Source organism: Scyliorhinus canicula, chromosome 3, assembly GCF_902713615.1.
Source record: "Scyliorhinus canicula chromosome 3, sScyCan1.1, whole genome shotgun sequence".
Taxonomy (NCBI): Eukaryota; Metazoa; Chordata; class Chondrichthyes; order Carcharhiniformes; family Scyliorhinidae; genus Scyliorhinus; species Scyliorhinus canicula.
The window spans coordinates 26,549,163-26,693,341 of record NC_052148.1 but is presented as its reverse complement, the minus strand read 5'-3'; the positions used below and the strand labels follow the sequence as shown (position 1 = coordinate 26,693,341).

The 144,179-nt window shown below is 44.8% G+C and overlaps 1 protein-coding gene across 1 annotated transcript; it reads right to left on the bottom strand.

Annotated features, from left to right (window-relative positions):
- Nucleotides 1-58,037: 58,037 nt before the first annotated feature.
- On the bottom strand, nucleotides 58,038-136,358 carry suclg1 (succinate-CoA ligase GDP/ADP-forming subunit alph). Its single transcript, XM_038793232.1, has 9 exons — nucleotides 136,238-136,358; nucleotides 105,596-105,702; nucleotides 103,538-103,654; nucleotides 100,408-100,620; nucleotides 95,350-95,407; nucleotides 93,942-94,025; nucleotides 92,591-92,742; nucleotides 71,628-71,816; nucleotides 58,038-58,277 (listed from the first exon to the last, which is right to left on the bottom strand). The coding sequence occupies exons 1-9, from the start codon at nucleotides 136,269-136,271 to the stop codon at nucleotides 58,251-58,253; spliced, it is 981 nt and encodes a 326-aa protein (XP_038649160.1). The 5' UTR covers nucleotides 136,272-136,358; the 3' UTR covers nucleotides 58,038-58,250.
- Nucleotides 136,359-144,179: the final 7,821 nt, after the last annotated feature.

Below are 144,179 nucleotides of genomic sequence, written 5' to 3'. Positions count from 1 at the left end.
ACCTGTACCACGCTATTGCCCATGAAGGCTCCACCTATGGACCATTATAATGTATTACCTGTGATGTATCATATTGGTGCCTTTGAGGGCTCCGCTCCTGGCTCCTCCCCTTGTGGAGGTATAAAAAGCAGTAGCCCTGTAGACGGCCCTCAGTAGCAGAGCAGTCGCAGGCAGGCACTGTTCTAGTCGATTAAAACCACAGTTTACATCTACACTCTGTTTTGCGTGAATTGATGACTGCATCAAGGACTCCTTATTGAAAATTGTGTGCATTGTAACCCATTGTAACTTCAGTGAGGTCAGCATCTCGGCAATCCCCAAATGATTGCTCAAGTTCAATTCAAAAGATACACACCTTTGTGGAAGTAAAGGAGGGCAACCAGCAACCATGGAGCAGAAGCCCATAAGGTCAAGGGCTCCAAGATTACAGAACCTACTGACTTGGATGCCAAATACTTGTATCCCAAAGGATGCAAGCTTAAATCCCATGAAATGGATCCCATAAATTTGACAATTTTTGGGCTGAGGTGTGTCATTAAAAACCCAACTGCCAACCTAGGGATGGGTAATAAATGTTGTCGCCCATCTGGTCTACTGATGTCCTTTAGGGAAGGAAATCTTTCGACTTTACCTGGTCTGGCCTACACGTGACTCCCCACCCACAGTGATGAAGTTGACTCTTAAATGCCCTCCGGAATGGGCAATAAATGCTGGCCCAGGCAGCAACGGCCACATCCCATCAGCGAATAAAAAGAAATACTAAAATCAAAGAAAATGAAAAGAGAAATTGGGATAAAATTTGCAAACAATGTGGTGGACTTTCTGCAAAGCTCACACAACACCACTAGGATTACCAATGCACGCTTCAGCTGCAGAAACATATCAATAAATTGCTGAACTTCTGGCTCTCATCCATAAGCAAAAATCCACCTTCTATTGATAAAGCCTAATGTACCGATTGATTGAGTAGAATTATATTGATAAATAAATGAGTCCACCCCCTGTTGCTATCACTTCATAAAACTTAATGACTTGACTATAAGGTGCAACATGTTTAAGGAATCTATTCAAACACAAGAACTTCATGTTGAGTTGTCACTGTATGAGAACAGATCAATCAGAACAAAAATAGACCGTGAATTGGCAAATATATTGAATAGTTACTTTGCCTTTATATTTACCAGGAACACTAGCAAAGTGAACATGACTTTGGATGAAAAAAATCGAAAAGGAAATCAAGAGATGTAAGACAGAGATGAGGAATATAATTGATAATCAAAACTTGGAAGGTTATATCCCTGGTCTTGATTGATCAAATCCATGCATATGAAAGGAGAAAGGGAAAAGATAGCAGGCGCATGATTAATATATACTCGAAATAAGTACAGCAAGAAACAATCGTACCAGGGTACTGGAGGACAACTAATAATATTCCGATAAGCCATGCCCGATAGTGGCGGTCTTCGGGGTTTCAGACCAGCCAGATCTATTCCTGGGGAGGAGGTTGTGTTGTTCCTCGTGTCTTAATAAAGCTCGCAGTCTCAAATGTGGAGAAGATGCTTTATTGTGAGTTCGTTCAGTTTCCAGAGCTCGACCTAGAACTACCTTCCAGTGCTAACTACCAGCTTTGCTTGCTGTGTGTCCTGCTTACCAGCCCGCCTGCTGTGAAGAGTGTCTCCTCACTTCCTGTCCTGATCTATTTATATGGCTCTCCCGTGCTCCCTCTAGTGGTCGCTCAGTTGTGTTGCATCTGGTTAACTTGTGATCACCACATCCCCCTTTTTCTCTTAACATATTTTCTGAACATCGTTAAAGAAAATTGTACATCCTGTCCCAGTGTATTTATAGCTCTCCCGCTCGTGTTTGCTCTGTTGTTTTTGTATCTGGTCAATCTACGATCACCACATCCCCCTCTTTCTCATTACATAGTTTCTGTACATCATTAAGGAAAATTATACAAAACAGTAACTTATGATATGCGTATCTATACAAGTGATGATACTATTGCCTTGGTTAACAAAGCCAATGTATTTATATGTCCAAACTTAATAAACACATTTATGAGTCCAAACTTGATGAATTTGTTCAGAGCTTTTTTTTTTTTCTTTTTGTTGTTGATGACGTGGTGATATTGATATTGCAAGTCCGCTGTGAATGTTGTTGGTGTTCCTTGTTATCTTAAGTACCCAATGCGTCATCCCGAGGTGTTTGCATGGTCACATCACTGATGTTGACTGGCATGGACTTTTTTTTGTGCTTGTGGTGTTGATTTATTGTCTCATCCGCCTTGGATGCTGGTGTGCTTGCTTGTTCTGGAGCAGACGTGAGTTTGTGCGATTCGTTGTCATCCCATGACATGTTTGTAGTTTGTAGTCTTGTTATCGTTTTGCAGTGTGCTGTGGCATCGTCCATCATGTGCCAAGTAGTGCCATTGTGTACAAGTCGTTGTTTCATTGCTGTTGTTTCTGTCGTTCCTGTTTTTGTTGTTTCCGTTGCCGTACTTGTCGCTGTTTTTGTCGTTTCCGTCTTTGTTGTTGTCGCTATCTTTGCTCCTGACTTTGTTGTGTTTGTTGCCATTCTTGTTGTTTCTGCCTCTGTCGTTGTCGCTATCTTTGTGCCTGACGTTGTTGTTTGTCTTGTTGCGCTTCATGTTGTTTTTGTTCTTGCTGTGTTTCTTTTGACTTTTGTTTTTCTTGTTATACTCTATGAGTGTCCCGAGTGGATAATTTGAGTCATTGAGCATTCCGTCTCGCGAGTGGTGCGAATGATCTGATGTTGCATCGGTGCAGGTGACATCAATCAGTTGTGGAGAATTGGATTCCGCATCTTTGCTTTCTTGGTGCTCGTCTTCCGGAGTCAAAGTCTTCTTGATTACATTTGACGCGGTGTCTGTGGACTCTCGGCGCTCCTCTTCTGGAGTCCAAATCTGCATGATTTCAGTTGACGTGGTTTCTCTAGACTCTTGGTGCTCCGCTTCTGGAGTTAAAATCTTCATGATTTCTGTTGATGTTATCTCACTGGACTCCAGGTGCTCCTCTTCTGGAGTCAAAATCTGCATGGTTTCTTTTTGTTTGATGTCTCTGGACTCCAGGTGCTCCTCTTCTGGAGTCAGAATCTGCATGTTTTCTTTTGGCGTTGTCTCTCTGGGCTCCAGGTGCTCCTCTTCTGGAGTCAAAATCTGCATGTTTTCTTTCGGCATCGTCTCTCTGGACTGTTGGGTGGCCCGACTCTGTGCTTCTGTACAGACAAGCTGAGAACTGTCAGTCTCACTGTGATCCTGTACGTCGAGTGCGAGCACCTTGTCACTGTTTTCGCTCTGTGCTTCGGTACAGACAAGCTGAGAACTGTCAGTCTCACTGTGATCCTGTACGTCGAGTGCGAGCACCTTGTCACTGTCTTCGCATGCAGTGGGCAGAGGTGCATTGTCTTCTTCTTGTTCCTGTGAGCGTGTTGGACTTTCATAGTCCACTCTTTCTTCTTGTTCCTGTGAGCGTGTTGGACTTTCATAGTCTGCTCTTTCTTCTTGTTCCTGTGAGCGTGTTGGACTTTCATAGTCTGCTTTTTCTTCTTGTTCCTGTGAGCGTGTTGGACTTTCATAGTCCGCTCTTTCTTCTTGTTCCTGTGAGCTTGGTAGACTTTCATAGTCTGCTTGCGGTTGCTCAGGTACAGCGGATTTACCTTCATGGTCTTGTTCATGCTTGGTGTCCGCCCGGGAGTGTTTGCTTGCATCCCTGTTGGCGTCTTTCATCACTCGCACTGTGGAGCCTGTCATCGCTCGCTCCGTGGAGTCTTCCTGTGCTCTCTGTGTGGCGTCGTCTTCGTCTTGGGTATTGCTGTCATCCAATGTATCGACGAGCTGCCATGGCACCATGGTGTTGGATTCATCCACCATGAGTAGAGTCGTGTTGAGCTTTGCAACGGTGTCGCTGATGCTGTGATCAGCATGTCCAAATAACTCCTCCATGTCTGAGTAGTATTCTTTGAAACCCATTTCATCTTCGTTGGCTTCTTCTACCACGAGTTGATTCGTGTTGAACTTTGCGACCGTGTCGCTGATGCTGTGATAAGCATATCCGACTGACTCAGCTGTGTCTGAGTAGTATTCTCCGAAAACCAAATCATCCTGGTTGGATTCTTCTACCACGAGTTGATTCGTGTTGAACTTTGCGACCGTGTCGCTGATGCTGTGATAAGCATATCCGACTGACTCAGCCATGTCTGAGTAGTATTCTTTGAAAACCAAATCATCTTGGTTGGATTCATCTACCACGAGTTGGTTCGTGTTGTGCTTTGCGACCGTGTCGCTGATGCTGTGATAAGCATATCCGACTGACTCAGCTATGTCTGAGTAGTATTCTTCGAAAACCAAAGCATTTTGGTTGGATTCATGTACCACGAGTTGGTTCGTGTTGTACTTTGCGACTGTGTCGCTGATGCTGTGATAAGCATATCCGACTGACCCAGTCAGGTCTGAGAGGTAATCGTCGAAAAACAAATCATCTTTTGTTGTTTCGGAATTCTTTTTGTTCGCTTCACTGTGTGTGGTGAAGGCAGCTTTTTCCAAGGTTTTGTGCAAGTTGTTTTTCACTGTTGGTTTAAGTTCAGGCGTTTTTCTGTGTTCTGAGGCAAGAAAATTTGGTTTTACCACTTTAAGTGTCTTGTTTTCAATTTTCGGGCATTTCCCTTTTAAGTGGGCGTGGTCAGGATCCTCAGACGTCATGACGTCACGCGTAGGAACGACTTGCACATGCGCAAATCGGCTTTCTTTCCATGTGCGGTTCGGTGTCCATTGCGCATGCGCGGCTTGCGCATGCGCATGACGGTCCGCGACGAAGACTTTTTTTGACTGCGCCTGCGCGGCTTGCGCATGCGCATAACGATCGGCGCCGCGATCTTTTGTAAACTGCGCATGCGCGACTTCCGGTTCCGGCGCATGCGCGACTTCCGGTTCCGGCGCATGCGCAACTTCCGGTTCCGGCGCATGCGCAGACGCGATTTGTAGTTCTTTGCTTACCAGAGACGGCAAAATGTGCTCCAACGCCATTTTATCGCGGATTTCAGCGTTTTTTCTTTCTAAAAGTTGTAAGTTACCTTTTCTTTCCGATCTGGACTGGATTTCAGCGTTTTGGCTTTGTGAAAAATTCATGTTATTTCTTCTTTTTGATCTGTACTGTGCATTCGCGATTTCCTGATCTTTTTGTGATTTTTTAAGTCTTGCATCACTCAGTCTCTGTGCAGGTTGGACTGTGAGCATGCCTTGCTGTTCAAATTTCTCACAGTACTCTTCAAATTTGTTTAGTAACGTTTGTAAGCTGTTCCTGTCTTCACCTTTTGAGTGTTTAAATCCATTATACACTTTCCTATTGACAGGCCCTTCGATGAGAATTGCTATTTTAATTTTGTCTGAGGCTTCTGCAACATCATTAGCTATGAGATAAAAATCGAACATTTGTTTAAACCTTTTCCAGACATTTCTTACATTACCAGTCGTGTCCAGCTGAGGTGGGTATCCATGCCACATCCTCGAATTAGCGATGTCTTCCCCAGTCAAATGTCCAGTAGGAGATTTCCATGCCATTTTGTGCTTTCTGTATCTGCAGCTGAGTTGTCCTGTCGTAAGCGTCCTGAAATCACTGCTGGTACCATGTGTTGTTCCTCGTGTCTTAATAAAGCTCGCAGTCTCAAATGTGGAGAAGATGCTTTATTGTGAGTTCGTTCAGTTTCCAGAGCTCGACCTAGAACTACCTTCCAGTGCTAACTACCAGCTTTGCTTGCTGTGTGTCCTGCTTACCAGCCCGCCTGCTGTGAAGAGTGTCTCCTCACTTCCTGTCCTGATCTATTTATATGGCTCTCCCGTGCTCCCTCTAGTGGTCGCTCAGTTGTGTTGCATCTGGTTAACTTGTGATCACCACAGAGGGCGGACGCCCTTGCCTTTGCCTCCCTGATCGCCCGCCGTAGAATCCTGTTTGGCTGGCGGTCAGCAGCACCACCCAGAGCTGCAGACTGGCTGTCCGACCTCTCGGAATCTCTCCAAATGGAGAAAATCAAATTCGCCATCCGAGGGTCAGACGGCGGCTTCCACAGAATGTGGGAGCCATTCATGCAACTGTTCCGGGACCTGTTTGTGGCCAACGAACAAGAGGAAGAATAGTCGGGTGGCCAAGAATCAGGGGGAAATGGACGGGAATCGGGGGAAGGTAGCCGGGGGGGGGGGGGGGGGGGGGGGGTGGTTACAGGTTCGTTATGGGGGTTTGATGGCAAGCTAAGGCCCAAAACCAACCTATAAATAAATGCCTATAAACATGGGCCTCGGCCATATTGGGGAATGTAAAATATGTATGCCGGCTAAAAGGGGCGGCCACAATTGTTATAAAGATGCTTACCTGTAAATATACATGTTAAATTTTTGTGTTTTCTTTTTTTCTCTCTAATTATTTGTAACTTGTCATATATAAAACATGAAAGCTCAATAAAAAACATTTATATAAAAAAAAATAATATTCCGATATTTAAAAAGAGAAATAGAATAAATCCAGGGAATTATGGATTAACTTCAGAGGTAGAAAAGATATTGGAATGTTACTTCATAAATATAAATATAAACATTCAAAATTGAAAGTATATGCAACAGTCAGCACAGATTTCAGAAGAGGAGGTCATGCTTGAGTGACCTCATAGAACTTCCAAATTATTTAGTGGTTATAGCGTCAGTCAGAATCTTGTGTCTGTGTCAGTTCTCAACGAGAGCAACTCAGCTCACCCATTCCCTTACTTTTCCTCTACAAACTAATTGAAATCATTGATGGAATAACAGAAAGGTTTGACAAGGGCAGCAAACATAATGGGCGTGATTTAACCAAAAGGTTTCTAAGTGTGGTAGCGAGCGGGAACTGCCGCGAGCCTCCCCGATGTTTAGCCCAGCGAGGCCGTCACCGCTATTAAACGTTTACTTGTCCACTTAACAAGGCCCACGGGCTACACGCCACTAATGATGGCCCCATGTGGGCATAGCCGAGGCACTGTCTCAGGTGGGCACAGCCGAGGTGCTCCAGAACATGTCCCAGTCACTCAGGAGCAATGCCGAGAGCATTGATACTGTGCTGCAGACATTGGGGGCTGGCAGAGCTAGATGACACAGGGGCAGGCAGGGCTCGATCCAGCTGCCCCCCCCATCACAAGGTGAGCCCCAGGGCACCGACCGAGAGAAGGGGATGCTGGGTGCCAACCCAGAGCAACCCTACTGAGTGGCAACGCCAGCCTCCCGCTCCCTCAAGGCCCACCGTCCTGACAACGGCGCATCTCAGAGTCAGCATCCAGAACAGAGCAACATGGCATGACATATGGCACGGCATCGAAGGCCACGGGATGTGGTGGGCAGCAGGCTGCCTCCACCTCTGATATACATCCTGGGCCATGATGTGGAGATGCCGGCGTTGGACTGGGGTGAGCACAGTAAGAAGTCTTACAACACCAGGTTAAAGTCCAACAGGTTTGTTTCAAACACGAGCTTTCGGAGCACGGCTCCTTCTTCAGGTGAATAAAAATTCACCTGAAGAAGGAGCCGTGCTCCGAAAGCTCGTGTTTGAAACAAACCTGTTGGACTTTAACCTGGTGTTGTAAGACTTCTTACTATACATCCTGGGGACATACCTAGTCATTGCACGGAAGGCTAAGCAGGTCGAGCTCACCGAGAGGAAACTGGGGGGTAAGAGGAGTTGGGTGTGGTGTGGGGGTAGAGGGGTGTGGGGCGGGTGTAGGAGTGGTGGGGAAGACCATCGAGGATTGGGGCAGTTGGGGACATGTGTGTTATTTAATAAAAATCACTGACCTCGCCCAATATGACTATTCCACAATGCTTGCCGAACACCAAACATACCGCGGGGCGGGGGAGAGGGGGTGGGGGGGGGTTCTTAGGACGGCAAGTGGGGAGAAGTGAGGAAAATCCCGCCCAACAATTTGAACTGGAGATTTAGAAGTACTATATCAAACCTTATAGATGAAACTAAATTGAGGGGGTGTAGTGAGCACTGAGCAAATGGTGGCAAAATACAGTAAGGTGTCTGTAAGTCCCCCTCCAAGTCACACACACCCCTGACTTGGAAATATACCACTGATAAAAATCCTGGAATTCCCCTCCTAATACTCTGTGTGTGTGTACCAACACCACGCGGACAGCAGCAGCTCAAGAAGGTGGCTCACCAGGATCTTTGCCGCAATAGGACTGGAGTCAGGCTGGGATCAACCCATACACAATACGTGGAGGCAGTGGGCCATTTAAATCACTAACTCTCTCCACCGAAGTGGGATTTTGGAAGGACAGGAATGCAAATCGACCAGGGACAGGATTCTCCGTGAATCGGCATGATGGCCCGAACCCGGCGCCAAAAAATGCACAAATCATAGGGAGGGATATGGGGGAGAAGGCATATGGGGGGAGGGGGGATATGGGGGAGGGGGGGACAGACCCGGCCCATCAGGCATTCGATGCCCCCAGGACGTTCCAGGGCGGCCACGAGCTAGGGGCAGACCCGGAGCACCTGTGAAAATGAAAATCGCTTATTGACACAAGTAGGCTTCAAATGAAGGTACTGTGAAAACCCCTAGTTGCCACATTCCACCACCTGTTCGGGGAGGTTGTTACGGGAATTGAACCATGCTGCTGGCCAGCCTTGATCCACTTTCAAAGTCAGCGATTTAGCCCTGTGCTAAAAAGCCCCTGCAGCGCGGGTTCAATTCCCCTACCTGCCTCCACGAACAGGTGCCGGAATGTGGCAACTAGCGGCTTTTCACAGTAACTTCTATTGAAGCCTATGTGTGACAATTGTCATAATATATACACAAGTATATGATGGTGCACAGACAGACATTGATTGACACACAGGATGACCAATGAACACACAGAACACAGCAGCCAATCACCAGACAGGACACGGTCACAATAAAGCCAGGGGGCACTAGTTTTCCCGCTCTCTTGGGATCCAGCCACTGAGACAGGCAGAGCCTGTGAGCAACAACTAGAACATCCACCACGTGGTAGTAAGATAGTCTGGTCAGGTTAGCCTCAGGTCTCCAGTCAACTCAGCACAGTGCCAACCCACAGTTAAAGTATGTATGATAGTTAAGAGTTCAATAAAATAGAGTTGCATTTCTTCAAGTGTTGGAAGCCTGTCTCTCTCACTGCTGCAGTAAACGCAGTCCTCGCAGACCCAGCTTACCCAACACATCAACGATAAGCAATTATTATTATTATTAATATGTGAATTTATAAGATTGTCACTCATAGGTCCAATAAGCAATTCAGGGAAAGCATTATTATTCAGACAATGAGTTAGAGAGTGGAATCACTCCCATTAGGCATCATTGAGATGATTAACATAAATGCATTTAATGGGAAGTTAGGTAAGTGCATGATGCAGAAGGGGATATAAGGACATGTTGATGGGTTTAGATGAATGAGAGGAGGCTTGTGCAGAGCTTTAAAAGCGGCATAGAAACTTAGAAAATAGGTGCAGGAGAAGGCCCTTTGTGCCTTCTCTGCCAATCAACACGGCTGATCCTCCATCTCTAGGCCGTACCCCAGCACCCTCCCCACATCCCTTGACATCTTTGGAGTCTAGAAATCTATCTATTCCCTTCTTAAATATATTCAGTGATTTGGCCTCCACAGACTTCTATGGTAGAAAGTTCCACAGGTTTACCAATCTCTGAGTGATGAGGTTTCTCCTCATCTCAGTCCTAAATGGCCGAAACCATGCCCAGAGGCTGTGAGTGTCATTTTTCCACCATGTTGCACTGGGAGCTGAGCTCGTGTGCCGGAAAAATCGTGGGAGAGGCGGGAAAAAAAACCATACTCGAGTCACCCAACGTGCAGCACCAGCGCTAACTGTACATGCTCACTGGGCATGATCCAGATAATTATGTTTGCAAGCTATGGTTGGGCCATCTTTTCTTCTGTGTTACTGTACGAGAAGGGATTATGTAACTGTTGCAATGCATTCATCCATCCTTGAATATTAGCCATCGTCATGTCATTTAATCAAGTTCCACAGTGCAGCTGTATTCTGTAAGGTAAGAGGGGATGGAGGCTAGGGCAGTTGCATGCTCCTCCTGTAGGATTTGGGTGGTGAGGGAAACCACCGGTGTCCCCGCTGACTATACCTACAGGAAGTGCACCCAACTCCAGCTCCTCAGAAACCGTGTTAGGGAACTGGAGCTGGAGTTGGATGAACTTTGGATCAGCCTGGAGGCAGAGGGGGATATAGAGAAGAGTTACAGGAAGGTAACCACACCCAAGGTACAGGACAAGAGTAGCTGGGTTACAGTCAGGGGAAAGAAAGCAAACGGGCAGAGAGTGCAAGGATCCCTCGTGGCCGTTCCCTTTCAAAACAACTATACCGTTTTGGATGCTGTTGGGGGGGATGACCTACCGGGGGAAGGCCCCAGCGGCTAGGTCTCTGGCACTGAGTCTGGTTCTGGGGCTCAGAAGGGAAGGGGAGAGAATAGAAAAGCAATAGTGATAGGAGACTCAATGGTTATGGGAATAGAGAGGAAATTCTGTGGTCGCGAGCGAGACTCCCGGAAGGTATGTAGCCTCCCGGGTGCCAGGGCCAGGGATGTCTCAGAACATGTCTTCAGGATCCTTAAGGGGGAGGGTGATCAGCCAGAAGTCGTGATGCACATTGGTACCAACGATGTAGGTAGGAAAAAGGGTGTGGATGTAATAAACAAATTTAGGGAGTTAGGCTGGAAGTTAAAAGCCAGGACAGACAGAGTTGTCATCTCTGGTTTGTTGCCGGTGCCACGTGATAGCGAGGCTAGGAATAGGGAGAGAGTGCAGTTGAACACGTGGCTGCAGGAATGGTGTAGGAGGGAGGGCTTCAGGTATTTGGATAATTGGAGCGCATTCTGGGAAAGGTGGGACCTGTACAAGCAGGACGGGTTGCATCTGAACCAGAGGGGCACCAATATCCTGGTAGGGAGGTTTCCTAGTACTCTTTGGGAGGGTTTTAACTAATTTGGCAGGGGAATGGGAACCGGATTTGTCGTCCAACAACTAAGGTAGCCGATGTTCGGGACGTCAAAGCGTGTAGTGAGGCAGTGAGGAAGGTAACACTGACAAAGGAGAATATTTGCAGGCACGGAGATGGGTTGAAGTGTGTATACTTCAACGCAAGAAGCATCAGGAATAAGGTGAGTGAACTTAAGGCATGGATCGGTACTTGGGGCTACGATGTGGTGGCCATCACGGAAACTTGGATAGAAGAGGGGCAGAAATGGTTGTTGGAGGTTCCTGGTTATAGATGTTTCAATAAGATTAGGGAGGGTGGTAAAAGAGGTGGAGGTGGCATTGCTAATTAGAGATAGTATAACAGCTGCAGAAAGGCAGTTTGAGGAGGATCTGCCTACTGAGGTAGCATGGGTTGAAGTCAGAAATAGGAAAGGAGCAGTCACCTAGTTGGGAGTTTTCTATAGGCCCCCCAATAACAGCAGAGATGTGGAGGAACAGATTGGGAAACAGATTTTGGAAAGATGAAGAAGTCACAGGGTAGTAGTCATGGGTGACTTCAACTTCCCAAATATTGAGTGGAAACTCTTTAGCTCAAATAGTTTGGATGGGGTGGTGTTTGTGCAGTGTGTCCAGGAAGCTTTTCTAACACAGTATGTAGATTGTCCGACCAGAGGGGAGGCCATATTGGATTTGGTACTTGGTAATGAACCAGGGCAAGTGATAGATTTGTTAGTGAGGGAGCATTTTGGAGATAGTGACCACAATTCTGTGATTTTCACTTTAGTAATGAAGAGGGATAGGTGCGTGCAACAGGACAAGGTTTACAATTGGGGGAAGGGTAAATATGATGCTGTCAGACAAGAACAAGTGCATAAGTTGAGAACATAGGCTGTCAGGGAAGGACACAATTGAAATGTGGAACTTCTTCAAGGAACAGATACTACGTGTCCTTGATATGTATGTCCCTGTCAGGCAGGGAAGAGACGGTCGAGTGAGGGAACCATGGTTGACAAGACAGGTTGAATGTCTTGTTAAGAGGAAGAAGGATACTTATGTAAGGCTGAGAAAACAAGGTTCAGACAGGGCGATTGAGGGATACAAGATAGCCAGGAGGGAACTGAAGAAAGGGATTAGGAGAGCTAAGAGAGGGCATGAAAAGTCTTTGGTGGGTAGGATCAATGAAAACTCCAAGGCCTTTTACACATATGTGAGAAATATGAGAATGACTAGAGCGAGGGTGGGTCCGATCAAGGACAGTAGTGGGAGATTGTGTATTGAGTCAGAAAAGATAGGAGAGGTCTTGAACGAGCACTTTTCTTCAGTATTTACGAATGAGAGGGGCCATATAGTTGAAGAGGACAGCGTGAAACAGACTGCTAAGCTCAAGAAGATACTTGTTAGGAAGGAAGATGTGTTGGGAATTTTGAAAAACTTGAGGATAGACAAGTCCCCCGGGCCTGACGGGATATATCCAAGGATTCTATGGGAAGCAAGAGATGAAATTGCAGAGCAGTTGGCAATGATCTTTTCGTCCTCACTGTCAACAGGGGTGGTACCAGGGGATTGGAGAGTGGCGAATGTCGTGCACCTGTTCAAAAAAGGGAATAGGGATAACCCTGGGAATTACAGGCCAGTTAGTCTTACTTCGGTGGTTGGCAAAGTAATGGAAAGGGTACTGAGGGATAGGATTTCTAAGCATCTGGAAAGACACTGCTTGATTAGGGACAGTCAGCACGGATTTGTGAGGGGTAGGTCTTGCCTCACAAGTCTTATTGAATTATTTGAGGAGGTGACCAAGCACCTGGATGAAGGTAAAGCAGTGGTACATGGATTTTAGTAAAGCATTTGATAAGGTTCCCCATGGTAGGATTAAGCAGACAGTCAGGAGGCATGGGATAGTGGGAAATTTGGCCAGTTGGATAACAAACTAGCTAACCGATAGAAGTCAGAGAGTGGTGGTGGATGGCAAATCTTCAGCCTGGAGCCCAGTTATCAGTGGCGTACCGCAGGGATCAGTTCTGGCTCCTCTGCTGCTTGTGATTTTCATTAATGACTTGGATGAGGGAGTTGAAGGGTGGGTCAGTACCCTGATCGGTGGAGTTGTGGATAGTGAGGAAGGCTGTTGTCGGCTGCAAAGAGACATAGATAGGATGCAGAGCTGGGCTGAGAAGTGGCAGGTGGAGTTTAACACTGAAAAGTGTGAGGTTGTCCATTTTGGAAGGACAAATATGAATGCGGAATACAGGGTTAACGGTAGGGTTCTTGGCAATGTGGAGGAGCAGAGAGATCTTAGGGTCTATGTTCATAGATCTTTGAAAGTTGCCACTCAAGTGGATAGAGCTGTGAAGAAGGCCCATGGTGTGCTAGCGTTCATTAACAGAGGGATTGAATTTAAGAGCCGTGAGGTGATGATGCAGCTGTACAAAACCTTGGTAAGGCCACATTTGGAGTACTGTGTGCAGTTCTGGTCACCTCATTTTAGGAAGGATGTGGAAGCTTTGGAAAAGGTGCAAAGGAAATTTACCAGGATGTTGCCTGGAATGGAGAGTAGGTGTTCCGAGGAAAGGTTAAGGGTGCTAGGCCTTTTCTCATTAGAACGGAGAAGGATGAGGAGCGACTTGATAGAGGTTTATAGCACAACGGCGCCTATGCTTCCTCAGGAAACTAAGGAAATTCGGCATTGACTCTGACCAATTTTTACAGATGCGCCGATGAAAGCATCCTATCTGGCTGTATCTCAGCCTGGTATGGTAACTGCTCAGCCCAAGACTGTACGAAATTACAGAGTGTCGCAAACACAGCCCAGTCCATCACACAAACCCGCTTTCCACCCATTAACTCTGTCCACACCTCCCGCTGCCTTGGGAAAGTGGGCAGCATAATCAAAGACCGCTCCCACCTGGGTTGTTCTCTCTTCCAACTTCTTCCATCGGACAGGAGATATAAAAGTCTGAGAACACGCACAAACAGATTCAAAAAACAGCTCCTTCCTCGCTGTTACCAGCCTCCTGAATGATCCTCTATTGGACTTAACTGATCTCTCCACACGTCTTCTCTACTGAGTAGTACTACACTCCGTATGCTTCACCCGGTGTCTATGTATTTACATTGTGCATTTATCGTATGTCCTATGTTTCTCATGTATGGAACGATCTGTTTGAACTGTGCGCAGAACAATACTTTTCACTGTACCTCGGCACACATGACAATAAATCCAAATCTAAATATTTGTGTACAGGCCTTTAGTGATTCATGCTGTAGGGCACCCAGATCCCTCTGCACCTCGGAGCTCAGCAATCTCTTACCATTAGATAATGAGCTTCTTTTTTATTTTTCCTGCCAAAATGGACAATTTCACATCTTTTTTATTTGTTCATGGGACATGGGCATTACAGGCTGTGCCAGCATTTATTGCCCATCCCTAATTGCCCTTGAGGGGGCAGTTAAGAATCAACCACATTACCATGGCTTAGAGACACATGTAGGCCAGACCAGGTGAGGATGACAGATTTCCTTCCCTAAAGGACGTCAGTGAACCAGATGGGTTTTTATAACAATCAACAATGGTTTCATGGTCATCATTAGATTTTTAATTCCAGTTTTTTATTGAATCAAATTTCACCATTTGAAGTGCCGTGATTTGAACGTGCGTCCCCAGAGCATTATCCTGGGTCTCTGGATTACTAGTCCAGTGACAATACCTGTACGCCACCGCCTCCCCCAATTTGTCCATATTATATTCCATTTGCCTAATTGCTGCCCACTCACTTAACCTATCTATGTCCCTTTGTGACCTCCTTAAGTTCTCTTCATAATTTACTTTCCTACCTATCTTTATGTTATCTGCAAATTTAGAAACCCTACCTTCAGTCCCTTCATCCAAGTAACTTATATAAATTTCAAAACGTTGAGGCCCCAACACTGATCCCTGTGGCACACCACTCATCACATCCTGCCAACGAGCCCCAATTATGCCAACTCTCATTTTCCTGTCAGTTAGCCCATCTTCAATCCAAGAAGTCGTAAAACGGTCAAGGGCAAGGGGTAGTGAGTGGGGAGCATAAGTTGCCATGATTTGGCACCAAATTGGCATAGGGGTATAGGGTCAATGAGGTGGGTAAAGGGACACTAAGCTGGCATGGGGTCATGGGGACAATGGGGGTGGTTATGGGAACACCAAATTGGCATAGGTGATATGGGTTTGCATGGGGGAACAGAGGCTATAGCGGTTATAATAGAGCATGGTTTGGAATAGATTGCCACTGATGGCGCACAGGGAGTGTCTGGGTAGATGGGGGGGTGAAGACTGGAGGGTTTTTTTTTGTTATATTTTATTTTTAATTTATTTAAAGACAGTGACGGGGAATAGAGACAGGCCTTGTAACCAGTCTACCTCCGCACCCAGCAGCCTGCACATTCTGCATTCATTCTGGGCTCTCCCATCTCCAATTCCCATAAAATTCCCGGACAATTTTCAAAAACTAATGTCAGTGAAGGAAATCAGCCTGCTTTTCCTGGCTTGGCCCACATGTGACTCCAGATAAACAGCAAGTTGGTTGACTCTTTAAAAAAAATGCCCTCTGAAATTCATTTAGTTCAAGGGCAATTAGGGACGGGCAATAAATGCTGGATCCGACAGCGGCGCCCACATCCCAGGAATGACTAGAAAAGAAAATGCCAGTTGCTGCTGTTCTGCCTCCTGAGTGAGAGGTAGGGGTAGTGACAACTATGGCGAACTGGAAGCGGGGAAGTACTACAGAGCTGAGCCAGTGTAAGGTGACAAAAGGAGAGCTGCAGAGACCACAGGTGTCAGGTAATTATCAATGCAAGTCACGGAGCTTGGCGTTGATGGTAAATAGCAACTCTGCACAATTGTACAATGCTAATATGTCATGGGGCCCTTGTTGTCTTCTATCTTGAGCGTCGAGTGTCTATTATTAGTGCAACAGCTCTGTATTAATATTAAAGCATTCTCAATTACAGCCGAATGCGTAAACAAATGCTGATTAATCCTCTAAAGCATGGCAATTGTGTGTGAACATCTGTCAGAATAAAATATTTCCCACAAAGTACCTTCAGTCATTAATGCCTTGCTCTGCATTTTATTTTATTGTACCTAAGAGCTGAAGAGGTGCATGACAGTTCGAATAAAAATACAACCGAATTATGTTTTCATTTGATTGCAGGCAGAGGGGATAGTGATTTACAATCGGCTGGGAAAGATTTCTTGCTGCGGGGGAAAATCAGTTTTCTAACAGTGCACTTATCCCCGATTGTCCACCTTCAGTCCAATGAGGGGCTGGTTTAGTACACGGCTAAATGGCGGTTTTTAAAGCAGACCAAGGCAGCCAGCAGCGCGGGTTCAATTCCTGTACCAGCTTCCCTGAACAGGCGCTGGAATGTGGTGACTAGGGGCTTTTCACATTAACTTCATTTGAAGCCTACTTGTGACAATAAGCGATTCTTATTTCATTTCATTTTCATGTCAGTTAACAACAATTGAAATACCAAACAGTAATCATCTATACAGAAAGAACGCTAATGGAAAGACACAATACAAAGGGTTGCTGGGGAACTTAAATGTCAGTAGTTGAATAAAATCTGGAATTAAAAAACGTAGGGCCGCGATTCACCCAAGAAATGACTAATGCCGTGATTCAGCAACTCAAGTTAAAGTGCACGAAATGGCGTGATTAGCAGAGTGTTTTGCGGTGGCTACAGCACCGAGAAGCACCCACGATCCAACGGCACTTTGGATTTCTTTTGGCCTCAGGATGTTTCTCCCGACCAAGGCCTCACATAAAGGGATTTGTGGCGCCATTTTAGAAGACTGCCCTGATCTTCTGTGACGCCCCCCCCCCCCCCCCATCTTTCAGGGCCCCCAAACTCTTTTGACCCCACTCACACACACAACCCCCCCCCCCCCCCCCCAAAAACCTTGGGGAAGGCCCTGGGAACCCACCCTCACACACCCTCCCCCACACTATACCTGGTGGTAGATTCATTAATTGTTTGGGTGTCTTTTAGAAATTAACTGGGTATTTGACTAGGAAATAGAATGATTTTTAAAGAAAAAACCTGTCTGCAATCCTGCCCCTTTGTCACTGTTCAAAATAGTTCGTGAATTGTTGAACTTTAAGGTCATGTCTGCAAATGAATGTTCCATGTAATTTCTATCTAAAGAAACAGAATATGAATAAGCCATTGTATTGAAAAGACATTTCACAAAGTGCAACAAACAAGTAACAATAGCAAGATTGATGGCTAGTTGTGACGCAAAAACTCTAGTGGCGAGAAAGTGCATGAAGATGTTAGATTATGCCAGGGCGGCATTAATTAATCTTGAGTAAATGACTAATGTTTAATTAGCTGATCACATTTTAAGTGATTGATACCTTTTTGAACAAATCAGGAGCCCTCAGCTGAGAATTAGAACCAATGAAAAATAATCAAAGGACTAAACTGTAGATAAGGATTTCCTTTAGAGTAAGGTCACATGATCAATTGTTCTGTTCTGAATTCTTGCTTTCTGGAATTCTTGAAGCATCTGTTAAATTACTTTTGTTTTAAAGTAATTTATTTATAGTTTTCTTATGTTTATGTTTTAACGCTTTTCACTGTGTCCTGACAAGTCTATGTATTATTTTGATCTAAGCTTTGATTCAGTTCTTATGCAAAAGTGAATAAAGTGAATATTTAGCAATAAAGTCATATTTTGGACACCTCCAATCAACCAGACTGTTGCTTATTTGGAAGATCAACAAGAGATTCTACACCTGGCAAGACATCTCCCCCAGGTCCCCCTGGCAGTTCAACCTGCCAGATGAGCACCCTGGCACCGCCAGCCTAGCACCCTGGCAGTGCCATGGTTCACAGGAACCAGGGGAAGTGCCAGGGTGCCACCCTGCCCTGTCCCAACCACCAGGAGGTCTCCAAAGGCCTGGGTGACTCCCCCCCCCCTCCCCCCCGTATTACGACTGGTCCACTTACCAAACGATGCCCTGGTGAGGTCTCTCAGATGTGCCCGGTGAGTCCCAGGCGCCAGATAAATCCGGCATCTGGGAGCTCAGTTAAATATTCAGATCTGGATCAGGCCCAGAGAAGGCGAGATCCAGATCTCACCAGGCACTGCTGGTAGGGTGACTCACATGAAGATTCGCACCCGACGCAAAGCCTGATTTGGGCTCTGACACGATGCTCCCAGAGCAACACGGTGGGAAAATTGCGCCCAATATTTATAATAGTGCCCATAAAACAGCTGGATATTTTTGAAATCCTATCCGGTTCACTAATATCAGTGTGGGAAATGCCCCTGCTTTTCCTGGTCTGGCCGATATGTGACTCTAGACCCACAGCAATGGGGTTGACTCATAGTTGCCCTCTGAAATGGTCGAATAAACAACTTAGTCATATTGAATGAAAATGAAAATGAAATGAAAATCGCTTATTGTCACGAGTAGGCTTCAATGAAGTTACTGTGAAAAGCCCCTAGTCGCCACATTCCGGCGCCTGTTCGGGGAGGCTGGTACGGGAACATAAGAACATAAGAACTAGGAGCAGGAGTAGGCCATCCGGCTCCTCGAGCCTGCTCCGCAATTCAATTAGATCATGGCTGATCTTTTGTGGACTCAGCTCCACTTTCCGGCCCGAACACCATAACCCTTAATCCCTTTATTCTTCAAAATACTATCTATCTTTACCTTAAAAATATGTAATGAAGGAGCCTCAACTGCTTCACTGGGCAAGGAATTCCATAGATTCACAACCCTTTGGGTGAAGAAGTTCCTCCTAAACTCAGTCCTAAATCTACTTCCCCTTATTTTGAGGCTATGTCCCCTAGTTCTGCTGTCACCCACCAGTGGAAACAACCTGCCCGCATCTATCCTATCTATTCCCTTCATAATTTTAAATGTTTCTATAAGATCCCCCCTCATCCTTCTAAATTCCAACGAGTACAGTCCCAGTCTACTCAACCTCTCCTCATAATCCAACCCCTTCAGCTCTGGGATTAACCTAGTGAATCTCCTCTGCACACCCTCCAGCGCCAGTACGTCCTTTCTCAAGTAAGGAGACCAAAACTGAACACAATACTCCAGGTGTGGCCGCACTAACACCTTATACAATTGCAACATAACCTCCCTAGTCTTAAACTCCATCCCTCTAGCAATGAAGGACAAAATTCCATTTGCCTTCTTAATCACCTGTTGCACTTGTAAACCAACCTTCTGTGACTCATGCACTAGCACACCCAAGTCTCTCTGAACAGCGGCATGCTTTAATATTTTATCGTTTAAATAATAATCCCGTTTGCTGTTATTCCTACCAAAATGGATAACCTCACATTTGTCAACATTGTATTTCATCTGCCAGACCCTAGCCCATTCACTTAACCTATCCAAATCCCTCTGCAGACTTCCAGTATCCTCTGCACTTTTCGCTTTACCACTCATCTTAGTGTCATCTGCAAACTTGGACACATTGCCCTTGGTCCCCAACTCCAAATCATCTATGTAAATTGTGAACAATTGTGGGCCCAACACGGATCCCTGAGGGACACCACTAGCTACTGATTGCCAACCAGAGAAACACCCATTTATCCCAACTCTTTGCTTTCTATTAATTAACCAATCCTCTATACATGCTACTACTTTACCCTTAATGCCATGCATATTTATCTTATGCAGCAACCTTTTGTGTGGCACCTTGTCAAAGGCTTTCTGGAAATCCAGATATACCACATCCATCGGCTCCCCGTTATCTACTGCACTGGTAATGTCCTCAAAAAATTCCACTAAATTAGGTAGGCATGACCTGCCCTTTACGAACCCATGCTGCGTCTGCCCAATGGGACAATTTCTATCCAGATGCCTCGCAATTTCTTCCTTGATGATAGATTCCAGCATCTTCCCTACTACCGAAGTTAAGTTCACTGGCCTATAATTTCCTGCTTTCTGCCTACCTCCTTTTTTAAACAGTGGCGTCACGTTTGCTAATTTCCAATCCACCGGGACCACCCCAGAGTCTAGTGAATTTCGGTAAATTATCACTAGTGCATCTGCAATTTCCTTAGCCATCTCTTTTAGCACTCTGGGATGCATTCCATCAGGGCCAGGAGACTTGTCTACCTTTAGCCCCATTAGCTTGCCCATCACTCCCTCCTTAGTGATAACAATCCTCTCAAGGTCCTCACCTGGCATAGCCTCATTTCTATCAGTCGCTGACATGTTATTTGTGTCTTCTACTGTGAAGACCGACCCAAAAAACCTGTTCAGTTCCTCAGCCATTTCCTCATTTCCCATTATTAAAACTCCCTTCTCATCCTCTAAAGGACCAATATTTACCTTAGCCACTCTTTTTTGTCATATATTTCTAAAAACTTTTACTGTCTGTTTTTATATTCTGAGCAAGTTTACTCTCATACTCTATCTTACTCTTCTTTATGGCTTTTTTAGTAGCTTTCTGTTGCCCCCTAAAGATTTCCCAGTCCTCTAATCTCAATCTTTGCCGCTTTATATGCTTTTTCCTTCAATTTGATACTCTCCCTTATTTCCTTAGATATCCACGGTCGATTTTCCCTCTTTCTTCCGTCCTTCCTTTTTGTTGGTATAAACCTTTGCTGAGCACTGTGAAAAATCGCTTGGAAGGTTCTCCACTGTTCCTCAACTGTTCCACCATAAAGTCTTTGCTCCCAGTCTACCTTAGCCAGTTCTTCTCTCATCCCCTTGTAATCTCCTTTGTTTAAACACAAAACACTAGTATTTGATTTTACTTTCTCACCCGCCATCTGTATTTTAAATTCCACCATATTGTGATCACTCCTTCCGAGAGGATCCCTAACTATGAGATCATGAATCAATCCTGTCTCATTACACAGGACAAGATCTAGGACCGCTTGTTCCCTCGTAGGTTCCATTACATACTGTTCTAGGAAACTATCGCGGATACATTCTATAAACTCCTCCTCAAGGTTGCCTTGACCGACCTGGTTAAACCAATCGACATGTAGATTAAAATCCCCCATGATAACTGCTGTACCATTTCTACATGCATCAGTTATTTCTTTGTTTATTGCCTGCCCCACCATAACGTTACTATTTGGTGGCCGATAGACTACTCCTATCAGTGACTTTTTTGCCTTACTATTCCTGATTTCCACCCAAATGGATTCAACCTTATCCTCCATAGCACCGATGTCATCCCTTACTATTGCCCGGATGTCATCCTTAAATAACAGAGCAACACCACCTCCCTTACCATCCACTCTGTCCTTCCGAATAGTTTGATACCCTCGGATATTTAACTCCCAGTCGTGACCATCCTTTAACCATGTTTCAGTAATGGCCACTAAATCATAGTCATTTACGATGATTTGTGCCATCAACTCATTTACTTTATTCCGAATATTACGAGCATTCAGGTAAAGTACACTTATGTTGGTTTTTTTTACCTTTGTTTTGAATCTTAACATCTCCAGTTTTATTCCTTTTGTTATTACTGGGCCTATTCACTGAGCTCCCCTCAGTCACTGTACCTTGTACTGTCGCCCTTTTAGATTTTTGACTATGTCTTCTCTGCCTTGCACTTTTCCCCTTACTTCCTTTTGCTTCTGTCCCTGTTTTACTACCTTCCAACTTCCTGCATCGGTTCCCATCCCCCTGCCGCATTAGTTTAAACCCTCCCCAACAGCTCTAGAAAACACCCCCCCTAGGACATCGGTTCCTGCCCAGGTGCAGACCGTCCGGTTTGTACTGGTCCCACCACCCCCAGAACCGGTCCCAATGCCCCAGGAATTTGAATCCCTCCCTCTTGCACCATCTCTCGAGCCACACATTCATCCTATCTATCCTGACATTCCTACTCTGACTGGCTCGTGGCACTGGTAGCAATCCTGAGATTACTACCTTTGAGGTCCTACTTTTTAGTTTAACTCCTAACTCCCTGAATTCCGCTTGTAGGACCTCATCCCGTTTTTTACCTATATTGTTGGTGCCTATGTGCACCACGACAGCTGGCTGTTCACCCTCCCCCCCCCAGAATGTCCTGCAGCCGCTCTGAGACATCCTTGACCCTTGCACCAGGGAGGCAACATACCATCCTGGAGTCTCGATTGCGTCCACAGAACCGCCTGTCTATTCCCCTTACGATCGAGTCCCCTATCACTATAGCCCTGCCATTTTTCTTCCTGCCCTGCTGTGCAGCAGAGCCAGCCACGGTGCCATGAACCTGGCTGCTGCTGCCTTCCCCTGGTGAGCCATCTCCCTCAGCAGTATCCAAAGCGGTATATCTGTTTTGCAGGGAGATGACCGCAGGGGACACCTGCACTGCCTTCCTACTCTTGCTCTTTCTTTTGGTCACCCATTTTCTATCTCCCTCAGTAACCTTCACCTGCGGTGTGACCAACTCGCTAAACGTGCTATCCACGACCTCCTCAGCATCGCGGATGCTCCAAAGTGAGTCCATCCGCAGCTACAGAGCCGTCAAGCGGTCTAACAAGAGCTGCAACTGAACACACTTCTTGCACGTGAAGGAGCCAGGGACAGTGAATGTGTCCCTGAGCTCCCACATCGCACACGAGGAGCATGACACGGGTCTGGGATCTCCTGCCATGTCTTAAACCTTTGGTAAACTTAAACAACTAGAATTTCAAAATAAAAATAAATAAATTAGACAATGAAAAGAAAAAGAGAGACTACTTACCATTCACTACCAGGGTTAAAAAGCACCTCCTCACACTCTGCACCGAATTACCTCACTGCACCAAATTACCAAGTTTCAATCCCCCACTCTGGATGAGTCTCACTCCGGATGTGTCTCCTGGAAAAGTGCCTGGGAAGAAGGGGGCTCGCCACTTTCTCAGGAGAATCAGGGAGGTGCAGTAAATGCTGGCCTTGCCAGGTCACCCATGCCTCATGAATGAATAAATGTGTGTGCCTGGGTCCCTTTGCGAGGCCAGAATTGGCGCTGCAGGCGCAGTGGCACAGGCAGGCAAATGACTGAGGATCATTAAAAATTGGTCCTTAGGCCTCAGCTACATTCTGGGGGAGAGTTGCGGGTGCCTGTGGTGCCTCCAAAGACAGCTCACCTGAGACACCCCTACCTTGTCAGCAGTGGCCCTTAGGTCTGTCCCAGGAGGTTGTGTGGGCGTTTTCAGCGGTGGTGGAAGACAGTGGTCTAATCATGGCCAGCAGAGCAATGTGCAGCCAGGACCCTGCACATTAAAAGTTAAAGAGAATTGTCTGCCTACCTTTCCAACTACAGTTCCTGCAGTTTACAATTACAGGGAACCCAAATGGAACAGACCACGAAGCCAGGACAATTTTTATCTCTCTCTCTCTCTCTCTGAAACCTGTTGGCCTGCAGTTCAATTTCCAACAGCTTGGTTTAGGAGTTTGTGTTTGTTCGGTCCATTTCAATGCCTAGGAAAGGGCCAATTTCAGAGCACAGTCAACTCAAGAGCCACTCCACTAAACGCATCCCAATTTCTGGGACGAATTCTGAAACAGGTCTTAGATCACTATTGGTACATGGATGTAGGCCTAACCCCTGCTTCAAGCAGTCCTGTCAGATCACTGAAAAACAGTCAGATGTTTATCAGGCATTCTTGCAGAACAGGCATTGCACTGAAATTGGTACCTCTTTCACCCAGTTTTATGCACAACCCACTAAATTTAATGATTAGTTAACCCAGGCTTACACTCAGGATTGCATAATAGCCTGGATTTTCACTACCAAGGAAGATATCTTGAGTTGGAAAATTTCCTGGCTCACCACACCTGCTTCAGTAGGAAAGTCCCTTAAAGATGGTATCTTCATTCTGCCAGTGTGCGGATCCACTGCCCCTAAAAGCAGATCGGAGTGCTTAAAGAGCAGCAAAGTGCTTAAAGCTTACACTTGATTGACATTTTTACAGGGTTGTGGGAACAACAGTTTTTTTTCTCAAAGGATTAAGAATGGGTATTTTTTTCTAAGCAGTTTCACACAAGCTATTGTTAAATTAGAGTTAATTGGTGTGTACACAATACATAGTGGGTGAATGTGCATGGAAGGGCCATGAGTTGCCATGGAGCATACGACGAGCCATTGGGTATGGGTAGAGGGGGCATGAGTTGATATTGAGTTGGCATAGAGGGAAAATGGGTAAGACCTCTTGAACTTACATAGAACATAGAACAGTACAGCACAGAACAGGCCCTTCGGCCCTCGATGTTGTGCCGAGCAATGATCACCCTACTCAAACCCACGTATCCACCCTATACCCGTAACCCAACAACCCCCCCCCCCCCTAAACCTTACTTTTTAGGACACTACGGGCAATTTAGCATGGCCAATCCACCTAACCCGCACATCTTTGGACTGTGGGAGGAAACCGGAGCACCTGGAGGAAACCCACGCACACACGGGGAGGACGTGCAGACTCCGCACAGACAGTGACCCAGCCAGGAATCGAACCTGGGACCCTGGAGCTGTGAAGCATTTATGCTAACCACCATGCTACCGTGCTTACCTTTCAAAAGGTTCACAAATTCAGTCTGTGATTTAGCGTTCATCTGAAACCCATCAACCATGAGTCCTGGAGAAGCTGGTCCAACTGCACAAAGGTTGTGGGGTGCTAGGAGATGCCCAGCTTGACATCGAACCAGCCATGTCAGGTCTGTAGGATACGGGCTCACTAAACCACAGCCTTACTGATAAAAACAGAGGGTACCAGAAATTTGTTCCTGCCCACCATTTTGAAATGGCTCCTGAGTCCTGACTACTCCATGGAAATTGGGGCTGGTATCTCAATATATGCCCAGTAGAAGCTATAACAAGAGGCTTACCCGCAACTCCAGTTCCTTCCAGTCATTTAGAATATTGATGTTATCCATTTTTCTTCGTGATCTACTCTGGCCATTTCTTGTCTCGGTACATGCTACATTTGGTGCCTACATTGTCTTTGCTGGGCCTTTTCAGAGGACATTGTTGTGGGTCTGTCATCACACGTAGGCCAGACTAGGTAAGGATGGCAGATTTCCTTTCCCAAAGGGTATTATTGAACCAGATGGGTTTTTATGACGATTGACAATGGGTTCATCTTTAAATCCCAGATTTATTCAATGAATTTAAGTTCCGCCAGCTTCCCTCGTGCCCACAGAGCAATAGCCAGAGCCTCTGAATTACTAGTCCAATGACATTACCACCAGCCATCACCTCATAGCCAGAGCCCCCACCCCTCTCCCCAAAAGGGGATTTAGGAATGGGCAATAAATGCTGGCCTAGCTGGTGACACTACATCCCGTGAACAGATAAAAAATTATTAAAGTTTACAGGAACATAAAAACAGAAGGTACCCCATTCAGCCTCCAAACATGGTCAATCATTCACTTAGATCATGGCCGAATCTGTACTTTATGCACATTGATCTGCCTTGGTTCCATAACACTGGTAGCGCACCTTTAATGTAATGAAACATCCTGGGAGGCTTCATGAGTGGAAGCATGGATAGCAGGTGTTGCTGTCTAATGCTCTCGGAAAGCGGTGGCTTTATGGAGCTATACCAATGAAATGTATACTTTTCCCATGCTTCCAATTTTGAAAATAGAAAGAGCTTAATTTAATTAAAAGCAAAAAATAATAGAGCTCTGATTTATGCACTGGTGCAGCTGTTTCTCATCTTCTTTACATTTCTTGTGACATTTACAGCTGGTTATATTCGTTACACCTCTTTAAAAGAGTGTTCCTTCTTCTTTACCTGTTCGTTGGTTAAAATCCACTTCGAACAGGCTGCGCTTTTAAATCTATCAAGAAACCCAAAGCTTGACATGGCCACATCATAAGCAACGCGGTGGGAGAGTTTATGCTGTGGAGAAAAGCTGAATTATTTATGACACAGTTTGAAGTGTAACCAGTTGGAACTCTAATGCATTAAAATCAAGTCGTAAGGACATAAAAACGTCAAGGATGAGGAAAGGCCATTTGGCCCATCAAAGCTCAGCCCTACAGTACATTAACTCTCCCATTATGCCAGCTAATTATCTTCAGCAAATCTTGTTTTGGTCCCGATGACATTGCTGGATAGGTTATCACAATTTAGCACATGGAGGAGACCCTGGTGCTTGACAAATGGCCAACGTTTCTCCAGGCATTCTTGGGGCACGGGGACATTTCCCCTCTGACGTTCGTCCCATTTGCTCCCAAATTTATTTACAGTCCATTCAAATTAATGAATAGTAAACCTTGGGCTACGCATGTGATCCCTCAACAAATACCCCATGTTAGGCACGGCATTGGAAAATGAATTCTCTAGCAAGCCCCCTGCGCTAATCCAGTATTGAAACTATTACAGTATAAATGTGATCATGCCACTGAATCTGTAACCCAGCGGCAGGGTGCAAAATCCTACAATGACAAATTATGGAATCAAATTGAGTCAGTCTGGTAATTTGTGTAAATAGACTTCAGACAGAAGAAGCTACCACCCCAGTCAGTCTGGTCTACACCTGGCTTTCTTCCACACTATGTGGTGAACCCATATGGCCCCTGTGCACACTTATTGCCCATTTCTAGATGCCTCGAGGAATCAGTGGGCCCTCTTCTTAAACCAAATGTGTTAGGTCATTCCACAGCATGCCACATTGAGCAAGTAGTACAGGGATGGAGTCGCATGTTGACACACAGACAGCATGCAGGAGGTTGGTGGCAGCTAGGTTCAAGTCTCTGAATGAGATTAATGGGTTTTGACAACACTCCAGCGGCTATCATTGTGATTTTTCTAGTGCCACCCCCACAGGCTACCAGATCGATTAAATTCAATTTCACAAACTTGTCAGCTTGCGAGTTGAATTCATAACCTCTGGGGTAAGCGTCCCCATGCCATAACCCCTGCACATTCTTTTTCACAAAGCAGGATATTACTTGATGATCAATAGAAAGCAGTTTGTGTTGGGCTATTAATAAAACAGACATCTATACTGCTGAAAAAATGTAAGATGAATCACAGATTCAATTTCACCATACAATGATTGAGTTGCTACCCTTATCCGTGATGTCAGACTTAGTGAAAGTTGCTTCTAGTTCTTCTGCCAATTACCTTCAATCTCTGTCTTCTGGTTACCAACCCTTCTGCCACCGTAAACAATTATTTCTTAATTACTCCATCAAAAATGTTGAAGATTTTGAACACCTCTTCCAAGTCTCCGCTATGCTTTCGTTTGAAATCTATGCCTCCATTCATGAAGCCAAAGGTGACATATGACTTTTAATGGCTTTTTTTTTAACTTGTCCTATGGCATTGAAAGACTTGTTTACTGTCAGGAAAAAGAGGCAGTTTTAAGAAAGCTATATTTGTTTTTGTAGGCATTAGAAATAAAACATAGTTTTAAATCAGTTTACATTTGTGATTCTGTATTAAAAGGGTTAATAACTTCAGTTTGGTTCAGGGGCCTGCATTGTCATGACGTTAAAGCAACTGCAAGGATTTGGAAAACAAGGCGGGTGCTTAGCAACCAGGGTCCACATTGAGAGAGAAAGACCTTTTGAGTTTGTTGAGAGCTAGTGCTGGACAGAAAACAGGAAACTGCAGAAATTAAACTTCCCAAAAGGAAGTTCCAGAAACAAGGAATGCGACAAAAGAAGAATTCCAGAGAGACTGTGAAGTCAAAAGGGAAAAAAATAGGAATTTTAACAAGGTCCTGTTGAGAGGAACTCAAGTAAAAATCAGAGAAAGGGTTCTGAATTAAAAAGGCAGCTGCAGGAACCACATTTAAAGTTGGTTGTGTGAGAAGCCAGATAACCGAGGTAATCGGTTTGTGACAACTTAGTCCAGCCTGTGAAGTAGTGGTGTTCTGTTGGCGTGGCTGGGTACCTGAGAGATCACTTGGGAGATTGAATACACATGGTGATCCAGGGCAGACTAATATTGAAAGGAAAGGTTGAAATCCTGGAGATGGATCCTTGGTGAAGGCATTCGGGAGGAAGCGTTGTGCGGGTGAAGATTCCAAATTGTGTTCTTCACAAGCTTAGATTGGAAAGGTAATCCTCATGTAGGAGACTGAGTTCCAGTGAGGCCTGTTGGCTCACAGTGTGACAAGCATCTGCGGGGATTTGATGAGCAATCCACAGAAGTTGTTTTGGGCAGTCTCTGCCACGTGGTTTCATCGAGCCAGATTTTCCAGCCCTTCCCGCTGGTGAGATCTTCCGGTCTCACTGAAGGTGAGTCCCTCTGCCCCCGTGACAAGTTCCCCAGTGGCGTGACTGGTGAGCAGCACTAATGGTCACTGACTTAGGTGGGACCGGACGAGTCTTTATACATGTTGCCCAGTACTACACAGACAGGCCAACCAGACCAGGCAACTAGGCTACCAGTATTCAGAGATTCTAAATTGGTTGCCACATTTCTTACAACACTGCCTACATTTCAAAAGTACTCCATTTGCCACAAAGTACTTTGGAATGGCCAAAACAACAACAACTTCCTTGGACTTAAAACAATATCCAGAGGTCTATGTTGAGGCACTAGATGAATATAAATCATCCTTGTTTTGTACCATGCTCTCAAAATGTTGAACAGTTTTGATAGATTAAATAAAGAGAAAATATTTCCAATGGTAGAAGGGTCAGTAACTGGAGGCAGAGATTTCAGGCAATTATCACGATGCAGCATCAAGGCACTTGACCAGTACAAAATTCTGCTATCAACAAAAGACTTAGTCACAAGCCACTGAACAAAGAACTTTTTTCTCATCCTTTGGCTGAAGATTTCACGACATTTCCTACATTTTCAATCTTCCCCCATACTACAGAACTGACTAGTTTTGAAGTCAAATAAAAATAACACCTTTTCAGCCTAAGTGAGTTAGAGGAGCAAAGCGATTGAGTATACGGATTTGTGGATCATTCAAAGTGACGATGTCCATCAATAAAGTGATAACAAGGTTTATATTCTGGCTGGATAGCAATTTCCTAATGTCTTGACAGAATTGCTGCTGATTGAAGTCCATCCTTTTGCATTTTCAATGCCTTCCTTTTAATAGCCCCTTTTTGAAGTTAAACTTGACCACCTCCCCCACCCCCTACTGGGTCGAAATTCCATGCAACAAGTCAGGGCAGGTCTGCAGTGCAACCCATAAAGGAATTTTCTAGAAAAGTGGTCAGCTTGCAATACCAGACATCAGGTGACTTGGGGTAATCATCTTTGGTCAGTGTCTTTCCTTGTATTCCAAAAAAAAAACAGGTTCTTTATCAGCAGCTCATTGTGTTTTTGGTTAGTTGGTTAAGTGAGAGCTAGATCTCACTTAATCACAATTTCCCATCGCCATGACAGCATATTTGGGGGAAGTGAATATAAGTCCATGATGAAATCAAGAAAGGTTTGATGAGAACATAATAAGATATAAGCATGACAAATGGGAATAGGAGAAGGCCAGTAGAGGCTACTTCACCATTCAATGTGATCACAGCTGATCTTGGTCTTCATATCCAATTTCCAGCCCTTTCTCCACATCTCCCTACTGATTTAGCCTTAAATGTATTCAATGTGGGCACATCCACAACCCTCTGATTTGCAAAGATTCACAATCCTTTATGTGTCAAAATTTCTCAACTCAGTCTTAAATTCTGGGCCCCTTATCCTGAGACTATGCCCCCTTGTCCTAGATTCCTCAACCAGGGGAAATTACTTCTCAATATCTAGTCTGTCAAGTCCCTTCATAATCTTGAATGTTTCAATGAGATCACCTCTCATCCTTATAAACCCCAGAGAATATAAACCCAATTTACTCAATCTCGCATCACAGGGCAACTCTCTCATCCTAATTTAGCGAACCTGCATTAACTGTTCCAATATTAGCACAGTGGCTAAATAGCTGGCTTGTAATGCAGAACAAGGCCAGCAGCGCGGGTTCAATTCCTGTACTGCCCTCCCCGGTCAGGCGCCGGAATGTGGCGACTAGGGGCTTTTCACAGTAACTTCATTGAAGCCTACTTGTGACAATAAGCAATGATATATAAAGTATATCCTTTCCTAAATATGGAGACCAAAATCTCACATGGTATTCCAGTTGTGATCTCACCATATCCCTCTGCAGCTGTATCCAGCCTTCTTTATCCTGATACTTCAATTTGCCATTTGCTTTCCTAATTGCATGCTGACTCTCTGTGTTCATTGTATGGGTAAACATAAGTCCCTATAAACATCAACATTTACAAGTTTCACCCCGTTCTTAAAATATTCTGCTTTTCTATTTTTAGGACCAAAATAACCTCACACTCCCGCACTTCAAACTTCATTTGCCAACATTTCACCTACTCACTTAATCTGTTTATATCTTTTTGCTGTCTCTTTGTGCCCCCCACAGCTTGCATTCCCACCCAGCTTTGTATAATCTGCAAATGTAGATATATTATTCTTTGTCTTTTTGTCTAAGTCATTATTGTATATTATAAATAGCTGGGGCTCCAGCACTGACCTTATGGCTCTCAATTAGTCACAGTCAACCAACTTGAAAATGCCCCATTTATTCCTATTCTCTGCTTCCTGGATGTTAATCAATAGTCTATCCATGCTACTCTAGCACCCATAATGGGCAGCACAGTAGTATAAGTGGCTAGCACTGTGGCTTCACAGTGCCAGGGTCCCAGGTTCGATTTCCTGCTGGGCCACTGTCTGTGCGGAGTCTGCACATTCTCCCCGTGTCTGCGTGGGTTTCCTCTGGGTGCTCCGGTTTCCTCCCACAGTCCAAAGACGTGCATGTTAGTTGGATTGGCCATGATAAATTGTCCTGAGTGACCAAAAAGGTTAGGAGGGGATACTGGGTTATGGGGATAGGGTGGAAGTGAGGGCTTCAGTGGGTCGATGCAGACTTCATGGGCTGAATGGCCTCCTTCTGCACTGTATGTACTATGTCTATAACTCCATGAGCCCTAATTTTGTCCATTAACATTTTGTAGGAATGCCTTATAGAAATCCAAGTACACTACATCCACTAGTTTCCCTTTATCTATCCTGTTAAAATAATTTAATAAATTTGTAAAGTAGGATTTCTCTTCATAAAACCACATTATCTTGTTCTAATTTTACAGTACAATGTTTTTCTAAATGCATGTTAAGATTTCCTTTAATGGGGAAGCACAGTGGTGCAGTGGTTAGCATTTCCGCCTCACGGCGCCGTGGTATCAAGTTCCTTCCCGGCTCTGGGTCACTGTCCGTGTGGAGTCTGCACATTCTCCCCGTGTTTGCGTGTGTTTCACCCCCACAACGCAAGATGTGCAGGCTAAGTGGATTGGCCACGTTAAATTTCCCCTTAATTGGAAAAAATGAATTGTGTGCTCTAAATTTATTTTTAAAAAGACTCCCTTTAATAATAGATTTAAGCACTTTCATGATGATTGTGGTCAGGCATGCAGTTCCCTGCTTTTCCTCTCCTTCCTTTCTTGAAAAGCGATGTTATGTTTTCTAACTTCTAATCTGCTGGGACTATTCCAGAATCCAGGTATTTTTTGGAAAATCATAACTCGTGCATCCACTAACTTTGCAGATATCTCTTTTTGGACATCAGGATGTCGCCTATCGGGTCCTAGGAATTTGTTCAATTCTGGTCCCTTGAGTTTCTCCAGTACTTTTTCTCTACTGAGAGTGATCACCTTAATGTCTTCACTCTTATTAGGCCCTAGGCTACCCTCGATTTCCATTATGTAACTTATGTCTTCAACAATATTTGTTCAATGTCTCTACCATTTCCACATTCTCCTGTCTCTGCTCGTAAGAGACCAGAGTTTACTTGAGCTACTCTCTTCCTTTTTCTAAACTTGTAAAATATCTTTCAGCCGCTTTTATACTCTTGGCTAATTTACTCTCATATCTACCTTTCCCATTTGATCAACTATTCGATGGCTCTGCTCTGATTTCTAAAATATTCCCAATTCTAAGACTTGCTACAAGTCTTTGCAACATCATAAGCCTCTGCTTTTAATATAATCCTGTCCTTCACCTCTTTAGTTAGCCATAGATTGATCTTTCTCACTGCATTTCTGTTTTGCATTGGGATGTATTTATGGCGAACATTTTGAATTGTTTTTTCAAATGTTTCCCTACTGTTTACTTGCCAGCATACCCTTTTACTCAACAAAACTTAGCCAGCTCTCCTCTCATACCTATGTTATTGGCTTCAAGTTCAAGATCCTTGTTTGTTATTGGAGTATGCCATTTTCAAACTTAAAGTGGAATTCAATTGTATTAATATCACTATTTCCCAACAATTCTTTTACAATGACATTACTAATTAAACTTACCCATTGCCGATACTAGATATAAAATAACTTTATCCTTAGTTGGTTCCACAACATATTGCTCCAGGAAACTCATGAAAACATTTTATACACTCATCTTCCAAAGCAACTTTGCCAATTTGATGGTCCAGTCTATGATGAAGATTCCCACAAATATTCCATTCTAATAATTTTGTGTTTACCGCTCTTTCCAATGCTATGACTACTGTACAGGTTCCTGTATACAGCTCCCACCAGCATTTTATGACCCTTCCTATTCCAAATCTCCATCCATACTGATTTGACTTCATGATTTTATGAGCCAAGATCCGTTCTCACTAATATCTTTACGCCATCCTTCATATTCAGGGTTACCCTACTTCATTTTACATTTCATTGTTTTTCAAAATGTCATATACCCTGGAATAAATGCATATAAACGTACGAGTTAGGAGTATGGGTGAGCCATTCAGTTTTTCAAGCCTGCTCTGCCATTCTCCGTACCTTTAGGGGCTAGGCCCGCGCCAGAGTGGCTCGCCAAAACTGGCGCCAACGGCCTTTGGTGCTACGCTGCCCGAAAGACCTTCGCCGGTCCGCGCCGGTGGTGACGTCAGCAGCCGCTGATGCTCCGGCGCATGCGCAGGGGAGGGGGTCTCTTCCGCCTCCGCCATGGTGGAGGCCGTGGCGGCGGCGGAAAAAAAAGAGTGCCCCCACGGCACTCGCCCGCCCGCCGATCGTTGGGCCCCGATCGCGGGCCAGGCCACCGTGGGGGCACCCCTCTGGGGTCCGATTGCCCCGCGCTCCCCCCAGGACCCCAGGGGCCCGCTTGCGCCGCCAATCCCGCCAGCACAGAGGTGGTTTAAACCACGTCGGCAGGATTGGCCTGTCAGAGGCAGGACTTCGGCCCATCGCAGGCCGGAGATCGGCGGAGTATGATTCCCGCTCCCGCCAATTCTTGGGTGGCGGAGAATTCCGGCCACGGCGGAGGCGGGATTTACACCGGCCCCGGGCGATTCCCCGACCCTGTGGGGGGTCGGAGAATTCCGCCCGGTGAGTGGGAGCAGCATGGTGGCACAGTGGTTAGCACTGCTGTCTCATGGCGCCAAGGTTCCAGGTTCGGTCCCGGCTCTGGGTCACTGTCCGTGTGGAGTTTGCACATTTTGACATCTTTGCGTGGGTTCCACCCCCACAACCTAAAGATGTGCAGTTTAGTTGGATTGGCCACGCTAAATTGCCCCTTAATTGGAAAAAATGAATTGAGTGCTCTAAATTTTTTAAAAAATAAGACCATGGCTGACCTCATGGGAATCTCCTGCTGATATTGAAGTATCAGTTACCTCTGAGAGATATTCTTTCACCCCCTTGTTTAACAAGAATCTATCCACCTCTGCCTTGAAAAGACTCTGCTGCCACTAATGTTTGAGGAAGTAAGTTTCAAAGACTCTGAGAGAAAAAATGTTTTCTCATCTCTGTCTTAAATTAGCGACCCCTCATTTTAAACAGTGATCCCTAGTTCTAGATTCTCCCACACCAGGAAGCATCCCCTCCTCATCGACACTGTCAAGACCCCTCAGGATCTTATGTTTCAATCAAGTTGCCTCATAGAATAGAATAGAATAGAATCCCTATACAGTGCAGAAAGAGGCCATTTGACTTATCAAGTCTGCATAACCCTTCTAAAGACCATCCGGCCTAGGCCCAATCCCCCTCCCTGTCGCCTCAGCCTAAGGGCCAATTTAGTATGGCCAATCCACCTAAACTGCAGTGCTGATGTTGGGAATGGCATTAAACAAGAAACTAGAGATGCATGTAATAAGGGAATATCGGTGATCATGGGTGATCTTGATATGCACATAGATTGGGCAAATCAAATTAGTCACAATGCCGTAGAGGAGGAATCCCTGGAGTGTATATGGGACAGTTTTCTTGACCAATATATGGAGGAAACAAATAGAGAGCAGGCCATCTTAGACTGGGTACTGTGCAATGATAAGGGAATCATTGCCAATTTGGCTGTTTGAGACCCCTTGGGGATGAGCGACCATAACATGATAGAATTTTGTATCAATATGGAAAGTGAAGTAGTTGATTCGGAGACTCAGGTGCTGAATCTTAATAAAGGAAACTATGAAGATATGAGGTGTGAGTTGGCCTTGATAGATTGGGGAGTGTTACTTAAAGGGATGACAGGGGATAGGCAATGGCAAACATTCAAGGAATGCATGGGGGAACTACAGAAACTTCATTCCTGTCTGGCACAAAAGCAAAGGGGGTAAGAGGGCCAATCCATGGCTTACAAAGGAAATTAGAAATTGTATCCGATCCAAGAAAGAAGCATACAGATTGGCCAAGAAAAATAATAGGTCTGAGGATTGCGAGCAGTTTAGAATTCAGCAAAGAAGGACCAAGGGATTGATCAAGAAGGAGAAAGTACAGTATGAAAGGAAGCTTGAACATAAAGACTGACACTCAGAGTTTCTATAGATATGTGATGAGAAAGAGATTGATAAATGTATAATAAGGGACAATGAAATGGCTGAGCAATTGAATACATACTTTGGTTCTGTCTTCACAAAAGAGGACACAAATCAGATACCAGAAATGTTGGAGAATGAAAGTTTAGTGAGAGGGAAGAACTGAGTGTGTTCAACATCAGTAGAGAAATGGTGCTGGGAAAAGTGATGGAATTGATGGCGAATAAATCCCCAGGGCCTGAGAATCTCCATCCCAGAGTGCTTAAGGAAGTGGTTCTGGAAATAGTGGATGTATTGTTGGTCATCTTCCAGGTTTCTATAGACTCTGGAACAGTCCCTGCAGATTGGAGAGTAGCTCACGTCACTCTGATATTCAAAAAGGGAGATAGAGAGAAAGCAGGGATTTAGAGACCAGTAAGTCTAACATCGGTAGTGGGGAAAATTCTTGAATCCATTATCAAGGACTTTATCGTGGAACATTTAAAAAGCAGTGGCAGGATCAGTCAGAGTCAGCATGGATTTATGAAGGGGAAATCATGCTGGACAAAGCTGTTGGAATTCTTTGAAGATGTAACCAGTACAGTTGACAAGGGGGAGCCAGTTGGACTTTCAAAAGCTGTTTGACAAAGTCCCGCATAAGAGGGAAGTGTATTGAGGTGGATAGAAAACTGGTTGGCAGAGAGGAAACAAAGAGTAGGGATTAATGGGTCCTTTTCAAATTGGCAGGCAATAACTAGTGCGGTGCCACAGGGATTGGTGCTGGGACCCCAGCTATTTACACTATATATTAATGATTTGGATGAGGGAACAAAATGTAACATCTCAAAGTTTGCAGATGATACCAAGTTGGGTGGGAAGGTGAACTGTGACAAGGATGTAGAGATCCTACAGCATGATCTGGAAAAGTTGGGCGAGTGGGCAAATCAATGGCAGATGCAGTATAATTTGGATAAGTGTGAGGTTTGGATAAGAGGCTGGTTTAGCACAAGGCTAAATAGCTGGCTTTTAAAGCAGGCCAGCAGCGCAGGTTCAATTCCCGTACCAGCCTACCCGAACAGGTGCTGGAATTTGGTGACTAGGGGCTTTTCACAGTAACTTCATTTGAAGCCTACTTGTGACAATAAGTGATTTTCATTTCATTCATTTCATTTCAGGTTATTCACTTTGGAAGCAAAAACAGGAAGGCAGATTACTACCTGAACGGTTGTAAATTGGGAGAGGGGAGCGGGCAGCGGGACCTGTGTATCTTTTGCACCAGTCGCTGAAGGTAAGCATGCAGGTGCAGCAGGCGGTAAAGAAGGCTAATGGTATGTTGACCTTCATTGCGAGAGGTTTCGAGTATAGAAGCAGGAACGTGTTGCTGCAATTATACAGGGCCTTGGCGAGGCCACACTTGGAGTATTGTGTGCAGTTTTGGTCTCCTTCCCTGAGGAAAGATGTTCTTGCTCTCGAGGAAATGCAGCGAAGGTTTACCAGACTGATTCCAGGGATGGTGGGACTGTCATATGAGAAGAGATTGATTAGGTTAGGATTGTTCTCGCTGGAGTTCAGAAGAATGAGGGGGGATCTCCTAGAGATTTATAAAATTCTAACAGGACTAGACAGGGTAGATGCAGGGAAGATGTTCCCAATGGTGGGTGCGTCCAGAACCAGAGGTCACAGTCTGAGGATTCAGGGTAAATCATTTTGGGCAGAGATAAGCAGACATTTCTTCACCAAAAGAGTGGTGAGCCTGTGGAATTCATTACCACAGGAAGTAGTTGATGCTAAACCATTGAATATATTCAAGAGGCGGCTAGATGTAGCACTTGGGGTGAATGGGATCAAAGCTTATGGGGAGAAAGCAGGATTAGGTTATTGAGTTGGATGATCAGCCATGATCATGATGAATGGCGGAGAAGGCTTGAAGGGCGAGAAGGCCTCCTCCTGCTCCTAACTTCTATGTATCTAGGTCATTTGCACATCTTATGTTTCCAAACTCCAGCAGGTTCAAACCTAGCCTGTCCAACCTTTCCTCATAAGATAGTCAGCTGGAGGTTTCCTTGTCTATGTTTGAGGCATCTTGTCTGGCATGAGGCATCTTGGGGTCCAAAGTTAATGTTGAGTACTCCTAGTTCTGCCACCTCTGCTCTGTCTGTCTTTCTAGTAGTTCACACATGCCCGGTGATAGTAATGGCTGGTGTCTAGGATATTGTCTGTAAGTTTTGATTCGGCAGGTATGTTTATGTCAGAGTTATCCTTTCACCCGCCTGTGGGACAGCTCACAATTTATGCACAAATCCTCAGATGTTACCAAGGAGGCTTTTGCGAGGTTGGCTTGGCCGGAGGTGCTTTTGTCATGTTTTAAACCAATGCCAGGTGCCCCATCTAATTTTATTCTTATTCTTTGCCGTAGCAGTTGGACCAAGTGACTTGTTTTGACATTCTAAATACTAAATCATCCTATGTAATGCGCACAATGACCGGCGCTGCTAATGAACTCTTAGGATTCAGTAAATAAGGTGGAGTTTAAAGGGATGGTTAAGGAGATATGTAGACACTTACAGAAGGCACATTGGGAAGGCTTTGAAGGAATACAAAAACAAAGGTGATGATAATCTCATCGTCAATGCTCATCACCACTAATTTGTGTCTTGCTTTCTCAGTGGGTTTGGGTGAGGTCAGAGAGACAAAGGTGGAAAAAGACTGAAAGTTGAATTTCTGCCCCTCACATGATGAACAGTAATTATATAAGGTTCTACTTTCACTGCTGGGTGAGAGACACTGAGTGATTTCAATTCATTCGTTTACTGCTTCAGTGTAATTAAAACAGTCACGAACAGAGAACTGGAAAGCCTGGCCTGTCATGCACATTGAATCCAATTTCATGCACACTGTAAGGGTCCTTGATGAGCAGCTTAAAAAGTGAATGTCACTGCACTTTAAGTAATGCGGTGTTTCCATTATGTTAAAAAAATACACACATACACTTAAAACAAAAGCTATCCAGCTGGGGGAAAATATGTTATGGCTGGTTACATCTGACCTGACTGTACATGAGGATAATTAAAGGTATGGTCATTACCTTGCACAGTCTGACTTAAAAAGCTGCTGTAAAAGAACCAAATGCTCATACAGCAGCTGGCTTGCAGGGGACCGGTTCGGCTCAGTTGGCTGAACAGCAGGTTTGTGATGCAGGGTTGAAGCTAGCAGCGTGGGTTCAATCCCTGTGCCGGCTGAGGTTATTCATGAAGGCTCCACCTTCTCAACCTTGCCTCTCGCCTGAGGTGTGGTGATCCTCAGGTTCACTCACCCCCCCATCAGCTCTGCCCCTCAAAGGGGAAAACAGTCTATGGCCATCTGGGTCTGTGGTGACTTTGCTTTACTAGCTGGCTGTTGAGTAATCCAGTTGTTCAAAGGATATTTACTAGATACAGAAGTTACAGGGGATCTCCTGTGATATTGCTCAATGTAATTGGGATGATAGGCTACTTTGTAAACTCAGGGGGTGTTTTGCATATCATGCATTCTGTGTCCATTTATGGCAGAAAAAAAGTTTATTTGCTGTTGTGCAAATAAAGGTTATGGACAATAATTGGTGCTTGATTGGTGCTTTTTTATTACAATTCATTCTTATGGGCTGAGGGCTTCACTTGCTAGGCCAGCATTTGTTGCCCATCCCTAATTGCCCTTGCAGTTGTGTAGAACCTTCGATGTCGCAAAAAGTTCCGAGGCACTTCACAGGAGCGTTATCAAAGCTCAAAGCCGAGACATGCAGGAAGGCATTCGGACAGGGTGACCAACAGTTTGGTTGAAGAACTAAATTGTGATGAGCTTCTTAAAGTGGGGGAGAGGAGCAGAGAGGTGGAGAGATGTGGGAGGAAATTCCAGAGTGTAGGACCTGGGCAACTGAAGGCGTGAGCACAAATAGTGGAGCAATGACAATCAGGAGTGCACAAAAGGCCAGAATTAGAGAAAGGCTTAGATCTTGGAGGGTTCCAGAGCTGGAGGAGGTTAGGGATGTGGAGTAACATAGAAACATAGAAAATAGGAGCAGGAGGAAGCATTCGGCCCTTCAAGCCTGCTCCACCATTCGTCACAATCATGGCTGATCGTCCAACTCTGTGTCCTAATCCTGCTTTCTCTCCATAATCCTTGACCCCATTCACCTCAAGTCTAGCTGCCTCTTGAATGTATTCAATGTCTTAGCCTCAACTACTTCCTGTGGTAATGAGTTTCTCAGCCTCACCACTCTTTGGGTGCAGAAATTTCTCCTCATCTCTGTTCGAAATGGTTTACCCTGAATCCTCAGACTGTGACGCATGGTTCTGGACATACCCACCATCGGGAACATCCTCCCTGCATCCATGTATCTAGTCCTGTTAGAATTTTATATGTCTCTATGAGATCCCCCATCATTTGCCTGAACTCCAGCGAGAACAATCTTAGCCTCGTCAATCTCTCCTCATTCGTCAGTCCCGCCATCCCAGGAATCAGCCTGGTACATTGAGAGTAGAATTTGAAAACATGGATGAGAGTTTTACAATCAAGGCATTGTTGGACCAGGAAGCAAAATAGGTCAAATATGCGCTGGGGTAATGGGTTAGTGGAGCTTGGTGCAAATTTCTGTTCCAGAACAAAAGTAACCACTATATTCTCAGTTGAAGGGGCTTGAGATGGTAGATGCCAGGAGGATGCTTTCTCTCATGGAGGAATAGAGAACGAGGTGGTGGGGGAACGGGACAGGCACAAAGAAACAGTCAAATGTTTTGTCTCCTCTGCTGGAGGCCCCTTCATGGTCAAATTTGGATAAGAACTGAATATCGCATTGCCGTGATTCACCAATAAAGGTGATGGTTAAGGGGCAGCAACGTGACACAGTGATTAGCACTGCTGCCTCACAGGGCCAGGCACCTGGGTTCAATTCCAACTTTGGGCGACTGTCTGTGTGGAGTTTGCACATTCTCCCCGTGTCTGCGTCGGTTTCCTCCCACAGTCCAAAAGTGTGCAGGTTAGATGGATTGGCCATGCTAAATTGCCTCTTGGTGGGGTTACGGGGATGAGGTGGGGGATTGGGCCTAGGTGGGGGGGGGGGGGGCATTTTCAGAGGATCAGTGCAGACTTGATGGGCCAAATGGCCTCCTTCTGCACTGTAGGGATTCTCTGGCATAACCCGGCTGGCACTAGTTGCCAAAGTGCCCATGTTTAATTTCCATTTGAGCAAGGTACTAAAGGGCATCTAGTGTCAGGAAACCCTACCTCAGATAGGAGTGTTTACAAGGAGTAGAATTAAAATTCAGATTGATCTAACTGCAGAAATACACCAAACATAATTCAGTAGCACCTCCTCAGCTTTAACCCGAAGGAATCGGTTACCACCAATGGAATACCATCATCTGCAATTCGCTAATCATCTTGACTGGAACACACTTTGCCTTCACCACCTGTAGGTTAAAATTTCTTGTCTATTACATTATCTGAGGAGCAGTTGTTACTCTCAGGATATGCAGCAGGCAAAAGGAGCACCACCATTTTCTCAGGGTAACTAGGGTTGGGAATAAATCAGAAACAACATCCTGAGAACAAGAATAAAACCACATCTCTTTGTGTAAATCTGAAGGTATCCAATACAGTCTTTTCTGAACGAATGCTTTCACGTTCTTCCAAACTTGTCATCGAGTCATAGAGGTCTACAGCACAGAAAAGCCCTTTGATCCATTGCATCTGCATCGGCCAAAAGCAACCACCTAATTCTAATCCCATTTTCCTCACATCCCCTTTAAACCTCCTGCCCCTTACCTTAAATCTATGCCTCTTGGTCATTGATCCGCCCCAACAGGGGGAAAGGTTTCTTCCTGTCTACTCTATCTGTAGCCCTTATCATTTTATACATTTCCATAAGACCATAAGACATAGGAGCAGAATAAGGCCACTTGGCCCATCGAGCCTGCTCCGCCATTCAATCATGGCTGATATTTTTCTCATTCCCATTCTCCTACCTTCTCCCCATAACCCCTGATCCCCATTTCAATAGTGTTCCCCCTCAGTCTCCTCTGCTCCAAGGAAAACAATCCCAATCTATCCAATCTCTCTTTATGGCTAAAACTCTCCAGCCCAGGCAACTTCCTGGTAAATATCCTCTGCACCTTTTCCAGTGCTATCACAACCTTCCAATAATATGGATTCCAGAATTGCCCACAATATACTCTAGCTGTGGCCCAACCAATGTTTTACACAGTTCCAGCATAACCTCCTTGCTCTTAAACTCGATGCCTCAGCTACTAAAGGCAAGTATACCAAAAGCCTTCTTTACTGCTGTATCTACCTGCCCTGATACCTTAAGGGACTGGTGTACATGGACACCAATGTCCCCTTAATCCTCGGTGCTTCCCAGGGTCCTGCCGTTTGTCTGTATTCCCTTGCCTTGTTGGTCCTGCCCAAATGCGTTACCTCATACTTACCCGGATCTATTTACCACTGACCAGCCCATCGGACCAGCTCGTCTATATCCTTGTATAATTGAAATCCATCCTTCTCACTATTTACCACCCCACCAATTTTCGTAGGATCGATGAATTTATTGATCAACCCTTTTACATTTGTATCTAAATTATTCAAATAAACAACAAACAGCCCCTGTGACACCCCAATGGACACAGGCTTCCGATCGGAAAAACACTCCTCAACCATCACCCTGCCACTCAGCCAATTCTGGATCCAAACTTGCCAATTTTCCATGGATCCTTAACCATCAGTCTCTCATGTGAAACCTTATCAAAAGCCTTGCTGAAGTCCAAGTAGACTACATCAAACTCATCTACACTCCTGACCATGACTTCGAGGAAGTCAATCAAGTTAGTCAGACATGACCTCCACTTGTGATGCCCAGAACTGGATACTGTACTCCAGTTGAAGCTGTTTCAGACAAGTCCATCATAATTCCTTGTTTTTTATCCTACACCCCTTTCGATAAAGCTCAGAAGACTGCTTACATCGTGAACCACTCTCTGAACTTATCCTGCCATGTTGAATGATGTATGCGCTTGTACATCCAGATCCCTCTGCTCCAGTACCCCCTTTAGAATTGTACCCGTTATTTTATATTGTCTCTCTGCATTCTTCTTACTAAAACAAATGATTTCACACTACACTGCATTCAATTTCATCTGCCACTTGTTGCCACTGCCACTGCTGAAAGCAGACCAAGGCAGGCCAGCAGCACGGTTCGATTCCCGTAACAGCCTTCCCGAACAGGCGCCGGAATGTGGCGACTAGGGGCTTTTCACAGTAACTTCATTGAAGCCTGCTTGTGACAATAAGTGATTTTTCATTTTTCTTTTCTTTTTCTAGTCATTTCATCAACCTGCCTGTGTCCTTTCGAAGTTTTAGACTATCCTCCTCAAAGATCGCAATGCTTGCAAGTTTTGTAGCATCTGCAAGTTTTGAAATTGTACTCTGTGCACCAAGGTCTAGGTCATGAATACATATCAGGAAGAGCAGGGTTTCCACCCTGATCCCTGGGGAACTCCACCATAAACATTCTTCCCACCCGAAAAATATTCATTAACCATTGCACTCTGTTTCCTGTCATTCATCCAATTTTGTATCCATGTTGCTACCATGCTTTTTATTTCATGAGCTTTAACTTTGCTTGAAAGACTGTTGTGTGGCACTTCATCAAATTCCTTATGAGTCCATGTACACCGCATCAACAGCATTGCCCTCATCAACAGTCTGCTACCTCATCAAAAAACACAAGCAAATCAGTTAACCACACTCTGCCCTTACAAAATCCTTGCTGGCTCATCTGCATTTGCCCAAGTGGTGATTAATTTTGTGCAGAATTACCATTTCCAGAAGCTTGCCCACCACCAAGGTTAAACAGCTTGGCCTGTAGTTTCTGGCTTTATCTTTACACCCTTTTTTGAACAAAGGTGTGACATTTACCATTCTCCAGTGCTCTGGCACCACCCCTGGAACATTATGGCCAGTGACTCCGCAATTTCCACTCTCACTCCCCTCACCATCCTTGGGTGCTTATCATCCGGTCCTCGTGCTTTATCAACTTTAAATATAGAGAGCCTTTCAAATGTCTCAATCTAATTCATTTTAAACTCAACTGTCTGAACTGTCTCCTCTTTCACCCTGATCTGTACATCATCTTCTCCCTTGGTAAAGACTGATATAAAGTATTTATTTAATACCTTAGCTATGCCGCCTGCTTCCATGCGTAAATCCCCCTTTATGGCCCTAATTGGCTGCACCCCTTATTTTACACCCTTTTATTTAATTCTGACATGGGATGTGGGCGTGGCTGGCTGGGTCAGCATTTATTGCCCATCTCTAATTTCCCTTGGCCTGACTAGCTTGCCAGAGGGCATTTAAGAGTCAACCACGTTGCTGTGAATCTGGAGACACGTGTAGGTCAGACCAGGTAAGGATGGCAGATTTCCTTCCCTAAAGGACACTAGTGAACCAGATAGATCTTTATGAAAATCGACAATAGTTTAATGATCATCTTTAGACATTTATTTAGATTTAGATTTGTCGTCACGTGCACCGAGATGCAATGAAAAGTATTGTTATGCGTACAGTCCAGGCAGGTCGTGTCAAACATGAAAATCATAGGGCATATGATAAATACATAGATATCGGGTGAAACATAGAGTGTAGTGCTACACGGTAGAGATGCGCTAGGGTCTCGGGTTCGAATCCCGCCTGGGTTACTGCCTGTGCGGAGTCTGCACGTTCTACCCGTGTCTGTGTGGGTTTCCTCCGAGTGCTCCGGTTTCCTCCCACAAGTCCCGAAAGATGTGCTGTTAGGTGAATTGGACATTCTGAATTCTCCCTCAGTGTATCCGAACAGGCGCGGGAGTGTGGCGACTAGGGGCTTTTCACAGTAACTTCATTGCAGTGTTAATGTCAGCTTCCTGTGACACTAATAAAGATTATTATTATTATGCGTGGAGATATCAGTTCAGTCCAAAGAGGGTCATTCAGGCGGCTGGTAACAGCGGGGAAGAAACTGTTTTATTTCCAAATTTCACCATCTGCCCTGGTGGTATACGAACCTGGGCCCCCAGACCATTACCGTGGGTCACTGAATTGCTAGTCCAGTGACATTACCACTGCGCCACCGCCTCCTCCTTTAGTAATTATACGTCCATGGAAGAGAAAAAGAAATACTTCATTAGTATGCATCCTGTTCCCTATCTTTGATGTTTTATGATTGTTGGGAATAATCCAAGAGAAAGTTATTATTCTATAAAGCATTAGGTTATCAATAAAGTCACAAGTGTATCCATCCTTCTCATAGATCACTGTTCAATCGAGATAATGAGACATCAGCTGCCACATTCATTTCATACTAAACAAACATACAATAACCTTGAGTCCTCTTCTTGTCCCGTTACTTTTGCATTGACTATTTACATTCCCCATACATCATGATCTCACAAGTAAAAAAAATCAGTTTCACAGTCACGGAGCCAATCAAAACTCAGATTATAGGTGGTCGTACTGACATCAATGACAATTTGCAAGAGTAACAATTGTGGACAACTGGAACAAGGCTAGCATCTCCTTGAATAAGGTGGTGCAGGGGCAGGTTTAGCTCAGTGGGCTAGACAGCTGGTTTGTGATGCAGAACAAGGCCAGCAGTGCGTGTTCAATTCCCGTACCAGCTAAGAATTCTGAATTCTCCCTCTGTGTACCTAAACAGGTGCCGGAATGTGACAACTCAGGGCTTTTCACAGTAACTTTATTGCAGTGTTAATGTAAGCCTACTTGTGACAATTTTTTAAAATGCAGATACTATAGATATCAATGAATAGGCTACAATCTATCGGATAGTAAAAGCCACACCGACGCATTTTTCCAGTCTTAAATAAGGACCTGAGCTTACACTTGCGAGATACTGAGGGTTACCATTGACCAGAAACATAGGTGGCCCAGCCTTATCAATACTGTGGGTACAAGGGCAGGTCAGATGCAGCAAGAAAGGATGTCCCGAAGCGTGGTACATTGGCGAGACCATGCAGAAGCTGAGACAACGGATGAACAGACATTGTGCGACAATCACCAGGCAGGAATGTTCCCTTCCAGTCGTGGAATACTTCAGCAGTCAAGGGCATTCAGCCTCTGATCTCCGGGTAAGCGTTCTCCAAGGCGGCTTTCAGGATGCACAACACAGAATCGTCGAGCTGAAACTGATAGCCACGTTCCGCACGCATGAGTATGGCCTCACTACATTTAACCCCTCCATCTGGCCTGGGCTTGTGAATTCGTACCAACTGGCCTGGCATGAGACAATTCACACCTCTTTAACCTGTGATTATCCCTCTCTCCAGTCGCACCATCTGAACTTGTAAAGACTTAATTAGCTGCAAAAACTAAATTAGACTTAATTAGCTGCATTCAAAGTATCATCTTGGATCACTGGCTTTGTCTATATATGTTGTGTTGTGTAACCTACCTCTTCACTCACCTGAGGAAGGAGCTATGCTCCGTAAGCTAGTGATTCCAAATAAACCTGTTGGACTTTAACCTGGTGTTGTAAGACTTCTTACAAAAAGAAGATTTGGGAAAGAGGCGTGCATTTTGGTGTGGGGTACCCGTCGAGGCTGAGAGTCACGCACAATTCCAGAGATCATTTTTCTGAGATGGCGGAGGAAGAGGAGGCTTTTGTTGAAGCACAAGGACTTGGTCTGAACTGAGGGGGTTTGAATGGGACTTTTATGGTGGTGGGGACGGGACCATTTGGGGATATTATATTGTTTTTACTTTTGGTACATAAATATAGTTAATTGAAATTTATGATCTTATATTGATGGAGGATTTATGATCTTGTATTGGGGGGGGTGGAGGAGAGCCGAGGCCATTGGGGATATGAATCAGTAGGAATCCGGGTAGTACGTGGCTCAAAATGGGGGATGGGGTTGTTAATGGGTTTAGATTTTGGTTATTCCTTTCCAGAGGGAGGGGGCGGGGGAGTTTTGGTTCTTTTCTTTTCCTCATTTGATGTGGGCCCTTGGCAGGGGGCCCTGACACCGGAACCTGGTGTTGTAAAACTTCTTCCTCAACCATTATTGGGCTGCAAATGCGGAGAAGGTGTTGGAATGATCTGAGGATCCGGAGGCTACCTGCATATGGACACGTATAAATTAAATGGAAGGTCTGAGCTGCGGGCACTTGTGACAGCCTCGCTCCCGTTCTCGCCGGTGACAAATTTGGCAAATCCGATGGTTGTCTCCACCTTGAAGATATGGCGACAATTTCGGCAACATTTTAAATTGGGGGCGGTATTGAAGGTGGCTCCGATTTGCGCAAATCTTATGTTTTAACCTGCGAGGTTCGGCGGGAGGGAAGAGAAGGGGTCAGAAGGAATGAAGGGTCTGTTCTTGGAGGGACGGTTTGCGAGTTTGGAGGAGTTGTCGGGGAAATCTGGGCTCCCGCAGTCCGACTTGTTCAGATACCTGCAAGTTTGCAATTTTGCAAAATGGATCTTTCCAACATTCCCTGTCGCTAATGGAGAGGATTATTTCGTTTGCAGGATCAGAGGAGGAGGAGGGGAGTACCTCGGGGGTCTATGGGAGGATTACGGCGAAAGACACAGTTACGGTGGAGGAGGTTAAGGTCAAGTGGGAAAAGGAGTTGTGGCTGGTGTTGGAGGATGGGGTGTGGAGTGCGCCCTTTCAGAGGGTGAGTGCCACGTGCTCGTATAAGAGGCTTGGCTTAATACAGCTTAAGGTCGTGTATAGGGCTCACTGACTAGGTCTAGGATGAGTAGGTTTTTTGCGGGAGCATTGTGGGGAGGGGGGGGGGCAACCATGTGTACATGTTCTGGTCGTGTTCTAAGCTTGTGGGTTTCCAGGTCTCCTTCCTCAGCACTATGTCGGCGATTCTGAAAATTGAACTGGCGCCCTGTCTCTTAGCGACCATATTTGGAGTGTCAGAGTTGCCAGAGCTGCAGACGTGTGCGGGGGCAATGTCATGTCCTTCACCTCAGGGAGGAATGGGGAGTGAAGCAGGGGATAGGTGAGGGGGTGGGGGGGGGGGGAGGGGGGAGGTATTTGGTTGTTTTTTTTCTTTTCTTTCCTGCGGGAGGGGGTGGTTTGCGATTGGAGGCATTATTTTGTTTTTCTCTTATAAAATGGTTTGTATAAAATGGATCATGTTTGAATAAAAATATTTTTTTTTAAGTCAAGAATCTATTTAGTCTGATATAAAACACAAGACAGTCATCACAAAGGAGGATGGAGTGGGTCTGCAAAAACCTGGGTAATGTCAGGGAAAAAGTCTGAAAGTTTTCTCAAAGTGCAATGGGGCCAGTATACATGGACTGCAATCGTTCATGGTATTGACTAACAGGAAGGCTCCCATGGACAACACAAGCGTGGTAACCCTCTATCATCTCATGTGTACATGCCTTTACCTCATCACAATTTGGGGATTCATACTCGTGTTGTTCGTTCATTCATTCATTCACTCATTTGTGTGTGCTCTGCCCAATGGCATGTCCATGGCTCATTGTCTACTGTTGCTTCATCCTGAGCTGTTTTCTTGGCAGCTTTTATCAGTGGCGGTTTGCCATTTCCTTCAGTGGCTGGGAATTCTGTGGTGAGTAACTCACCTCCTGACTCCCCAAAGCCTTGCCAGCATTTACAAAGTACAGGACAAGAGTGTGATGGAACACTCTGCACTTCCCCAGATGAGTGCTGCTCCAACAACACTCAAAAAGCTCATTGCCATCCAGGTCAAAGCAGCCCGCTTGACCAGCATCCAATCTATCAACTTAAATAGTCACTCTCTTCACCAGCAATGCATAGTAATAGCAGAATGTATCATCTACAAGATGCACTGCAGCAACTGACCGAGGCTTCTTCAATAGTAATGTCCAACCCCGCGACCTCTGCCATCTAGAAGGACAAGGGCAGCATACATGGGAACACCCCCACATGGACGTTCCCCTCATATTCACTCACTATCTTGACTTGGAAATATATCACCCCTTCTTTGCTGGGTCAAAGGCCTAGAACTCGGAGAATGGGTGGCACGGTAGCACAGTGGGTAGCAATGTTTCTTCACAGCACCAGGGTCCCAGGTTCGATTTCCGGCTTGGGTCATTGTCTGTGCGGAGTCAGCACGTTCTCCCCGTGCCTGCACCGGGTGCTCCGGTTTCCTCACACAGTCCAAAGATGTGCAGGTTAGGTGGATTGGCTATGCTAAACTGCCCATAAGTGTCCAAAAAAGGTTAGGTGGGGTTACTGGGATAGGGTGGAGGTGTGGGCTGAGGTAGGGTGCTCTTTCCAAAGGCCGGTGCAGACTCGATGGGCCGAATGGCCTTCTTCTGCACTGTAGATTTTATGAAAACTCCCTTCCTAACAGCACTGCAGGTATACATGGACTGCAATCGTTCATGGTGTTGACTAAGAGGAAGACTCCCATGGACAACACAAGCGTGGTAACCCTCTATCATCTCATGTGTACATGCCTTTACCTCATCACAATTTGGGGATTCATACTCTTGTTATTCGTTCATTCATTCATTCATTCATTCATTCACTCATTTGTGTGTGCTCTGCCCAATGGCATGTCCTTGGCTCATTGTCTGCTGGTGCTTCATCCTGAGCTGTTTTCTTGGCAGCTTTTATCAGTGGCGGTTTGCCATTTCCTTCCAATGCTTCGTCGTACCCAGGGTAGGTATATAGACAATAAGAAATTGAAGAAAATTTCAATTTCTCATGGTTGGGGATCCATTTAGCCTGATATTTTGTCAATACTGTCTGGCTGAACAAAATTACATTATACAGACACATGGAAAACAATGTTGAACTCCATGACATTCCCAAAGTGACGGGTTCCCTTGTTTATATTTATTAGTCCTCATTTACGTTCTCCCTGAACCTAAACAGCCCTTTGGCATAAACATTCAAACCACACTCAGGCTACCATAGGGCAATATGATGTAAAATTAACAGGTTATTAATTGCTTAATAGGCTCTAAAGTAGGATCATAAAATCGCCTAAGTGCATTGTTACTAATATAAGTGATCATCTAAATTATTTAGGTTTACAACAGTGGTTAGGAAACCAATCTGTGTTAACATGCCTTGCTAGACTAAATGGCACTGCGTGTTTGAGATAGATACTTAGAGTCTGCAGGATGGATGTTTTTCACCTTACTTAATTACCGAATCAGACAGCATGACGGACACATACAGCACATCATCATGCAGTTATGGCCCAAAGCTTCAAGACGCAAGAAGTATCAACACAAACAACCTCTCTTGACATTGCCAACTAGCTCAAGAGAGGCTGGCAACACACCAGCAGCCAAACTATGATGCTTGTGCACTATAACCCACACCCCTAATCTACACATACAGCTTCAAACATAAGCAGTGGGCGTTCCTTGCTAATGGAAAGGAATCATCCAACTCAGAAAGGTTTTGATTGTTGTCTTAGCAAATCTCAGCTGAAACAGAAGTCCACGACTATGATCTTAAAAATAGTGGAGGAGGGAATGTCCCCACATGGTCACTGTCCAGCAATTACAGATGCAAGTACAGGTAAGATGTTAAACTAGGGCAGGATTGGGCTCAACTGTGATATCCTTCATGGTCCCCACTTGGCACTTCTTATCCACGTTATCATCATTCAATGACCAAACATTGAGCTGGATCAGCCATTTAAATGCCATAGTTACCAGGGCAGTTCAGTGGCTGGGAATTCTGTGGTGAGTAACTCACCTCCTGACTCCCCAAAGCCTTGCCAGCATTTACAAAGTACAGGACAAGAGTGTGATGGAACACTCTGCACTTCCCCAGATGAGTGCTGCTCCAACAACACTCAAGAAGCTCATTGCCATCCAGGTCAAAGCAGCCCGCTTGACCAGCATCCAATCTACCAACTTAAATAGTCACTCTCTTCACCAGCAATGCATAGTAATAGCAGAATGTATCATCTACAAGATGCACTGCAGCAACTGACCGAGGCTTCTTCAATAGTAATGTCCAACCCCGCGACCTCTGCCATCTAGAAGGACAAGGGCAGCATACATGGGAACACCCCCACATGGACGTTCCCCTCATAGTCACTCACTATCTTGACTTGGAAATATATCACCCCTTCTTTGCTGGGTCAAAGGCCTAGAACTCTGAGAATGGGTGGCACGGTAGCACAGTGGGTAGCACTGTTGCTTCACAGCACCAGGATCCCAGGTTCGATTTGCGGCTTGGGTCATTGTCTGTGCGGAGTCAGCACGTTCTCCCCGTGCCTGCACCGGGTGCTCCGGTTTCCTCACACAGTCCAAAGATGTGCGGGTTAGGTGGATTGGCTATGCTAAACTGCCCTTAGTGTCCTAAAAAGGTTAGGTGGGGTTACTGGGATAGGGTGGAGGTGTGGGCTGAGGTAGGGTGCTCTTTCCAAAGGCTAGTGCAGACTCGATGGGCCGAATGGCCTTCTTCTGCACTGTAGATTTTATGAAAACTCCCTTCCTAACAGCACTGCAGGTATACCTACCCCAGATGGACTGCAGCGGCTCAAGATAGCTGCTCACCACAGCCTTCTCAAGGGCTGATAAGTGTGGTCTACAAGTGTTGGCCTTGCCAGCAACGTCAAAAATAAAATAAAAACTTGCATGAGTCAGTGGGGGTCATGTGATGAATAATGATTAAATTCAATGGAACATTATCAATCTCAGCACCTCTGTGCGGGGTAGAAAGAGAAGATAAGAAAATTGCCAGAAAACAGGGAGGGGACCTTAAAGAAGGGGTACCTAGCTTGGGGCCAGCTGCTGACTGAGAGGGGAGGACAGGTTACTGTCAAACTACTCATATTCACCATTATTGTCACCAGCTTTGTAGGATCCTGCTCCATGACCCATAATTATAGAATGGAGGGCATTCAGTGCATCGTTTTTGTGTCGGCTCTTTGAAAGAACAAATCAACTAGCCCCATTATCCCCTTCGTCTTATTCTAATTATTATTACAGATACTTTCCCTTCAAATATTTATCCAATATGCGACTGAAAGCTGTGATTGAATCTGCCTCCACCACACTCGGGCAGTGCTTTCCACTTCCTTTCCATTTCCCGTTGCATTAAAAATAATTTCCCATGTCCCCGTTTGGTTCTTTGCTAAACTCCTTACATCTGCGTCCTATTGTTCGCCACGCTTCTACTAATGGGAAGCTTACTCTTAACTAATCCGTCCAGACCCTTCATGGTTTTGAACACCTCTACCTTCTCTCATCCAGTAAGAAGTCTTACAACACCAGGTTTAAGTCCACCAGGTTTGTTTTGAATCACTAGCTTTCGGAGCACTGCCCTTCCTCAGGTGAATGAAGAGGTAGGTTCCAGAAATATACATACAGCCAAAGTCAAAGATGCAGGACGATACTTTGAATGCGAGTCTGTGCAGGTAATTAAGTCTTTACAGGTCCAGATGGTGCAGGATACAGAGGTGTGAATTGTCTCAAGCCAGGACACATGGTAGGATTTTGCAAGCCCAGGCCAGGTGGTGGGGGGTGAATGTAATGCGACATGAATTTAAGGTCACGGTTGAGGCTGCACTCATGTGTGCGGAACTTGGCTATATGTTTCTGCTCAGCGATTCTGCGCTGTTGCGTGTCCTGAAGGCTGCCTTGGAGAGCGCTTACCCGAAGATCAGAGGCTGAATGCCCTTGACTGCTGAGGTGTCCCCCGATTGGAAGGGAACATTCCTGCCTGGTAATTGTTGCGTGATGTCTGTTCATCCATGGTCGCAGCATCTGCATGGTCTCGCCAATGTACACGCTTCGGGACATCCTTTCCTGCAGCGTATGAGGTAGACAACGTTGGCCGAGTCGCACGAGTATGTACCATGTACCTGGTGGGTTGTGTTCTCAGGTGTAATGGTGGTACCCATGTCTATGATCTGGCACGTCTTGCAGAGATTGCCATGGTAAGTTTGTATGGTGTCGTGGTCGCTGCTCTGAAGGCTGGGTAGTTTGCTACAAACAATGGTTTGTTTGAGATTGCACGGTTGTTTGAAGGCAAGTAGTTGGGGTGCGGGGATGACCTTGGCAAGATGTTCGTCTTCATCGATGACGTGTTGAAGGCTGCAAAGAAGATGTCGTAGTTTCTCCACTCCGGGGAAGTGCTGGAAGATGAAGGGTACTATGTCGGTTGTGTCCCGTGTTTGTCTTCTGAGGAGGTCAACGCGGCTTTTTGTTGTGGCGCATTGGAACTGTCGATCGATGAGTCAAGCGCCATATCCCATTCATACCAGGGCATCTTTCAGCGTCTGTAGATGTCTGTTATGCTCCTCCTCGTCTGAGCAGATCCTGTGTATATGGAGGGCTTGTCCATAGGGGATGGCTTCTTTAATGTGTTTAGGGTGTAAGCTGGAGCAGTGGAGCATCGTGAGGTTATCCATGGGCTTGCGGTAAAGCGAAGTGCTGAGGTGACCGTCCTTGATGGAGATGAGCGTGTCCAAGAATGCAACCGATTCTGGAGAGTAGTCCAAGGTGTTGCACGTTTTACTTGAGTGTAATTCGCGTTTATTGGAGTGTATTAACACGCCTCCGTTTAAAGGCCGTGTGCTTAACACTGCTAGGCTCTATATGTGTATTTTCAGCTCGGGAGTCGCCAGGTGTCGTATAAACACCTCACAAATATTCCAAGGTCAGGTTCAAAGTAATAAAACAATACACCGATTAGTAAGTTCCAAGCGATTAGTATTTATTATTACAAATATAATAAATACGCATGCACACGCTAAGGGACTAAGCTACAACTAAACTAAGCGATCAGAATACTTAACTAAACAGGAACAGGCAAGGTCAGGGAGCGAGGCCTTCGTTCCGATCTTGGTCTGTAACCTTCAGAGAGTGTGCTGGTCGCTGGGGGTCTAGTGGGGCTGGTTCGCGTAGCGAGCGTCGTATTGTCACTTACGGTTCGGCGGCTGGTGCTCAGCGGCTGGAGTCAGGATACAAGTCGAAGTTCTGGGTCGAAGTCAAAGCCGGAGCACAAAAACAGACAGGACCATGTGTGGGGGTCTATCTTTATAGTGGGCCCCAATGTCCGTGCCTTTTCGGGGCGGGCTTTACCTTCCATGCATTGATTGGATCAATTCTCAATCGATGTCTCATTAATTCCCCAATCTGAGGGTCCCTTCTCGATGGGTGGGGCGGTCTCTAGGGTCTTTTGAGATGGATACCTTTGGTGCCGCTCTGTCTGGACATCCACTTAAAGTATCTATTCAAACCCAAATGTTGCCATTGTGTGTGCCCAGATCTGGATTGCCTCATTAATATGCAAAGCGTTTTGCTATTAACACCTTTGGTTGAGATCTTCCACCTGGCCAGAAACTAGTTTTGCTGCGTGCAAAATGCTAATCAGTCTTTGCAGACTGCTTGTCTTGGCTAAACTGCTTTTTCCCTGCAGTCTTAGCAGTTCTCCATTTTGTTAGCCCAGTGTCCATCTTAGGTGGCTACAAAGGTGAGTCTGATGGTGGGATGGAACTTATTGATGTCATCGTGCAGTCATTTCAGTGATTCTTCGCCATGGGTCCAAAGGAAAAAAATGTCATCAATGTATCTGGTGTATTACGCCGGTTGAAGGTCCTGTGAGATGAGGAGGTCTTGTTCAAACATGTGCATGAAGATGTTGACATATTGAGGTGCGAATTTGGTCCCCATGGCTGTTCCGTGTGTCTGGATGAAGAACTTGTCGAAGATGAAGATGCTATGATCGGATGAGTTGCAGAATTACGTCCGGAGATTGGCAGTTGTCGGTGCTGAGTGCTGAGGCTGCTGCAGCAATGCCATCTTCATGGGGGATGTTGGTGTAGAGTGCCGAGACGTCCATTGTGACGAGGAATGTTCCTGGTTCAACTGGTCCATGGGTGCTGAGTTTCTGTAAAACGTCCGTCATATCGCGACAGAAGCTGGGCGTTCCTTGTACAATGGGTTTCAAGATGACCTCGATGTAGGCAGAGAGGTTCTCACACAGGGTCCCATTGCCTGATATGATAGGTGGCCTGGTGTGTTGGCCTTGTGTATTTTCAGGAGGCAGTTGAGATCTCCAATGCGGGGAGTACGTGGGATGAGAGCATGTAGGGTGCTCTGAATCCAAGGTCTTGATCAGTCTGTTGAGTTGGCAGGTGTGATCCTTGTCTCATCTGTTTGGCGGTGTTCCGCAGCTGGTCTGCTGCGTCCTGAACGCAAGTTGAGAATATGGACTGTATCTTGGTTTCTAGATTGCGGTGTCTGCTGCAGAGCTGTGCATGAGGTAGTTGAGGAGTGTGAGAGAGGCACGGCAGCAGAGTCGCTCAGCGTAGTCTGTGTTGTAGATCGACTTGCATGGGTTTATGATCTGTAGCCCTTTCAGGATCTTGTCTGCTTTCTTTCATCTTTGTAGAAACTTTATGTCAGCGTCTATATGCGCGATCTTCTTGGAGATCCTCTCCACTTAGAGCCAGCAGTTTGCGATGTCAATGGTAGCCATGATGTGGAGATGCGGCGTTGGACTGGGGTGAGCACAGAAAGAAGCCTTACAACACCAGGTTGAAGTCCCGAACATCACCCAAGCACAACGCAACGTCATTCACGCTCTCAAGACCAATCGCAACATCGTCGTCAAACCAGCAGACAAAGAAGAAGCCACCGTCATACTGAACAGAACAAACTACTGCAAAGAAGTTTACCGACAACTCAACAACCAGGAACACTACAGACAGTTACCCACAGATCTGACCAACTTACGTCAGTGGTAGGGAAATTACTGGAGAAAATTCTTCAAGACAGGATCTACTCCCATTTGGAAGCAAGGGGTCACATTAGTGAGAGTCAACAGGGCTTTGTGAAGGGGAGGTCATGTCTCACTAACTTGATCAGAGTTTTTCGAGGAGGTCACAAAAATGATTGATGCAGATAGGGTAGTGGATGTTGTCTATATGGACTTCAGTAAGGCCTTTGACAAGGTCCCGCATGGCAGACTGGTACAGGTGAAGTCACACGGGATCAGAGGTGAGCTGGCAAGATGGATACAGAACTGGCTAGGTCATAGAAGGCAGAGAGTAGCGATGGAAAGGGGTTTTTCTGATTGGAGGGCTGTGACTAGTGGAACCTTTGCTCTTCGTAGTATATATCAATGATTTGGAGGAAAATGTAACTGGTCTGATTAGTAACTTTGCGGACGACACAAAGGTTGGTGGAATTGCAGATAGCGATGAGGACTGTCAGAGGATTCAGCAGGATTTAGATTGTTTGCCTACTTGTGGCAATTAAGATCATATTATTATTAACTAGGGTAAAGCCAACTTCAATGGGGTAAAAATGGACCTGGGGCAAATAAATTGGAACCAAATGTTGACAGGACAAATAGCAGCTGAACAACAGGCTGCTGAGGGACTAAGACCTCAGACTATATATTTTTTAACAAAATATATAGATATGTGCATTGCTAGCTTTAACATTTTACAACTGAACAAAGACCTTTAAAATGGCTGAGCTAATCTGCCTGTGAACTGCAAACAAAAGAGGCTACTTGGGAATTTTGGAAAAACGTGCACCCCATTAGTGGAGTAGCCACTAACAGCTCCCTCTGGACTGTGCAGTGCAACTTCAAGGAGAGCTATACAAAGGTCATTGCATTTAATAGCCCAGAGTAACCAGCAGATGGATTGTCTGCTTAAACAAAGTGTTAGGAAAACAAAGGTAGTTTTCAGGCAATTACATTTGTACTGGTAAACATTAGAAATAAGGTACAGCTTTCAGTGTGTTTAATTTAACATTTGAGCCTGGATGTTAATGTGTTAACGATCTAGACTTCTGGTGTACAGGCTGCAATCCCACAATTTGCACATGGAACTAAATTAGAAACATTGTGAACAGCAAGGATAGCCTAAAACTTCAAAAAGGACATGGACAAGTTGGTGGAATGGGTAGACAAGTGGCAGATGAAGCCCAATACAAAGTGTTAAGTGATTCAGTTTAGTAGGATTATGGGGAGACAATGTAAAATAATGAGTGCAACTCCAAAGCAGGTGCAGGAGCAGCGGGACAGGAAAATATATATGCATAAGTCATTGGAGATGGGACAGGTTGAGAGGGTGATTAAAGCACTACATAGAATCCTAGGCTTTACTAATAGGGGCACAAAGTTTAAGAGCAAGGAGGTTGTGTTTATTGCATCCAATTCTGCGCACTACACTTTAGGCAAGGTGTGCAGACATTGGAATATGGTTCCAGGGATGACAGTTATGGAGACAGTTTGGAGAAGTTGGGACTATTTTCCTTGGAGAAGTCTGTGAAGAGATGTGGTAGAGGTATTAAAAATCTTGAGGGGTTTGATTAGATAAGGAGGAATTATCACCACTCGTGAAAGAATCAAGCACGAGAGAACACAGATTTAAAGTGATTGGCTAAAAAAACAAAAGCGACATGAGCAATAATGTTTTCAGGCAGCGAGTGGTTAAGGGCTGGAGTGCACTACCTGAGAGTGTGGTGAAGGCAGGGTCAAAGTATTCAAAAGGGAATTAAGCTGCTATCTGTAAAGGAAAAATATGCAGCGTTATGGGTGAAGACTGGGATATCACTATGTATATTGCACATTCAGAGGACTGTGTAACGATCCTACTGTTAATCCCGCTCTGTCCCTTCTTTTTTCTTTTTAATTTGGTACTCTGCTACTTCAATTTTTGTACCTGGAAAATTAATGGGACCTATGCCTTTAAGATGGACTTCACCTTTAATTTAAAAAAAGAACCTGCAGCAACATGTGCTGTTTAGTCTGACATCAGTGAGTCTCATCTTGATGGACTTGGCTGTCAGCCAATGAACATTTTACATTGCCTGGCTTTTTGCTGGTAATCTATGCTGATTGGTGCTGACCGTTGTGGAAGGTTCTGCAAAGGGCAGGAATGCTCCATCTGGTTTTTAGTTTGTTTGATTGCGAACCATGAGGGCCACAGCCTTGATCTCTTTCTCTCACCGGATAGACTCTGTCTAAAGATCTAAAGTAAAGACCTTTCGCTCTCTACAGCCAGAGTGAGCAGGGTCAGTTGTTCGAGAACTCTTTTTAAACTCCCGTGTGGGGAATTCTGCTGTTATCTCAGACAAGGTTTTGGTCATTCTGGTGAAGTTGGAAACAAATAATTTCACAGGCCTGGAGCTGTTTTATTGAGTGAAGGACCAGGTTAATAAAAATGAAAGCCCAAAGTTCGGATTGAATGCCCCTGCCAGTAGATCCTCGTTAGTAATCCAACTGGTGATTTCAAACATCTGTATCTGGGGAGGATAGCCGGTTACAGTGACTTCAATTTTAGCCCCTATCATTTTATCCCTTTCCTTACCTCAGTGTATGTCTGTCTTATGTGTTTGGGTAGAGAGCGGGATGATAAAAGGGGGAAGTAGTAGATTAGCTGGCCTTTATTCTGGTATGATTATTGCACACCTCATCTCTATTTTTGCAATAAACAGTTGTGTTTCACTTACAAATCCGTTGCCTGTAAGTCATTGGAGCAGTCAAGGACCAATGATCTCAGAAACGTTATACAAATTGTTAGTTAATTAACTCGGGTTGGGACTCCAGGATCTGTGGGGCTGGAATCGACCGCACACTAACCCAGGGTGTCATAACAGCTGGTACGACATGATGGGCCAAATGATCTCTTTGTGCTGTAAAAATACCATCATGTGGCACTTGTCAAACACCTTTCAGAAGTCCATGTCCTCCACATTACTCTCAGCAGCTATCTGTTACCTCATCAAAAAAAACTCAAAACGTATTTGCCCTGAGCAAGTCTGTCTAGCTTGCTTTAATTAACCTAACCAAGAGATTTTAATTTGTTCCACATTATCGTTCATTAACGTTTTGCCACCACCAAGCTTAAACTGTCTGGCTAGGCTTATCCTTACATGCTTTTTTTGAGCAAGGGTTAACATTCGCTATTCCCCAGCCCTCTAGCTAGCACCGCCCCTGTAACCAAAGATTGGAAGATTTCCACTTTCCACTTGATCTCACTCAGTATCCTCAGATGCATCTGATCTGGTCCTGATGGTCTGTCAATTTTAAGTACAATCAGCCTTTCTAGTTGGTAGGGTCTAGCTTTGACCTCCTTAGAACAAAAAGGAATGGGATTATGGCAACAAAAAGTTCAACAAAGTAGCGGGTGCCAATTGTTGATATCAAAATCATGCAACTCTGCACTGGAAGAATTGAGGGGTATTTTGAGGTGAGTCAGGGGTTGACGTGTGAACAAGTGGGGCTATTTCATCTCCTGTCTTTAAGCACCAAGCTTTTCCGCAGTCAAAAATGTTTTACTCCAAGAAAAACACACAAGTTAACTGGTTTTTTAAACTATTTATTTTCTGTGTGGGTGTTTCATCTAGTGTACAGATTCAGACAAAATAGACAAAACATATGTATATGGCTCTGTTCGGTTTAATATAGATTCAGTCACTTCATCCAGATGATTGAAACAGTGAGGTGGACGATTGAGGCACTGGATTGTGCGAGAAGCTTATATTTCTTGTTCTAAAGACCATTTTTGTCGGGTATTTACAGCAGCTTCCTCTTCTCAAACTCCTGGAAAAGAGGTAAAAATAATCAAAGTGGCATCTCATTTATCAAAAGCAGGTTCAAATTCTGAACTCAAAGTGATTCTTTCTTAAATTAAAGAGGCAGTGTTTTTAATCTCATTAAAACTGCATCAACAGTACTCGGTAACACCTCTTCTTTTTGCAGTGCGGTAAATACCACCATAAAAAAAAATTCTGATCATCTAACAGATGATCGCCCAATCCTGGCTTCTGCGAGCAGTCTAACCCCAAAGTCCTTCCATTAATGCATCTAATTGATTTAGAAAAGATTCCAGGGTTTTTAAACTTCATACTCCATCTCTCAATGTACTGGTTACTCTGAATAAAACCCTCTTGATCAGGCCTAAATATAACTTTTATTATTTTCAACTTGTCTCCCCTTAACCAAGCAGCACGGTAGCATAGTGGTTAGCACAAATGCTTCACAGCTCCAGGGTCCCAGGTTCGAATCCCGGCTTGGGTCACTGTCTGTGTGGAGTCTGCACATTCTCCCGTGTGTGCATGGGTTTCCTCCAGGTGCTCTGGTTTCCTCCCACAGTCCAAAGATGTGCAGATTAGGTGAATTGGCCATGCTAAATTGTCCTCTGGGTCCAAATTGCCCTTAGTGTTAGTTGGGGTTACTGGGTTATGGGGATAGGGTGGAGGTATGGGCTTGGGTAGGGTGCTCATTCCAAGAGCCGGTGCAGACTTGATGGGCCAAATGGCCTCCTTCTGCACTGTAAATTCCATGAAAAAAATGAAAACCTATTGAATTTGGGTTTAAAATATTAAATTCAAATCCACCCAGTCTCTCTCAAAACTATTTCCCCAATCAAACATTATTTCACTTTTTAATGCAACAATTCAAAAAAAATTCTTCTTTGCCGTTAAGAGTTTTGAACTGCAAGCAGAATGCAGCATCACATTTATGAAGCCCATCACCCCTCCTGCATCCTGACTCTGCAATTCCAGCCTCTTGCGCATCCACTTATCTTTACCCTACAACTGACCTTGTGTGCCTTTAGCTGTCTGTGCCCTTAAGCTCTGGAGTTCACTACATAATCCTCTTCACCTCTCTTCCCTCACTCCTCAGAATCTACCCATCCTGTCTTCATGTCTGCTGGCAGGCTCGTTGTCACATTATGTTCAACGACGCTCCTGTGAAGCACCTTGGGGGACATTTCACTGTGTAAAAGGTGCTACATAAATGCAAGCTGCTGCTGTTGACCCAGTTTGGCTGACAGCCCATAATGGTGACAGGTGCAATGGGGGCTGTTCCTGCTGTTTTTAAGGAAGGCAGACCCAGTTTGGTCACAAGTAGGACAAAGTAACCTCAACAGAAAATGAGCATCAGGGTGGGGGAGGCAGTGAGGGTGTGATATATAGATCTTTTTTTTAAAAGCACGCACGCACATCTCTAATAAGGACATTCATCAAAGTGATAAGACGGAATGCCAAGACATACATTTGAGCATCACAGCAATATATGCTGCTCAGCAGGCTGGTAATGATAGGACATGAAGCAGCATGATGCACGTTCTGCATTGCTTGACCTGCTGCAGGAAGATGCTGAGGAAGCTGGGCATTTCTCCTCAGGATGGGGGAGAAACAAGCAATGCACTGAACCTCTGGATATCTCATAACAGCAGGCCTTTCAGCAGTGTCTGCTAGCTCAATAGTTCAGCGAAAGGCACGAAGAGAGAAGAAACCGAAGGCAGATGGAATTACAAGGCTAAATGCAGCAGCGTATATAAAAGATTCCATGCACCTTGAGGGACATTCTTTGGAAAGCACTGGTTGAAAATGTTACTAATTTTATAGGAAACACAAGATGGATTCCTGTGTTAATTCAGGCTGGTGTTAAAGTCACACAGACTGTTATCATAGAATCCCTACAATGCAGAAGGCCATTCAGCCTATCGAGTCTCCACTGACCCTCTGAAAGGAAATTAAATCGTGAAATAAATGTTACCAACTACTTAATTCTGACAGCTAATTAGTAATGTTAACCAATTTACTGAAGAGATCAGAAAGTTCCCTTGCCTGCTGCAAACTCTCAAATCTTAGTCAAGGCAGTAGGCAAGAAACAAAAAGATCACCAAAATATTATATCCCAACTTCCCTATAGATGCTGTCTGGCCTGCTGAGTGTTCCAGCAGTGTCTGTTTACATTGCAGATTTCCAGCAACCTTTCCTTTTAATCTGCATGCTAACCTGGCACATCATCGTGGATTAAGGAGAGGGGGTGTGGAGCGAACAGAAACAGAAGACAGTCAGCCGGCGTCCTTGCTCCTGAATCTCTATCTGCCAATCTTTCCTGAGATGAGTGTGGATGTTGAGTGGGGATTAGACTGGGCTTAGTTGGGACTTTCCGCGGTTCAATAGGTTGCTGACAACTCCATGCCTGGGTTCGCAAATAATATATAAGCAACCAGAGTCCGGTAGTGAAAGGCTCTGACAACTACTGTGGAACAGTGATCCTAAAGCTCTTAAGCACTCCACTTAAAGATGTTGCGAAAACAGTGTGCACAAATAACTCTCCCACACAACTAGCTTCTGGGAATTGAACAGTACGACTGCAAACAAAAAAAATTTAAAAGACTTTCATCAAAATAATTGAATTCTACCTTCAACAAACTTATTTCTCCACCTTTAACCTGGTCACCCCACAATCAGTTTAACTGTAGAATTTAAAATGTATATCAATACATATACAAAACAATTACTGCTGCCTACCTATTGTTATTAATAAACTCTAGTCCAATCACTGAATTATTTTCCTGTCCTTCATCTTGCTCCAGTGGCATATTCTTTTTTGGTTGTTATTCTCCCAGGCAAGATAGAAAAATGAACTGTAGGAGAGCGACAGTCAGTACAGAGATCTTTAATTTGATGTACTCTACTGAACGCTTTAAAAAAAACTTCATTGCAAGTTATAAAATCATCGAGTGTCTTTACAACAGGGATAGATAGGTTTTTGATTAATAAGGAGAGCAGGGGTTATGGGGGAGAAGGCAGGAGAATGGGGATGAGAAACTTAACGGCCATGATTGAATGACGGAGCGGATTCAATGGGCTGAATGGCCTAATTCTGCTCCTAGTACATGTATTATTTGCAAAAGCAAACTGATTCATTTATCCTGTCTTCTTTCCTACCCTATCCAACCTTAAGAGTGCTGTGTGCTGCTGGCTGGATTTCTCAACATATATACAGAAATGTGCAGATTTCACTGCCCTTGGCCCATTGTGAACTTTTCTTCCTTCTTGGATAGTTTTTTTTTTAAATGCTTTATTTCAAAAGAATACACAGCAGAGAAAAATTGCCATTCAGCCCTGTGGACTCTGCAAAGTCCTCTTTACCAACATTTGGGAGTGTGTTAAAATTGGGAGAGCTGTCTCCCAGACTAGTCAAGCAGCAACCTGACATAGTCATACTCGTGGAATTACACCTTACAGATGATTTCCTAGACACCACTGTCATCATTCCTAATGGGTCTACCCTGTCTCACTGGCAGGACAGACCCAGCAGAGATGGCGGCACAGTGGCCTACAATCAGGAGGGAGTTGCCCGGGAACCCTCAACATCGACACTGCACCCGATGAAGTTTCAGTACATCAGGTCAAACATGGACAAGGGAGCTTCTTCCTGTTTACTACATACAGCACCCACCACCACCACCATTAAATGATTTAGTTGGTTTAGCTCACTCAGCTAAATCGCTGGCTTTTCAAGCAGGTCAGCAGCGCGGTTCGATTCACGTACCAGCCTCCCCGGACAGGTGCCGGAATGTGGCGACTAGGGGCTTTTCACAGTAACTTTGTTGAAGTCTACTCGTGACAATAAGCGTTTTTCATTGCATTTTCATTTTTTTCCTCCATTTGAACACCACTTGGAGGAAGTATGGAGGGTGGCAAGGGGGAAAAATGTACTCTCGGTAAGGGACTTAATGTCCATCACCAAGAATGGCTCAGTAGCACCACGACAGACCGAACTGGCCGAGTCCTAAAGGGCTGGGTCTGCGGCAGGTGCTGAGGAAACCAACAAGAGGGAAAAACATACTTGACCTCATCCTCACCAACTTGTCATCTGTCCATGCCAATATTAGTAGGAGTGACCACCACACAGCCCTTGTGGAGACAAAGTCCTGTGTGGCATGTGGAGTGGCATTACCATTTTGCTAAATGGACTAGAATTCGAACAGATCTAGCAACTCAGCACGGGGAAGCACAGTGATTAGCACAATTGCTTCACAGCTCCATGGTCCCAGGTTCGATTCCCGGCTTGGGTCACTGTGTGGAGTCGGCGCGTTCTCCCCGTGTCTGCGTGGGCTTCCTGCGGGTGCTCCGGTTTCCTCCCACAGTCCAAAGATGTGCAGGTTAGCTGGATTGGCCATGATAAATTGCCCTGAGTGTCCAAAATTGCCCTTTGTGTTGGGTGGGGTTACTGGGTTATCGCGATAGGGTGGAGGTGTGGGCTTGGGTAGGGTGCTCTTTCCAAGAGCTGGTGCAGACTCGATAGGCTGAATGAAATGAAAAATAATGAAAATCGCTTATTGTCACAAGTAGGCTTCAATGAAGTTACTGTGAAAAGCCCCTAGTCGCCACATTCCCGCGCCTGTCTGGGAAGGCTGGTACAGGAATTGAACCGTGCTGCTGGCCTGCTTGGTCTGCTTGAAAAGCCAGCGATTTAGCTCAGTGAGCTAAACCAGTCCTATGGCCTCCTTCTGCACTGTTAATTCTATGACTCTATGAACTCAAGACCGGGCAGCCATGAGGTGTTGTACGCCATCAGTAGAATTGTAATCAACCACAATCTGTAACCATGGCCCAGCATATATCCCACTCTACCCCTATCACCAAGCCAGGGATCAACCCTGGTTTAATGAAGATTGCAAGAGAGCATGCCAGGAGCGGCACCAGGCATACCAAAAAATGAGTGGTCCAGCTGATGAAGCTACAACACAGGATTACTTGCGTGCCAAACATCATAAGCAGCAAGTGACTGGCACAGCTAAGCAATTCCACAACCAACGGATCAGATCCAAGTTCTGCAGACCTGCCATATCTAGTCATGAATGGTGGTGGTTAATTAACAACTAACTGGAAAAGGAGGCTGCACAAATATCCCCATCCTCAATTATAGAGGAGCCCAGCACATCAGTGCAAAAGACAAGGCTGAAGCATTTGCAGCTATCATCAGCCAGAAGTGCCGAGTGATGATCCATCTCGACCTCCTCCGGAAGACCCCAGTGTCACAGATGCCAGTCTGCAGCCAATTCGATTCACTCCACGTGAAGACAGGAAACAACCGAAGGCACTGGATACTGCAAAGACTTTAAACACTGTCAATATTCCGTCAATAGTACTGAGGAACCTGAACCTGCTGCTCTCCTAGTCAAAATGCTGCAGCATAGCTACAATACTGGCATTTACCCGACAACATGGAAAATTGCCCAGGTATATCCCGTACACAAAAAAGTTGGACAAATCCAACCCGGCCAATTAACAACCTATCAGTCTACTCTCGATCAGTAAAGTGATGGAAGGGGTCATCAACAGTGCTAACAAGCAGCACTTGCTTGGCAATAATCTGCCATAGACGCACAGTTTGGGATTCACCAGGGCTACACAAGCCCCTGACCTCGTTACAGACATCGTTCAAACATTAAATATGGGCAAAAGAGCTAAATGAGGTGAGGTGAGGCAAGGCGAGAGTTACAGCCCTTGACATCAAGTATGGCATTAAGGAGCCCAAGCAAAACTGGAGTCAATGGGAGTCAGGGGGGAAACTCTCCACTGGTTGAAATCATCCCTGGTACAAAGGAAGGTGGTTCTGTTTGTTGGAAGTCAATTATCTCAGCTCTAAAACATCACTGCAGGAGTTTCTCGGGGTAGTGTCCCAGGCCCAACCATCTTCAGCTGCTTCATCAATGACCTTCCTTCCACCGTAAAGTCAGAAGTGGGGATGTTTGCTGATGATTGCACAATGTTCAGCACATTCACAACTCCTCAGATGCTGAAGCAGTCCATATCCAAATGCAGCAAACCTGGACAACATCCAAGCTTGGGTTGACAAGTGGCAGGCAACATTAGCGTCATAAGTATCAGGTAATGACCAACTCCAACGAGTGGGAATCTAACTTCTGTTCCATGACATTCAACGGCATTACCATCGCTGAATCCCGCATTATCAATATCCTGGGTGTTACCATTGAACAGAAACTGAACTGGACTAGCTGTATAAATGCTGTGGCTACAAGAGAAGGTCAGAAGCTGGGATACTTGTGGTAAGTAACTGGCCTCCTGACTCCCCAAAGCCTGCTGACCATCTGCAAGGCGTAAGGCAAAGTCAAGAATATGAAGCAATCTTCTCCACTTGCCTGGATGAATGCAGCTCCGTCAACACTCAAGAAGCTCACCACCATCCAGGACAAAACAGCCCATTTGATTGGCATCACATTGTGATGAATGTAAGAAATTGGTATGTATGCAGCACGGTAGCATGGTGGTTAGCATAAATGCTTCACAGCTCCAGGGTCCCAGGTTCGATTCCCGGCTGGGTCACTGTCTGTGCGGAGTCTGCACATCCTCCCCGTGTGTGCGTGGGTTTCCTCCGGGTGCTCCGGTTTCCTCCCACAGTCCAAAGATGTGCGGGTTAGGTGGATTGGCCATGCTAAATTGCCCGTAGTGTCCTAAAAAGTAAGGTGAAGGGGGGGGTTGTTGGGTTACGGGTATAGGGTGGATACGTGGGTTTGAGTAGGGTGATCATTGCTCGGCACAACATCGAGGGCCGAAGGGCCTGTTCTGTGCTGTACTGTTCTATGTTCTATGTTCTATATTTCATTTAATATCTATTGCAATAAGGTTTTTTAAAAGCCTGGGTTAAGGTATATATTTGTTGCAGTATTATTAAAGAATCTAGGTTAAGGCATCCAGACTATATGTCTGCTAAAGCTGTAATTTTCAAGTCATAAAAGATGAGGTAATTATTAATTTTAACCATTTACTTGTTTACAGAGAGATGCCCAATGCAACATTTTTATGATTGCTGCAGCTTCCTTGGAGAGTAAATAACTTATGAGGGATTGTATTTAGTTCTAGCTAAGCAGGTGTTGGAACATCATCGTGGGACACAGAGTATGTAATAATGGGAGGAGCCAGGTCTGTCTATAGTTTTGTAGTCTGTTGTAGGCTTTTAAATTGAACAGCAGCTTTGCCAAATGCTGTCAGGTTGAACAGGAGCTCCTGACAAGACAGAAGGATTTTCAGGTTGCTCTTGAAAGATTCCCTCTTAAAAATCTCTACAAGATAAGTAAATCTATTCTGTTAACTTTATTTATAACTGGCATTTGAACTGTATTGGAGTTGCTTGATTGGAGTTAGTGAAGGTGTAAGGCGTAAGTTTAAGTTTTTCCTTGTGCTTAAGAACTGTTTAACTGATAATTGTAAAGCTATTTTCTTTGATGTAAATGTGGTTAATTCTGTGTTTAAATTAAAGTTTATTTTCACATAAAAGATGCATATTGGTCAGAGTCATCGCTGGGGTGAGGTATCCTTTCCTCACAGTTTCACAAATTCAAAATGTTTGGGGTTCTGGTCTGGCATCCTAACCAAAGATGTAAAGGTTAGGTGGATTGGACGTGCTAAATTGCTCCTTAGTGTCAAAGATATACAGGTTAGATGGGGTTATGGGGATAGGGTAGGGCAGTGGGCCTGGGTAGGGTGCTCTTTCAGAGAATCAGCACAGACTCGAAGGGCTGAATGGCCTCCTTCTGCACTGTCAGAATTTTATGTCAGGGTCTGGTCTGAGATCCGAACACCATCCAAAAAAAATTTGCTCCCACGTCAATTACACACAGTAGCAGTAGTATGCATCATGGAGCCGGTTTAGCTCAGTTAGCTGGGCAGCTGGTTCATAATACAATTCCCGCATCGGCTGAGGTTATTCATGGCTCCGCCTTCTCAACCTTGCTCCTCGCCTGAGGTGTAGTGGTCCTCAGGTTATATCACCACCAGTCAGCTCTCCCCCCTCAAAGAAGAAAGAAGCCTATGGTAATCTGAGACTATGGCAACGTTACATTGCCATCATTGACAAGACGCACTGCAAGAACTCAGGATATTACCTTTGAAACCTATGACCACTACCCATCTAGAAGGACAAGGGTAGCAGATACATGGGAGCACCACCACCTGAAAGTCCCCTCCAAGCCACTCACTATCCTGACTTGCAAATATATCAACGTTCCTGCACTCGGGGCTGGTTTAGCTCACCAGGCTAAATCGCTGGCTTTTAAAGCAGACTAAGCAGGCCAGCAGCACGGTTCGATTCCAGTACCAGCCTTCCCGGACAGGCGCCGGAATGTGGCTACTAGGTGCTTTTCACAGTAACTTCATTGAAGCCTACTCGTGACAATAAGCAATTTTCATTTCATTTCACTTGAACTTCCTCCCGAACAGCACCACGGGTGGACTTGCAGCGATTCAAGAAAGGCCATTTAGGGATGGACAAAAATGCTGGCCTTGCCAGCTCACATTCCATAAATGAATAAAGAAAAAGAAATGCAAGTACTTTCCTTTCAAAAATATAGAGAAATGGAGAATTAAGAGTATCAGTATATTACTAAATGGCAGCATATACTCACACATCTTTAAGTTAATTCAGTTGATAACAAGAAGTCAAAGAAATAGAAGACTGTCTTGAAAAGACAACGGTGCAGAACAATGACTTTCAACCTGCAGCTAGGTATCATTATTTCCTGGTCATTTGTAGGCATAATAAATAGTAATCGCATCGCCAATTCATCAAGGTTCACGCTCATCTTAACCTTGCATCTTCAGTGTTGGCTTTTATCACAGCCAAAGAAGTCAAGGAGCTCAGATAAACTGTGTTTTGCTGCCACTTGGTGGCATTAACAAGCATTCACACTTTTAAAAAAAATTTAGAGTGCCCAATTCATTTTTTCCGTGGCCAATCCACCTACCCTGCACATCTTTTGGGTTTTGGGTCGAAACCCACGCAAACACGGAGAGAATGTGCAAACTCCACACAGACTGACCCAGAGCCGGGATTGAACCTGGGACCTCGGCGCCATGAGGCAGCAATGCTAACCACTGCGCCAGCATGTTGCTACCAGCATTCACATCTTGTATCATTGTGCTTAGGGCCATTTCTTTACAGTAAATGAACAAACCAAGATCCCATTTTTGTTATGTGATTCTGACCAGTATTTTAGGGTGGTGTTTGTTTTTTAAAATTTGTTTATGGGATGTGGGCATCACGGGCTAGGCCGGCATTTATTGACCATCCGAAATTGCCCACATGAAGGCGGTGCTGTGCCTCCTCCTTGAACCTCTGCAGTCTACCAAAGAGTTGTCATGTTGCTTGATGGATAATTACTGATCAGGGCGCCGGGGACATCTCTCCTGCTCGTCTTCAAAATGATACCATGGGATATTTTACCTCTCAGTTGAGAACACAGTCGTGGATTCAGTTTAGCATGATGTCCAAAAGACAGCAACTCCAACCATGCAACACTCCCTTGTCATTCGAGTGTCAGCCTTGATATGTGTGCTCTAAGTCCTACAGCAGGACTTGAACTCACAACCTGCTGACTGGGGCAAGAGTGCCACCCACTGAGCCATAGCAGGCACTGCTTAAAAGGATGGCTGCAGGGAAATTCTTCCAGAAATCTCCCAACTCTTTCTTGAGGGTTTTGATCTTTTAAGATCGATCTCAGGCTTTTGGGCAGCATAACACAGCCAGTATTTATTGTCTATCCCTACTTGCCTTCATAGAGCTCAGTGGTTTACAGGCCACTTCGGAGGGAAACTGAGAGCCAAATCAGTGGTCCTGAGGACAGACCAGTGAAGTGGCAGGATTCCAGATCTACAAGCAATGACAATGCAACAGCGTCATGGTCATTGTCCCTGATACCAACTATTTATTTATTTTTAAACAGAATGCAAATTCTCAAACAGTTTTGGCGTGACTTGCATTCACAGTTTATGGATTACTGTACTCCATAGCCTCCATCTATTGAGGAAGTATAAATGCAAAACAGCGAGTCAAATTTTCGGGAAGAAAATCTGCACAGCATTGAAGGTATAGTCAGGCTAGGTTGCTCAGTCTCAGTGCCTGTTATTCCCCCTGTAGTTTCCTCGTGCAAATGTCTGGTAATCCCATGTGAAAAGATATTTTTAAGACAATCTAACTAGCAGACTTCGGGTCCCAGTGCGCTATTTCATCAATAAATCCAGCACATTATGCCAATACTAAAACAATTATTTGAACTGATTTGTTAAAGGGAAACAACATAAGCTATCGATTCATTCCAATGAGTAGACTAGGTATTTTGCAACCCGCCAGAAGCTGTAGTGCGACTCCATGAAACAAGTGAAATATTGCCACACGTCACTGCTATTTCGTACAGTGTTAAGATGGATGGCACGGCAAATGGTAACAGAAACAATCTTTTTGACACTTTGGAAAAAAGGCTTGCATTCTTATAAAGCACCATTTAGGCTCTCAGCATACTCCCAAGTGCTTCACAACAAATCAATTACTTTAAAATGTAGCCCCTACTGTTTTATAGGAAAACCTGACAAACCTATGTCCCAATGTACCTCCTGCCCTTCTTCATGTCTAACAATACCACTTTCCCACAACACTGCACGGAACTGCCAACCTGATTATAATATATACTCAAATACAGGAATGGGGCTTGAAACTGTTACCCTTTGTTCAGATTACTACCACTAAACTAAATTGACATTTAAAACAGAGGCGGTCGATGGTGTGAAACCTGAGAAGGAGCCCGATGGCTGGTGTACCATGGTTGCAGTCCCAAATTGTCAATTGCCACCTTTAACCAGGGTGGTCCTGGAGCTGCGGCCGAGGGTAAAAATCAGGCTGAAACAATTTGAATAGGGACTGCATGAAGATGTACGAATGGAACCCCTCCCTTCTGGTACAAGGCAGATAGGCTATTCGACTAAGTGGAGGCACAGTCAAACCCAATCCACACACACACACACACATCAGTGGGACTTATTGGGTCGTGATAAGGCCCTTATGCTCTGGGTTATCTTAGTCCAAGACCAGTTGTACTGCCAAAGCTTCAGTTAGAATCAGCACAGGCTGGAAACTAAAACCGGCCTTTGTGATACAGTGCGACTGTGAGCAGTGCACTTACCTAATAAATCAGTATGATATTTCTATTCCCCAAACCTGCTAGCCTTGTGACCCAGGACTTGAAAAGTACAGCACGGGCAACATTTCAGCAAAAAGATGCAATTTGTAAAAAATACTCCACCTTTCCAGGAAAATTGAGATTCCAAGAATACCGAGATGTTAGAAATGGTCAAAGGTTCTATGTACTTCTTTTTTTTTTAGAACAGTACAGCACAGAACAGGCCCTTCGGCCCTTGATGTTGTGCCGAGCAATGATCACCCTACTCAAACCCACGTATCCACCCTATACCCGTAACCCAACAACCCCACCTTAACCTTAAATTTTAGGACACTAGGGTCAATTTAGCATGGCCAATCCACCTAACCCGCACATCTTTGGACTGTGGGAGGAAACCGGAGCACCTGGAGGAAACCCACGCACACACAGGGAGGACGTGCAGACTCCGCACAGACAGTGACCCAGCTGGGAATCGAACCTGGGACCCTGGAGCTGTGAAGCATTGATGCTAACCACCGTGCTACCGTGAGGCCCCAAATTGCAATATGTAGCCAGAGTATTCAAACTCAAGTTTTTAAAAAAGCAGCTTCACAAATTGAAAAGACGTGCAGTTTGAGAAGATGGTGGGGCCACAGGAAAGTCATGTTTTCCCTCTGAAATGACATGCCTTGAAATGATCACGGTACAAGCAATGTAGCAGCTAACAAGCAAAATCGGAAGTTTTTTTAACAGCTGTATTATTCCGTGCTAAAGTAGCATTAGTTTTCATTTGAATAATCTCAGGAATGTATTAACGTGCATGCCTTGGATCAATGCACCAGGGAACGTGGCAAGTCAGCAGGGTAGTGTGTCAATCTGCCCAATAGCAAGGATCACACAGCATGGTGTGCCTGGCTGTCTTGTAGAGTGCTGCCACCGAGAGAGAATAACAGCAGCCCTGTGGTGCAGAGCGATATGCGGAGCCATGTGTGGAGCTCTCTAAGGGATATGCCGATGAAAGCATCACAAGAGAGAGGGTGGCCACACTGTGTAGGAAGCCATGTTACAGCAAGATAAGATACTCAATCGTTGGGCAAGGACAGCAAAGCAGCAAGTGGAGCACAACAGTTGGAACCAAACCTAGAACACTCAGAGTGTAGAGTCCAGGAATTGCTTTCTTTAAAAACAATTGAACCCTTTTTTAAAAATATTTACAGCATTTTCAGGAGACAAGTTAAACCTAGAAGGCAGATGGTCCCAGGAGATGGGTCATATTTACTGCTTCTATGTGACTTCCACTGTGTGTTTTTTTAAGAAAAGGTATGTGGCTAAAGAAGGAATAAGAATTCTGCATCTCTCCTATTGCTGTGATGAGGGGTTGACAGATATAAAGAGCCTTGGTCTAGGGTGAGGCATCAAAAGCTGTGTTCAAAGCGACAGGAATCATATAGAGACCTGGTCAGCTCAGTGGTCACTGACCACAAACTGAACTGTACGAAGTTGAACAGGTGTTTTCCAATTAAAAGGCTTAACTCGGGCAGCACGGTGGCGCAGTGGGTTAGCCCTGTTGCCTCACGGCGCTGAGGTCCCAGGTTCGATCCCGGCTCTGGGTCACTGTCCGTGTGGAGTTTTCACATTCTCCCCATGTTTGCGTGGGTTTCACCCCCACAACCCCACAAAAGATGTGCAGGGTAGGTGGATTGGCCATGCTAAATTGCCCCTTAATTGTAAAAAAATTAATTGGATACACTAAATTTATTTTTTTTAAAAAGGCTTAACTCAACAGGCATCCAATAGGCTACTTTTGCATTTGAATAAGCTGGGCAAAGTTTTAATTTACCTTTGAGTAACGCTTTTCTTTAACTCATGAAATGGACAGTTCTTTCAAGGGGCCAGCACAGGGGTGATGGGCCAAATGGTGCCCCTTCTGTGCTGCAAGATTTTATGAAATTGAAGTGGCTCACAATCATAAAGGAAAATCAAAGCTGAGGACTGGATGAAGATCATTTAGGACAGTCCGCATATCAGCGATAGATAAGAAAAAGTCGGAATGATTTTGACTGTGTGAAGAAAGGGAGGTGTTTACACTAAGGTCCAAATTCATATGGAGGACCTTACAGATGATAAAACATGCCCAGTGTTCAGGTTTTGCATTCTCTGTAAATTCTGGAACCAAAACTCATATTTACCTTATGTATGGTGCTACCTAGCTTGGCAGGGGACATGCTGATTACCACTCCAGCATGCTGAAGGGCAGCAATCTTTTCCTTGGCTCCACCTTTGCCTCCTGCAATGATGGCACCAGCATGTCCCATTCTCCGGCCTGGCGGTGCAGTAAGACCAGCAATGAACGAGACCACTGGTTTCGCATTGGGGCCCTGTAAAAACAGTAAGCAACAAATCGATCATTAAGCACTGACAGGTAGATGTCCGTTACTGGACCAGTAGACCAGTGAATGAGTTCAACCCCGTGATGGGTTGAGATTTTAAATTCAGGAATTTGAAGAAAAAAAGCTGAAAATAAAATGTAAAATCAAAAGTGACTATGAAACTGTAGATTCATCATTAAAAATCCAGTTAGTACGTTAATGTCCTCCAGGGAAAGAAGCCTGCTGTCCTTTGTGTGGTCTATACATGACTCAAGCCTCACATTGATGTGGCTGACTCTTCACTGCTCTCCGGATTGGCTGAGCAAAGCACTTAGTCATATGAAATATCAAATCAGAAAATGCTGGAAATTTGCAGCAGGCCCGACAGCGTGTGTGGAGAGAATCAGACTTAATGATTCAGGTCAGTGACTTTTCATCATCGATTTTGGTGCAAGGTCAACGATCTGAAACATTGACACTTCTCAATCCTGACTAAGCTTTACTGCCAGTAGAAGTAACCCAGTGTTAGGAGAGCAGTCAATGCTTTCAACATAAAAGGCGTGAGATACCCATTAAGGTAGGTAAACACCAAACCTGACATATAAAAATAAAAACGATTAACGAATAAAACCCAGGCGGAACAAATGCAAATTTTGCGATGGCCACAAGGGGATAACTGGAGCTTTGAAAAAGGGTAATGGGGATATGCCAGGTTTGAGGATTGGGTGGAGGCTTTTGAATGCGTTGCAACTGGAGGAGGTTTGGCCACAGGGAGGCAGTTTAGTCTTTTATGAGTAGTTGAGCCTCGGAGTATGATGGCATGGACGAGAATTTTGGGCAGCCAGAGAAGGAGGAAGCACAGGCAGAGGTGAAAGAAAGCAATCTTGACAGTGAAGAGTTTGTAATAATATTGTCACAGTGAAATACACTCGAGATGCATTCAGGACTCTTGCCTTTCAGGACCCTTCTCCCCCAGACTGTAATAATAATAATCTTTATTGTCACAAGTAGGCTTACATTAACACTGCAACAAAGTTACTGTGAAAAGCTCCGAGTCGCCACATTCCGGCGCCTGTTCGGGTACACAGGAAGAATGTCCAATTCACCTAACAAGCACGTCTTTCGGGACTTGTGGGAGGAAACCGGAGCACCGGGAGGAAACCCACGCAGACACTGGGAGAACATGCAGATTCCACACAGACAGTGACCCAAGCGGGAATCGAACCTGCGACCCTGGCTCTGGGAAGCAACGATACTAAGCAGAGGACGGAAACTCAGTGTCCAGTGGGCAGAGAGGCTATAGTGCAATGTGCAAGAGGGCAAGGGAGATTGATAGCATGAAAGCCAGATAAATACAGGTGCTAACGTGGGAGCTCCTTATCTGCCTAATATTACAGGTTTTATAAGTAGTGAGCAATGATACTGAGCAAGAGTATACTTGTTTATAATTTAACAGAGGAAGGCAAGGTTATAAATTATTACATGTATCCTGTGCACCAGGAAGAAACTGTTCTTTAAAGTGTTCAAAGTAAAACAGTTAAAATAGAATGTTTGTAATTTTTCCCCTTTTCACAAGTGGATGGCTGACTCCCAATTGGAACGAATCAGGCAATATAGCCTGTTTTAGTAGAACGAAACAGACCCTCACAGGTTAGCCCTTTCTCCTAGTGTCAGTGGTCAAGTGCTCCAAAAATGGTGATAGGTAAAGGTGAAGCACACAGTACATTGTTGACTTACTGTCATTGGTGCACAATTAGAAGATCACTGACTTCTACCCATTATTACGCATCCACTCCAATCTTTACTAAAATATACTGGTGCTTGCTTTTTAGATCTATGACCAGAGCACGTGATACAGGTCTTGGCTATATCAGTGAAGTAACCCCCGCATAGATGAACGCAGTAACTTCATTACAGTGTTAATGTAAGCCTACTTGTGACAATAAAGATTATTATTATTATGGTCTGAAGGAGAAGCAAATCTCAGACGCAAGAGTGATTGCACCTCAAGCGTATTTCACTGTTCTCTGGCAGCTATGGGTGGGTTATGGAGCTTTCAGACAGTTGTTACTAGCTTCTTGAAGACTTTCAACTCAAAAAACACCACGCTTAAAATTAGAAAACGTGGTAATTCTCTGGACATGAAAATCATAAGGAAATTGCAACAAAACTATCAATGAGTGTCTGTCAAATTTGAAGCTCCCTTTGAACATCCCTAACACGCTGCGTTGACAATGCCTTAAACTGACTTTTTTGGTATCACTCGACAGCTGTCTGGCAGCAAAGAAAAGCAACATCTTCTTCCTTTGGACTAGGTTCAACCCTAAATCTGCAAAGAGAAACACTGGTAACCGAGATTAATGTTACAGTCAGAGCTACCATCTGGCCCTTGTGCCAACAATGGCTTTTAGTGTAATCAGCATCAAACACTTGCCATCCACTGCACACCACTACTGTGCAGACACCCTCAGGGAGAAAAATAGAGGCACTAATACCAGTCATATGCCTGTCAGACCAAAGTGTGAATTTGAGAACGAATAAAAGGTCAACTAAAATTTAATTTGAAATAGCAGTCCTTCTGTCCCTATCCAAAATAGCAAATGCCTGAAGAAAATTTGCATTAGATTTTTCCAAAATCAAACCACAAATTTACTAGGCTTACCAGGTGGACAAGGAAAAATTGTTCGGTACAGGGACCATGGGTCACAGATTTTGAGGGGAATGCAGGGAAGAATTTTTTAACTATTGAATGGCAATTAACTTGCCGTCCATGAGAGGATGGAAGCAGGAGACAATCAATGATTTCAAGATTGGCATTTAAAGGATAGGTCAAGGCAACGGGACCTACTGGTCTGCTCTACAGAGAGGCGGCAAGGATCTTGATGGCCACCTTCTGTGCCGCAAGTGACTCCATGGCTTGAAATATAGGACTTAAATATGGTCACTCCTCCCCAGTGGCTTTCTTTTAATTCATTCCTGGGACGTGGGCCAACATTATTGCCCATCTCAGAGGGAATTTAAGAGTCAACCACATTGCTGTGGATCCGGAATTACATGTGGGCCAGATCAGGTAAGGACGGCAGATTTCCTTCCCTAAAGGACATTAGTGAACCAGATGAGTTTTTTGCAATATTTAATTCTAGAATTCATATTCACCATCTGCCATGGTGGGATTCAAATCCGGGGCCGCAGAGGATTGCCCTGCATCTCTGGATTACTGATCCAGTGACAATACCTCTATGGCACTACCTCCCTCTAGGTTAGGCTCAGTTAGGTTAAGCTGGTGAGGCCAGAGCCACACAAATCATGGATGTTCCAGGTTACCCTGGCTTATCTAATTTAAGCTGGGTGACTGTACTATTGTAAGGGCTGGTTCAGCTCAGTGGCCTAGTCAGCTGGTTTGTGATCCAGAACAAGGCCAGCAGCATGGGTTCAATTCCGGTACCAGTTTACCTGAACAGGCGCTGGAATGTGGCGACTAGGGGCTTTTCACAGTAACTTCATACTTGTGACAATAAAAGGTTCTTATTATTATATTACTATTATTATTAACCAGTGGAAAGTGAATGGTTGAGGGCAGAATCTAGCTGAGCTGTGGTTCTCTTCCTCTCTGCATTGTCAAATTCCCTCAACATTTACTGTCAATGTTCATGCATGAATAGTGGGTACTTGAGCAAGGTACTGAAGGGAAACCACCACTTGGAAAGCAGCACCTTCGGAGCAACAGCTTGCTTTTATGTAGTGCCTCTAATGCAGTGAAATACTCCAAGGTATAAGAGGAAACAACAATAAAATGAAGGGAATGCATGCTTAAATCTCGTAAAAAGGTGGACAAATTGATAAAACTTTTTACATGGGAATCTAATTTTATAACAGAATACAAAAGCAAGGAGGTAACATTAGATCTATATTAATCATTGGTGTGGCTGGAGTTAGAACACATGTACAGTTTTTAATTTTCTATTTTTGGAAGAGTATCCAAGATATGGGTGCAGAAGTAATACACTAAAATTCTAATTTGGTTATGGTTATGAAGAAAAACTATTGAAATTAGGTCACTTCAGTAAGACAGGGATAAGTAAACGGTGATTTGATGAAGGGGCTTGATAAGATAAATGGGGATGTAGCAGCGAGGGAATATAGGAACATAGGACTGGAGCAGGTGTACGCTATTCAACCCTTAAGCCTGCTCTGCTAATTGATTAGTTCATGGCTGATCTGATCATCATTTCTGTCTGTTCCCAATAACCTTCAACTCCCACGGCTAGCAAAAACCTATCTAACTCAGCCTTGAATAAAGTCAATGACCCAGCATCCAATGCTTTCTGGGGAAGAAGATTTCCACAGACTAATGACCTTCTGAGAGAAATAATTTTTCCTCATCCCTGTCTAAAACTGCATCCTAAGGGCAGCACTGTGGCGCAGTGGGTAGCACTGCTGCCTCGCGGTGCCGAGGACCCAGGTTCAATCCCAGCCCCGGGTCATTGTCTGTATGGAGTTTGCACATTCTCCCCGTGTCTGCGTGGGTCTCACCCCCACCACCCAAAAAGATGTGCAGGGTAGGTGAATTGGCCACGCTAAATTGCCCCTTAATTGGAAAAAACTGAATTGGGTACTCGAAATTTACAAAAAAGTGTATAATAATAATGAAATGTATCCTAGTTGTAGTCTCCCCCACAAGTGGAAACATCTTCCCTGTATCCACCCGACTAAGTCCCCTCAGGATCTTATTACATGTTTCAATAAGATCACTGCTCGTTCTTCTAAATACCAATGGGTATATGCCCAGCCTGCATCGGCCTCTCGTCATAAAATAAGCCCTGCATCCCAGGAATGAGTCGGGTAAACTTTCTCTGAACTACTTCTAATGCAATTATATTCATTTTCAAATAAAGAGAACAAAACTGTATACATATTCCAGATGCGACCTCATCAAGTTCCTGTGCCACTGTAATAAAACCTCCTGGAATAGAACTTGTGTTTAGTGATTTAATAACCCAGGGCATCAATTTAAGATCATGACCAAAAAAACAAAGAAGGAAATTAGGAGAAACTTTGTTCTGCAGCAGGTGGTTGGGCCCTACTCAAAACGGTGGTGGAAACAGAATCGAGAGCTTTCAAAAGGGGACATGGAGAAATATTTCAAAAATAAATTTGGAATTGAAAAGTCCTCTGAACTTGTAGTGTGTTCATGATGATGATCAAGCCAGCAGGAGTTTGGAGTGTAGGGTTGATGCGACTAACAAATTGATGAAGATTTATCAATAACTCATTTTAAGAATTAGGATAGCTCAGATTCAGCCAATTGAGGGCTGGAGGACAAATCAAGGCTGAAATGAAGTTAGAAACGCAGAATAGACATGACCCAAGCTATCTTGGGGATTTTCTTTTCCCCAATTCATTCTGTAAAGTGAGAATTACTGGCAGTTATTGGCCATCCCTAGTTACCACAAGGAAGTGGTGAGCCTTGATGCAAGAGGACAGTTAAAGAATCAATCACATTGCTGTGCAACAGGGCATGGATTAGCCAAAGGACATTGATGAACTAGCGAAGCTTTCAAACAATCTGATAGCATTGTGTCAGCTTTCAGTGATGCCAGCTTTTTATTTCCAGAATTGAAATTCTCAGCTATGGTAGGATCTGGAGTCCAAATTAGTAACCTCTACACGATCCCACCCACACAACTTAAAATACAATGTCACTGGCTGTCTTCGGTACACAGAGGAATTTGGCCAGCACCTATGTGTGAAATACACGTTAGATTTGATCTATTTGAAACCAACATCTAGTTTCCGGAGCAACATTAGATCTTTGCCATCTAAATTAGTATTGATTCTGAAAGATTTTTTTTTAAAAATCACATGCATTTAAATTGAAATAAATGTGAAACAACTGCCATATTTTTAACTCTGTGCCTTTCATTTCAGCAACATCTAAGAAGATGCAATATGCTCCTAACCTGCACACCATTTTCAAATAGGTTACTTGATATTTTGAATATATTACATGATTTAATCAGGTTCCTTGTTGCAACGAGAATTCTACAAGGATTCTCACGAGAACAAGTCACGCTGACCTCCCAACCTTTCATTTAATGTCAGATATGCGCAAACTCTGCTATCCTTCAAGTTTCTAATATCTAACCAGAAAAAAAGTGACGTGATTACATCTTTCTGACAGAAATAATAAGCTGAATTCTCTGTATGCTCAATATTATTTTTAGAACATTTCTTTTAATTATCTCCTTAAGGTTCCTAACATGTAGCCGTTCCTAATCCACGTATCCATTTTTCACATCATGGAGTAAAAGGGACAATAGGACCATGGATAAGAAATTGGCTGAGTGGCAGGAAACAGAAAGTTGTGGTTGACGGATCAGAAAATGCTGGATAACCTAAGCAGTTGTGACAGAATCTGTGGAGACAGAAAGGAGCTAACATGTTGAATCTGGAAGCTTTGACAAAGAATCATCCAGACTTGAAACGTTAGCTCTCTTCTCTCTCCACAGATGTTGGTCAGACCTGCTGAGATAGTCCAGTATTTTCTGTTTTTGTTTCAGATTCCAGCATCCGTAATAATTTGCCTTTATCTTTGTGAATAATGGATGTTTTTCGGGCTGAAGGAATGTTTGTCGTCGAGTTCCCTCGGGTCAGTGCTGAAACCATTGCTTCCCTGATATATATTAATGGCCTAGCCCTTGGTGTACAGGGCACAATTTCGATATTTGTGGATGGTACGAGACTTGGAAGCATTGTGAACTGTGAGGATAGTGTAGAATTTCAAAAGGTCATAGACAAGTTGTTGGAATGGGGAGATAGGAAGGAGATGAAATTCAATGTCGAGGAGTGTGAAATGCTTCATTTTGGAATGAACAACATGGAGAGGTAATATACACTAAAGGGGAAAAGCAAATTACTGCGGATGCTGGAATCTGAAACGAAAGAGAAAATGCTGGAAAATCTCAGCACGTCTGGCAGCATCTGTCGGGAGAGAAAGGAGTTTTCTCGAGAATTATACACTAAGGTATAATTCCAAAGGGGATGCAGGAGCAGAAGAACCTGAATATGTGCAAAAGTCTTAAGGTGGCAGGACAGGTTGAGAGCCTGGTTAATAAAGCATACAATCGTTATTAATAGGTGCATAGAGTACAAAAGTAAAGAAGTTTGGTTAAATTTGTCACTGCTTTGACCTCAACAGGAGTAATGCAACCAGTTCTGGGCAATCAGAGAGAGCGCAGGTAAGACTCACAAGGGGACTTCCGGTTGCGGCTATGCGGAGCTAAGCCGCACGTTCGGCAGCTCCCGCTTTAATAGGACTTGTGGGCTCTTTTAAGGGCCCCAAACGGCGCTGATTCGACGATTCCCGGTGGATAAAGGGGTCTGGAGCAAAACCCCCCGGGATTTATGGTAAGACTCACAAGAATGATTTTGGGGAGGAATAACTTCAGGTTGGGAAACAGATTAGAAAAATTAGAACTGTTAAGTGATACGATAGAAGTATTCAAAAACAGGAGGGATAATGACAGAGTAGATAGGCAAAACTGTTCCGACTGGTAGAAGGATTGAGAATGAGGGGGTACAGATTTAAGGTAAGTAGTAAAAGAAGCTATGAGATATGAGGAATTCTTTTTACACTGCGAGTGGTTAAGATCTGAAATGATCTCCTGTGACTCTGGTAGAGGCAGGTTTAATCAAGACATTCAAGCGGGAACCGGATTATCTTAAAAGGAAGAATGTGCAGGGGGATAACTAGCACAGACCCAATGGGCCGAATGGCCTCCTTCTGTGCTATAACAATTCTGTGATTAGCTCAGACAGTGAATATTAACAGATCACACAATCAGTAATGGCACTGTGGCTGAACTCAAGTTTGTCCTCATCAAATATCCATGAGGGATCACTGAGCAGCATTGATGTGGTATTTTACCTGGTCTCTTTATACCCCCTTCTCCAACTCCTCACTCTCATTAACCCTCTGCCCCACCACCCAGCTCAAATGCAACACCTGGACCAACACTTGTACTGGCTAACTTCACAAGACCAGGGAGCAAATCTGGGAACATCCACAGTCCAGTTACTGGCAGAACCTGAGTTTTACTTTCATTCATAGGACTCATTAGGAGGAATCTTCAATTCACTTCAGCAGTGGCACATATTTCTGATCAAGGATAGATAACTTGGTCAGTAAAATCCAAACTATAACCACTTTCTCCCTACTGTCCCTTCAGGTCTTAACCAAAAAGAATTCCACCTGAATAGCAACTTTAACATAGAAATACATGGGCAGCACGGTGGCGCAGTGGGTTAGCCCTGCAGCCTCACGGCGCCGAGGTCCCAGGTTCGATCCCGGCTCTGGGTCACTGTCCGTGTGGAGTTTGCACATTCTCCCCGTGTCTGCGTGGGTTTCGTCCCCACAACCCAAAGATGTGCAGGCTAGGTGGATTGGCCACGCTAAATTGCCCCTTAATTGGAAAAAAATGAATTGGCTACTCTAAATGTATTTTTTTTTAAACATAGAAATACATTCCAAGGCACTTCCATGGAGTGTTAAACACCAACATTTGACACCAAAGTACATGAGGAGACATTAGGGCAGGTGACCAAAAGGGTTAGTTTAAGACTCGGATTTTTAAGGAGCATTTCAGACGGATGGAATGGGAGGTGGCGAGGTGTAGGGAGGGAACTGCAGAAGACATGACCTTAACAACTGAAGGTACGGCCATCAATGGTGGAATTAAAAACGAGGAATGTACTGGAGGTCAGAAACATAGCAGTGGAAAGATCTCGAAGGCCTGTTAGGCTAGAGGAGGGCACAAGGAGGAGATAACGGCATGGGGAAATTTGAAATCAAGGATCAGATTTTTTAAATGGGGGCATGCCAGACGAGAGCCAATGTAGCTCAATGTACACAGGGTAATGGGTAAACAAGACTTAGTGTGAACTAAGATACGGGCAGACTTGGACAAGCTCAGGCTTACGTAGAGGGTGTAGCTGGTCCTTCAGCAAGAGCACATCCAGCTTAAAGGAAACCAACATTTAAAAGCCCAAAAAGAAAGATACTGCGTCGCATAAAGGGCCGTTTGTGATGGATCTCTTTCAGAAATCAACCAAATTCTACCTCCCAACATTCCACGGGAACCTGACAACCCGACATAGACACAATGAGTGACTTTTTCAACATACTAGCCAAGAGACAACTAACAATGCCATCAGACCACACATTGAATATGTGTCTACAAACTGAAATGCCCATAAATAATACCTACAGATTTGGAGCCACTGCATCCAAATATGCCTCCATATTTCTCGGAAATGTTAATCCCAGAGAATGTTTTGATTAGAGTGATACCTAGCTGATATGATAACCAGGATCTTCCCTGTTGAAATCATCTTCATATGGTAACTGGGCTAAGGCCCAACATTCTCAACCATGCCCCTTGCCTGAGGTATGATGATCCTCAGGTTAAATCACCACCAGTCAGCTCTCTCCCTCAAAAGGGAAAGCAGCCCATGGCCATGTGGGACTATGGCAAAATTACCTTTATGTTAATGGGACTATTCATGAACCAGGATAGGAGACTGTTACAATCTGAAAGAAAATACAAGTTTGGGGAGAGGTTGTGGCAATCTTTCTCACGGAATTGATTGTTTAGTAGTTTTAAGAAACGTGTGTTTAGCAGTAGGAGCAGTGGCAAAAGTTAATAATAATCTTTATTGTCATAAGTCGGCTTACATTTACACTACAATGAAGTTACTGTGAAAAACCCCTAGTCGCCACATTACGGCACCTGTTTGGGTACACAGAGGGAGAATTCAGAATGTCCAAATTATCTAACAAGCACGTCTTTCCTGACATGTGGGAGGAAACCAGAGCACCCGGAGGAAACCCAGAGGTAGCAGATAGCAATAAGAAGGCAACAGTAAAAGCAGCAGCTGGCAGCTGTGGCAGCACTGCACCGTATAGAGGTCTCAGACAATAAACTTCATAAGGGAATTAGATGCATCAAAACAGGACTAAAGGAACAGCCGAAACAGAAGCAACAACTTTTCAGAAGCAGCAATTCCAGGGTTAACAGCACGAGTGCAGCTCAGAAGCTATGGGAACAATGTTTTCCGAGTATAATACTGATTTAACTTACAAGGGGAGCAGAGTACTGGCGTTAGTAAGTTTATCGATGTTAGGATAAACTATTAAAGAAGCAATGTGAGCCATGACCATTTTCTCTACCCAGACAGGTTCAGGCTGAAACTCAGAGTTAGGAGGGGAGGTGTGGGTTCACCGACCTACTTAGGTGGAAGATGGACAGGAGAGCGTTGGAATAGTCAAGTCTAGAGGTAGCAAAAGCAGCAAACAGAATTAGTATTATTTGCTGGTATAAACTCTGGGAATAAGCAAGGATCATGATGCAGGTTCCAAACAATTATGGTTCTCTCTTCTTTTGGCTTCCTTTTAACTGGCTTGGTCACCACTATATTTGAACAACTCCATGTCTCAATACTCTCCTTCCAAGGAAAAGTTTAATACATCCAATATTAGTTTTGTGTAATACCGTGCACAATGTCACGTGTAACCCAGTACAGTAGGCCCTCACTTAAAATTGTGGCTGTGTTCACAAAAATTGTGACTTTAAATGAAGTGTCTTTAAGTGAATTGTGGGTTTAGCAATCAATGTTAAAGTCAGAGTTAACTTCTTTCAGACATTTCTCGGCCAGAAGAAATCAATGTACACATTGAAATACTACAGCAAACATGTGCAATACTGTGCATTACTGGCAGAAATAACTTGTAAAATAGACTACATCACTATATATAAAAACAATACAATATACAAAAAATGTTGTTAAAAAATTACAGTACTCATCTCAGTACTTTTAGGTTGACCAGGCTCCATCTAGTGACAGATGTTAGTCAGTACAGTTAGCAGTTACTTTCACTGATCAATGTTTCTTTCCCATCCCTAATTGAGTGACTTGCTAGGCCATTTCTCGGGGCAATTAAGAGGCAACTGCATTGCGGTGGATCTAGAGTCACTGTCGGCCAGATCAGGTGAGGACGGCAGATTTCCTTCCCTAAAGGGCTTTAGTGAACCAGGGTTTTTATGGCAATCGAGTGGTTTTGTGGCCATCATTCGACGTTTAATTCCAGATTTTTGTTGAACTCAAATTGCACCATCTGCCATTCGCCCAGAGCATTACCTGGAATGTTAGTCCAGTGACAATACAACTATGCCATCACCTCCCCATTGAGTTCAGGAGTGAAGCCAGGAATGGAGCCACTGAAGAGCAGATCCGGGAAGAACAGGGGCTGGAAGGAAGGGGCAGATTAGAGACATAGGAACAGGAGTAGGCCATTCAGCCCCTCAAGCCAACCCGTCATTCAATGAGATCATGGCGGATCTGTGACCCTACTCCATATACCTGTCTTGGTTCATATCCATTAATATCTTTGCTTAACAAAACTCTATCTATCGATCTCCGATTTAAAGATTGGGGTTGACGGGGAGGAGGGGCGTTGGCTGGGGATGGGAGCAGGAGGAAGATGAGAGCGAGGGTGTAAGCACTACGGGAAAAGGCATATGAGGAAACTGGTCACAGAAGACGAAGTCTGTGACAAATTATGTTAACGTGAAACTGTCACCGTTAAACTGGTATATTGACAACTTATTTAATGTTATTTCACTTTAAAGTCATTAAGAGAGCTGATGTTAAACAACAACTTATTTAACTGTATTTAACAGTGAGGCACATAAAATATTGACATAAAATCAACAGCACAGACACAGGCCATTGGGCTCAGCTGGTCTATGCTACAGGTGAACCTCTCACACCCTGCTTCATCTAACCCACTTGCAGAACGATGCATTTCTTTGTCCTCATGCACTAATCTAGCCTCCCTCTAAATGCAATTATCAGGCACTTTAGGATACTTCTGAGAAAAGGTGTTTTCTTGCTTGCAATGTTTAACACCTTGGTCAACTTCAACTGAATTTCACACCAAGAACAATAATAATCTTTACTGGTGTCACAAGCAGGTTGAAGCAGCACAATTTTAATACTTCTGCGACCGGCAGCTCACTAGATGAACTGATAAACAGCAAGGAATCAGATTTTGCACAGCAAAATAAATCGCATGCGTCCAAACTCTAGCATAAACCACGAGGGAAAAGGATAACAGAAGGGGATGTGCAGGATAAACATTTAAAAGAATGGAGGTAGAAATGATTTATAGACACAGGGGAGAACAGTCTCCCCTTCGTCAAGTCATTATCAACAACTCAACATGGCACAAATCAAGATTTGGATTGCGTAGGGACCATGCAGATCTGGTTAAAAATTAATAATGCAATATTTTTTAAAAAATAAAACCCCTGGTGAGCGTTTTGAGAATATGGGGCACAAAGGGCTCTGCATCGACCAATAAAAGGCCTGCTAGGAGGAAAGTGCAAGTCTATTGCACACAGGGTTTTGCAAAGCTGTATTCTAAATTTATATTAAAATTTACATCCATCTAAAAAGGGAAGGGAAAAAAAACCCAGGTCACCTTGTGAAAATGTTAGCACAATGATTTATGCATGTTCAAATGAATATGTATATACACTGATAGCTGGCAGACAGTCCAGGAACATGCTGTGAAACAGAAAACACTGCAGCAATGCTGAGATCCAGTTCTTGTTTGTTGTTTAACTGTTTTGGAGGGGGAGGGGATGCACACACAGGTGTGCAAGATGCACTAGCACAATCAATTAATTGATCTACAGTAATAATCAAGTTAAATCCATATAATTGAATGCCTTGCACACAAAGCATTGCACACAACAAATACAAAACAAAAATAGTATGTATGTCGATTTTCTTTTGGTCTAGCTCCTCTCTTGGCAGACATGAAAATCCATTATCATCAGGACCTTTAAAAAAAACTGTGAAGAATTAACCCCACCAGGAAAGGATCTGCATTTATTATCAAAACAGAACTTCCATCTGCGAGAGTGAGTTCAAACTCTCTTTTTGTCAGGTCACAGCCAACTAACCTGAGCTTGAGGATAAAACCGGACGGTTTTAAGCACCGGTTGGCCTTGGGCAAGGTTTAAAGACCCACAAATTGTGACGAATACTGGTGGTCTTCAACACGACTCACCGTGGGAGCAGGGCTGATGGGCACCATTCTTCTTTAACAATATGAAAGTTAACTCACTTATCCTCTCTACCATATTAGAAACATTTATAAAATGGAGACAAGTCAAGAAATCTGAAATGCAGACAAACTTACCAACATAGACATTCATTACATGCCCCAATTTTCACAGCTGCCCTCCTCTTTTCACAGCACCATAAGTATTTTATTTTTATTTATTTTTTTCCAATTAAGGAGCAATTTAGCAGTGCTAACCATTATGCCGCCCACCTTAAGCATTTTTTTTAACACTTTTTTGAAGGATCATATTTTTCTCTTTGGCCTTCATAAATACACCAACTCTGTGGTCCTCGATATTCAATCTCCTTGCAAATGTGGCTAATTCCCCTCGCTGCTTTCTGTGCCGCTCTGCCTACACGGTCTTTCATCCTACTATACATGTGTACTCGCACGAGAAACTCCACAAGAGGTCCACTAGTCATTGTCAAAGCTGGTTGTGTTATGTTTCTTAAAAGAATGCTAGAAGTCGTTCAGCAGTTGAAGGATGGTTTATTGTGCTCCACAATAAATTACTTTGTTAGCTTTTACTTACAGAATGGCACTTGTAAAGATACTGCTTTTCTATGCTCTGCAACCAGGCCCAATCACTTGCAGCCCTGAGCTCAACTTCCGTCCTGTCCTGCTCCCCTGCTTCTCCAGCCAAAGTGAGCGAGGGCGGGCCTTCGGCGTCACTCTTATATGTCCCCGTGCTGCCCCCTGGTGGTACTTCCATTTCCCATCAGCCCCTTCTGTACACACTCAGGCGAGGATCACTACAGGTTGGTCCGCAGCAATCCAATATACATCTCTGCCGTATTACTCCAATTCTATTTTATAATTGTGAACGGACGAAGAAAAAACAATATTATACTTTCGGTGGCGATCGCGAACGGAGCGGCCGCAGCAAAGGCGCTCTCGCACATCCACGAAATCGCGGCTTTTTTGGGGGAGGTTTTCCCGGTGAATTTTCCAAAAAAAAAATGTTTTAAGTCCCGTGAATTCGGCCCTGCCCAGGCGCCAAAGCTCCATTCCACAAAGCTGAAGAGGAAGAGAGAAAAAAGGAGAGACTGGTCCCAGTGAGCTGCACGTGGAGGAGTGTGGATCGCTCAGAAACGGCCTGAAAGTCGGAGCACGGACAGGATAATGCAAAAACAAAATAATAATTTTTTTTAATTCAACCTTCCTTGTTCCTCGCCTGCAAATTTTTAAAAAAAGATAAACTTTTTTAAAGGAAAAAAAACTTTCAAATAAAAAAAATTCCTTTTTATAAAAAAAATTGTTTTTAAAAGGAGCAAAAAACCCTTGGGGGTTTTCTTTTGGGGGGGAACAAAAAAAAACAAATTTCTTTTTGGGGGGACAGCGAGATGTAAGAAGGAGCAGCAGCGAAGGCGAAGGAAAAAAGCAGGAGCTGCGGCCGCGCACACGACCACACGGGGCGAGGCAAAGGTTCAGGCGAACCAGGAAGCGGAAAAGCTGGCGAGCCGAGCAGCGGAGCATGAACAGGACGTGGCGACCATCCCACCCCACCCATCGCACAGGGGGAGGAATGGAGAAGCGTGCTGAAAATGGAAATAAATGCCACAAAGGAGGAGATAAAAATAGAGATAAACGCCATGAGGGAGGCACTCAGGACGGATTAATGATGAAGGAGATTCTGGCGGAGACAACGGAACCATCAACGGCCTGGAAAGGAAGGTGGAGGTGCAGCAGAAAACGATTCAGGAGTGGGAGAGGGCCGCCTCGGATCAGAGCGACAGGATGGTTATTGTGAAGCTGCACTGGTACCAGTGAAAAGGCTGGTAACGACCCAGGGGAGTCTAAGAGGGAAAGTGGAGGACCTGGAAAATAGGTCCAGATGGCAGAATGTTAAAATAGTGGATCTGCCAGAGGGGATGGAGGGCAGAGACCCAGCTGGCTATGTTACCCAAATGCTGGGCAAGCTAGAGAGGAGAGAGAAATTTCCAAACCCCCAGAAATCGACAGGGCTCACAGGTTGCTCCGACCCAGGCCCAAAGCCGGGGAGCAGCTAGAGCGATTATTGTGAAGCTGCACTGGTTATTGTGAAGCTGCACTGGTTCCAAGACAGGGAAAAAAATCCTAAAGTGGGCCCGGCAGGCGAAATCGAGCACGTGGGAAGGGAAGACCATAAGGGTGTACCAGGACATTGCGGCGGACCTGGCCAAAAGAAGGGCTGAATTCAACAGGGCCAAATCTGCACTCTACAAAAGTAATGTGAAATTTGGGATGTTATTCCCAGCCAAACTCTGGGTAACATTTGAGGGGTAGGAGCTGTTTTTTATCACCGCAGTGGAGGGGTTCGTTAGAGCGAGCAAACCGGGGGAGGGACAGCTACAACGGCCATCATGAAAGCGACGGGGATGGAAAATAAGGGAAGAATCGGAACAAAGAGCGGAGGGCAGACCGCAGAGACAATATGATGACGAACTGTACACACGTGTTTGGTGCACTGTGCGGGACTGTGCTGACTCATTCCCGGGCTCGTTCCACCTCTCAATGCAATGAGGCGAGCAAAGCAAGGTGAATGAGGGTGAGAAAGGCAGACAGGAGGGCGAGACAAGGGCTAGCAAAAGGGAGGTAAAACAGGACCAGAGCAGGCCAAGTACTGGGAGGGGGGCCACCGTGCTAGCAAGGAGGGCCAACACAGGAGGGCAGGAAGAAAGGAGGGCCCCAGCGCGCCTCTCGGGGGAGAGGGAGCGCCTGGCACAAAGAGAGGGGGGTGACAGGGCAGAAGGGGGGGAAGAACACGGGGGGGGGGGCAGAGGAACAGGGACTAAGGGGGGTGGGAGTCGGGGGGAGAGCGCAGAACAAAAGAGAAGCAAAGGGAAGGGTGAGGTAGATAAGCAGCACGAACACAGGCCTCGGCAGGCATGGAGCAGGGCGAGGAACCAAGATGATGCCACAAACAGCCACTCGGGAGGGCTTCAGGGCGAAGGGAGACCCTGGAGTGCAGGGGCACAGCCACGTGGCGTATACATAGTTGGCGGCCATGTTGGGTGCCCCCTGGACAAAAGGATACCCCGGAGCCTGGCCTCATGGTGAGAGCAGCGACCACGGCCATTTTGGACGGTCCCCTATCAAAGGGAAACCACGGAGGGCAGGGGCGCGTCCACCAGGTAAGTATGGGTGACCCCGCAGGACCGGGGGGTCAAACCCCCCCCCCCCCCCCCCCCCCCCCCCCCACCAGGATTGTTACCGGGAACGTAAGGGGACTCAACGGCCCGGTGAAAAGATCCAGAGTCTTCACCCACCTAAGAAGTCTAAAAGCAGACATAATCTACCTACAAGAGACGCACCTGAGGGAGAAGGACCGACTGCAGGTAAGAAAGGGCTGGATGGAACAGACATACCACTCATGCTACTGGATGAGGGCTGGGGGGTAGCAATATTAATTAGTAAGAGGACGAGGTTTACGGAAACCAAGACAGTTACGGACCCAGGGAGACGGTACGTCATGGTCAGCGGTATCCTGGAAGATGCACCGGTCGTACTGGTAAATGTGTACGCTCCCAACTGGGACGACACAGAATTCATAAGGAACACCATGGCAGAAATCCCCGACCTTGACACACACTGACTGATCATGGGGAGCGACTTCAACTGTGTACAGGACCCACTGACCGACCGATCAAACCCCAGAGCAGGCAAAAAGACTGGCATGGCTAGGGAACTAGGAGCATTTATCGAGCAGATGGGGGTGGTGCACCCATGGAGGTTCCTGCACCCGGGAGAGAAGGAATTTTCATATTTCTCACAAGTACACATGGTAGATACCCATATCAACTTCTTTGCAATGGGGAAATCGGTGCTTCCAGGGATCGTGGGAACGGAGTACTCCGCGATCGTTATCTCTGACCACGCTCCACACTACATGGATGTGAGGTTGGAGACAGGCCGTGCCCAGCGCCCCACATGGAAGCTGAACACGGACCTCCTGGCCGACAAGGCCTTCTGTCAGAAAATATTGCAGGCCATAGGCCACTACATGAGTAACAACCAAAACGGGGAGGTCTCACCCTCCATGTTCTGGGAGGCACTGAAGGCCGTGATTAGAGGAGAGACCATAGCCTACAAGCCAAGCAGAGATAGGGAAGAGAGGGTGGCCAGACAACAACTGGTGGACTCCATCCTGGAAGTCGACAGAAAATACTCCGAGGCCCGGACCGTAGAGCTGCTGGCGGAGAGGACAAAGCTGCAAATGGACTTTAACCTGCTATCTACTAGGAAAGCAGTGTGCCAACTCCGCCAGACACGGGCGACCTTCTACGAACATGGAGACAAGGCTGGCTGCCAATTGGCTCACCAGCTGAGAAAGCAAGCAGCCACAAAGGAAATAGCGCAGGTAAAGGATAGCAGAGGCAGACTGGTAACAGAACCAAAGGAGGTCAATCGGGCATTTGAGACCTTCTCCGGGGACTACACGCCTCTGAGCCCCCCAACAGGGACGCGGGGGTGAAAAAGTTCCTAGACGGACTGGAACTACCAGTTGTGGGGGAAGACAGACGGGGGGAGCTGGAAGCACCAATAGACCTGGGAGAAATCATGGAGGGTATCAGCTCCATGAAGGCGGGGAAAGCACCCGGACCCGATGGGTTACCCGGCGGACTTCTACAAAAAATTTGCACCAGTCCTGGCCCCACACTTAAGGGACATGTTCGCGGACTCACTGGCAAGGGGCATCCTGCCCCCTCTCGAGCGCAGGCCACAATTTCACTGATACCCAAAAAAGATAAAGACCTGACGGAAAGTGGATCTTACAGACCCATTTCACTGCTGAACATGGATGCAAAAATACTCGCAAAGGTCCTAGCCAAAAGGCTGGAGGGCTGTACAAGGGTAGGCAGCTCACAGCGAATATCAGGCGGCTGCTGAACGTAATAATGACCCCCTCTGGGGAGAGAACACCAGAGGTGATCGTCTCCCTCGACGCAGAAAACGCCTTCAACAGAGTCGAATGGAAATACCTCCTCGAGATACTGGAACGGTTTGGGCTAGGAGCAGGATTGGCCGCCTGGGTGAGGCTCCTGTACAACGCTCCCAAAGCGAGCGTCCGAACTAACACCACCAGCTCTAAATACTTCCAGCTGCAGAGAGGAACAAGACAGGGATGCCCCCTGTCCCCACTCTTGCTCGCGCTAGCGATCGAACCCCTGGCGATAGCCCTGCGGGACACGAAAAGCTGGAATGGAATCGGGAGAGGAGACAGAGAGTACAGAGTCTCACTCTATGCAGATGACCTGCTCCTCTATGTCTCAAAGCCACAGGAGGGACTGAAGGCAATACTGCAAATACTGAAAGAGTTTGTTAACTTCTCGTGCTAAACATCTAACCTGGGCAAAAGCGAGACGTTCCCAGTGAACCCAAAAGGGGAAGGGAGAGAGCTGGAGGGGCTCCCGTTCAAAACAGCCCAGAACAGATTCCGTTACCTGGGGATCCAAATAGTCAGAGACTGGACACAGATCCACAAGTGGAACCTGACCAGCCTGGTGGAGGAAGTAAGAAGAGACCTTCAAAGGTGGGGCTCACACCCACTCTCTCTGGCGGGAAGAGTGCAGATGATCAAGATGAACGTACTGCCAAGGTTCCTCTTCCTGTTTAGATCCATTCCGATCTTCAGCCCCAAGGCCTTTTTCCAAAACGTAGACAGTTTAATCATGCCGTTTGTGTGGTGGGGGGTAAGAACCCGAGAATCCCCAAACAGACACTGCAAAGAAGGAAAATCAAAGGGGGCTTGGCCTTACCAAACCTACAATACTACCACTGGGCAGCAACGGTAGAAAGAGTGAGGGGATGGGTACAAGAACCCAACACAGATTGGGTACAAATGGAGGAGACATCCTGTAAAGGAACGACCCTCCGGGCCCTGGCTACAGCAGCACTCCCATCCACCTCAACAAAAAAACAAGCCCAGTGGTAGCAGCCACACTGAGAACATGGACCCAGCTCAGACAACACTTCGGGATAACCAAAATGTCCCCCATGGCCCCCATCTGCGACAATCACAGATTTCCCCCCGGCCATGCTAGATACCAGCTTCAAAAGATGGAGGCGGGACAGGGGCACATTGACGGTCAAAGACTTCTACGTAGGGCACAGGCTGGCGAGACTGGACGAACTGACGAGGAAGTGGAGGCTAGCAAAAGGACAGGAAATGAGACACCTCCAAATAAAACACTTCCTCCGCAAAGAGACAGTGGAGTACCCTGGGCCCCAGAAAGCACACTACTAGAGGACCTAGCGAGAAAATATGTGGGAAAATATACGGACAGCTACTGGACAGAGCCCGGACTCCACTGGACGAGAAGAGACAAAAATGGGAGGACAAACTGGAGACAGAGGTAGGATGGGGATTCTGGAGCGAAGCACTGAGCAGGGTGAACTCCATCTCCTCCTGCGCAAGGCTAAGCCTAATGCAGCTCAAAGTGGTGCACAAAGCGCACCTGACCAGAACCCGAATGAGCAGGTTCTTCCCGGAGGTGGAGGACAAATGTGAGCGGTGCCAGAGGGGCCCGGCCAACCATACCCACATGTTCTGGGCTTGCCCCAAGCTTGCTGGGTTCTGGACAGCCTTCTCCGAGGCAATGACCAAGGTTGTGGGGGTGAGGGTGAAGCCATGCCCAATAGTGCCAATCTTCGGGGTATCGGAGCAGCCAGAGTTACACATGGGGAAGGGGGCCAACGCCCTTGCTTTCGCTTCCCTAATCGCACGCCGGAGAATCCTGCTCTGCTGGCAATTGGCAGCAACGCCCACAGCTGCAGGCTGGCTCGCTGACCTCTCGGAATTTCTCCACCTGGAGAAGATTAAGTACGCCATCCGAGGGTCAGAGGAAGGCTTCCTGGATACTTGGGGCAGTTTGTCAGTCTGTTCCAAAACCTGTTCGAGGCCAGCAACAAGGAGTAACCCAATAAAAAATGTTTTTTTTAAAAACAACAATATAGATGAGGTACCAAAAGACTGCGCAACCCGGGAAGGGGGGGGGGGGGGGGGGGGAAGGAAGGTGGGGAAACCACGAGAGATGATTCCATTCTGTCCGGAAAATAAAAGAAAAACACAGCCGAAGCAGGTTGGGGCGGGGGGGGGGGGGGGGAGAAACCATAGACCGATCCAGTGAAAGGCACGTCGGGTCAGTTAAACGAAGGACAAACTAAACCTCCGTATAATAAAGGAAATTAGCGCCGTCGAGAAAAATGTGATGTGTATATACATAACTGTTTATAAATATGTGAAATGCCAATAAAAATACTTTTTTTTTTAAAAACAATATTATTTCAAATAATGTTTTTCACATTCCTTCTCTCCTCGAGGTGCTAGCCACTATGCCGGATGCTCCCTCTGGCTTCCAGCACAAAGAAAGCTCGGAATATTCCTATCTCCCTGGTTTAGCACAACACCACTTGAACCCTGGGACAGGTTGACATAATCTTTGGTTTAGCAATCGAATATCCAATGCTACTGCTTAAGGTGGTGAAGCAATGACCCAATACGTGATTTTCGTTTTGATTCAAGGAAAGGGGTTAAATCATGAACATTTAACAGCATCTCCCTCCACCACACCCCTAAGACAGATGAAAAGATGGCAAGTCTTATACACACCATATTGTGCTGCTGCAAAAAATCTGCTGCATTCTCCTCAGCATTGCCTCCAATCTCTCCGATCAGAATGATGCCATCTGTTTTGGGGTCCTTCAGGAAGATATCAAGGCAATCAATGAAGTCCGTTCCATTGAAAGGATCTCCGCCAATACCTAGGATTTAAATCGCCAAAATTACTTTGTATCTCATCATTACAAGTCAAGATTGCAAAACTATTTTGTTGCTTGTTCTGCTTGATGTAGAAATCCAATTGAGTTTTGTATTGCAGAAGGAATCTCCCAGGTTTGCTTTCTTCCAAAGATGTCATTCAAACCCATCCTTTCCTTCATGCTTTGCACTCATTCTCCAGATTTAAAGATCACAGGACACAGATTTTCTTTCTTTAATCATGGCACACACCATAAAAGGTCCTGATTGACATTTAAATCTGTTAGTCGCAAGATTGATTAGTATTTGCCAAAGGGAAGGTGTGGGGAAGAGTGCTACTTTGACAAGGAGATCAAAGCACCAATGATCATTATAACAGCCTGGTATGCTCCTAACTGGTACAATCAGCCACACACAACTGGTTCCTTTTAGGAATCTACAATCAGTTTTTAAGCACCCTGCAAGATGCATGCACTCAGCTGACACAGTAATTAGATGGGGGTCTTTTGGCAAATTGAAAACCTCCAGCCAAAATGAAGATGGATATGGACCAGCACTAGGTCAGATAAAAACAATTAAAGACCTTAAAACAGATTTGATCAGATTTTGGATGTATTTTCATCCACTTGAACGCTTATTAAGAGAGAGTACTGTTGAAATCACAACCAAAATAGATTTTGGCAAATATCCATTCACAACACTTTTAAGGCTGCCAGATTTCAAAATACTGCCAGTAATTCTGAGAAACTGTGACTTTGGATGCTTAATTAAAGTGAGCATTGTCGCAATCATTGTGAATGTTGGGTGTCATGGGGCAAGAATGGTTCGGGAAAGATGGTAGAGGAAAAGAGGAAAAGATGGTAGAGGTGACACAAAAGAGAGAACCTAAATGTAGCAGATGATAAATCGGAGGCAGTGTTTGTATCACTGATTCATGATGAGATGGTCTTGCATTGCTCGAAGTAACCCTAGAGGAAGGCTGTGGGACAGCTGTGCCAAAAACGACTTGCACCTTTTTCTAAGTCATGACATTACCACAGAACCTGCATCAAGGCATCTTCACTACTCACAATGGTGGGAACACCACACGAGTGTGCCAATGAAGATACTGTTTCGATGCCGCTCTCTTGGCACAGCTGCACTTGTAGCAATACACATGGCATACAAGACCGGCATGACCCTGGCACGTAAGCACGTGACTTACCAATACAGAGAGACTGTCCCAGGCCAACTTGCGTCGTCTGATGAACCGCTTCATACGTTAGTGTGCCAGATCTTGAAACAATACCTGAAAATAAATACATTAGTTCACTGAAAATATGAAAGAGCCCCACCAAAATAGCACCCTGGTTACAATGGTTTGGCGTGCCATGTCCTCATTTTATTGCCTATTTTAATTATCATAGCTCAATTAATTTGTCCAAGGTGATGAGCCCCATAGAGCAAGAAAGCCTTAGGTTGGATCCCCCGTCAGTACTAAGTCAGCTGATCTCAGGCTCTACAAGCCGGCCAGATCATTTGTCCATCACTATCCAGTGGCTGTGTCTGGAAGTAATTATGCATGGATACAAAGCAAAGACAAGATTGCAATTCAGCCATTCTGTCTCTCTGGTTTGATAACTTGCAAAGGCTCAAACAATAAGCGGCTAACAGTACAAGGCACTGGACTGTAATCTGCATTCATGAAGTCATAACCAGTAAGGAATTAACTCCTTCACAAGAGGATAGGAGGGAAGAAATTCTCAAAGAAGAAATATAGGCATACTAAAAGAGTGTCAAGTTACTGGATCCATAATCTAGAAACCTAGACTAAGAATTGGGAGAGCATCTGTTCAAATCGCACCCTGGTACTTTGGGAATTTGAATTCAGCTTTAAAAGCCTGGAAATAAAATCTCCAAATAACAGATACAATAACTGGGATTTTCCAACCCCAGCATGGCAGGTCCTGCCGCTGGGGATGCAGCAGGCCAGCCAAATGTCATTTGGCTTTTGGAAGGACCAGACGATCCTGTTCGACAGGAGGAGCCAGAGAATCCCACCAATTAAGCTGTCAAATTGTAAACACTCAACTCGTTCATTGCTGCCTTCAGGATTGAAAGCTGCAGTTTTCAATATGTGTATGTCCACACAAACATGATTGCCTCTCCACTGCACCCCGAAGAGAACAAGTCATGCGGGTGTATCGAACAAACGTGGGTTTTGAATTGTGTTCACTCACTGTTAACACCTTGCATTAAAGAAAAGCTGCAAGCTAACCTTCCGCTTTCCCCTTCTGAAGGTGCCGATTCTTGTTGGGGTACAATTTCACTGACCTCAAACATTTAGAGTTCAAGCAGAACCCCTGCTAATCAACTCTGGCAGGCCCCTCAATCTGAACCCAATCCTACCTCCAGCTGAAGGCAACAGTTATGTGAAATCAGAACAAACAGCTGGACTGATAATTTCTCCTACTTAATCCAGAGCACAGAGATCAACTTGAAGCACTCCAAGGCCTGGCTGAATCTTCCACGTTTTTTTTTAGATTAAATACATAATCGCATTGTCCCCATTGCACGTCATAATGCCAAAAATCCTTAACAGAGATAAAAACCAATTTGTTTCCGGTACTTACCGATTCGTCCTTTCATATGGATGTGTCCGGGCATGATTCCAATTTTACACTCTCCAGGCTTAAAAAGAATAAATGAATTCAAGGGAATAAGGCATGTCACAGAATGCACGCAACAATCAAATAAGCAAAATACAAAAAAGAGGCACAAAAATAAAGACTTTCCTCAATTTACATCCGGCAAACAAACTTGCCAAAAAAAGGAAGAAACAAGTAAAATTGAGGCTAGCTGCTCAAACTAAGATAATCAAGAGATGATACATAACAATCAGCTACTAAACATTCTTAACTAAACTGCAGACGACTACAACGTACCAGACAGGAGAAAAAGGGCACGGTTGGTCTTAACACATTACATTTGCTTCTTTTTTCCCGCCCCATGGACAATGTTGGCAAGGCTGTATTTATTGCCCATTCTTACATGCTCTGGGAGCATCAAGAGTGTCATGTGAGAGTACCTTTAAGAAATGGGTGTTTATAAATGGGTGTGTATACAAATATCTGTAGTGAAAGTACCTTTAAGAAATGGGTGTTTATTACTGCAGTGATGTCAGAGAGGGGATGGAGCTGAGCTGTCTGTCCGCTTTTTAACTTTCGTTTTGGGCTGTTTGCTACAGGGTGTGTTTTAGTTTTGTTTTCAGTGTTGGAGCCGAAGCCAGACAGAGCAGGTGTACTGTTGATCTCTCTGCCTTAAAAAGACTATCTCTTGATCATTTGATGAATTCAGAATTATAAATGTTTTCAGTAGTGAATGTAAACCTGATGTGCTTCTGTGAAAAGATGTTTCTTCTGTCTTCTGGATGTTGTTTGGGAAGTTATTAAGGATTACTTAGTGTTGTATTCTTTGGGGGTTGTATTTGAATTGATGGTTGCTAAGCTGTTCACTTTATATTTCAAAAAGGTTAACTTGAGTTCATAGAATCAACATTGTTTTGCTTTAAAAATTACTTTTCCATTTCTGCTGTACCACTCCTGTAGAGTGGGCCATGTGCTCCCCATACCACAATCTATTAAGAGTTGTGGGTCAGGTGAACTCCATGATACACTTTGGGGTTCTCTAAACCCTGTTCCATAACAAGAGTCAACAACCCACAGTCGGACTCCAGTCATGTGTAAGCCAAACAGAGCAGGGGAAGCAGGTTTCTTTCCCCAAGTTGGTTGGGTTTTCAAAAATACCAATCTGGCAGCTTTTATGATCATTTTTTTTTCGTACTCGTCCACAAATCATCAACTTCAGAGTCCAAGTTCCCAGCTGGCTATTGTGAAGTTTGAACACACAACCACTAGGATACCTATCCAGCTCACCGAACCTTGAAGCTCAGTTGTCATCAGCAGCACAAAATGGGCAGAGTCAGCCATTTTCTGCTCTCGGTCGTTTTTGCAATAATTCCGACTGGAAACGTTTCATGTTGTATTTCATGTACTTTAGAGGAAGCAATTTTTATGAAATATCATCAATCTGAAACATTAATGCCATTTCAGTCTCCACAGGTGCTGCCGGTGCAATTCTGAGTATTTGCAACTTTTTCTGTTCTTGTTCAGATTTCTTGCATTCGCAGAATTTTGCTTTTGTACAAGGATAACTTCTGGTTTGACTATGATGCACTTGTGGTCAAATGGTCAGCGAACATCTAGAATTCACACATGTAAAATAATAACCCTGGCGTTGTATCAAGTCATGTCGGAGCGAGACCCAAATACAATCAGTGCCTTTATAACTGGAAAAAACAAACGGGCAGAAAACCGTTGAGGCCAGGCGGGGGAGAAGTGAGACAATAACCCCCGAGAGGGGGGTCACCGTACTAGCAGGAAAGCTAGCACCGGGGGCACGCAACAAAGCAGGGCCGCAGCGCACCCTCAACAGGGGGGGAAGGCGCCAGGCAGGGGATCAGGGGGAACACCCGTCAGAGCCGGGAGAGCAAAGGGGGACAGGAATAGGGGAAAGAGGGGCAAAGGAGGAGAATACGAGGGAGGACGGAGAAGGGAGAGACCGGGGGGGGTGGGGGGTACACAGGGAGCAAGAGATGGGGAGGGGGGATGCAGGGAAGGAGGGACAAAGGAGGCTAGAAAAGGAGGCTTTACTAACTGACAAGGCCTTCAGCGAAAGGATAGTGCAGGCCATAGCAGAGTACACGGAGAACAACCAAAACGGGGAGGTCTCTCCCTCCACGTTCTGGGAAGCGTTAAAGGCCGTACTAAGAGGGGAAATCATCGCTTTCAAAGCACAAAGAGATAGGGAGGAAAGGATGGCTAGGCAGCAGCTGGTCGACTCCATACTGGAGGTAGACCGTAAATACTCCAAGGCCCGGACCATAGAGCTCCTGGCAGAGAGGAAAGAACTACAAAGGAACTTTGACCTGCTCTCCACCAGGAAAGCGGTGCACCAACTCTGCCAGGCGCGCGGGACCCTGTATGAACACGGAGACAAAGCCAGCCGCCTGTTGGCACACCAGCTGAGAAAGCAGGCAGCCACCAGAGAAATCGCACAAATCAGGGGTACTGGAGGCACGTTGGAAACGGAACCAGAAAAGATTAACAAAACCTTCATGGCCTTCTACCAAGAGCTGTACACCTCAAGGCCCCCAAGGGGGGAGTCTGGGATGAAACGGTTCCTTGATGGACTGGACATTCCAGTCGTGGGGGAGGGCAGAAAACGGGGCCTGGAAGCACCACTAGCACTGGGAGAGATCATGGACAGCATTAGTTCCATGCAGACGGGGAAGACACCGGGACCGGACGGATTCCCGGTGGACTTCTACAAAAAATTTGCGACAGCGCTGGCCCCGCACCTGCGGGAGATGTTCACAGACTCGCTAGCTAGGGGCACAGTGCCACCCACGTTAGCACAGGCCTCAATCTCGCTGATACCTAAGAAAGACAAAGACCCAACGGAATGTAGGTCATACAGACCCATCTCACTGCTGAACGCAGACACCAAAATACTGGCCAAAATCCTAGCCAAAAGGCTAGAAGACTGTGTACCTGAGGTGGTCACAGAGGACCAGACGGGCTTCGTCAAAGGAAGACAGCTCCACCTTCAAAAGGTGGAGGCAGGACGGAGGGACACTGACAGTCAGGGACCTATACACGGACGGCAGGATCGCAACACTGGACGAAATGAGAAATTTCGGCTAGCCAGGGGGAACGAGCTACGGTATCTGCAACTCAACTCAAACACTTCTTACGAAAGGAGACAAGGACGTACCCACAACCGCCACGACAGACACTACTGGAAGACCTACTGGACGCAAGTATCCTAGAGAAAGGGAACTGTAGTGACATGTATGACCGACTGGTAGATAGGGACGACACCGTACTGAACACAACAAGAAAGAAATGGGAGGATGACCTGGGGATTGAGATAGGGTGGGGACTCTGGAGCGAAGCACTGCATAGGGTCAACTCCACCTCCACGTGCGCAAGGCTCAGCCTGACGCAGCTAAAAGTGGTACACAGAGCCCACCTAACACGAACCCATATGAGTAGGTTCTACCCGGAGGTGGAGGATAGATGTGAACGGTGCCAAATAGGCCCGGCCAACCACGCCCACATGTTCTGGTCTTGCCCCAGACTGGTGGAGTACTGGACAGCCTTTTTCGAGGCAATGTCCAAAGTGGTGGGAGTGAGGATGGAGCCATGCCCGAAAGTGGCAGTCTTCGGGGTCTCGGACCAGCCAGATCTATTCCTGGGGAGGAGGGCGGACGCCCTTGCCTTTGCCTCCCTGATCGCCCGCCGTAGAATCCTGTTTGGCTGGCGGTCAGCAGCACCACCCAGAGCTGCAGACTGGCTGTCCGACCTCTCGGAATCTCTCCAAATGGAGAAAATCAAATTCTCCATCCGAGGGTCGGACGACGGCTTCCACAGAACGTGGGAGCCATTCGCGCGACTGTTCCGGGACCTGTTTGTGGCCAACGAACAAGAGGAAGAATAGCCAGGTAGCCAAGAATCAGGGGAACTTAGTCAAGAATCAAGGGAAGGTAGCCAAGGCATGAAAGGGAGAGAGGGACTGGGAGGGAGGGAGGGGGTGGGGGGGTCTAAACCTGAAGAAAGGCGAACCACAGTGGGGGGGGGGGGGGGGGGGGGGGGAAGACAGCTGAACTTGAGGAGGGAGGGGCGAACCATGGAGGGAGGGGGGACAGGAGAGGAGAACCAGCGGGATGGGGCGGGGGGCAGGGAAACGGGAGCCGAAAGGAAGGCACGGGGTGCCAAAACGTGCATGACATCTCCAGTAGCGGGGAACGAGGAGGTTGGGGATGGAGGACGAGAGGAGCAGCGGAGGCGAGTGGGGGACGACGGCGAGAACCGTCCGGGAGACGCGGGCGACAGCGGCACGCGACCCGGCCAGGTGTCGCACACTGTGGTTATCTCCCCGGCACCCAAATGTATATTTGCCCCCCCAGTCCCCGCCATCCCTGCCCCCCACCCCACCCCCCCGCAAACAGTCGCGTACTTACGTGGTGTAAATAATTCGGCCAGATGCACGGAGCTGCCGCTGTCGAGCTGGTGCACAGTACCCCACCAGTTAGTCTATTTCATATTTTATTGTATTCTATGTTGGGGTGTGCCCTTCTCTTCTAAATATGTGTATATATATAGATATATGTTTCTTATTCTGTGTACATAACGGTAATTAAACCTTGTTCAAAAACCCAATAAAAACATTTATTTAAAAAAAAAGTGTAAGGCCCGGGGGGGGGGGGGGGGGGGGGGGGGGGGTGTTGGTTTTGGGATTATTTTGTTTGTAATGTGAGTGTTAAATGTAAAAATGTTAACATTTGAATAAAAATATTTTAAAAAAATAAATAAATAACTGGAAAAAACAGGGGATAAGAAACTACTCTATATAAAGCTGTAAATGTATTTATGTTGGATATGAGAGTGCCTGTAATTTAGCTCACAATCACTGCACTATATTTTCCCCTTAATCTAACTTCAGGTTTATTACTCTTGAAGGGTGGAGGAGTATCTTAAAATAAGATCAACACGCAAAATCAACACACAATCAATATAAATTGACCATTTAAACTAAAGTGGCATAAATCACTTATTCAAGACACTTACATTTATCACACCTGGGCAGTTCGGGCCAATGAGGCGGGTCTTATTCTGGCGAACGAGTCGATGTTTCACCCGCACCATGTCCTGCTGTGGGATTCCTTCTGTGATGCAAACCACCAGTGGGATCTCGGCATCAATCGACTCGAGGATGGCGGCGGCAGCGAATGGAGGAGGGACGTAGATAACAGATGCATCAGCTCCTGTGCCTTCTTTGGCCTCAAAGTACAAACATGAGAGGAAATTATTCTTTGCAGGGTTTTCAAAAGTTTAAAACCGAAGTGTACAGGCTATTCGCTTGATTGATTGATAGATATTTATTGTCACATGTACAGAAGTACAGTGAAAAGTATTTTTCTGCGGCCAAGGGAATGTACACAGTAGACAAAAAGAATAATCAACAGAGTACATTGACAAATGGTACATCAACAAATAGTGATTGGTTACAGTGCGGAACGAGGGGCCAACCAAAGCAAATATAGGAGCAAGAGCAGCATAAGCCATTGTGAATAGTGTTCTTATAGGGGACAGATCAGTCCAAGGGAGAGTCATTGAGGAGACTAGAAGCTGTGGGGAAGAAACTGTTCCTATGTCTGGATGTACGGGTCTTCAGAATTCTGTATCTTCTACCTGATGGAAGGGTCTGGAATAGGGCAAAGCCTGGGGGGGGGGGGGGTCTCTGACAATGCTGTCTGCCTTTCTGAGGCAGCGGGAGGTCTAGACAGAATCAATGCGAGGGTGGCAAGCTTGTGTGATGCGTTGGGCTGGGTTCACCACACTCTGTAGTTTCTTGCGATCTTAGGCCGAGCAGTTTGCCATACCAAGCTGTGATGCAGCCGGATAGGGTGCTCTCTATGGCACATCTGTAGAAGTTTGTGAGAGCCGATGCAGACATGCCAAATCTTCTTCAGAATAGAGACATTGTTGGGCTTTCTTTTTTTTAAATAAATCTTAAGACTATCTAATTCAATTTTTCCACTTGAGGAGCAATTTAGCGTGGCCAATCCACCTACCTTGCACATCTTTGGGTTGTGGGGGCATAACCCACGCAAACACGGGCAGAATGTGCAAACTCCACACAGACAGTGACCCAGAGCTGGGATCGAACCTGGAACCTTGACGCCGTGAGGCAGCAGGGCTAACCCACTGCACCACCGTGCTGCCCTGCATTAGTATGCATCTTAACAAATAGCTGAAGAATTGATTGGCATCCAATATTTGTAGCTGGGAAGCATAGGGTTGTAGAGGACATCATCAACAAAACAAAGCCTCTCACTGTAATATTTCAGTGCATAATGATCCACAATGTATGTAAAATATATAATTGCATTCAGATAAAACAAAACTGTTATTAAAACTTTAGTTAAAATGAGCAGGCACCATGTGAAACTAATGAAATCCATAAATTGCATGCTGCTGAAACCATCGGCATTGTCTTTGCCAACTCCAGACTCATCTACTTCAATATTTTCCTGACCAGCCTCCCATCTTTCGCCTTCCATGAACCTTAGCTCAGACAAAGCTTTTACTGCAAGTAACCCATTCCCTCACCATGTTCCACTCACCAATCACCTCTGCCCACCTCGATGCTTCAATGCCTCCAATTTGGAACTCTATTTTTGTGGTTAAACCCATTCCTCTCATTAACTTCCACCAGCCTTACAGCCTTCCCCCTCCTTTTTCAAGAGCTCCCCATTCCGGATTTTGGCATCTCCGCTGCTTTTGCCCCACTGCACCAGATGTGCCTTCAATTATTTAGGCCCAAACGTTCTGAAATTTTTCCTTAAACCTCTCGAATTTGCTCTCCTCATTTAGACCCACCTTAAATCCCACCTCTTTGACAAAGGTTTTGTATCTCCTTTGGCTCGGTGCCTGTTAACTTTTTCCTGACATTTGTATTAATCATCTTTGTAGAGTGCTTTTACTTAATTCAATTTTAAAGATGCTATAAAAATGCAAGTTGTTCTTGACACATAACTCTATCGGGTCACACTGGGTTTCATTCATCCACTTTCCACCACAGATTTTGTGAACTGCGTTTAACATTTTAAGCAAAATGGTGGCTATTGCAATCAATTCACAGCTATTTGGCGATCAATGGTCAATGGTACATAACATACAATTAATTTTCGACCCCAGCTTCACCCTGTTCACAGAGGTAAATTGGCTTACATCACGATGGTTACCATTTTGTCTGTGGGATCGGCAACTAGGTAGAACATCTATGGCAGAGCACATCAGAGCCATGGTGCTGGGACGTGGTATTATTTGAGTAATTAAGGTAAGGGTCTAGGTATGGGGGGGGGGCGGTAATGTTCTGGGTCTTGGACTGGATGGGTGGGGAAGTATTGGTGCAGCCAGAATGAGGTGCGCTCACGGATTCAGGCAATGTCTGGCGAGGGGAATCCAGCTGGGGCGGGTTGCAGGTCAGCAATCCAAAGAAGGGGACCAACAACTACTGGATGGGTGACAGAGAAAGGGTCTGCCTGCTGATTTAGCAGGGGAGGAAACTTGGGAAATGGGCTCCTGGGTGAGCATAGGAAGAGGGGCTTTGGAGTCTTTCTGTCAGGGGAGAATTAGTTGGGCAGAGCTATGTGCACGTTTTCTGTTTGAGTGCAGGGAGTGGCTTCGAGGGCTTACTGCACAGCATCGGCAGTGTTGAAGAAGTAGAATGCAAGTAAAGACTTTTATACATGTAATGGTCTCATCAGCTCCCCCAGTCAATGGTCACACTCGCCAGCACTTCCACCATCGAAATTTTCCTTTTTGATTCCCCATAGTTTCTCACCCTGGGTTGAAGTTTAATTTTTTTAAACCCTTATCCAAGTTATTTGAAACCTACATGTTCTCTTTAGAGCTTGAGAAGGTAATGAGGTAATTAGAGACGTATTCCAAAAGCGGTTCAAGACTGATTCTGAACTTGTTGAAAAGCTCAAGACTTTGTGCTGATTCCATATTTTCTTTGAACAATTCATCATGATTACATTTGCAGAAAATATTTACTTGGAGAAATTTGGCACACCTTACAAATGTCATTTTTACATTTGTGCACTTTTTTTGTTACATCCTTTAAAACAGAGAAGGATTCTTTTCGGTGAGAAGTCACCACTGAAAGCATTAAACGGACTGCATTTACCTCTTTAACCGAGTTGAATACAGGTAAATTCAAGTGGCTTTTGCCCCCTTTCCCTGGTGACACTCCTCCTACTACATTAGTGCCATAGTCCAAGGCTTGTTGACTGTGGAATGTTCCCTGGAATATGCAATAAATGAAAGAGAAAAAAAGTTAGCCAATTAACATTCAAACATACTCGACAGCTTGCACTTCAATCCAACTTTGTCTCCACCTGTACTTTCGCCAAATAAGCTGATTCATCTGCAAGCTACAAGAGTGAGAACCCACATGTTACTGTACTGGGGGAGTGAGCTCAGAGCCCAACACGATCCTATAAATCATGCGCATGCGCTTTCCAGCACTGGAGAGCAATCAAGTGTGAAAATTCTACATCCAACCCAAGGTGAGGCAAAACACACTGCACTGACTGCTCCCCGGGCTAATACATACTAACTCAGAACAGACTGGAAAGGGCAGAACAGGGTGCAATTAAAACGGAGAACGTGAACGTCCTTTTCTACTTGCCTACTTTTAAGACAGGATTTTAGGAGCTTTGCAAAAACGGCGAGAGCACCAAGCCCAGTATTTAGGCAAGTGTGTCACAATAGCAATTAGGATGTAAAATAAAACAGAGCTTCCCATAAAAAAAACAAAGAATACAACAAAAGTAATTTAGTTTCCAAGTATTGCTTGAACAACACAGCAAAAAAAAGCCCTTTAGCCAGCCAATTCTCAAGATAATATACAGCACAAGGACACATTTAATGGCTGATGTTAAAGAATGAGGAATATAAACAGCTCAGGAAACATTTATTATGCAACTGCTCGAGAAGATTTTATTAGAAGCACTATTCCGATGCTCTAATCCATTTCTTTAAATTAAACATGAACAAAAAATGTAACTGATAATAAATATCTTAAACGCAATCTATGAAGCGGTAATAACCAAGTTGAGGAAAGATTTATCATCTTACAAACTGAACGCACCGGGGTCTAAATTAAACGGATATCCATTTTACCATTTTTGTTTAAACAGTCTGATCTAAATATTTTCTTTTGCAGAGTTTTACAAGTATGTGGGGGTGAGCTTTTTACTTCTAAATCTATTTCCTTCAGCAATGTTCCATCAGCATCCTCAGCAACAAAAGAGCAACATCTCACGATTAAAGTAGAGCTTATTACAGAAGTTAATTGCTGCATAAAATTGGAAATGGCCACAAACGCAGACATGAACTCATGTATGGAAGAGGGAAGATGTACAGCTATTTTACATTTAACTACTTTACAAAGAGGGGGTAAATGTGTGGTAGCTCAAGCAGGAAAGGAGTGGACACAGATGGCATAAAAAAAAGAAAGCTCTAAACACAGGTGCCTTTTAACGTGGAAGGGACAGAATTATTTTTAATATATCAATATTATTGACTTCTTTGTTACAGTGGAAATTGTTAAACAGACCCAGGGGCTCAGAAACACTTTGCCCAATCATCTCCATACAAATTAAAAGTTCCCTGACATTTTACACAATTCTTTTCCCCAGCAATCTAGAATACCTACATATCTACAGATATTGACTCAGTTATTAAAGGATTGCCAAGCATAGCTCTGAATAAATGCTTCAGGGACAATCCCCAGTCTAATGTTTCTTTACTCTCTTAAGAGATGTGGGTGTCACTGAGGAGGCCAGAATTCATTGACAACCACTTTACTGTGGCTCTAGGGTTACACGTTGGCTATGTCAAGTCAAGGCAGCAGAGTTAATTTCCTACAGGACATTAGTGACCAGATGGGTTGTTACAACCATGACTGAGACTAGCTTCCTATTTCAGATTTTATCAATTAATATCCAACTTACATGGTGGGCTTTGAACACATGTCACCACACACAAGAAAATCTAGGTTTAAAATTCATTGATTTGCCTTAAGCTTAGGGCAGTTCGCCATTGTGAAAATGCCAATACTCTGGTCCAAAGATGATACAAACTCGCATGCCAAGTGTCAAAATTAAAGTTATGAATGAGGAATAAAAGCTGGCAAGTTAAAACACTAATTTCAGACAGATTGAATGCAAACAAGACGCACCTGCTTCCCAGTAAAGCCCTGGCAAATGACCTTTGTTGCTTTGTCTATGTAGAGGTTTTGCCTTGAGCCGGCGTAGCAGTGTCTCACTCCACTCCGCTCCACTGCAACTAATAAAAGGCCAATGTTAGCAACACAAGTCTTTTTTTGCACTGATTTATTACATGCTATACGGACTCAAGGAGGTCCGGTGGCAAAGTGCCAATTCACACAACACCAATGACAGTCAAGAGCCGACCCTCTGGTTACATGCAGCTTTGCTCACATATAGCCTTCAGCAACACGATACAAAGATGTTCTATCCCACCTCAAACTATATGATTTCCTAGGAGAGGCAAAAAAAAACTAATTAAAAACCCAGGCCAATTTTGAAAAGTAATTTGGGGAAATTCCTCTGAGATTTTGCAATCCACCCCCACCAAACACCATCACCAGCTGATCAAAATGAGTCCAAGGCATCATTTAGGCTTTGATAATTTGATGCATAAAGTGATGATCTCGGTCCTAGTCAGATATAGGTTTATCTCTCACTCATAAGTCTTTATAAACTTTATAAGCCTATCTTAACAAGGTTTTGAATGATGAAAGAAACTTAATAATTAACACACCAAAGAAATTAGCTACAAAATTGTATTAAACAGTACAGACATCACAGAAACAAATAATCCCCTGTGGGATAAGTGTACATTTCCACTATTAACACAAGATAAACAGCTAAACGTAATGCGCAGGGTGCAAAGAGTTCAAAATTGCTCTGGGATACTGAAACTAGCAATGTGTCAATGCTCCATCTTCATTTACCTTGCTTGAGAAACATTGAGGGCATATGAGTTTGTCAAAGAAACTTAGGAACAAATGCATTTGCTTGCATTTAAACAAACAACTTGCATTTATATAGCATCTTTATACAGAAAACCAAACTATCCCAAAGCACTTCATAGGAGTATTGTCCAATACAATTTGACAACTAAGGTTGACTGGCTGCTTCCCCTGGATGGAGTGTTCAGAAGTTGGAGTCTCGGGACAAGGGGTCAGCTATTTTAGACTGAGAGGGGGAGCAATTTCTTCACTCAAGAGGGCTGCGAATCTTTGGAATTCTCAATCCCAGCGGGCTGTGGAGTCTCATTTATTGAATATATTCAAGACGGAGATTGATAGGGTTGGGGCACTATGGTAATGAAACGATAAGGTGAGAAAGTGCTGTAGGTGTAGAAGTTCAGTCATTATGTTACTGAACGGTAGAGGCATCATTTGACCCATTCCAGCTTCGATTTCTTACATTTTTATGATTCATATAAGGAGATATTAAGACCTTCAGGGCGACACGATGGCGGTGGTTAGCACTGCTGCTTTACGGCGCGGAGGACCGGGTTCAATCCTGGCCCTGGATCACTGTCCGTGTGGAGTTTGCACATTCTCCCTGTGTTTGCGTGGGTCTCACGCCCACAACCCAAAGATGTGCAGGGTAGGAGGATTGGCCATGCTAAATTGCCCCTTAATTGGAAAAAAACATTATTGGGTAAATTTATTTTTTTTAAAGGCCTTCAGATAAAAGTTTGGTCAAAGAGATTTTAAGGAGTGCCTTAAATAGAGATCAAGAGGTTTCAGGCATCACAGCTAAAGGCATAGCTGCCAATAATTGAGCATTGTGCAAGAGGGCAGAATTGAGGCAGTGCAAAGGACGCAGGACTGAATAGGGAGATTAGATATAGGGAAAAGCAAGGCCGTGGAGGGATTTGTAAACAGAGAGGATAATTTAAAAATGGAAGCTACTTTTAACATCTCTTCCCACACCCTGGTTAAGTTTGTAATTTATAACATGATAACTTTAAATCAGTGTTACTAACTTTCCGTCAAGAGCCACAATTCCAAGAGTAGCCATGAGTTGAGAAAATGTCATTGAATTGTCTGAAGTCTATCCCTCTCTAGTATTCAGCTATTTTTATTCATAGACCTATTCCTTCCTCAGATCTTGCCTGACTGCCCTATCCGATTTGTTCCTTATTCATAGTTGGGTACATTTTTCTTTCCCAAACGTACAATGTAATTTGCGTTTGTCAGTACTCAATTCCACTTGTCGTTGGTCTCCCCAGTTGCACAAATCCTTCTGCAAATTATTAACTGCAACCTCTATCTCCACTGTCTTCCCACTTTAGTGTTGAAGTTTTGACAAGCCTATTACTATTAGTTTCAGCATGCAGGTCATTTGTATAGTGTAGAAACAACAGGAGCTTAAGCACTGAACACTGCAGTAACCCACTTAACATCCCCCCTGTCCGTGCTTCTCATCTCTCACTAGCACTCTGTTCCCTATCTTTAAACTGACTTTTATCAGGTGCTAAGTTCTACCCTTAATTTGCATGGTTCCCTTTTTAATTAAAAATCTTCCATGCAGAACTTTATACAAGGTTTTGAAGGTCTAAATAAATTATTTCATAGGAAATCCATCATCGACCTTCTCCTAAATCTACTCCAACTGTTTCAGTTATTCTTATGCAAGGACTCATTATTGATGTTAAACGTAGGAATAGCACAAAATGTTACCCATTATCAGGTAAGAACGGTGGCGCAGTGGTTAGTGCTGTTGCCTCACGGCGCCGAGATCCTAGGTTCGATCCTGGCTCTGGATCACTGTCCATATGGAGTCTGCACATTCTCCCAGTGTTTGCGTGGGTTTCGTCCCCACAACCCAAAAAATGTGCCGGGTAGGTGAATTGGCCATGCTAAATTGCCCCATAATTGGAAAAAATGAATTGGGTACTCTAAATTTATTTTCAAATGTTGCCCATTATCTGCACCTCCTACTCTCCACACGATGAATTCTTGTGGTTACTCACTTGCCAATAAGGTAGACAATCACAAAAAATAGAAAATAGTTTCTTTCTGTCCAAAGGGTAAAAAAGAAATGGATTTATTCAGAAAATGGAACTTGCTATCACAGGAAGTGGTTGGGACAAGCAACTTTGATGCTTTGAAAATGAAACTTGACGAGTACATGAGGGTAAAGGGAATTAAAGGCTGACAGGAGGAAGGTGGAATAGTAGGAGACCGGAGTAGGGTATAAAAATCAGCACAGATTAGTTGGGCTGAATACCCTGTTTCTCGGCACTATATATTTCATGTTATGGTTCTGTAATGGATTGACTTTCTATACGAGAGGTGGCCCAACCCTGTTTTGTAAACTGTTTTTGTTGGACACAAGAGGGAAAAGCACTGAATTCTGATGTCAGAAATATCCCACACAGCTGGACTGACTGCAAACTATTGGGGAGATGGTACCACAGTGGTAATGTCACAGAGCTGGTAATTCTACAGCCCAGGTTAATGCTCTGGGGACATGGGCTCAAATCACCATGGAGGATGATGGAATTTAAACAAAATCTTTTTTAAAATCTGGAATTGAAAGCTGATTGCAAAAACTCATCTAGTCCCTAATGTCCTTTATGAGGGGAAATCTGCTGTCCTTACATGGCCTACATGTGACTCCAGGTCCACAGCATTATGGTTGACTCCAGGGGCTGGTTTAGCACAGAGCTAAATCGCTGGCTTTGAAAACAGACTAAGGCAGGCCAGCAGCACGGTTCAATTCCCCTGCCAGCCTCTCCAAACAGGCGCCGGAATGTGGCGACTAGGGACTTTTCACAGTAACTTCATTTGAAGCCTACTTGTGACAATAAGCGATTTTCATTTCATTTAATTTAATTTTCTTAACTACCCTCTGATATGACCTCGCAAGCTACTCAGTTCAGGAGCAATTAGGGATGGGCACAAAATGCTGGCCTTGTCAACAGCACCCCTTTCCCGTGAAAGAATGAGAGAGAACGGAGGTTCAGATGTACACACCGTGTCCAGTCTGCGGAGGGTTACATGGGACCAACAAACAATGCCCAAGTGATAATGCAAACATCAATGCTTCAATCCAACGTGGTCAGGTTATGGATCCACTTCCAGTTACACTCTCAGAATCTTGTGAAGCTACCGTAGCAATTCAGAATTCAGTTAGACAGACCAGCAAGACCCAACTTCAATACAGTCTGCTAGCGATTCGCTACAGCTCAGTAAATGCACAACCTCACATATCAACTGGTCCATGTACGCCAGGATAGTGCCAAAGTTGATGCCCAGTCTAAGCGGAGTTAACTCATCTCTAGCACAGCGGCAGCTGAGGCGCTATAACTCACAAGTGATCCCTCCAAGAAAGGGCACGCTTAATTAGAGTCAAGGTTTTCAATATTCTGGAAGAACACTGATCGCTATATAAGGCAGCAGAAGCAGATATATTCCTGCAAAAGGAAAACAGAAGCTTTGCTTTTGTATCTGTGTAATCTATAGAATACTAAAACAATTATGCAATGTCAAAGTTATACAAGGCATTCTGCTCAGTTGGGAGCACCGTGTGCAGTTTGGAGTACTCTATCAGAGGAAGGTGTATGAAAGCAATGGAAAGGTACAGCCCAGATTCACAAGGATGTTGTGGCTAGTGTGACATTAACATTTATGAAGGGAGACTTCCACAACTGGAATTCCCTTTCACAAGAGCAGAAAAGCTTCAAGAGATTGTCAACATCATTAGGTGTTACAGGGTACACACTCAAGACAATCACAAAAGCATCTAGTAAGGGAATGAGATAATTACTTGGAAAACAGAGTACAAAAGAATTTGGGAGGCGAGCATGAAAGTAGGACCACAAAACCACAAGAAATAACAGGAGGAGGCCATTCGGCCCCTCGAGCCTGCTCTGCCATTCAATAGGGTCATGGATGATCTGACATTCCTCACGTCCACATTTCCTGCCCTTTCCCCATTGCAGCCATCTAAAATAGCCACCTGCAATTGGTGGTCAACTTGGACACAGGCAAGTACACAGCCTCTGTGAATTGCGCAAAGAAACCAGACCTGACCAAAACTTGCAACTATTAAAAGTCAATCACCATTTCCTCCAGTACAATAGAGTTTGAATTTAGGAGTTCCAGCAGTAGCAGGAAATTTGGAAAGGCCTACTTGCCTGGGACAATGATACCTGGGACCCGCCCAGCCACCGAGGTATCCGCCCCCTAATTGGCCAGGATCAATGAGGGTGATCGAAACCCTATCGATCCATTGGAGCTAGATGTAGGACCGCGCATAAGGGCATGAAAGAGAAGAAGGATTATAAGCCCTGCGCATTAGGGATCGGTCTCTTTTGGACCGGCCTATGTGCGACCAATTGCAGTATATCAACTAGCCAAGTTCAAGGACCCGCGATCACTCCCTGAAGGACGAGCCCAGCGAGACGAACCTGAAGACTTCCAAACGGCCCACGTGGCCACAGATAAAGGCCTTGGGCGGGATTCTGCGGGAATCGGCGGGGCGGGAAACTCTGGCGCCGAGGAGTGGCGTGAACCACTCTGGCGTCGGGCCGCCTCAAAGGAGCAGAATCCTCCGCACCTTCAGGGCTAGGCCAGCGCCGGAGTGGTTTGAGCCCCGCCGGCCAGCGGGGAAGGGGCTTGGCACCGCGCCAACCGGCGCCAAAGTGCCCCCGCCGGCCGGCGCGAGTTGACGTTTGCACGGGAGCATCAGCGTCTGCTGGCATCATCCCAGCGCATGCACAGGGGGTTGATCTCCGCGTCGGCCATGGCGGAGGACCACAGCGGCCGACGCAGAAGAATCAAGTGCCCCCACGGCACAGGCTTGCCCGCAGATCGGTGGGCCCCGATCGCCGGCCAGGCCACCGTGGGGGCACCTCCCGGGGCCAGATCCCCCTGCGCCCCCCCCCCTCCCCCCCCCCCCCCCCCCCCCCCCCCCGAGGCCGTCCCGCAGCCAGGTCCCGCCGGCAAATACCTGGTGTAACATACGCCGGTGGGACCGGCCGAAAACGGGCGGCCACTCGGCCCATCGCGGGCCGGAGAATCGCCAGGGGGGCCGCTGCCAGCAGCCGCTGACCGGCGCGCCGTGATTCCCGCCCCCCGCAAAATCCCCGGCGGGGGGTCAGAGAATCCCGCCCCCTATCCTTCGCACAGAGCCGGTCACCCCGACGTTAAGTAAAAGTCATCTTCGTTATTGGGTCTTGTTTATGCGTAGTCGCTTGTATCATTACATATAGAAATAAGTCTTGTGTTATAAATAAATACACTAGTTGTGTGGTCATTCGGTCAATATATGAAACAGCTTGTGGTTCACATAGAAATAAAGAAGTCAACACCGTAACACTGGATTCCCTTACTGATCAAGAATCTATCTCAGCCTTAAATATACACAAGGACTCTGACCCCCACAGCACTGCGTGGCAAGGAGTTTCAAAGTCTCACAATCCTCTTGAGAAGAAAAACATTCCTCCTCATCTCAGTCTTAAATTAGCACGCCTGTATTCGGAGACTATGCTCTCTGGTCCAAGATTCTGTGGTGTTATATTTGATGACTCAATTAATCGCCACAGAACAAAAATTAATAGGTGCTCAGTGCCCGTGTAATATGCCCCAGCAAAAGTCAGTGCCTCAAGGAAAATGAGGGGGAAATCTTTCATTGATAAAATGGAACAAAACAATAAAATAGAAACTAGAGGCACTGAAATGTCCAGAGACCACTCCAGTCCACCTAGGTTTAAAAAAAATGACTATACTCTCTATTAAAATTAAGTAATTGAAGGATGTAAAAGAAAGGAAAAAATGTGCGTAATGTGCATCTCCCGGCTCTCTTGAGAAATGGTTAAGCAGAATTGTCTATTCACCAGGTTACAGCGTTTGCAGTCATATCAAACACCACACACTAAGGTCTATAGTCATTACTGTCATTCAGCTGCGATGGGATGAGCATGAAGCTGCAGGGAGACCAGATGAGATGTCAAATAAAAGTGAGGCAGATCAACACCCACTGTCAACTGGGTAGTTTTGAGCCAGCACAGGTATGGAAGTACTGCAGGAGTACTTTAAGCTAATGGAGAGTGGATTCACTTGTTAATATCTCGTTGAGCTGACAGAAGCCAGAAACTAGGGAACACATAAACCCAGGGAGAACAGGCAACACACATGGTGTGCTTCCAAAATCTGAACAGACTGTTGATAACAAAAATCAGTGCTGACGGCACTGGATACTGCAACGGCTGTGGGCCCTGACAACATTCAGAAAATAGTACTGAAGACTTGTGAACCAGAACTCGGTGCACCGCTAGCCAAGCTGTTTCAATACAGCTACAACACTGGCATCTACCTGGCAATATGGAAAATTGCTGTTTGTGTTCTGTCAGGGCCATGCAGCTCCTGGCCAAGTTGTAGACTTGGTCCAAATAGGAAAGGAATAGGCCGGAAAGATGAACTCCAGAAATAAGTTCAGAGTGACTGCCCCTGAGGCACCATTTGACCGAGTTTGGCATCAAGAAGCCCTAGCAAAACTGGAGTCAAGAGGAATCAGGGAGAAAACCTTCACTGGTTGGAGTTATGCCTGGCGCAAATTAAGATGGTTCTGGTTGTTGGAGGTCAATCCCCCAAGTCAGTGGACACTGCTGCAGGAGTTCCTCAGAGTTGTGTCCTCAGCCCAACCATCTTCAGCTGCTTCATCAATGACCTTGCTTCCATCATTAGGTTAGAAGTGGGAATATAATCAGATGGTTGCATAACGTTCAGCATCACTCACGACTCCTCAGATACTGAAACAATTGTGTCCATACACAGCAGGATCTGGTCAATATTGAGACTCAGACTGATAAGTGGGAAGTGATATTCCCGCCACAAGAACCATGCACTGACTATCTCCAAGAGACCATCTCCACTTGACATTAGAGTCCATTAGGGACTAAAGGAGCAATCTATGGGTGGGGCCAGAGGATGTTGACAGAGTGTTGAACGAATACTTCACATCTGTCTTCATCCAAGAGAATGGACGTCTCGGCACTCTACACCATCATCCCCCATGACAACGGCATTGCTGCAACAGCCTCAGTACTCAACACCGACAACTGCCAATCTCCAGACGCATTTCTGCAACTCATCCGCTTCATTCTGGATCGCAACGTCTTCACCTTCGACAACAAGATCTTCATCCAGACCACGGAACAGCTATGGGGACCAAATTCGCACCTCAATATGCCAACATCTTCATGCACAAGTTTGAACAAGACCTCCTCACCGCACAGGACCTTCAACCGACGTCATACACCAGATACATCGATGACATTTTTTTCCTTTGGACCCACGGCGAAGAATCATTGAAACGACTACACGATGACATCAATAAGTTCCATCCCACCATCAGACTCACCACGGACTACTCTCCAGAATCGGTTGCATTCTTGGACACACTCGTCTCCATCAAGGACGGTCACCTCAGCACTTTGCTTTACCGCAAGCCCACGGATAACCTCACGATGCTCCACTTCTCCAGCTTTCACCCGAAACACATTAAAGAAGCCATCCCCTATGGACAGGCCCTTCGTATTCACAGGATCTGCTCAGACGAGGAGAAGCATAACAGACATCTACAGACGCTGAAAGATGCCCTTGCACGATCGGCACATGCCTCATCGATCAACAGTTCCAAAGCGCCCCGAAGTGTGGTACATTGGTGAGACCATGCAGACACTGCGACAGCGGATGAACGGACATCGCGAGACAATTGCCAGGCAGGAAGGTTCCCTTCCAGTCGGGGAACACTTCAGCAGTCAAGGGCATTCAGCCTCTGATCTCCGGGTAAGCGTTTTCCAAGGCAGCACTTCAGAACGCACGACAACGCAAAATCGCCGAGCAGAAACTTATAGCCAAGTTCCGCAGACATGAGTACGGTCTCAACCGGGACCTTGGATTCATGTTGCATTACATTCATCACCCACCATCTGGCCTGGATTTGAAAAATCCTACCAACTGCCCTGGCTTGAGACAATTCGCACCTCATTAATCTGGGGTTATCCCTATCTCAGGATCTGTAAAGAGTTCATTATCGGCAAATGCTCACATTCAAAGCATTGTCTTGCATCTTTGACTTTGTCTATATATATGTTTCGCTCGATCAGATAAGACTGAGGGGCGACCTGATCAAGGTGTACAAGATTATGCGGGGCATGGACAGGATGGATAGGGAGCATCTGTTCCCCGTAGATGAAGCTTCAGTCATAAGGGGGAGACAAGTTCAAGGTGAAGGGCAGGAGGTTTAGGGGGAATTTACAGTGCATTTGGTCCATCGAATCTGCACAGCCCTTAGAAAGAACACCCTAACTCAGCGCACACCTCCACCCTATCCCCGTAACCCAGTAAACCCAACTAACCATTTTTCTGGACACAACGGGCAATTTAGAATGGTCAATCGATCTATCCTGCACATCTTTGGATTGTGGGAGGAAACCGGAGCACCCGTAGGAAGCCCACGCAGACACAGGGAGAACGTGCAGACTCCTCACAGACAGTGATCCAAGCGGGAATCGAACCTGGGACCCTGGCGCTGTGAAGCAACAGTGCTAACCACTGTGCTACCTTTAGAGGGCTATGGTGTGAAAAGTAATATGCCTGCAGAGAAATCTTGTGACTTAACAACTGGGGCCTTGTAAGGGAAAATAAGCTTTGACGTTTGGGGTTTAAATGGAAGCCAAGGAAGTTGTAAATATGTAGAGTGAGAAGGCAGCTCTCACAGAGGTGTTTTAGTAGGCTAGAGTCAGAAAATATCTCTCAGCTTTGCTATAAGAAAACCCATACCATGCAGTATTGAGCAGCTAGTGAAGAAAACAAAAATTAAGAGAAGTTTCCAAGAAGTCTGAGGTTAAAGATACTAGAACAGAGATTTGTTCAGTGAAGACTGGGGCAGCAGGGTAGCATGGTGGTTAGCATAAATGCTTCACAGCTCCAGGGTCCCAGGTTCGATTCCCGGCTGGGTCACTGTCTGTGTGGAGTCTGCACGTCCTCCCCCTGTGTGCGTGGGTTTCCTCTGGGTGCTCCGGTTTCCTCCCACAGTCCAAAGGTGTGCGGGTTAGGTGGATTGGCCATGCTAAATTGCCCGTAGTGTCCTAATAAAAGTAAGGTTAAGGGGGGGGTTGTTGGGTTACGGGTATAGGGTGGATACGTGGGTTTGAGTAGGGTGATCATGGCTCGGCACAACATTGAGGGCCGAAGGGCCTGTTCTGTGCTGTACTGTTCTATGTTCTATTAAGACAGAGTTGAGAGGAAGGTTGAGATGCCAGAAAGACATCTGAAATGATATTCAGGTTTGTGAGATTTTACTGGTCTATGGAACAGGAGTTAACAATGGAACTCAGTTGCTGGATCTCAGAGTTTATGCAGAAGTTTTTAAGACAAAGAAATCCTGAAAGGGGTTGATGTAAAACCCTGGACTGGATTCACTGTTAAAAGTGGAACGGAAGCTTTGTTTGAAAGTGTCAATTGTAAAACCTGGACTGGATTTCGAAATGGAAACCGCCAAGAAAAGCATTTTCATGAGAAAATAATTTAAAGCATGTTTTTGGGAGTGGAGTTTGGAAACTCTCATGTGACAATCATCTGGGGGGATTCTTCAAAGACAGCCACAGATACTAACTTGGGTTCAGAGTGGAGTATGTATTTACCAGTCATCCTGTGTGCTGAAAAGGGGCTCTGTGTGTTAATGAGACCATTGGAGTTTACAATGTATTTTGTAATCTGCGTTAATCTTAAAATCTGTGTGTATTTGTTAAGCTAAAGTGGGAGTAAAGGAGAATTGCATGTCTTTTTCATGTTGTTAAAACTAATCAACAGTCTCGTGACTCTGTTCCTCCATATTTTATTTTAAAAAAGTAAAAGTTAGGGTCTTTTGATCCAGGATTCCATTCAGGGATCTTCCCGTCCAGTTATAACATCAATCGGGACTGGAATAATGACTCACGTCTTGACTCCCCAAAGCCTGTCCACCATCTACACGGCACAAGTCAGGGTTATGATGGAATATTCTCCATTTACCTGGATGAGTAAAAAGTCTGAATGTTCTCCCCGTGTCTGCATGTTTCCCCTCCGGGTGCTCTGGTTTCCTCCCACAAGTCCCGAAAGACGAGCTGTTAGGGGAATTAAACATTCGGAATTCTCCCTCAGTGTACCCGAATAGGCGTGGAATGTGGCGACTAAGGGATTTTCACAGTAACTTCATTGCAGTGTTAATGTAAGTCTACTTGTGACACTAATAAAGATTATTATTATTAAGCTCTACCAACACTCGGGAAACTTGACACCATCCAGAACAAAACAGCCGACTGAGGCGCAAATTATCCACCACTTAAAATATTCATTCCCTCCACTATTTCCACAGTGGAAGAAGGGTGTACATCTACAAGATGCACTGCAGCAGCTCACCATGGCACTTTCAATAGCACCTTCCAAGTCTGCAACCTGGGACAAGAGCCACAGATACATGGGAACAACATCAGCTTCAGGTTCCTCTCCAAATCACGCACCATCCTGACTTGGGGAAATATATCGCCGTTCCGTCATTGCTGGGTCAAAATTCTGGAACTCCCTCCGTAACAGCACCGTGGATGGACTTACACAAGGACTGATAGATAGAATTTACAGTGCAGAAGAACAGCAGTGGTTCAAGAGTACACCTAACCAGCACCTTCTCAAGGGCATTTAGAGATGGGCAAAAATGCTGGTCCACATCCCATGAAAGAATTAAAAAAACTAAATCAAGGAGGTGAACCAAGGAGAACCTGAAATTAATTATCCACCCCACCCAACACATGCTAGAATTAATCACTGAAATGCAGGAATAAAATGAGAAAATATTGGAAATACACAGCACCTATAAAAGGAAAATAAATCAACATTCTGGGCATTTACTGAACGATAACTTGTATTTACATTAACAACTTGTGTTTATACAGCGCCTTTAAGGTAATAAAACATCTCAAGGTGCTCCACAGCAGCATTAAAAACAAAATATATGACACTAATGCATAAAATATTAGAAAAGGCAGACGTCCAAAACCTTTATCAGAGTTTGGTTTTAAGGCATGTTGTAAAGGAGGAAAGAGAGGTGGAGGGTGGGAATTCCAGACCTTGGGATCCGGACAGCTGATGGCATTATGACCAATGGTGGAGTAATTAAAATCAGGGATGCTAAATAGGCCAAAATCAGAGGTGTGCAGAGATTTTGAAGAGTTGCAGGGCTGGAGACATTTACACAGATATATGGAGGGGAGACCATGGAGGGATTTGAAAACTAGGGTGAGAATTTAAAAATCAAGAGGTTGGGTCACCGGGAGACAGTCTAGTTCAGCAAGCACAGGGGTGATTGGTGAGAGTTACGACACAGGCAGCAGAGTTTCAGGTGACTCAAGTTTACAAAGGTACAATGTGGTAGACCAGCCTGGAGTATATTTGGAGAATGAGATAACATGGGCATGGATAAGGGCTTCAGCAGCAGAAACATTTGAGGCTGGGACAGAGACGAGTGATGTTAGAGGTGGAAATAAGTGATTCTTGTGACAGAATGGATTTATACTCATTCCAAACTGAAAACTAAACAATGAGGCATTTTAATAAGGATGGAAAAGGGAGAAAAAGGATTGGGGGTTACTGAACTTTATTTTTCTCAACCTGACTAAACGTTTGTTATTCTCAGGTCCACTAAAGGATGTACAGATTAACCTGCCATGTAAACGTGGCTTATCTCGTTCTCTGTAAAGACCTGACTAGCCTGTTTGTTTATTTTCAGCTTTCTTAGTTTAATATCCAGTAAGTGCAGCTTTTCTCTCTCAGTGCAGAGATTGGCGCAGAGCTACGGAGGGTGAAATCAAAGAAAATGGAGAAGCAGCTAGTGTTATTACAATTTAAATCATAGTTATGTGCAATTTGCATGTTGTGATCCACTCACAACTTCTCATTTTGCCCTCTTAAACTTGGAACACCTTCTAGTGGACCGATCGGTGGGGGAATTGTACAGATGGTGGTCCGCGGGGGGGAGGGGGTGGGGCGAGCAATTTGAAAGAATCTATTTTTAAAATTCGTTTTTAGCTGCTTGAGGACTCCAGATCTTGAGAGTCACACATATCCCAAAACGTTAATCTGCTGTTCGGTCTAAGCATGTTTTGTTGTGTCCATGATGACTGCCACATCTCCTACATTACAACAATGACTACACTTCAAGAGTACTTCATTGACAATGATCACAAAAGGCTCTATATAAATGCAAATCTTTATAATTACCCTGAAATATTTACTTTGTATCCCTCTCCTAATATGACCAGATCTGCTGGACAGCATTTACTACTTATATTTTAGATTTCCAACATCCTTGGTATTTTGCTTTTGATTTTCTTTTCAATAAAGATGTTCACAGAGCTACTCTTAATGGCCGCGCGTCAACTTCTGCTTCCAATACTCATCCGATTTTCCCTTAAAAGATCTCTGCTTGTGCCATGCCACATGACAAAATTTTCCAAACAGCAAGTCTCTTGTCAAAATAAATTCTCTTATTCTTCCTGCACACACTTAACAATTTTAAATTGTTGACCACTTCTCATTCTATTGGTGTCAATCGCGAGGACCGTTCAGCAATTTTGAGCACCCCAATGATTGGGCTTTAAAGTCATGGAGAGTGTGCACTGTAGATTTGCTAGGTTGTTAGCAGGGATGCAAAACCGCAGTTATGAAGAGAGGCTTGGGAAAGTGGATTTTCCCACTGCAGGGGACATACCTAAAAGGAGATTTAACTAAGATTTTTTAAATTATGAAATTTTTAAATTGTGCATAGGCAAAGAGTTAGCCAAACTTTTTGTAGTTTAACTTTCTCCCATCAGGATATGAATCCTGAGTTGATGAGCCCAAAAGGAGATAAAAGGGCAGTATCAGAGAGCAAATTTGCAGGGAGCCACACTAAGGGGCACTAGAAATCTTTAAATACCATGTTAACGGGGGTTGAAGAGAGACCTGGGACATATGTACAGAAACCATCAAAGTTAGCAGGATAACTGGAAAGGCCATTAAAGCAGCACACAGAATCCCTGGCTTTGTAAATAGAGGATCAGAGTACAAATGTGAAAACGTTATACCTAAACCTTTTGGAAAACACTGGGTAGAGCCCAGTGTATTCAATTCTGGGAACTGCACATTGGAAAGGATATCAAGGCATTGCAAAAAGAGATTTACTAGGCTGGTATGAGGGAAGTCAGACATTGACTACATGGGCAGATTGGAAAAGCTGAGGTTGTTCACCTTCAAACAGAAAATGTTAAGGGGTTTGCTCGAGACATCCACAATCATGAATGGTTTTGATGGAGTAAATAAGGAGAAAGTAATAATTTTTTTTAAATAGAAATTTAGAGTACCCTATTCATTTTTTCCAATTAAGGGGCAATTTAGCGTGGTCAATCCACCTATCCTGCACATCTTTGGGTTGTGGGGGCGAAACCCACGCAAATTTGGGGAGAATGTGCAAACTCCACACAGACAGTGATCCAGAGCTGGGATTCGAACCTGGGACCCCGGCGTCGTGAGGCAGCAGTGCTACTCACTGCGCCACCGTGCTGTCTGAAACTAATAATAATAATTGTTTATTATCACAAGTATGAAGTTACTGTGAAAAGCCCCTAGTCGCCACATTCCGGTGCCTGTTCGGGTAAGCCGGTACGGGAATTGAACCCGCGCTGCTGGCCTTGTTCTGCATTACAAACCAGCTGTCTAGCCCACTGAGCTAAACTATTGCCAACGGCAGAAGGATTGGAGCTAGAAGAGACGGATTTTAACTGTTTGGCAAAGGAAACAGCTGGTTATAATCCTTATAGGGTGGTTGAAGCTGATTAAATAGCAACATTCAAAAGGGAACAGGATAAAAACCTTAAAGCAGCAAATTTACAGGACGAAAGGGAAACAGCAGGGGAGTAGGACTAAATGGATAGCTTGAGGGAACTGTATTTTGTTAATATATTTATGTGTCGCCGCACTTATATATCAATCATACAGAGCTCGAGACTGAGCTTCCTGAGTGAAGTCAAGAGTATCTTTATTTATGTCAGTTTCAAAGTCAATTGATCAAGTCAAATTTCATATGAATACGGAATTTAAAAGTTGTTTGTCCAACACAAATAGAGATGTTTGAGTCGAATTTGAGGTACAATTCAGTTTGCAAAATGCACGATACAAAACTGGAACGAAAGTAAATAGCTGTTTGCGAAGCAAAGTAGAAATAGGTTTCATTGGTTAGGTTAAAATGAATTCTGAGAGAGCGCAAAAGGTTTTTCCTGGTCTCTTAAAGAAATCATAATCTTTTAGACTCCATCCCCTTTCTGACTGTGATTGGATTAAAATAATTATTATTCATATAATTGACCGAAAATGTCTGTCCATCAGGTTTTAAGAGATAATATGCCATGGGAAGATTTCTCTATGTTTCTATAATGTGGTGTGTTTGAGCCACCTGCTTTCCCATCATTTTCTCGAGAACTGGGAGGTTTGCCCAGTAATGATAACAATGCGATGTGAATAGTCAGTCTGAATACTGACTACCTTTATCAGATCTTTCTCATGCTCTCAGCATCTCAGCATTTTCTGCTGTCCTGGTTTACTATATGCACTAAATCATTTCCTCCCTTAACCCTTTATTACCTATAATAAAGTAGGTTTCTGTCATAGTTTCTATCATAGGGCAGCACGGTAGCATTGTGGATAGCACAATTGCTTCACAGCTCCAGGGTCCCAAGTTCGATTCCTACTTGGGTCACTGTCTGTGCGGAGTCTGCACATCCTCCCCGTGTGTGCGTGGGTTTCCTCCGGGTGCTCCGGTTTCCTCCCACAGTCCAAAAATGTGCAGGTTAGGTGGATTGGCCATGATAAATTGCCCTTAGTGTCCGAAATTGCCCTTAGTGTTGGGTGGGGTTACTGGGTTATGGGATAGGGTGGAGGTGTTGACCTTGGGTAGGGTGCTCTTTCCAAGAGCCGGTGCAGACTCGATGGGCCAAATGGCCTCCTTCTGCACTGTAAATTCTATGATAATCTATGATAGTTCCACTAAGGAACCAGCGCAATACAAAGGACTCCTGCTTTGCTCGACAATTCCAGGATGCCTCTCTTTAATATTAAGAAAAGTGCATTGATATTGGAGATTTTGCTCGAAGATGAATCGGTAATACTCAATGAATTTACGCAAGTTTTATTATCCGCGATCCAAGAAATTTCAAGAAGTGTACAGGTTATCATAGCAATACTTGCAAACATGAAATACCAAATTTAAAAATTCCTGCAGTATTAAAGCCCCAGTGACTGTCTCTTGAACCTAAATCTCATTTAATTTCTTGTTTACTGCGCGAGGTAAGGGATCAACATAGGTTATAGAAGTAGTATTGGTTTTCATATTGAAGGTCCAAGTACAAGATTACAATTTCTCTTCAATATCTGCTTTGCCGCAGCAATCCATTTTGTAGCATTTCACCTGCATAGAAATATTCTCTAATGTCAAAAGGCTGTTAATGATTTTTTCCAATGCAGTTAGCAGCTGGTGTTGGCTAAGCAGGACTATTCTGTCCAACAAAAGAAAAACAATTTTCAGATATTGTACACGAGAAATATAAAATGCGTCGGCAATGTGGATAACAACAGGTATCAGAGGAGAGGATCAAATAGCAAGGTCAAACCATTACACTGAGCCTGGATCAGATCAGTTTTCAAACACTGAATATACAAAAGGTATTGAAGAAAGAGTCGAAGTATTAACGCCCACCCAGAAACAGAAATTTAGGAAGATATCCATCGACCGGGAAATGCCTTGGAGAAGATGATGAGCTGGAGAGAGAGAGAGATAGAGAGAGAGAGAGAACAAAACATATACGAACTGATTTTAAAAAACTCTAATGGAATGGTGGGGATCTACAGATCAGAAATCCCCCAGCTTCAATTGTCAATCTCTACAATGTTTGTTGATCTCACCCATCGGAGTGGGACTGTTGCAGTTCACCTCAATCACATGGGTGAGGGAAGGAAAAATTGTTCAGGGTTCTCACTCTGGAAATACTAAGCCAGATTTGAGAAGTAATCTTGGGCAAGAACAGCTTGGGGGTTTGGCTGCAATATTCTCCAGAATCAAACTGTCTACCAGCAGGCTGCCAATGTGGGCAATGCTTGAGAAAGACCCCAGCAAGGAGCCAACACCCTTAGGATAGAACAGGGTCAAATATGTGAAGGAGACAAGACGGCAAATGGTACAAATGTGCTTCGAGCTATAGGGGCTCGAAATGTTTACCCTGTAACTCTCTCCATAGATGCTGCCAGGCCTGCTGGGTTTTCACAGCATTTTCTATATTTATTTTGGATTTCCAGCATCTGCAGTATTTCACTTTTATTATTACAAATGAGAATTGGCTTCCTTTTGGTCAGGATTTTATACATATTACATAGCTACTGTGATAAATTATTCATGCAGACTTTATTAAAAAGGCTTTGCCCGACCAGGCTGCTGATATCTCCTTGGTGGTTTTTTTTATTCATTTACGGGATGTGGGTGTCGCAGGTTAGGCCAGCATTTATTGCCCATCCGCAGTTGGACAGCACAACAGAGTCCCAAGTTCAATTCACAATCTGTGCTAAATTAGCCAAACCTAGCTTGAGCTAGGGCTGAGCTACAGAGCTTGCAAACAGATAAGCAGTAAGGTCAAAACCAGCTACGCCCAATTACTATCCACAGGATGGGTGTGGGGTTAGGAAGCAAGCGCATGATCATGCTCAATTTTTACGCCCCCAAATGGTTAAATAAGCTGCCAATGACCATGGTCAAGGCGTGAAACATGTTGGAGAAGAGACAATCCAACCAACTCCACATGATATTCAATGGATACACTGCCACTGTGCACTGGCAGTGGCGGGAGTGAATGTTTAAGGTGGTGGATTGGATGCCAATCAAACAGGACTGGATGGCGTTGAGTTTCTCGAATGTTGTTGAAGCTGCACTCATCCAGGCTAGTGGAAAGTCTTCTATCACATCCCTCATTTGAATCAAGCAGATGGTGGGCAGCCATTAGGGAATCAGGAGTGAATTTATCACTGCTGAATTCCCAGTCTCTGACCGGCTCTTGTAGCCACAGTATTTATACGGCTGGTCCAATTCAGTTTCTGGTCAATGATAACCCCCAGGTTATTAATGGGAGGGGATTCAGTGATGGTGATGCCATTGTATCATGATGTCCTGCAGCAACTCACTAAGGCTTCTTCTGTAACATCTTCTAAACTCACAACCTCTACCAGCTCGAAGGAAAAGGGCAGCAGACACATGGAGACAGAACCACCTGCGACACCAGGTTGGCATGAAGAATGGGCTGAACAGCTTTTCTCACCTGTACTCACTTTATATATATATATATAAGGGTGCTTTAATAACACCCTTCACCCAGTGTTCCAAGATATATCAAAGGAGTATCATTGAATCACATTGCAAGGTATTTGGGCAAATGCTTGGACAAAAAGAATGAACAAACATGAACAAAAAACAAACATGTTGGATTTCAACATGGTGTTGTAAAACTTGTTACTGGACAAAAAAAGGTCTTGAACTGCACTGTAGCACAGTGGTTAGCACTGTTGCTTCACAGCACCAGGGTCCCAGGTTTGATTCCCGGCTTGGGTCACTGTCTGTGTGGAGTCTGCACGTTCTCCCCTTGTCTGCGTGGGTTTCCTCCGGGTGCTCCGGTTTCTTCCAGAAAGACGTGCTGTTAGGTGAATTGGGGATTCTGAATTCTCCCTCTGTGGACCCGAACAGGTGCCGTAAAGTGGCAACTATGGGATTTTCACAGTAACTGCATTGCAGTGTTAATGTAAGCCTACTTGTGACACTAATAAAGATTATGAAACTTAAAATGAAGAGATTGTGAAGCGAGGTTCAGAGACAGCTTCCTACAGCTTCGCACATTAACAGCGAACACATGGCCACCAATGTTGGGGCAAACAAAATCAGGTATGTACAGGGCGAAAATTGAAGGAACATTAAGTTTTTGACGAGTTTAGGGTTGGAAGAGGTTACAGAGATAAAGTGTGAAACCATGGAAAGATTTGCCCACAAGTTTGAGTATTATACATTTGATGTGATAGACCTGGACTTAATTTAGGTCAGTGAACACAGTGGTGATAGGCAAATTCTGCAAGGTTGAATATGGCAGCAGAAATTTTGGATGAGCTCAAGTTTGCAGAGATAGGAACCCAGTCAGAAGAACACTGGACTGGCAATATTCCAAACAATTGTGGTAACAAATCATGGATGAGAGTTCCAGTCGCAGATGGACTGGAGCAGAGATCGAGACAAGCGATGTTCTGGAAGTGAAGTCACACAGTCTTAGTATCGGAAAGGGTGGGGAAATGAAAGCTCAACTTCGGGTTAATTAGAATATGGAGGCAACAGACAGCCTTGTTTAGCCGCAGGCAGTCGCCAGACAGCAAATTGGTGGTGGGAAAACCGTGAATGAAATAAACAGGCAGACAACCACCTTAAACATTCACCCCCTCCACCACCGTACCAGCCTCCCCGGACAGGCGCCGGAATGTGGCGACTAGGGGCTTTTCACAGTAACTTCATTGAAGCCTACTCGTGACAATAAGCAATTTTCATTTCATTTCATTTCACCGAACACGAGCAGCATGTTCCCTCTCTACCATGCACAATAGGACCAAGGCACCTTCAAAAGCAGCTTCCAAACACACAAACCTCTACCACCTAGAAGGACAAGAACAGCAGGTGCATGGGAACGCCAACACCTGCAGTTTCCCCTCCAAGCCACTCACCATCCTGTCTATGTCAATGTTCCTTCATTGTCAGTGGTTCAAGACCCTGGAAATTCCTTCCGAACAGCACTGTTGGCATAACTGCATTAATTCAAGAAGCCAGCTCGCCAGCAGCTTCTCAAGGGCACACATCATCCTGACGTGGAACTATATTTCTGTTTCCTCGCTGTCGATGGGTCAAAATCCTGGAACTCCCTGCCTCACAACACTTTGGTGCACCAACACCACATGGACTGCAGCAGTTCAAGGAGTCCGACCACCATGTTCTCAGGATAATCAAGGTTGGGCAATAAATGCTGGCATTTCCAAACAGTTTCTAAAACAAAGCATAGCTGTTGATCTGACTTCAATTTTTGAAAAATTTTTGAAAAATCTTTATCAATGACATTTGAACCCTACATTAGAATTCCTAAAACATTTATTTTGCCCTCGTTCAACTTTGATACATCTAGCTCCAGCTCACAATTACTTAAGTCACATGAAGGGTAAACTGAGGGAGAATTCAGAATGTCCAATTCACCTAACAGCGTGTCTTTCGGGACTTGTCGGAGGAAACCGGAGCACCCGGAGGAAACCCACGCAGACACGGGGGGAATGTGCAGACCCCGCACAGCCAGCGAATCGAACCTGGGACTCTGGCGCTGTGAAGCAGTGTGTGGCAACTCGGGGATTTTCACACTAATATCAATGCAGTGTTACTGTAAGCCTACTTGTGACAATAATAAAGATTATTATTATGAATAAAGAGCTGAAACCTATTAGGTCAATAGTTTACAAAGTGCAAAAGAGTGCAAAAGAACTAGTATAAGTTGACAGATGGCAGTTCCGCAAATATCATATCACAAGCCTTAAAACCATAAGTTTCAATTACCCCAGTCAATTTGCAGCTTTAACTAATAGATCTAGAAGTTAATGTGACCAAAGCAATTGGAGGCAGTGCTGAAAAGTGTTGCCAGGTTAGAGGTCTGAATTACAAAGACAAGATTGGAAAGAGGATTCAGAAAGTTTATTTTATAGAAAGTAGACAATATAGCACACAAAATGTAAGCTGTGGGTGGGTCAGAGCTCTCCCCTCTGAATCAATGACTGTGGTGTCAAGTCCCACTCGAATGTGGTATTAAGGCAGTGCTGCTGCACAGTCAGAGGTGCCATATTTCCGATGAGGCATTAAGCCAAAGCCCAGACTGCCCCATCAGGTGGACTCCTTGGCACTATTAACAGCAGGGGAGCTCACCCCAGTGTCCTGGCCGATACATGTTCCTAAATCAATATTATTAAAACAGATTATAATATTGCTGTGTGTGCTAACTTCCTGTGTGCAAATTGGCTGCCATGTTTCCTACATTGCATTAGTGGCTCCAATTCAACAACACATCATTTGTTGCAAAGCGCTTGGAATGTCCTGTGGTCATGAAAGATGCTATATAAATGCACATATTTTTTAAATTAAGGAACCAGGAAATTAATATTTTTTTTATAAGTTTAGAGTACCCAATTATTTATTTATTTTTTCCAATTAAGGGGCAATTTAACCGGGATTCGAACCCGGGTCCTCAGCGCCGCAGTCCCAGTGCTAACCACTGGGCCACATGCCGCCCGAGAAATTATTAATGTAATGCTGCAAACTAAATCATAAGAGCAGGACAAAGGGATAAAACTTCAAATTAGCAAAAAGGAAAAATTAGAATCCAATCTCAGGAAATGCCTCATACAAAAGAATGATAAAACATGGAAACATCTAGTTAGAGAAAAGGAGATTTAGAAATAATTGGCTGCTGCAATGAGAGGATTTTATATTCATGAATAGCCTCCTGTCTCTGTAATTATTTTGTGCTTATGTCTTTATCCTGAACAAAAAAAAGTAATCAAACTGGAATAGATTTGCAGGACCCTTGCTAAGTTGAAAGCTTCTCTCTTATATAACAAGACGTAATGATACAAATACTCGACAGGTCAGGCAGCAACTGTGCAGAGAAACAGAGTTAATGTTTCCGATTGAAGTGAACTTGCATCTGTTCTGATAAAATGTCATCTTCATCTGCAACATTAACTGTTTCTCTCCACAGATGAAGCCAGATCTGCTGAGTGTTTCCAGCATGGTTTTGTTTTAAATTGTCTTAGCTTTTCTCTTACACCTGACTCACATGAAAGTCTACATCACAAACAGAATCAGCAATCAGACACATTCTGGTAGAAAAAAAACCCAGCCTGTTCCACAGTTAACAATTCCAGCAGTCTAAGGTTAAAAAAAAACAGGACGATATTAAACAGAGCAAACTCAAAGATTCATCTACAGAAGCTGGAGAAACTCAGAGCCAAGGAATTCTGGGACAAATGAGCAACATCCAACTTTTGTAATTAACTGGAGAAAAACACAACAAAATAAAAGGGGAAGAAACACCAAAAGAATGGAGAATATTAGAACATAGAAGCTCACAGCATATTTAATATTAATAACAATCTTTATTGTCACAAGTAAGCTTACATTAATACTGCAATGAAAGTTACCGTGAAAAGCCCCTAGGCGCCACATTCCGGCACCTGTTCGGGTACAGAGGGAGAATTCAGAATGTTACAAATTACCTAACAGCACATCTTTCGGGACTTATGGGAGGAAACCGAAACACCCAGAGGAAACCCACACAGACACGGGGAGAACGTGCAGGCTCGGCACAGACAGTGACCCAAGCCGGGAATCAAACCTGGGATCCTGCCGCTGTGAAGTAACAATACTAACCACTGTTCTACCATGCCGCCCAATCAACAGATCCAGGCTGACACGTTGCGAGAACATTTGAAACAACATTCATTCATGTTCACAAGAATACTTTTGATTCATCAAGCAGCTTTTCCACAGCTGCAATATTTCCTGCAATTCAAGAGTGACTACATCTATGGGGAGACGGCGGTGTGGTGGTAACCCAGTGACCCAGACAAATGCCCTGGGAACCAATATTCAAATGCCACCATGGCAGCTGGTGGAATACTATTTCAATTAATCAATCTGGAATTAAAAGCTACAACCATGAATCTATCATCAATTATGGTTCACTAATGTCCTTTTGGGAAAGAAACCTTCCTGGTCTGACCTACAAGTGACCCCAGACCCACAGCAACGTGGTTGACTCTTATCTGCCCTCTGAAATGGCCGAGCAAACCATTCAGTTTAAGGGCAATTGAGGACGGGCAACAAATGCTAGCCCAGCCAGCGATGCCCACATCCCATGAAAGAATGTTTTTAAACTCTGGAAGTTGTAAAGCAGTTTTGCACTTCCTGAAGTTGTGAAAAACGCTACATAAATGAAATCTTTCCCTATTGTAGGGTATTATTATTATGCATCTTCTTACAGAAATTCATTGCTGATGTCATCCGCAAGTGCTGTGATGTAATTAGTTGTTGTTACCGGTATATATTCGTATGTAACCGCTATTAGTAGAATCCAAACTGTTGATGCTTAAGAAGTTGCTCCCATTTGAAAGTCCATACTGTATTTTAAACTTTGTTACTTTTACGTATTAAAGACCACAAATTTCGACGACTTTTTGGTGGTCAAGTCACCTAATCTTTTTGGTGACGAGAATTTTTAAAATTCAAGTTTTAGCAAGTTCAACATGAAATTTTGCAAGTTTACCAATGGAAGACAAGTTAACAGTACCATTGCTATGTTTGTGTCTAGCTTGTGGAAGGGAACAAGAACTGGAAAGGTTGGAACACCTTTTTCTTGGCAAATTGAATCACAGAAGAGGCTGAAAGCACTCAATTCTCCTCAGCATGTGGGGAGCAAAGAATTACAAGCTGGTGAGAAATTTAGCTACATCACGGAAACCAGACGACATTTCATTTGTGGATTTAGTTAAACTTGTTCAGAATCACCACAATCCTAAGCCCTCAGCAATTGTTCAATGGTTCAAATTCCACAGTCATTTTCGGAAGACAGGACAGTCTGTAGTTAACTTTGTTGCTGAATGAGGGCAGCACGGTGGCATTGCTGACTACGGCGCTGAGGACCTGGGTTCTAATCCCGGCCCTGGGTCACTGTCCGTGTGGAGTTTGCACATTCTCCCTGTGTCTGCGTGGGTTTCACCCCCACAGTCCAAAGATGTGTGGGTTAGGTGGATTGGCCATGCTAAATTGCCCGTAGTGTCCTAAAACGTAAGGTTAGGGTGGGGGGGGGGGTTGTTGGGTTACGGGTATAGGGTGGATACGTGGGTTTGAGTAGGGTGATCATTGCTCGGCACAACATCGAGGGCCGAAGGGCCGTTCTGTGCTGTTCTATGTACTGTTCTATGTGCAGGGTAGGCGGATTGGCCACGCTAAATTGCCCCTTAATTGGAAAAAATAATTGGGTACTCTAAATATTTAAAAAACAAACTTTGTTTCTGAATTGCGCCAGCTCTCTGAACATTTTTTGAACACTTGGGGTTGTTTTGGAAGACATGTTTTGGGACAGACTCATTTGTAGCATTAACAAGGATAGCATTCAGCAACATTTGCTGGGAGAAGTCACACTTAGTTTTAAGAAGGCTCTAGAAATGTCTCAGGGCCGTCAATAATGCAAAGGCTATTCAGAAGGGGACCTGTTTAGCTCAGTTTGCTGGTTTGTGATGTGGAGCGAAGCCAGGAATGTGGGTTCAATTCCTGTACCGGTTGAGGTTATTCATGAAGTCCCGTCTTCTCAACCTTTTCCTTTGAAGTGTGGTGATCCTCAGGGTAAATCCCCCCCCCCCCAGTCAGCTCACCCATCAAAGGGGAAAGCAGGCGATGGTCATCTGGGACTTTGGTGATTTTACTTAACTTTATTCAGAAAGCCAATGGCGGCAGTAGGCGGGGTGCACTGCATCTATTAGAAAAAGCTGGCAAGGGCAGCACGGTGGCCTAGTGGTTAGCACAACCGCCTCACGGCGCTGAGGTCCCAGGTTCGATCCCGGCTCTGGGTCACTGTCCGTGTGGAGTTTGCACGTTCTCCCCGTGTCTGCGTGGGTTTCGCCCCCACAACCCAAAAATGTGCAGAGTAGGTGGATTGGCCACGCTAAATTGCCCCTTAATTGGAAAAAATAATTGGCTAATCTAAATTTTTTTTTAAAAGAAAAAGAAAAAGCTGGCAGTAAAAAGGTGAAGACAGTGGAATGTTTTAGGTGTGGACGGTCACACAATGCGTATCATTTTAAGTTTATTGACTCTGTCACAAGTGCAACAATAAGATGCATTTAGCGAAGTGCCGGGGTGTGAAGAGAAAATTGAATGCTGAGCAGGGAACTTCAAATGCAAGGAAGCCTCAGTCGACAGCGCTTCGCTTGGAAAGCTCAGACCAGGCAGGGGAGCACTATTACGACATGTTTAATATGAATGAGGGGTGCACAGAGCCTACTTATGCTACAGTGAAGGTCAATGGACAGAAAATCAAGATGGAGGTGGATACATGGGCCTCTGCATCAGTATTCAGTGAGGAAACCTTCAGGAAGATTTGGAGCTCTAAGCAGGCACCAGCTCTTAGTCAGGCAGCAATCAACCTTTGGATGAACATCGGCGAGACTATACCATTGCTTGGAGTGTTAGAAGTAGATATTGCATATAATAGCCAAGAAGCCAGAGCAAGGCTCCGAGTAATAGAAGGGCGTAGGCTGAGTCTGCTAGGGCGTGACTGGCTCAGGAAAAGTCAGTATTGCATCGCACCACAAATAACTGCTAGACACTCACCAGCTGGATTATTGAGGAGGAGGAGATCAATGTCTCACCTGGATCTGCTACAAAGCAAAAGCAGGAAGGAGGCAAGAAAAGCAAAAGGCAAGATATGATTAGCATGTTAAGGAGGGCTGTTTTAAACCAAATGATTGTTTATATCAGGAATTTTGGCAGTATCCAGCACTGGCTACCGGGAGTTAATCTTAATCAACGTCATGCGGTATCTTTGGCCGTGAAATTGAACATTGGAAGAGTTGTGTGCTGGCACCAAGATCATTTGTACTTCAGATTTCCAGCATCTGTGGCATTTTGCTTTTATTTAGTGAATTAAATACTGTGTTTAACATTTAATTTTTTTTTAAACGAAGTGGCTTTGCACCTTAAAGAAAATGTTAACTAAAAAGCTTCCTTTATGGTACCCAAATGGGCACAAAATTCGTCATGCTCGTTTGTTTATTCTACCGTGCAGACAGTCTTGGGAGTGGAGGCAGCTTCCGACATGATGTTTTTTAAAATAAACGCAGAGTTGCAAAATCTCGATTTTCCCTCGACAAGCCTCGATCTTTTACATTTGTCTGGCTGGTTTTAGTAAGTCTAGCGCAAACTGTATCTCTTGCCATCCAGCCTCACAACTTTGATAAAATAGCAGAGGGTAGCTGGAAGCTTTATACACCACCCTGGCAAGGCGCAGCATCTAGGTACAGTAATCCCTTGACCAGGCTGCCATTCTTGTAAAGCTGATCTCAAATAAGCCTGGCGGCAGGCTCAGTGTACACAACCTGAAGTTGTCAAACAGTGTGAGTTTCTGTGGCAGCAGCACCAGTACTATTTGTACCTTGAATCATAGATCATAGAATTTACAGTTCAGAAGTAGGCCATTTGGCCCATCGAGTCTGCACGGTCTCTGGAAAGAGCACCCCAGCTAATCTCCACCCTATCCCCACAAACCCACCTCACCTTTTTGGTCACTAAGGGCAATTTATCATGACCAATCCACCTAACCTGCACATCTTTAGACAGTGGGAGGAAACCCCGGCACCCGAAGGAAACCCACGCACACACGGGGAGAATGTGCAGATTCCGCACAGACAGTGACCCAGCCGGGAATCGAACCTGGGTCCCTGGGGCTGTGAAGAAACTGTGCTAACCACTATGCTACCGTGCAGCCACAATACAAAGAAAATCAACGAAGGAAAGAAAAGACATTTTAAAAAACCCGAATAGTGAGCATGGGGAGAGTCAGTCACTGGGAAAGGAATAAAAGTGGGTGAAATATGCAGAGACGGGGAAAATTTTACAAATGGAGGGTACAAAAGCACAGAGTTAACTGTGAGGATAAAGAAATATTGGAGATAAGCAATGAACAAAAATTATATTGGGAAAACTGGAAGCACTTTGCAGCAGGCTAAATCGGAATTGGTAAATTCAGTCCAACAAAACTTCATCACAAACAAAATAATGCACAAAATCCATAACCCATATTAAAGTATGCAGACAATTCAGTTCAGGAAAAAATGGAAAAATACAAGAGGGAGACAGTAAGTACACTGGACCAGACTCAAGTACTTCTCTCCCCAAAAAGCACATGCATATGGAGTGAGCCATTTAGCTTCTCAAGCATTTCCACCAATCACGGAGACCAAGCCTGACCTGCCACCGAGCTCCATATCACCTCATATTCCTCAATAGATTTGTGAAGCAACAATATCAATCTCGGATGTAAAATTTACAGTTGAACATGCATTAATTGCTGTTTGTGCAAGAGACCTCCAAACTTGCACCACACATTTGCACGAGACATTAAACCGAGACATTAAACCGAGACAGCAGCTGCCTGCTCGAGTGGATATAAAAGATCGCATGGCACTATTTTAAACAGTTATCCCCGGTGTCATGGCAATATTTCTCCCTCCCATTTTAAAATGCCTGAAATGCTTCTTTGACCGTATTGAAGTACCTCAGAGGGCAACATGATATATGTAGAAAACCTCAATATTATTACACTTTGTGTGATGGCCATTTTGAAATGTTTGCCATATTCTTTCAGATATTTTACTAATTGAGTATATATTTGCAACAAAATAAAATATTTATCGCTCAATCAACATCACAAGAATAGATTATTTGGTCATTATCGCCTTGGGGTTTTCGACAGCTTACTGTGTGCAAAGTGTCACGTTTCCGGCATTACAACAGATATTGCATTTCGCAGTTTACTCAGTTGGCTGAGTAGCTGGTTCATGATGTAGAGCTGGGCCAGCAGCATGGGTTCAGTTCCCATAAATGTTATTCATGAAGGTACATCTTCTCAACTTTGCCCCTCGCCCGAGGTGTGGTGACCCTCAGGTTAAATCACCAATCAGCTCTCCCTCTCAAAAGGGAAAGCAGCTTATGGTCATCTGGGACTATGATGACTTTGCTTACATTTCAAAACTAGCTCAATAGTTCACAGAATTGTTATGGTTCCAAAAGAGGCCGTTTGGCCCATTGTATTTGCACTGGCTCTCCAAACGAGCATTATGGTGGAATGCCATTCCCTTGCCTTCTCCCCATACCTCTGTATATTGTTTCTATTCAAGTAATCACCAAATGCCCTCTTGAATGCCTCACTTGAACGGGCCACAACCACACTTCCAGACAGTGCATTCCAGACCCTAACCACTCTGTGTGAAGAAGTATTTTCTCACATCACATTTGTTTCTTTTGCAAATCACATTAAATATGTTCCCTCTCGTTCTTGATTCTTTTACCAGCAGGAACAGTTTCTCTTCTTATTGTCACAGTATTTATTGTCACAAGCAGGCTTACATCAACACTGCAATGAAGTTATTGTGAAAAGCCCCTAGTCACCACATTCCAGCATCTGTTCTGGTACATGGAGGGAGAATTCAGAATGTCCAATTCAACTAACAGCAACCCCCCAGTCGGAGAATCGCAGGGGGCGGCGTGAATCCCGCCAGCTGCCAAATTCCCCAGCGCCAGGGATTTGGCAGGGGTGGTAATCGCACCGCGCCAGTCGGTGGCTGCTGGCAGAGGCCCCCCCGGCGATTCTCCAGCTGCATGGCGCCAAGCCCCATGCCCACCGGCCGGAGCGGCGCAAACCAATCCAGCGCCGGCCTAGGTCCTGAAGGTGCGGCCCGACACTGGAGTGGTTCACACCACTCCTCAGTGCCGGAGTTGCCCCCCCCCCCCCAAGCGCAGAATCCCGTCCCAGGTCTTTCGGAACTTGTCGGAGGAACTGGAGCACCCGGAGGAAACCCACGCAGGCACAGGGAGAACGTGCAAACTCCGCACAGACAGTGACCCAAGCCGGGAATCGAACCTGGAATCCTGGCACTGTGAAGCAACAATGCTGCCCACTGTGCTACTTCTCAGCCTTCTCGCTCTCCAAGGAGAATAGTCCCAAGCTCTCCAATTAATCTTCATACCTGAAGGATGCTTTCACATCCTTCCTATAGTGTGGTACCCAAAACTGTACACAATACTCCAGCTGAGGTACAACTAATATCTGGTATTAGTTCAGCATTACCTCCTTGCGCTTGTATTCTTTGCCCCTATTAATAAATCCCAGGATACTATATTATGTTTTAACTCCTCTCTCCATCTGTACTGCTATTTTCAATGATCTATGCACATATGCACAATGATCCTTATGCCTTTTAGAATTTTGCCCCTTAGCTCTAGCCAAATTGATTCTGTCCTTGAACCATTTGGGACATCCAATTTCTCCAGCACTGCAATGCTCTCCTTAAACAATACCGGCATCCTTTCCTTCCTTTTCTGAACACCTAACACCCAGTCTTGCCCTTCTTTGAGCCACAACATCATGTTTCCACAACACAATCTGTGTCTGTACCTCCCAATCTTATTTACCATGCATTGCATTCACGTACATGCTCAGTAACCCGGACAAAAATGTTAACTTATTCCCTTAGTCCAACTTCACCTATTCATAGAATCTCTACAGTGCAGGAGGCCATTCGGTCCATCGAGTCCATACCGACTCTCGGAAAGAGCACCCTTCCTGGGCCCACTCCCCCACCCTATCCCTGTCACCACCTAACCTGCACATCCTGAATATTAACAGGCAATTGATCATGGCTAATCCATCTAACTTGCATATCTTTGGACTGCGGGAGGAAACCAAAGTACTCAGAGGAAACCCACGCAGACAGAAGGATAATGTACAAACTCCACACAGACAATCACCCAAGGTTGGAATTGAATCCGGGTCCCTGACGCTGTGAGGCTTAGTGCTAACCTCAGTGCCGCCCTATCACCCTATTAACCTACTGTTCTTTATACTAGTGCTTTCAGTCCCATTCAGTGCATCCTAGTAATCCTCTCTAATACTTCCTCTTGGTTCCCACACCCATCATGTTAGCTTAAAATATTACCCACCCACCCCCATACCCCTGTCATATTAACTTAAGACACGTCCCCAAGAAGGCTAGCTCCAGACATTCTAATTGCAGGAACCCATCCTTCTTCCTACCCAAGTCACTGGTACCACAACCTCTGGCTGTTCACCCTCCCGGAGAGGAATTTACCACAGCCGTTCTGTGACATCCTTGGCTGTAGCACTAGGGAGGCAACATACCATCCCTGGGGTCTATGGCCACAGAAACGTTTGTCTGTTTCCCTAACGAACGGCAGAGTATCACAGTGGTTAACACTGTTGCTTCACCGAGCCAGGGTCCCAGGTTTGATTCCCAGCTTGGGTCACTGTATGGACGCAGTCTGCAAGTTCTCCCCGTGGTTGCGTGAGTTTCCTCCGGGTGCTCCAGTTTCCTCCCACAGTCCAAAGACGTGCTGTTAGGTAATTTGGACATTCTGAATTCACCCTCTGCGTACCCGAACAGACGACGAAGGGATTTCACAGTAACTTCATTGTAGTGTTAATGTAAACCTACTTATGACACTAGTAAAGATTATAATTAGTGATTCTATTCCAAAATGCAGGGACTAGACAGAAAAACGTTTGATAAAAGACCAGAATTCGGAAAGCAAATGCAAGGCACATGAAGCTGCTGGACGGCAGAAGTGTCAGGTGGTGAGGAGAGGGCTGGGCGGGTGCGGGAGGTGGCTGGCCCCCAGTGTGAGACCAACCCCACCTCCCTGTGTGGCTGAGGGTGAGGGGGTCACTCTGCGGCCTACACACGGAGGCTTCCCCGTCAAACAGCAACAGCTGTGAGAGAGAGGGGGTGACCGGAGCCGCGCCGTCCGCACTCGACCACCGGGAGCCGGGCCCCGGGCCGCCGCCGCGGGTAAAGACTCACCGAGGAGCCGCGCCAGCAGCCCACTATACGCCATCTCCGCTTCGGCCGGCGGTCACTCGCCCCAATGACAACCCGCCAGGACCCCGCCCTCCTACAGCTGCCCCCGGAGCCTGCCTGAACGCAGCACCGCCCGCCAACCCCGGCCAACTCCCCGCCCAGGGCTCGCTCTCCTTTCCACCGTAAACCGCGACCCGTTCGATTCTCAGAACAGCTTTGGGTTTGATTTATGTTTTTGTCTCAGGCGCTGGGCTGGACGAAGTGCGGGTCCTAAATGAACGGAGGGGATTCTGGGACTTGTAGTTCCGGGTCGCCTCCTCAGGCCCGGTAAATAAAAGCAAATTAACGCGGATGCCGGAATGTGAAACAAAAAAACAGCAAATCCTGCAGAATCTCAGCAGGTCTGACAGCATCTGTGGAGAGAGAGAAGTGAGTGTAATGACATGTTTATAGACATAAAACTATTACATCTCAGTAATGTAAACAGTAGAGGGCACCACTAGTTCCTAGTATAAATCTCAGACCTCAGGGAATCTTGGGGAGTGTTAGCAGAGGCGGGAGATAGATAACAACTCAGGACTAGTTCAGATTACAGAAAATTAGAATGTGCCATTCATTAGTTAACACTTAATCATAGATTATAATTTTAACAGGCTGAGTCTTTATTACTAGTTACAGCTCTGTAGAGTGTGCAAACTCTGTTTAATGTAATCGTTATCCAATAAATCAGTTTTACTTCAAGTTAAAGATTGGTGGTTTCTTTATCATCGTGCCATCAGACCATTCTGGATTACGAGGCAAAGAGTAACGACATATTACCACAAAGTGTACCATAACAGGGAGCTAACTTTTCGAGCCTGGTGGACTCTTTGTCAAAGGTCAGGTGTGAATGGTGCAGCAACTCTGCCAGCAGCTGTAATAGGGAAGGGGAAACAAAACAGGTTTAATGCTGTGCGTGTGGACCTACGATGCTGCACCATTGAATACATTTGTACGGCTGGGATAGACAAGATTTTTGGGCCTCTGAGTTATTGTGTTCTGTAATCCAACCGTTGTAATGATGTACACAGAACACATGATTATTTTACTGGGAAGATGATTTATTAACGAACACATGGAAATATAATGAACTACAATACTGACAATGGCTACTAAATGAATTCAGTGAATTTTCCGGGAGCTACTCTAAGCGCGATTATCTTCTTGCACGACTGACTACCAACTAATGAGTATCTCGTGTCATGTGATGGATCTCTAATGTCACCTGCTGCTGGGAGGTCATACCGATAACCATACACATTGATGGACAACTATATACATTGATGTGCACATACATCAGAGAGTTTAAAAGATACAGGGGGAAGCGGGCGGGATAATTGAGTTCAAGGGGCAGCATGGTAGCCCAGTGGTGAGCGCTATTGCCAGGGTCCCAGGTTCGATTCCCGGCTTGGGTCACTGTCTATGTGGAGTCTGCACATTCTCCCAGTGTCTGCGTGTATTTCCTTCGGGTGCTCCAGTTTCCTCCCACATGTCCCGAGAGACGTGCTGTTAGGTGAATTGGATACATCCTAATTCTCCTGTGTACCCCAACGTGGTGACTAGGGGATTTTCACAGTAACATATTGCAGTGTTAATGTCATCCTATTTGTGACAATAAAGATTATTATTATTAAGTCCAAGATCAGCCTCCATTCGAACTGAATGACACAGCATTCTGGATGGTCCGTGTGCTCTAGTCCTTCTCGTATTTCGCACGTTCTTAAATAAAAGCAAAATAATGCGAATGCTGGAAACCTGAAATAAAAACAGAAAATGCTGGGTAATCTCAGCAGGTCTTGCAGCATCTGAGGAGAGAGAAACAGAGTTAGAGATTTGAGCCCATTTGAAGAGTCACACAGACTCAAATCGTTGACACTGGTTCTCTCCCCACAGGTGCTGTCAAACCTGCTCAGATTACCCAGCATTTTCTGTTTTTTGTTTTATGTTCTTAAGTTCCTTTAAATGCTTTCATAGAATGGCAGTGCAGAAGGAGGCCATTCAGCCCATCGAGTCTGCATCGACCTTCTGAAAGATTACTCTACCTAGGCCCGCTCCCCCTCCCTATCCCCATAAATCCCGTGCATTGATCAGAGCCAATCCACATATTTGGACTGTGGAAGGAAACCAGGGCACCAAGGGGAATGCCACAGACACGGGGAAAATGTGCAAACTCCAAACAGACGTCACCCAGGGACAGAATGGAACCCGGGTCCCTGGCACTGTGAGGTAGCAGCGCTAACCACTGTGCCACCGTGCCATCCAACAAATCTGGACTAGGGTCAGGGTTATTGCAGCCCTTATCACAACTTGGAATGTTAGATAGACTTTTTGACAACATAGCTGGAAAAAAGTAAACAGATTGCAATTAAACAAAACACGACAATGCACAAACAAATATAAATTATGTGCGCATGGTGGGTTAGGATTGCCAACTTTGGTTTGTTTTATTCCTGGAATAGGGTGACCATGTGTCCTCATACAATTCCTGGTTGAGATTTCCTGTGCAAACAATCTTCTCCAAAACCACCCTGTTAATGAAACATATCCATGAATGCCCTAGCATAAATTCTCATGTTGTAATATATCTGGTGGTTGAATGAAATATAGCAATGGGAGATGGTGGCATAGTGGTAATATCTTTAAGGGCCAGGGCTATTGCTTTGGGGACACAGGTCTAAATCCAACCATGGCAGCTGGTGAAGCTTAAATTCAGTCAATAAAATCTGAATTGGTGACCATCTTTGATTGTTGTAAAAACCCATGTGCTAAGGAAATATGATGCGCGCTTATTCAGTCTTGCCTACATGTGGTTGATTCTTCGCTGCCCTCTGAAATGACCTAGCACCAACCAGTTTAAGAGAAACAAGTGCTGGCATTTTCAATAATACCCACATGCCGTGAAAGATTAAGAGCATATGAACATACAAGTTAAGAACAGGAGTGGGTCATTTGGCCCTCGAGTCTGCTCTGCCATTCAATAAGGCCATGGCTGATCTGACTATTGCCTCAACGCCTACCTGCCTGCCCCTTGGTAACCTTTGATTTCCTCATCCGGCAAGAATTTATCTACCGCCACCTTAAAAATATTCAATGACCTTGCCTCCACCACGCCCAGACTCACTACCTTCTGAAAGAAAATATTTCTCCATATCTCTGTCTTAAATGGGTAACCCCCTTATTTTTCAATTGTTTTGGTCTTTCCCACAAGGGGAACGATCTTTTCAGCATCCACTTTGTCAAGCCCCCTCAAGACCTTATACATTTTAATAACCTCTCATTCTCCTGAATTCCAATGGATTCAGGCCCAACTTGCCCAACCTTTTGAAGCGATGGACTTGGTAAACATTTGCTAAATGCCCAAATAACCATGTTCATAAAGCATTCAAGAAAAATATTCAAAATGTGTCTATTATCATTACAGTTATTACTTCATGTGGTATAACCACTATCGCCGTTGCCACACCTATGGTATTCATTAAGTGGTCTATTACATAGAACGCACCCAAGATTCAAGATCTGGTGTAAAGTAGCAAAGTGGGTAGCACTGTTACTTCACAGCGCCAGGGTCCCAGTTTCGATTCCTGGCTTGGGTCACTGTCTGTGCCGAGTCTGCACGTTCTCCCCATGTCTGCGTGGGTTTCCTACGGGTGCTCCAGTTTCCTCCCATAAGTCCCGAAAGACGTGCTTGTTAAATGAATTGGACATACTGAATTCTCCCTCAGGGTACTCGAACAGGCGTCGGAGTGTAGCGACTAGGGGCTTTTCACAGTAACTTCATTCCAGTGTTAATGTAAGCGTGCTTGTAACAATAATAAAGGTTTTTGTTACTAATAGAATTGTCAAAAAAGTGTAATTGCAGCTTTAACAACCAGCTTCAAAAGGATTTCCCATGTTTTACGACTAGTAGGAAAATAAATGTTTGTATGATGTTTAATATGTCAGTCAGTATCTTCCATTTCGAGCAGAGGCAGGAAACCTATAAAAGAATGCAGAGGTACCACCAAACAAAGTGGCTCGTAACCTGGTGGTTCAAGTTCTGTGAATGATCCTTTTTCACAAAATTGAGCCATTTCTGTGTGTTTAAAAAAGGGGTGTTTTGATAAATTTCGACTTAATTTAATTTAGTTACTTGCAACCTATTCACTGGATCCGTAATTACCCTTTGACCTATATTAGAACCAGAATTAGATATAACTTGGAGCTAAAGGAACAAGAGAAATGGGGGGGAAGGCGGGATCAGGGTATTGAACTTGACGATCAGCATGATCATAATAAATGGTGGAGCAGTCTCGAAGGGCCGAATGGCCTCCTCCTGCTATTTTCTACGTATGTTTGTATGTATTTGAGTTCAACAATGATCTGGCAAAGACTCAGACACTGAATTAACAAATAACACCAAAATGTATTGAAGCAAAATAAAACAAGACACATATCAAGCAATCAATATTAATCAACTATAGACTAATCAATCAACTTAATGGACTAAAACATATTAGGTAAATAATAATAGGAAATAAAGGTCAAGTAAATTTATCAATGAAACCCTGCAGACTTCATACTTTCAAATGAATAACAAATCCAAAAGAAGCAGACAACAACCTCAACCCTTTCCATCGACAGGTACCACCTCTGCCACCGAATGACGCTGCAGCTTCTTGCGATCCACGCTGACAGGAATTGCCATCTCTGTCCCTGGTCCAGTATACAATCTCCATCTCTGCGCTGACAGAATTCTCACCTCTTGTCCCCTAAGGTCTAAACTGGTTTCCCGTCATTTTGTGTACACAATAATGGGCCATAGAATTTACAGTGCACAAGGAGGCCATTCGGCCCATCAAGTCTGCACCGGCCCTTGGAAAGAGCACCCTACTTAAGCTCACACCACCCTATCCCCGTAACCCAGTAACCCCACCTAACCTTTCTGAACACTGAGGGCAGTTTAACATGGTCAATCCACCTAAGCTGCACATCTTTGGGCTGTGGGAGGAAACCGGAGCTCCGGGAGGAAACCCACGCAGACACGAGGAGAACGTGCAGACTCCGCACAGACAGTACCTAAGCCGAGAATCGAACCCTGGGACACCGCAGCTGTGAAGCATCTGTGCTAACCACTGAGCTACCGTGCTGCCCATAAATAATCTCCCCCTTCCAATCGCCCTTGGTCAGCCATTTCCTCATCTCCCAATAAAAGCAAATTACTGCGGATGCTGGAATCTGAAACGAAAGGGAAAATGCTGGAAAATCTCAGCAGGTCTGGCAGCATCTGTAGGGAGAGAAAAGAGCTAACGTTTCGAGTCCGATGACTCTTTGTCAAAGCTAACAGAGAGAGGGACTCGAAACGTTAGCTCTTTTCTCTCCCTGCAGATGCTGCCAGACTTGCTGAGATTTTCCAGCATTTTCCCTTTCGTTCCTCATCTCCCAATATTTTTATAACTAATAAAGTGTTCAAAGAAATTTTAAAAATACACAATTTTTATGTAACATGTGATACTTTTTCCCCTCAGTAGTATCCTGGGGTCAGGGAAACTGGAGGATAATTCTTCCCATAAGGTGCACCGTACCCGTGAAAATTCCGCCTATTGATTCTGTTTCTCTCTCCACCGATGCTGCCAGACCTGCTGCGCGTTTCCTGCATTTTAATGTCACTTTGGAACCTTAATATGGAATCTTTCGGTAATTTTCATTGACATGAATGGGTCTGCGTTTATACATCTCAGCAACAGGATTGCACCCCTGACCGTGCAGCACTCCCTCAGTACTGCACCAAAGCGTCAATAGGACGACTCACTTAAATCTCTGGAGTGGGACTTGAGCCTTCTGACTTGGAGGTCAGCAGGCTTCGTACTGAGCTTAGGTCGTCACCCTATTTACAATTATTGCTATTCAGGTGGTAATGTGGCATCCATGGTGCCATCGTTTGCTAGCCCTGAGGAACCGTCCTTGACAACAACAAAGGAAGAACTTAATATATTTTGATTTGATTTCTTGTCACGTGTACTGAGGTACAGTGAAAAGTGTTGTTTTGCGTAGTCCAGACAGATCGTTCCATACACAAAAAAACATGGGACATACATAAATACACAATATAAATACATAGGCACAGACATCAGGTGAAGCCGACGGAGTGTAGCACTAAGTAGAGAAGATGCGTGAAGAGATCAGATCAGTCCACAAGAGGATCATTCAGGAGTCTGGTAACAGCGGGGAAGAAGCTGTTTTTGAATCTGTTTGTGCGTGTTCTCAGAATTTTCAATCTCCTGCCCGATGGAAGAGGTTGGAAGAGAGAGTAACCCAGGTGAGAGGGGTCAGTGATTATGCTGTCCGCTTTCCCAAGGCAGTGGGTGGTGTAGACGGAGTCAATGGATGGGAGGCAGGTTCACGTGATGGACTGGTCTGTGTTCACGACTCTCTGTAGTTTCTTACGTTCTTGGGCCATACCATACCAGGCTGATGCAGCCAGATAGGATGCTTTCTATGATACGTCTGTAAATGTGGTGAGAGTCAATGTGGACATGCTGAATTTCCTTAGTTTCCTGAGGAAGTAAAGGCGCTGTTGTGCTTTTTTGCTTGTGGTGTCGACGTTGGTGGACTAGGACAGATTTTTGGTGATGTGCACCCCATCGGAATTTGAAGCTGTCAATCATCTCCACCTTGTAGTGATATTCAGATATCAATATGCATGATCATGTAGAGGTCTATAAAATTATGAGGGGCATAGACAGAGTGGATAGTCAGAGACTTTTTCCCAGGGTAGAGGGGTCAATTACTAGGGGGCATAGGTTTAAGGTGCGAGGGGCAAGGTTTAGAGGAGATTTTCGAGGCAAGCCTTTTACACAGAGGGTAGTGGGTGCCTGGAACTCGCTGCCGGAGGACGTGGTGGAAGCAGGGACGATAGTGACGTTTAAGGGGCATCTTGACAAATACATGAATAGGATGGGAATAGAGGGATTCAGACCCTGGAAGTGCAGAAGATTTTAGTTTAGACGGGCAGCATGGTCGGCACAGGCTTGGAGGGCCGAAGGGCCTGTTCCCGTGCTGTATTTTTCTTTGTTCTTTGTATGTAAATGTAGTCGTTTCAACACTAGGTGGCTCAGTCAGATACTATAAAAACTGGTTTCCCGCCTTTTCTAAGTCAGATGGTCATGATGATGTGATTCAGAACAGTGAACAGGCAAGACATAGAATAGCCAGAGTAAGAGAAGTTAGAACTAGTTTATTATAATAGTGTATAATTAGTTATCTGTATTGTATTTTAATTCTTTGTTAGTTTAGTATTGAGCAAAAGGACTCAGTTTATTATTTTATTACTCGTTAAATAGTTCATCTTTCAACAAGAAGACTATTGGTCATTTTATCATCCTGGTGGATTCAAGAGTAATATATATATATTTTAGATAATTTATTATTTAAAATATAACACACCGTGGCACCATTGATGCAGACAGGGGTGTGTACGATATTTTGCTTCCTGAAGTCAATGAATAGCTCTTTAGTTTTGCTGGCATTGAGGGAGAGATTGTTGGTGTTACACCATTCCACTACGTTCTCTATCTCCCTCCTGTTCTTGACTCATCATTTAAACAGTGGCTGGCTAGATCTTGTCCTGCCAAAAGCCGCTGGATCTTTTTTTTTTTTTATTAAAGTTTTTTATTTAACACAAATTTGTAACAGTTACAGAGAGAAAAATGGCCCTGTGCAAAGAGCCTTAACATATTGAAAACGAACAGTGGGAAAGAATAAACATGTTAATAAGTGTTGAAGCCAAAGATCCTTCCATAAGGCACTTTCCCTGCCAGCTCTGTTTGCCCATGCCACACGTGTTCAACTAAACTAAACTAACGTGGCCCTAACCCTCTTCCCTCTCCCCGCCCCCCTCCGCCTGGTCTCCCCTGCTCCCCAAGGCCTG

Bases quoted from the DNA above. Each gene is read 5' to 3' on its own strand.
- suclg1 (XM_038793232.1), bottom strand. From the start codon at position 136,271: ATGGCGTATAGTGGGCTGCTGGCGCGGCTCCTCG. The intron at 95,408-100,407 runs GTAAGTGTCTTG...ATTCTTTTTAAG, and splicing joins ACTGCCCAGGTGTGATAAAT to CCTGGAGAGTGTAAAATTGG. The intron at 94,026-95,349 runs GTAAGTACCGGA...ATTTATTTTCAG, and splicing joins CCATATGAAAGGACGAATCG to GTATTGTTTCAAGATCTGGC.